The 144,179-nt window shown below is 41.3% G+C and overlaps 1 protein-coding gene across 1 annotated transcript; it reads right to left on the bottom strand.

The window, feature by feature from the left end:
- Positions 1–26,089: 26,089 nt before the first annotated feature.
- PREP (prolyl endopeptidase) lies at positions 26,090–142,815 on the bottom strand. The gene is made up of 15 exons (XM_058566549.1): positions 142,638–142,815; positions 137,137–137,211; positions 117,522–117,655; positions 116,067–116,197; positions 112,848–113,057; positions 108,723–108,844; positions 92,221–92,326; positions 78,579–78,770; positions 74,400–74,597; positions 68,781–68,884; positions 39,279–39,415; positions 36,160–36,254; positions 33,018–33,149; positions 29,341–29,497; positions 26,090–26,848 (listed from the first exon to the last, which is right to left on the bottom strand). Exons 1-15 carry the CDS (start codon positions 142,680–142,682, stop codon positions 26,554–26,556), a joined length of 2,133 nt encoding a protein of 710 aa, XP_058422532.1. The 5' UTR covers positions 142,683–142,815; the 3' UTR covers positions 26,090–26,553.
- Between the last annotated feature and the right edge of the window lie 1,364 nt (positions 142,816–144,179).

Here is a 144,179-nt window from a genome sequence, read left to right as displayed (position 1 = left end):
TAAAAAATATGATTACTATACCCTTAATCCAAGTTCTTATTTGCACAATAACCACGTGGCCATTTACAGTTAGCCCCATCTATCTCCATCGATCAGATTTCCACAAATAGGCAGATCCATTTACAAAGACCAAGAGCATTGTTGATACAATTAGTGACAACTGGGACTTGTCATAGTCTCTTAAGGAAAATGATTTATGAACATTCAAGGAAATGTTTTAAAAACATTTGAGAAGATGGTTGGAAAGAGAAAAACACAGCGACTAGGTAGAAAGATCTATTTTATGGGAATGGATAAGTCATATAGGAATATTGGTTAACTATTTGGTTTGCATGAACCATAGTAGAGACTGAAATAAATCCAACTGAGTTAAGGCAAGGAGGAGGGGATTTTGCCAATGGTTATTCTTAGAAGTGTAAATTGAGAAGCAGCTGGGAGTTACCTTTTGTGTTAGAAGATGAAGTGTTCAAAATCGTATGTGAGAAAGAGAAGTCTTGTATCTGAGAGTGAGGAAATGAGAATCATTCAAGAAACCTAGGGGTAGTTTGTAGGTAGGAAGGTTAGTAAAGAGGCTTGTAGGGAAACAAGCCAGGAACAAATAGAGGCTAGAGGTTAAGAATAAAGAAAGGGAGTACAAATCCTCCAGTCTTGGCAATGTGAAGAATGGATGACAAAAACGGGGAAACAACCCAAGTGTCCATTAACAGATGACTGGATAAACAAAATGTGGTATATACATACAATGGAATATTATTCAACCATAAAAGGAAGGAAATTCTGATACATACTATGACATGGATAAACCTTGACGACATTATGCTAAGTGAAATAAGCCAGACACAAAAGGACAGATATTGTATGATGCCACTTACATGAAGTACCTAGAATAGGCAAATTCATAGAGACAGAAAGTAGAATAACGGTTACCATGGGACTGGTGGGGAGGAGAGAAGGAGGAGTTATTTTTAATGGGTACAGAGTTTCTGTTTGGGATGATTTAAATGTTCTAGAGAGAGATGGTGGTGATGGTTACACAACATTGTGAATGTACTTAATGACTCTGAATTGTACAGTTAAAAATGGTTAAAATGGTAAATTTTAGGTTATGTATATTTACCATGATTTAAAAAAAAGAAAAATAAAAGAAATGATTGAAGGAAAAAAGAGAACAAATGGCAATTGAACAGTGACTGAGATTATAAGCATGGAGAACAAGATGGGCAGTGGTAACTCTGAGAGACGTGGGAATTTGATAGTTGGTAAAGCTGATACCAAGATCATAGACTCTATGTTCATGTGGACCTACCAGTTTTCTCTAGTGACTGAGCACTGACTGCTCCTTTATCCCTTGTTGAGTACTGTGTGAATGCATGGCTGGGTCCAAGTAAGATGGGAGGGAGTACTGACAGAACAATGTAACTTGTTCAATGCTCCTGAAAAACAAGATACATGACTTATGACAGCAAATTGGAGATTGGTCTGCGTGTGTGTGTGTGTGTTTGTGTGTGTGTGCAGTAGTAGTAGTAATAAAACCATGTGGTATAACTCTAAGAACAATTAATCAAAGGACTGGCTGGTTTTGTGGAAAGAGTTCTAGATTAGGCATTCAGATCTGTGAGTGCTAGTTCTCGCTCTGCCTTAACCACTTGACCTTGGACAAGTCACTTCTCTCTGGATCTCAGTTTCCTTAATTGTCCTTCATTTTCATCCAAAATAAGGAAATTATTCACTTTACTTCTATTTTTTAGTAGTTATCCTTAAAATTTAAAATTCAGACTTATTAGTTTTGTCTAAAAAGAATTAGTATCTCCACCTTTGGGGCTGGCACTATTGATAGCCAACCCAAAGGCCAATCTTCATTTCCTCCTTGTCACAGAGGTTGCCTCCCACTAAGGTGATGAAAATACCAGATGCTCACTTTGCCAGCCTTTCTTCCGTAAAGAACATAAGCATGTGACAGAATCCTTACCCATGGGACTGAAGGAAAGTGCTGGATGGGAAAGGTTTCCTACCTGGAAACAGGAGACATGTAAGGAGCTGTGTCACTATTCCCCATCTATGCCACTTTTCCTCAGTGTGATATTGTTATGTCTGCAGCAGCCATCTTGCAATTATAAAGGGAACCAAGTCAATACCCTGACGACTGCAAAAGGAAATTTGGAAAGAGCCTGGATCCTTGGGGTCATCCCTGAGCTACGGAACAAAACCCAGGACTGTCTACTTTGGAACTTCTTGTAAAGGTCCCATGATTTAATCCATTTTTGGTTGGATGTTTTGCTTTTTTCAGCCAAAAGAATTCTACATGATGCAATCCACTTTCAAACCACATTTTGGTTCTTCCAAAAATGTAAGAACCTTATAAAATGGAACAATTCAAAAACGGCTTCAACATACCTCCATTAAATCTACAAATCTGCTCCTATGTATACCTACAGCCTGCTTCCCTTCTGTTACAGAGGATAAACTGTCCATTCTCCCGTATAAAGACCACCTCTCCATCTGTGCACGGATGCCATCCTCTTCTGCTTACTCAAGGACATCAGTCTCTTTCCTCATTGTCAATTTTTTCCTCGCTTCTGGATTATTCCCATCAGCATACAAACACAGGGTAACATCTCCCATTCAAAACAAAACAAAACAACAAAAATCTGCTTGAGTCCAGCTCCCAGTACAGTTACTACTCCATTTCCTTACTTACCATTACACCAGAATTCTTTGAAATATTTCTCTCTACCTCACGTTCTCCACTTACCCTTCTCCTCTCTTGAGCCCACTCCAATCAGGCTTTTGTCTCTGCCACTCTTCAGAGACACTTATGACGACAATGACTTCCATGTTACCAAATCCAACAGCCAGTTCTCAGTTCTCGGTTTTCATTTTTTTTTTAACCCATTAGGAGAATTTGACACAACTGTTACTCTTTTTGAAACATTTTACTCACTTGACTTTCCCTCTTCTCCTTTGTCTTCTTACATACTGGGGCTCCTCCTCAATCTCCTCTAAGGGTTCTTTTCAACTTCCTAACCATTAAATGTAGGAGTGCCTCAGGGCTCAGTCTTAAGAACTCTTCTATTCTCTAGCTACATTCCCTAGGTGATTTTATTTAATTAAATTCCATTGCTACAATGATGAATCCCAAATATCTCAACCCAGAATGACAGCTCAGTTCTGCTAGAATCTAGGTGGTGGTGTCTAACAGGCATTTCAAATGTAACATTGTTTAAAACTATTACTCTTTATTTTCCTCTTAAAACTGCTTTTCTCATTTCTTTTCCATCTCAGTAAATGGCACCTCCATTATTCCAAACGGTCTGGCCAAAATCTTAAAGTAATCCTTCAAGCTTTTAAAAAATTTATTTATTTATATTCTATGTCCAATCAATCAGCAAATGCCTCCTCCTTCTACCTCTATAGCTACAGTAGAAGTAGAACCTATTCTTGTCCAAGCCTCTATCCACTCTCATCCATATTATTGCAACAGATTCTAATCAGTTAAAGATTGAATCTGGCTACGAGGAAATTGTTCACAAATGTACTCTTGTCTTGGCCCATAGGATTAGTTAGTAGAGGGTATTTGATACCACAAATAAATAATGGAATCAACTGAATGTAAGATCTCTTTTCCAGCATAATCACAACAAGGATTTTTGATTGCTTCTCTTTCCTAAGACTATTGTTCTTCCCCCGCCTTTGTGAATAAGGCAATAAATGCTAGGCCTTCTCCTTGTTTTGGCTGAAAGATTGCTCCTAATTCTTAACATTGCTTCACCAGGACAGGCAAGTGACTTCCCATGTTTCTTTCCACGTATACAGTGTTCCAAAGGGTGCTGCTGAAGGCTGTCTTGGTTTGACCTTGCTGTCTCCCACCCTTAATAAACCTGAGGGAATCTGAAATTGCAGGGAGCAGCAGGCAGCCGTAGCCTGACCCTAGCTTGGTCCCTCACAGAGCTGAAGACTGTGGCACTCATTAAAAATTCAGCAGTCTATTCCCAGTTTAAAACAAACAGCAGTGATCTTTTCAGACCCTCTGGTGGGTCCGCATTACAACAGAAGCATGACTTTCCTGCTTCATTAAACATTTAGTCTGCTTCTTGGCTCGGTGCAGCTGCCTGTCATCATGACAGCTGATAGAGTACAGCAGCATACACTCCCTTTTTAGTGCAGGGAAATGTCCATCATATTCTTATGGATGATCTTTGGCAAAAGTCACAGGAGGGGGAACGGAAACATCGGGAAGATAACTAAGTACCACTCTAGTTCTCAGAAAATTGGCGTGTATTCTCAAGAAACCAGTGTTAAGAGTCTCAATTGTGTAGGATGCTTGACGATAGCATTATTACCACTTATTTCCATTTTGAAATGCATTCTGCCTTGCTCTCCAGTCTTGATGAAAGCCTGAGAGATTTCCAAGAGCTTAGCTAAAACCATTCATAAACTTGCACTAATATTCAAACTGGTGATGATCTTAAAGACTAAAAATTTAAGCTCTTCTGGTACCTTCAACTTGTTTCTTTGCATTTGGATCTGTTTGGCCTTCGTAAATTTTACCATCATTATTTAAAGATTATTACTTTGTCGTATTAATTGTCTTAAGAGCCCATCTGTGATTTTGGTTGTCAATGGCTGCTTTGTAGCATATATTCAAATGTCCCCAAGTAATTGCTGAGTGCGTTGGGAATTCAAAGAACCTGCTCCCACTGAACTAGTTAAATAATAAGGAAAATAGTAACTGCTGTATATTTGTGAAGTGCTTTAAAATTGAGCTCATAACTGAAAAATAAATTTATGAGATAACTTCACATTTCTTCTTCCACCCCTAAAACCAATGAAAATTTACAAGACATGAAGTATGAGTTCATTTTAAACGTTAAGGTCTCAAATTATTTTGTTTTCCCTTCACTTTCTCTCCCTTCCATCTATCAACCCTTTCTTGCACTGTAGCCTCCTCCGCATGATCCCATAGAGCCAACTCCAGAAGGTCTCTGTGCATAGACCACATGCTGCTCCAATTTTTGCTCAAACTCTGCCCTGTGGCAGGGGTTTTTTATTGGTTTGAATGTAGTTTGTCACAGAAGACATTTCGACGGATAATCCTGCTTTGGCCTAAGCCTTCTGCTTTCTGCTGATTTTTAATCATTCAGTATTGAAATTTTCAAGCTGAATCTGATCTCAGAGATTGTCTAATCTAACTTCCTTATTTTATAGATGTGAAAATGAGATCTAGACAGGTGACATGCACTGCCTGAGGATTATTTCAAGTCCTTCTGAATTCTCTCAATCTATTTTCTATGCCAAGGGATAAGATTTTCCTATTTGTCCTCAGACCCTTGGTATTGGATGCTCCACTTTCTCCACTTACCATGACCTTCTCCAGGGCATGCCTTTCTGGTTGTATGTATCTTTCACCCCCTCTGTGGCATCTCTCCAGCTCCAACATTTTGCGTAGTTGGGGGCGGTGGGGGGGGGTTGACCCTTGACCCCCAGATCTTACCATTTTCTCTCTTAAATAAATTTATTAAACTGAGAAGCAATTATGTATAAACAATGCCCCACTTCCTCTGATGGCAGAGTCAAGAAATATTTTCTGAGTCTTTGTCCTCATATCATAGGGCTGGCTACAAAGTTTCCAGTCAGACCTCCATACCGTGTTCCTATGAGCCACATGTAATTAACACACGGAAAAGCTGACACCAAGAAACTGCTTAGTTTAAGTTTTGTTCTCCTTCCTTCAGTTAATGTCCAAATTTGCCATTTAGATTTTATCCTTTCTATTAAATTTTTGTATCACAGATTTTTTTTCATATTCTTTCTTTTTTTTTTTTAGATTTTATTTATTTATTTATTTTTCCCCCCAAAGCCCCAGTAGATAGTTGTATGTCATAGCAGCACATCCTTCTAGTTGCTGTATGTGGGACGCGGCCTCAGCATGGCCGGACAAGTGGTGCGTCGGTGCGCGCCCGGGATCCCAACCCTGGCCGCCAGCAGCAGAGCGCGAGCACTTAACCGCTAAGCCACAGGGCTGGCCCTTTCATATTCTTTCTATTTAAAATATGTGGCAAGAATTCTCATTGGCCCGGCTCCCGTGCATATATTTTCAATAAGGTCCCATTTCTCCACTTTCTTTTGTGGCTTTGCATTTTGCTTTGTTGACTCTTGCCTCAGAATCTCTGGGTTATCAGATCTGAATGGCAAACCAGAACACCAACTTATTCATTTGCATGGAGACATAAAATACCCAGAATCAGCATCCCCTTCCATGGACAGGGCTGGCTGAGCCTCACATACCTGGCCCCTTGACTCATGTTTTTCTAGACTTTGGGCTGAACAACAGTTTCCTAAGCATATTACTCCTTGCTGTCACATTATGGGACAACTGAGTAAAGTACCTTGGCCGCATTCCAGGCCCTGGTCACTGTGATAGAGCTTTGCCAGCTCCCGGCACATGATGTGAAATAAGAGACCCTTGGGTATTTATTTCAGTGGATCTATTTTAATTTGAAGGTCCTAGCAACATTTTCCCAATGAATATTTGGGTTGTTTATTCTAAAATTTGCTTGATTTCTCCCATTGTATTTATTGGCTTCCCTCCGAAGGTGCCTTTTGTAGTTCTTGATTCTCTCATCTCCTTCTTTCAAGGATTTATCCCAAGTTTATCAAATACACAACAATTTTGGGCTCCAATGTTTAGGAATGTCAGTGATCTCCAGTGTTTAATATTCTCCCTATTTGCTTTTACAACAAACCCCTGCCAGCTCTCCTTGCTTCACTGTGCTCTTCTTCATTCCATCTGTAGACCCTCTCCGCCTTCCATCTGGATGAAAATAATGGGGATAAAGAGTGTGGTCTCAAGTTTCATGGCACAATAGCAAACTTACCCTCCACTTATCTGGTTTCCAAAGCACATGTAGCCCCCTGAACACCACACAGAACTGCAGTAGATTTCCATGCCAGCCGTTGTAATCCATTTCTGGCTCCTGTCCACCATCCAGCTTCTAACAAAGCTTGGCACAGAGAAGTGCCATTTAGTCTGAGGGCCTTGCTAGCACTTCAGCCTCTTCCACTTGATCAGAAGCCAATGAACTTGAACCATGATGGTTTTATTAGTGGTCATTAGGAGAACTCAGTCTCACAGAGGCCACTTCTGCACTGGCTATAAAACAATTGTCCAGGCATTTTCCAGCGCGTGACGCAATGTCACCTATATGAGATCACATGTGAGAAGTGTCCTTTAGGACCCACTGTTAGCACTTCCATGGCATTTTATTTTCCATTGTTTTCATAGCTAATTATGTAGTTGCTCATCTCCCTTCTCTGCCCCTCACTAGATTGTAAATTCCTGGCATGCTAGGCCCTAACTGACTCATCTCTACATTGCCTACAGCACTGTGCCCTAGAAGGCGTTGAATAAAATGTCTGCATAAGGAATTTCACAAATTATTTCGTAGAGCTGTGATTGAGAATGTGCAGGATCTTTTAGGGGTGGTGATGAATTGTTGGGGTAGCAGAAGACCTTTATGCAGCTGTGAGAGGTTTGAAAGTCTGTTCTGAAGTTCTTACAGCAAGGGATGCATCATGTTTTAAAATAGTATTTAAAGAAAAGGAGACTGCATGTTTTGATCCAGTCATCTTAGGATATACACATGACCAAAGGCAGGAGTTGATGTGATAAAGGAAAAAGCCACATGGCTTGCTTCATCCTCAACTTTCCACTTTCTCTCTGTGTTTTCTCTAATTTCCAAGTTTAAGCTATTCTTTTGAGGGAAAATGTTCAGTCCTGTCTAATCAGGAGAGGGGAAATGCAAGGCAGAGAGAGAAACTGTTACAGGGAGAGGTGTGGCATTCTGAAGAACATGGAAGTTCTTTGAAATATATTAAAGTACAGTTTTGCATTTTCTGACCAGAAGTATCTGATTTGCCTTAGGGAGGATTAGGAGTGCCACCACAGGGATACACAGAGAAAGACTAATATCCAGCCTCTGACATCTAGAGTTGGACTTCTGAGTCTGCAGAAAAGCGTTCGTTTTAAAAGCAAGCTTTGTGGAGAGAGAGTTTCTTTAGCGTCTATCAAGAGCTGTCCTGTGGACTGGATGATAATAAAAGGCCGGGATAGAGAGAAGTCAGCATGTGACACAGGGTAGTTGGCAGGGACGAAAGAGGAGGGAAGACAGAGGGAGGGGAAGCAGGCAGGGAGAAATGTGTGTCCTAACCACCCCTCTTTGGGCTGAGGTCTAGGAGCCATGGTAAATAGGTGGAGACAAAAGCAAAAGGCTTTGTGCCCTGCCCCTCTCTGGATCCCTACGAGGGTGGCAATCTCCACTGGTCGGCACATTCGCCATAGTGCATCCCTGGAGGAGAAGCTGGCTTGACAGTGGGTAGCTCCCAGCTCTCTACAGCCTGCAAGAGGTGTGCAGGGAGCCAGAGGTTCTTCAGAGGGCCACTGAAGAAATTCAGAGATTCTAGGAGGACAGAGGACTATCAGGAGCCTAAGGTCAGGAGGAAGCAGCTGCAGAGTCAGGGGAAGTGGCCAGCACGCTGCAGCCAGGTAGTGGGTGACAGAATGCTGTCCCTAATGGGAGGCGGACTGGCCTGTTTTGCCTCAGCAGCCACCAGTGTGGGGCACAGAACTTTACTGTGTGACAGAGGACTGGACCCTAGAAGGAGGTGAGAGACAGACCAGCTAGAGGAGAAGAGCTGTCTTTAGTGGGGGAAGTCATCACTCCTTGAATCCATGGTTATATATTAGCCCTTTGAGGTAAAGAGTATTTTTATTTTGTGGCTGAAGAAGGTGCAGCTCCTGAAGTTGAGGGTAATTTACCCAAATTCACCCAGGGGCTAGCAGACTCAGGGCTAAATTTAGCACTCAACTCCAGCAGTTCATCCAGGTGCTTAGTGTCACTTTCTCTGCTCCATTGAAGCTTTTTATGTCTTCTGGTTTCTATTTTTAGATGTCTTGTTTAATTTTGAAAGATGCCCAGAATTCTTCCACAGTATACACTCCAAACAAATAAACTGCAATGTGGTTTGGTCCTATGGTAATGACTCAATCAATTGCCTTTTAATAAAAATGCGGTGGTAATCCCAAATGAAAAATTCTGTACAGGATAAAAGTGCAATTGGGGAACCCCTGATTAGTTCTCCCAGTTGATTTTATGAATCATTCATTTGGAGCTTATTGGATTTACATTTTAGACTCTAAACTCAAAAGGAAATAGTTAAACATAGCAGAATATTGAATTTTCAACTGCATCGCACTCCATGCATTTTCCATTTTTCTCTGTTTTGCATATGGTCAGAGTCCGTGATAAAGATCTATGTCAATACCTATATTTTCCTCATTAATTGACTAAAACAGAAACTCCATTGCTTAATCAGGATTTTGTCAGTTTATATCCCCAAGTTTTCCTGAGAGTTAAAAAAATACACAGGTCAGAAGAAAAAAACAACAAAGGAAGAGGTGGTGAAGGAGTTAGCTCTCAGCCTGAGAAGCAGGCACGTTCTCTGTGGTCTGACTCAGGGGAGAGGAGCTTAGGGAACCGGGTAGTTACAGCCTGTCACGGGCTAGTACACACGGACCCTCAGCTACACGTCGCCTCTCTCTCTGCCAGAATTTCCCTGGAAAGTTCAGCTGTAAAACCTGCAAGACCAGAAGTGGAGGGAGGTGCACATTGACTATAAAAAAGTCCGGTTAAATGCCACTCCTCCTTTTATTCTGTGGGGAGATAAAATATCTATTTACATTATATACTTAATTTGAACTTTAAATTTCATTGGTGTAATACGTATTTTACTTAAAAATGAGGCTAGGCGTTACTGTCGGGAATTGTGCTGCTGCGTACGTAAGTTGGACGGAGGGGTTTTGGAATGTCTTGATCTCCATAAAAGTATAATAAAGTTGACATAAAAAATTGCTTACTTGAGTTTTTAAAACTGCTTAATTTTTATTTAAATTTGAAAATATTGGGAATGACTGAAAAGACACACTTAGCACTGGAACTGACTATATTTGTCTTTCAAACTTTGGGTGCCGACATGACGTGTAGCGTTTCCTGTACTCCACAGCCGGGCACACTGCCCAGCTTGGGTTTTAAAATCTGGGGGCTAGAGCTTGATAAATGCTTTTTTTGGACCATGGCAGTGGTTGGGATCTTTAAAATAGGACAAGACTTCAATCATGATCCCAAAAGGATGATAGCCACACCACTAGGGAGTTAAATATAATGCGTCTTAGGAAATAAAATGATCACCTTTCTTAAAAAAATTATAACATCCTTGTAATATGTGCAAATTCAACAAGAGTTAGAGTAGGCCAGGACTTCTCATTTAGCTGATTTTTTATTTAACGTAATTTAAAATAAATTTAGGTACATTTAATAAGTACAGAAGATTGGCACAGCATTACGGAAACTTGGAAACTAGAGAAAAAATTGCTCATAGTTCCCCTAGGAACTAACATCATTTTGGTGTGTTTAATCAGTGATTCCCCAGCTGACCCCACATCAGAATCACCTGGAAGCTAGTTACAGTTCAGATCCCAGTTCCTTCTCTGAGTCAGAGTCTTTGTGGGTGGGACCCCGGGGATTTATATTTTTAACAAGCTCCCCAGTTGATTCTGATTTGCAGCTGGGAGATTAACTTGTTCTGCTACCCAGGGAATCCTTTTATCTCCAGTGCATCCAGAGGGCCCATTCCAGGCTTTGCTGCACAGGTCATCCCTGCCTAAGGGCAGTGGGAAGCCACTAAAGGCTCAAAGCAGGAGGTGACTTGATCTCATTTGCTTTTTAAAACTTACTCTGGAGTTAGTGAGTAGATAGAACTTGAGGGGAGCAAGACTTGGAGTCAGGGAGATAAATTATGAGACATGATGAGGATGGGGAGAAGTGGACACAGCTGAGGCATATTTAGATGGTGGAATTGTTAGAACCTGGCGATGACTGGATTTAAGAAGGAAATGGCAAGACCTCTTCCAGGCATAGGGAATATCAAGACCTCTTCCAGGCTTAGGAAAGAGGCAAAGACCTTAAGATAGGACACATAAGAACCTTATTTGCATATATCTTTTATTACAATTTGTCTCAAATACTTTTCCAAAAGGTGGTGTTTAATTATGTATTTTAATTTGGGCAAAATATAACTATCATTAAATTATAAGGTAATGTTCAAAAGGGAAAAATAGTAACTTTACAGTGGAGAAACCAGGCAGACACCACCTTAACTAAGAGATCCAGATTATAGCACCGGGAATAAGACATATCCTTCCACACCATGTACCCCTGATATGATGCACTGAGAAGGACACAACATCACACCCGGGGTATTCTTGCCAAAATGCATAACTTCATTCTAGTTGTGAGAAAACATCAGAAACTAAAAATGAGGGACATTCTACAAAATAGCTGGCCAGTCCTCTTCAAAGGTGTCAAGGTCACTGAAAGGCAAGGGGAAACTGAGGCACTGTCACAGACTGAAGGAGACTAAGCAGACATGAAAACTAAATACAATGTGGGAGCCGAGGCAGAAAAAGGACACTGAGTGGGAAACCTGAGAAAATTTAAATAAAGTCTGTAGGTTAGTTAATAGTACTCTATCAGTGATAGTTCCCAAGTTTTGTTAATTGTACTATGATTATGGAAGATGTTAACAGGGAAATCTGGGTGAAGTGCATATGGGTTCTCTCTGTACTATTTTAGCAACTTTTCTGTACATTGAAATTACAAAGTTAAAAAATTACAAGCAACATTCATTTTTGCAACAATTTTTAAAAATATTAGTAAAAGACACTTTTTAAAAAGGTACACAGCTTCTGGGATAGAAAGTACCAGTGCTTGAAACAATGTGTATGTAAGGCGGCCAATACCCATGTGAATTAGTTCTGGTTCCTGTGTGTCTAGTAATTTTCCTTCATCACCAATTTGGACTAGTTCAGGCTGCAGAACTGTATTTCCACCATCTTGATCATCGCTCTCAGCTGGGGCCTTTGACATTGTGGGATTGCTGGGGCAAACTCATGTGTGACTGGTGAGGCCATGTAACAACACTGCTGGGCTGACACGCAGAGAGCAAGAGAGGTAGGCAAACTCTGTCTGCAATATCTGTTCCCTTATTTCCTCTCTGGAATCATCCCTTCCCAGAACCTACCTCCCTACTTTGACCATTCTCTCCCTCGCTGAGTAAACCTGAAACCCACTTCACCCACATGTTATCCCGCACAGCCTTCGTATTCACTAGGAAATAGCAAAATCAACTCAGAAGTTCAGTTGTTAACAGATGATGAAGTCCCTCCCTGTTATCTTCCCTCTCAAAAGACATTCGCATTTAACAACTATCACCAACGAGTTAGACGGAATTTTATGCTCCGAGGCAAGACCAGAGCAGTGACAGAGCTGAGGAGTTCCTGGTGTTCTGGAATCATCAGGTACTTGCAATCTCTGGGGACTGAGGCTGCAGGGGAGCTGGCACTCTGGAAAAGGCCAATCACAGGGCCAACGCCGGAATGTCCTGGAGGAAGTAACTCCTGTGTTAACTTCCATCTTTTTCCTCAGAATTTAGGGCTGTTATGTTTTGATGCTGACCTCGTTTTTAGGTTAACCTCAGTTTGACTCCCTCTTCAAAATGGCCGGAAGCTTTTGTCTTTGTTACTCACCAAAGCCTTTAATACTTTGGAACTAGAGAACAGTATTATGTTTTCATTGCTAACTAAATGTAGGACACTTGCTTAATCACATATTACCATTATGATAGCTTATTTACAATTGCTAGGGCTATTTGGCATTAATAACTCCCATAAATGACCACCAAAACCTTTTCTCTTGAGCAGTACAGAAATGGATAGCTTTCTTAGTCGTTTACCCAGCGTTAAATGGAGCCTGCTTGCCTTGGTGTCTGCCGCCGGCGCTCAGCTGCTGCAGTAACACGTGTGCAGGAGGCTCTGAGCTCCCAAGCAGAGAGGAGCCCGTGAAGTGGATTCAGGGTGATATTCGCAGGACATGGTATCTGCAGTCTGATCCACAGGAGCAGAAGCAGTAGAGGGATGAGGGGCAGCTATGTCCCAGAGGTGAACTCTGACATAAGGACCGCTGCTCAAAATAGCCCTCTATAAACAACCTTTAATCTCACTTGCTCCTTGTCACCTGCCTTTGCTACTTGACAGCAATTCTCCAGGTGGCTAGTCCTGGATGGTGTTCATCCAGAGATCCATTGGCTCCTTTTCTCTTTATTTCACTACCAGAGTTTATTTATTTTGACTACTTTATTCAAGTGTAACTTACGATAAAATTCACTCATTTCAAGTGTGCAATTCAATGGGTTTTTTGTAAATTTACTGGGTTGTGCAAACGTTACTGTAATCCAGTTATAGAACATTTTTACCACCCTAGTAAGATCCTTTATGCCCAGTTAAGCCACATTTCCATCCCTAACTCTAGGCAACCTCTTATGTATGTTCCTCTGTCTTTATAGATTTGCCTTTTCTAACATTTCTTATAAATGGAATCATACAGCACGTGGTCATCTGTGTCTGGCTTCTTTGGCGTCATGTTTTTGAGGTTCATCTCTAAGGTAGCAGGTCAGAGTTATTCTTGTGATGCTGGGTTCCTGCTGCCCCCAACCTCAAAATTCCTTAAGCATGCTAAGACCACTTGCTCTTTAAATGGTCCTCGTGCTTCTCCTCCTGTTCTCCTTCAGTCAGTTTTCTACATGGCTGTCAGGCTCCATCCTGTTCTTCGCCTGCTCAGCCCCTCGGATGGCATCACCTGGGCTGAGCCGCCCTGCCCTCTCCAGTCTGTCCCACCATTGTTCAGGTCTTTGTTCAAATGTTGCTTCCTTAAAGAAGTCCTCTCTGACCTCCTTGTCATGGACTGTTCACTTGCCCTACTTTATGTTTCTTCACAGTTTATTAATTTCTGAAATTATATTTTCTGTTTATCTTTTTATTTTTGTTGTAAGATCAGCCCTGAGATAACATCTGATGCCAATCCTCCTCTTTTTTGCTGAGGAAAATTGGCCCTGGGCTAACACCAGTGCCCATCTTGCTCTACTTTATTTGGGACGCTGCCACACCATGGCTTGAGAAGCGGTATGTCGGTGAGCGCCCAGGATCCGAACCTGCAAACCCCGAGCTGCTGAAGTGGAGCGCATGCACTTAACTGCTGCACAACCAGGCCAGCCCCCTGTTTATCTTTTTAAAAAACTTTTTAAAAATTGAGATGTAATTGATATGTAACAATATATTAGTTTCAGGTGTACAACATAATGATTCAATATATGCATATATTGTGAAACGATCACCACAATAAGTCTAGTTAACATCCATAACCACACATGTAGTTACAATTTTTTTTCTTGTGATGAGAACTTTTAAGATCTACTCTTTTTAGCAACTTTCAAATGTATAATACAGTATTACTAACTATAGTCACCATGCTGTACATTGTATCCCCAGGACTTATTTATTTTATAACTGGAAGTTTGTACCTTTTGACCCCCTTCACCCATTTCATATCCCACTCCCCCAACTCTGCCTTAGACAACCACCAATCTGTTCTCTGTATCTACGAGTTTGTTTTGTTTTTTGTTTTGTTTTGTTTTAGATTCCACATATAAGTGAGGTCATATGGTATTTATCTTTCTCTGACATATTTCACTTAGCATAATGTCATCAAGGTCCATCTGTGTTGTCACAGTGGCAGGATTTTCCTCTTGTATACGGCTGAATAATATTCTATTATGTATATATGACATTTACTTTATCCATTCATCCATCGATGGATACTTAGGTTGTGTCCATATCTTGGCTATTGTAAATAATGCTGCAGTGAACACTGGGGTGTATATATCTTTTTGAGTTAGTGTTTTCATTTCTTCAGAATACCCAGAATTGGGATTGCTGGATCATATGGTAGTTCTATTGTTAATTTTTGAGGAAGCTGCATACTGTTTTCCATAGTGGCCATACCAATTTACATTCCCAACAGCAGTGCACAAGGGCTTCCTTTTCCCCTCGCCAACATTTATTTCTTGTCTTTTTGATAATACCCATTCTAACAGATGTGAAGTGATATCTCCTTGTGGTTTTGATTTATATTTCCTTGATGATTAGTGATTTGAGCACCTTTTCTTGTACCTGTTGGCCATCTGTATGTCTTCTTTGAAAAATTGTCTGTTCAGATCCTCTGCCCATTTATTAATCGGATTTTTTTTTTTTTTTTTGCTATTGAGTTGTATGAGTTCTTTACATATTTTGGATATTAACCTCTTATCAGATATATGCTTCACAAATATTTTCTCCCATTCTGTAGGTTACCTTTTCATTTTGTGGCTGGTTTCCTTTGCTGTGCAGGAGATTTTTAGTTTGATGTAGCCCCACTTGTTTATATTTTGCTTTCGTTGCCTTGCTTTTAGAGTCAGATCCAAAAAATCATCACTAAGACTGATGTCACGGAGTTTACTGCCTATGTTTTCTTCTAGGAGTTTTATGGTTTCAGGTCTTACATTCAAGTCTTTAATCCATTTTGAGTTAATTTTTGTGTAGGTGTAAGATAGTGGTCCAGTTTTACTCTTTTGCATGTGGCTGTCCAGTTTGCTGAACACTGTTTATTGAAGAGGCTGTCCTTTCCTGAGTGTATATTCTTGGCTCCTTTGTCATAAATTAATTGATCATATATGCATGGGTTTATTTCTGAGATTTCTCTTCTGCTCCATTAATCTGTTTTTATGCCAATACCATACTATTTTGATTACTATAGCTTTGTAATATAGTTTGAAAGCAGGAAGCATGATGCCTCTAGCTTTGTTCTTCTTTCTCAAGATTGCTTTGGCTATTCAGGGTCTTTCGTGGTTCTAAACAAATTTTAGGATTGTGTGTTGTATTTCTGTGAAAAATGCCCTTGGAATTTTGCTAAGAATTCCATTGAATCTGTAGATTGCTTTGGGTAGTATGGACATTTTAACAATATTAATTCTTTTGATCCAGGTGCATGGGATATCTTTCCATTTCTTAATGTCATCATCGATTTCTTTCAATAATGTCTTATAGTTTTCATGGTATAGGTCTTTCACCTCCTTAGTTAAATTTATTCCTAGGTACTTTATTCTTTTTGATGCAATGGTAAATTGGATTGTTTTCTTAATTTCTCTTTCTGATAGTTCCTTATTAGTGTATAGAAACAACAGATTTTTGTATATTGATTTTGTATCCTGCAACTTTACTGAATTCATTTATTCTAACAATTTTTTGGTGGCATCTTTAGGGTTTTCTGTATATAATATCATGTCATCTGCAAATAATGACAGTTTTATTCTTCCTCTCTGATTTAGATGACTTTTGTTTCTTTCTTGCCTAATCGTTCTGGTTAGAGCACTTTCAATACTATGTTGAATAAAAGTGGTGAGAGTGGGCATCTTTGTTTTGTTCCTGATCTTAGAGGAAAAGTTTTCAGCTTTTCACCATTGAGTATGTTGTTAGCTGTGGGCTTGTCGTATACGGCCTTTATTATATTGATGTCTGTTCCCTCTATACCCAATTAGTTGAGAGTTTTTATCATAAATGGGTGTTGAATTTTGTCAAATGCTTTTCCTGCATTTATTGAGATGATCGCATGATTTTTCGTGTGTGTGAGGAAGATTAGCCCTGAGCTAACATCTGATGCCAATCCTCCTCTCTTTGCTGAGGAAGATTGGCTGTGGGCTAACATCTGTGCCCATCTTCCTCTACTTTATATGGGATGCTGCCACAGCATGGCCTAACAAGCAGTGCATTGGTCTGCACCTGGGATGCAAACCCCTGAATCCCAGGCTGCTGAAGTGGAGTGTTTGAACTTTAACTGCTATGCCACTGGGCCGGCCCCTGAGATGACCGTACTATTTTTCTTCTTCATTTTGTTAATGTGGTGTATGACATTGATTGATTTGTGGATGTTGAATCATCCTTGCATCCCTTGAATAAATCCCACTTGATCATGGTGTATGGTCCTTTTAATGTATTGTTGAATTTGGTTTGCTAATATTTTGTTGAAGATTTTTGCATCTATGTTTATCAGGAATATTGGCCTGTAACTTTCTTTTCTTGTGGTGTTTTTGTCTGGTTTTGGCATCAGGGTAATGCTGACCTCCTAAAATGGGTTTGGAAGCATTCCTTCCCCTTCTAATTTTTGGAAGAGTTTGAGAAGGATTAGTATTAATTTTCTTTGAATATTTGGTATAATTCACCCATGAAGCTGTCTGGTCCTAGACTTATTGTTTGTTGTGAGGTTTTTGATTATTGATTCAGTCTCCTGTTTAATAATGGAGTTGTTCAGATTTTTTAATTTTTTCATGATTCAGTCTTGGTAGGTTGTATGTTTCTAGGAATTTATCCATTTCTTCTAGGTTGTTCAATTAGTTAGCATTGTTGATAGTAGTCTGTTATGATCCTTTGTATTTCTGTGGTATCAGTTGTAACATGTCCTCTTTCATTTCTGATTTTGTTTGAATTCTCTCTTTTTCTTGGTGAGTCTAGCTAAATGTCACTTTTGTTTATCATTTCAAAGAACTAGCTCTTAGTTGCATTGACTTTTTTTTTCTATTGTCTTTTTTTAGTCTCTATTTCATTTATTTCTGCTCTGGTCTTTGTTATTTCCTTCCTTCTGCTAAATTTTGGCTTCATTTGTTGTTCTTTTTCTAGTTCTTTGAGGTATAAAGTCAGGTTGTTTATTTGAGATTTTTTCTTGTTTCTTGAGGTAGGCATTTATCGCTATGATCATCTCTCTTAAAACTGCGTTTCCTTCATCCCATAAGTTTTGGTATGTTGTATTTCCATTTTTATTTGTCTCAAGATATTTTTTAATTTCTCTTTTGATTTCTTCTTTGACCTATTGGTTGTTTAGTAGCATGTTTTTTAATCTCCATATATTTGTGAATTTTTGTTTTCTTCTTGTAATTGATTTCTTGTTTCATACCACTGTAGTCAGAAAAGATGCTTGGTATGATTTCAATACTTTTTAATTTAAGACTTGTTTTGTGGCCTAACATATAGTCTATCCTGGAGAATGTTCCATGTGCACTTGAGAAGAATGTATATTTTGTTGCTTTTGAATGGAGTGTTTTGTATATGTCTCTTAAGTCCATTTGGTCTAACGTGTCATTTAAGGCATGTTTGCTTATTGGTTTTCTGTCTGGATGATCTATCCATTGATGTAGGTGGGGTATTAAAGTCTCCTACTATTATCGTATTGCTGCCTACTTCTCCCCTTGGGTCTGTTAATATTTGCTTTGTATTTTTAGGTGCTCCTATTTTGGGTGCATAAATATTTACAAACATTATATTTTCTTGTTGAATTGACGACTTTATCATTATGTAGTGACCTTTTTTGCTTCTTATTACAGTGTCTGTCTTAAAGTCTATTTGTCTGATATAAATATAGCTACCTCAGCTTTATTTTGGTTTCCATTTGCATGGAATATCTTTTTTTCATCCTTTCACTTTCACTTTATGTGTGTCCTTACATCTGAAGTTTGTCTCTTGTAGGCAGCATTATAGATGACTCTTGTTTTTTTTTTTTTTTTTTTAACATTTTTTAATTGATATAATTGACATATAATATTATATTAGTTTCAAGTGTACAACATAATGATTTGATATTTGTATATATTGTGAAGTGATCACCACAATAAGTCTAGCTAATATCAATTGCCACACATAGATGGGTCTTTTTTTTTTATCCAGTCACTCTCTGTCTTTTGATTGGAGAATTTAGTCCATTTACACTTAAAGTAATAATTGATAGGTATGTACTTATTGCAATTTTGTTCATTGCTTTTCTGGCTGTTTTGTAATTGTTTTGTTTCTTTCTTCTTCTCTTACTCCTTTTTTCATGATTTGATGATTTTCTATAGTGGTATGCTTAGATTCCTTTCTCTTTGCCTTTTGTGTGTTTACTATAGGTTTTTCTTTGTGATTACCATGAGGCTTACATAAAACAACTTATATTTATAACAGTCTATTTTAAGTTGACAAAAACTTAAGTTTGAATGCATTCCAAAGCTCTACATTTTACTCCCTCCCCCATGTTATGTTTTTCATGTCACAATTAAGATCTTTTAACTTGTGTATTCATTAACAAATTATTGTAGTTATAGTTATTTTTACTACTTTGTCATTTAACCTTTTATGCTAGCTTTATAAGTGATTAGCCCACCACCTTTACATTAGATTATTCTGAATTTTTCCACAATTTACCTTTGCCAGTGAGACTTATACTTTCATATCTTTTCTTATTACTAATTAGCACTCTTTCATTTCAGCTTAAAGGAGTCTCTTTAACATTTCTTTGAAGGCTGGTCTAAGGGTGATGAACTCCTTTAGCTTTTGCTTGTCTGGAAAACTCTTTCTCCTTCAATTATGAAGGACAACTTTGAGGGTAGAATATTCTTGGTTGGAAGTTTTTTTTTCTTTCAATGCTTTGAATATATTGTGCTATTCCCTTCTGGCCTACAAAGTTTCTGCTGAAAAATCTGGTCATAGTTGATAAATAAATGACAAGCAATAGGATATTGGAGTATATGAGGAAGCCATTTGCTATAAAACTAATTCAGCCTGAACTTGTTTTTCCAAAAGTGCCTGATTTGGCCGTTGAGCATGCATTGTATGTCTGCTTTAAGTGTTTACAACGTCCCGAAGACAAGAACAATGCCCTTAAAGATAAGGATGTAACTTCCCCTACATTGGCATTTCCTTAAAGATAAGCATCTCTCCCTAAACTAAGGATTGATTACTGACCTGCTGTGCTCAGCTTGTGAACACCTACCTTGAGACTACTGACCCACTGTGTTCATTGAATTGCTGTGCCGGCAAAGCAATCTCATGGCTATTGTAAAAGAGACATTCCAATCATATGTGATACATGCTTTTTGATGGGATATAACCACTTTGTACACCCCTACTTCTTTGGAGTGCTCCCTTCCTTTGTGGAAGGACTCTCCCAGGCTACATGGTCCTCAGGATAGGCTCATAATAAACACATCCCAATTTTGATTTGTAGATTGGTTATGGATTATTTGCATCGACATAGTCTTATGGGGGTTCTCTTATATGTAACAAGTTGTATTTCTCTTGCTGCTTTTAACATTCTCTCCTTGTTTTTAACTTTCGATAATTTAATTATAACGTGTGTTGGTGTGTGTCTCTTTGGGTTCATATTATTTGGAACTCTCTGGGCTTCCTGAATCTGAATGTCTGTTTCCTTCCCCAGGTTGGGGAAATTTTCAGCCATTATTTCTTCAACTAAATTTTCTGCCCCCTTTTCTCTCTTCTCCTTCTGGGACCCCTATAATGCAAATATTGGTCTGCTAGATCTTGTCCCATAAGTCCCTTAAGCTATCTTCACTCTTTTCATTCTTTTTCCTTTTTGCTGCTCTGATTGGGTGAGTTCCTCTGCCCTGTCTTTGAGTTCACCAGTCCTTTCTTCTGCTTTATCTAGTCTGCTGTTGAACCATCTAGTGTATTTTTCAGCTCTGTGACTTCTATTTAGTACTTTTTAATATTTTCTATCTCTTTGTTGAAGTTCTCACTTTGTTCATCTATTCTTCTCCCAAGCCTGGTGAGAATCTTTGACTGTTACTTTGAACTCTTTATTAGGTAAATCACTTATTTGTTTCATTAACTGCTTTTTCTGAGGTTTTATCTTGTTCTTTCTTTAGAACATATTCTTCTATTTCTTCATTTTCCTTGACTTGATGTGTTGTTTTTCTACGCATTAAATAAAACAGCCACTTCTCCCAGTGTTGAAGGAGTGGTCTCCTGTAGAAGATGAAACTTATTGCTCAACCCTGCCCTAGCTCTTGGTTGTCTCTCAAACCTTTGTGATTGTCCAAGCAGGCTACTTTATTCTTAGTAGCTCCCAATAGTTGAGAGTGTGCCAAGGCCTGTCAGTGTCCCAAAGAGGAGGATCTCAGTCAGCACCTAGATTCAGGATGATTAGAAGCCAGACCCTCAGGCAGCAGCTTTTAAAGAATGAAAATATACTTCTTTCAGAGGAGGACTGGGAGATAAGCATTTCTGTCTGCTCCCTCTGCACTGAGCCCTGGGGTAATAGTCAGTTAAGAACTGTTTCTTTGTTTGCTACTGTCCCATTAACACAAGACACAAGCCCCGCTGGCCACCAGAGCCAGGCTATCAAGGGGTGTGGTGCAGCCACAAAAGCCAGGCACCAGATGTGTGCACAAGCTCCTTTCTTGGAGACACTGGTGACCTGGGGCAGGACAGAGGGAGAGAGTGAAGATGACACCTTCTGGCCTCCCCTGTCTCTGGAGAGGATTGTAGTCAGCTCTTAGATGTGTGTTTAATTAGAAGCCTGCCCCTCAGGCCACACCTATGAAGATAAGCTAGTAGCTCTTTCATAGAAGGACTAGGGATGTGTTTCAATCTGCTGTCTCTATGCCGTGCCCTGGGGGTGGGGATACCTGGTTAAGAACTATCTCTCCACTGGTTACAGTTCTATGGGACCCACAAACATAAGCCCCGCTGGTCTGGTCGCCAGAGCCAGGCAATCAAGGGGCATCCCCTGGGCAGCAGCTGCAAAAACTGGGACACCAGACGTGTGCACAAGCTCCTTTCTGGGAGACTGGCGACCTAGAGGGAGGCAGAGGGAGAGTCGAAGATGGCACCAGCTGGTCTCTGTCTTTGGAGAGCATTTCAGGAGGCCTCTAGCTGTGTGTCAAATTAGAAGACTGCCCCTTAGGCCAAAGCTTTAAGATAAGCAAATAGGCCTCTTTCACAGAAAGACTGGGCACTTTTCAATTGGCTGCCTCTCCACCGGGCCCTGGGCAGTAGCCAGGTGAGTCCCTGTAGCCTCTTAAGAACTGTTTTTTAGTTGGGTGAAATGAGTGAAGGTGGTCAAAAGGTATGAACTTCCAGTTACAAATAAGTTCTAGGATTTAATGTATAGCATGATGACTATAGTTAATAATACTGTACTGTATATTTGAAAGTTGCTAAGAGAGTCCATCTCAAAAAAAAAACTCTTAGGGGCCTGCCCGGCGGCGCAAGCGGTTAAGTGCCCGCGCTCCGCTGCGGCGGCCCGGGGTTCGCTGGTTCGCATCCCGGGCGCGCACCGATGCACCGCTTGTCAAGCCATGCTGTGGTGGCGTCCCATATAAAGTAGAGGAAGCTGGGCATGGATGTTAGCCCAGCGCCAATCTTCCTCAGCAAAAAAAGAGGAGGATTGGCAGATGTTAGCACAGGGCTGATCTCCTCACAAAAAAAACAAAACAAAAAACTATTAGAATTTGCTATATTCCTATAGTTTTTTCTTTATCTTTAAAATCAGTCTGGTCACTTTTTTAATTTGAAAGATAAAGAAGATTGCAAAAAAAAAAAAAAAGTACTGTTTCTCAGTTCACTGTAGCCTTGTGGGTCTCATGGATGCAAGCGCCATTGGCTTTCAAAGCTGGACATGTCGGGGTCTCATCTCTCAGGTGCATGTCTTAAAAGTTGGGATGCCAGAGGTGAAGTCCAAACCCTTCATTCCTCAGGGAGAAGCTTGGAGTTGTGAGTTCCGTCCCAACTGTGGGTGGCTGTGCCAGGGGTGGGTTTTATGGTGAAATTGTGTCTTAGCCTCTCCTACCCATTTCCATGTGGGTTTTTTCTCATTTGCTGATGTGTAGGAGTTGCTCATCTAGTTTTTGGGTTTCTTTCAGAGGACATTGTTATGTATGTAGCTGTAGATACGGCGTGTCCATGGGAGGAGATGAGTTCAGGACCCTCCTACGTCACCATCTGAAACTGCAACTCTGTTTATTATCTTCTTACTAGACCAGCCAGCCCTGGTCTAGTGGCTAAGATTCATTGCTCTCACTGTCTGTGGCCTGGGTTCGTTTCCCGAATCAGGGAACCACACCACCCATCTGTCAGTTGTCATACTGTGGTGGCTGCGTGTTGCTGTGTGATGCTGAAAGCTATGTCACTGGTTTCAAATACCAGTAGGGTCACCCATGGTGGACAGGTTTCAGTAGAGCTTCCAGACTAAGACAGACTAGCAAGAAGGACCTGGCCACCCACTTCTGAAAGAAACTCACCATGAAAACCCTATGAATAGCAGCAGAGCATTGTCTGATACAGCACTGGAAGATGAGAGGATGGTGCAAAAAGACTGGGCAGGGTTCTGCTCTGCTATACACAGGGTCGCTGGGAGTCAGAATCAACTCGATGGCACTAACTACAAAAAACTGGTGGGTAGAAGTGCAATCTCAAAGGTCCAGCTGCCAGGGTTACTACCCTGCCTGTCCAATTCCAGGCTGGAGAACTTGGGCCTCTACCAAATAGGGGTAAGGGTAGCACATGGTTTACAAGTGTTGCTTGAGGACAAACATATCCATACATACAGAGTGCTTAAGTAGGGTGGCAAAGGGGACTCAGCAACACAACTTATCATCTCTCTCCTCCCTCTGGAGCGTCAACTTCATGAGGGCAGGACTTTTTCTTTTTCACTCCCAGCCCCTGGAATATAAATGGATGCAGAATGTGGTTAAATATTTTTCTTTTCTTTATTATTTTTGGTGAGGAAGATTGGCCCTGAGCTAACATTTGTGCCAATCTTCCTCTACTTTACATATGGGATGCCGCCACAGCATAGTTTGATGAGCAGTGCATAGGTCCGTGCCCAGGATCTGAACCTGTGAATCCCAGGCCACCAAAGCGGATCGTGCGAACGTTAACCACTATGCCACCGGGCTGGCCCCTAAATATTTGTTATTCATTGGCTTCAGCCCTCATCCTACTGGCCTGACCACCCCCTTGCATTCTGACATGCTTTTTTATAGCCCCCTACAGCTTTCCAGCCTGTCCTTAACTCATCTTTGAGTCTTTGTAACCCTTCTGGACATTGGTATGTTGTCCACCCTAGAGGACTCCCTGAGGCTGGTCAAACTGTCTGATAAACATGGAGAGACTGTGACAGGCTTAGTTGAAATTGATCCTTTCAAACCAGCAGCACCATTTGTGTGTAACTGCCTAAGCCTTAGTGGGGGTATTACAAAACATGACTCTGCAAAGTTTTACAGTATTCCAGGTGTGTACACATTAGATGTCATAAATGTGACTCTATCTTACTAAGGTAGCAAATGCTCTGTGGCGTGTTCAGCAAGGCCCCATGATCACCTGTGCAATGCATGTAGCTTTTTTGCCCCCAAACACCATAGACCAAGATGAGACAAAAGGGCAGAGCACAGGACATAGAGAAAGGTGGCATCTCATAGGGAGGATGCTGTGAGATCTGGGAAGAAGCCCCCAACCTCAAGTCTTACTTCCAATGTTTAAGGCTCAAAAGAGCATCCTTCAGTGTGTGGGCTCAATTGTCCAGCTAAAATCTAGACATGAAAATTAGCCTGGGAAAGAGAACTCACAGTTGGAGGCCAATTATACGCTAGGCACGTAAGTATATGATTTTGTTTATTCCTCATAATCGCCAGTTACTCAATGACAGGTTGGGATTTGAACCTGGGCCTGACTGACTTCTCCTATAGCTCAGGCCTACACACTGTACTTCTACCTTCTGCTAAGTAGGAGACATCAGTGAGAGAGTATGGCTAGATTCTGTGCAAGCATGAAAATGCTCTGGACTCAGTGGGTGTAACTCAGCTGTCTGCACCTCAAACACCCCAGCTGGTCCAGGAAAAAGGCTGCCTTTGGTTTATCTATGCAAATGCATTTTATTTAATTTTTTTTCTGCCGTGCTGGTCCACAGTTACATGGCAGTTAGCAAGTGTTGGCATCTCTCTGGGTAGATGGTGGTGATGTCAGTCTCTGCATGCACTGCTAGCTAGTGGCACACTTCTCCAGGGGTCATAGTGAATCATATGTTCAATGACAGCCCCATTATACACAGTGCTTATTTAAACAAACGGTAACAGAAAACATGATTCTAGAAGAGAAAAACCAGACCACGTAGCCACCTTTCAGCTGTGCTTGGTATGTAGTGATATGCCTGATAGAAGACAGTGTGTCTAATTTTAGACTACAATTTGAGAGGTGGCGAGAGCTCTAAAGAAAAGCACAAATATGTAGGATTTGGAAAATAGGACTTACCGGGAAAGTACAAGTTATTGGAATAATGAGGTAATCTTTTAAGCTACTTTTTTAAGGTTAAGATACTTTATACAAAATAGATAGTAATTATTTTCGTCATATCTGATGAAGTAAGACAAAGAAGAAACTGTTTTCTTCTCATAAATTAGATCAGCATTTCCCAAACACATGCCCAAAGGAACAGTGTGTCAAGAGACGCTAAAAGAAATGCCTTAGAAATTTTTTTTATGGACAAGTTTGAGGAATGGTATATCCTCCTCTCAAAGATTCAGGACACTGTGAGGATCCAAACTGTTTTGTTAAAGTATGACTATTTCTATTTCCAGGAAGTGGTCTATGGGAGGAAAAACAACTTGGGAAATGCTGGAATTTCTGATTGTAAGATAAGTTTGGATAAATGTATCTGTTTGGATAGTTCACTCATGTGGTCTCTAGTTCTACATCCTAGGTACTGATTTCTAGGAATATTTTGTAATCAAAATGATAGACAAATAGGTGAATAATCTGAAGTTTCTGGTCCACTGATTTTTAAGATTTTATTTATTTATTTATTTTCCCCCCAAAGCCCCAGTAGATAGTTGTATGTCATAGCTGCACATCCTTCTAGTTGCTGTATGTGGGACGTGGCCTCAGCATGGCTGGAGAAGCGGTGCGTCAGTGCGCGCCCGGGATCTGAACCCGGGCCGCCAGCAGCGGAGTGCGCGCACTTAACTGCTAAGCCACAGGGCCGGCCCTGGTCCACTGATTTTTAAAAGGAGACCTCCAAACCAAAAGAGCCCTAGATCAGATTATCAGCTGACTGAGAGGTTAATACGTAAGACAGTGAGCCACCTCTAATGGCTGCATCACCCATCAACAAGGGAGCAGGAATGGATGCACTCAGCTTCCTTCCAGCGCTCACATTCTATGACTTCACTGTTTGGAAACTAACTTGCGTGGAAAGTGAACTGCTTATGCCCCTAGAAAAGTGACATGATCCAGGATGACTGCACTTCTGGAGTTGCCCCCCCCCACACAAAGGGACCAGAAATAAAGCCTCCCGTTCTTAAATAACATTTATTATTGTTGCAAAGAAGTCTTTTTCATGAGAACAGTTCTCACATTTATTTAAAGATATATCAGTTATGGTTATAGAAGCAAATGTCACTGAGGTGCTATAGATGAAGTATGCCCGACTAGGACTCTGAATTCAGCAATCTAATATTCACAATGTGTTGGCTGCCATTTAGCTATTTATCCAAACATGCCCTTTTTTTTTTTTTTTTTTTTTAAAACACGTGCCTGCACAGGGTGGAAAAAGAAACGCCAAGGGCTCGCTAAAAAGGAGAAGCCTAAAAAAGATAAAATTCCCGCAGCAGTTCTGTTCAACTGCAGTCTGTGAGTGCAGGAATAGTGTTCGTGTGGTGAAGCAGTATGCCCAGTGGTTTCTCGGTTTTAACGGTGTGAAAGCCCTTGAGGTTTTCTGCGGCTGTCGGGGCGGGGGGAGTGGGAAATTCCATTTACTGAATCCAGTCGATGTTCAGGCACCGCGCTATGAATGCAAACATATCTGAGACTTCTTCTATGACTTTGGCTGTGGGCTTCCCGGCCCCGTGGCCCGCCTTGGTGTCCACGTGGATAAGCAGGGGGTTGCTTTGCTTCCGGCTACGGCCCACAATGTACTGAAGGGTGGCAATGAACTTGAGGGAGTGGAGCGGGACCACCCGGTCGTCGTGGTCGGCAGTGAGGAGAAGCATGGACGGGTACTGGATGTCGTCTGCCTCTGGTAACTTCACGTTGTGCAGTGGAGAATATCTTAAAGGCAAACACACTCGCATGAGGCTGGACGTCAAAAGCACAGTTGTTTGTTCACCACGATAATCAAGGTGGACTGGTGGGCACAGTGGCCTATGTAGTTTACCAGCCTAACTTCACTAGCAATGAGGAAGCAGCTAACTAGTATATGGGTGGGCGACCACGGCAGACGACGCTTGCATGGTTGTTTAACTGGCCAGGGCAACTGGGAACTGGGGAGCTGTGTCCTTTATTCGGCTCCCACTCTGGAAGACTATGTAAGAAAGAAACTCACAGGGCTGTTGAAATACCCAAACTATACGCACACTTACTATCTTGAGCTGAATATTTTCATATTCTTTCGATTTACTTTTTCACTGCTACAAAGTGGACTGATTGTCTTTTTAAACCATTGACTGTGGATATAATAGGTGCAAGCCTTTCTTTTGTGGAGGAACTTGAAATCCACAGTGTGCAGCAGCTGTTTGCCCCTTTTATATCTATAACACCTTTATTCCAGGCTTAGCTTGGCAGTCTTAGGAAGAACACGGGTCCTTGCTGGGCCTGGTTTCCTGTCTCTAAACTGGCGAACCACGGATGGGCTGCTGACCTCCTGCTGGCTCTCAGTCAAAAGAAACTCCCTTTGGCCAATGGTGAGAACGTAGAGGAGCGGAGGAGGCACTTTCTGAAGGACAAGCTAAGTTTCCAGGTTAACAAAAAGGGTTTTCAGAGTAAAAGTATAGTTGAATTAAACAGTGATTAATAATAGTTAAGTGAGACTCACTTATCCTCTTAGGCGTATATTTTCTCTAATTTAAACTATAGCTTCCTCAAATATTTAGCTTTTACCAATGTGTCAGCAAGTCTATTTGTGCATTTAAAAGTAATGGCTTTTAAAGTAAACTTTTTCCCTGCTACAGAATAGAATTTAGTAGTTTAACAGTATTCAATTAGAAATTCAGCTAAAATGACTGAACTCTTTTTTTTTTTGGTGAGGAAGCTTGGCTCTGAGCTAACATCTGTTGCCAATCTTCCTCTTTTTGCTGAGGAAGATTAGCCCTGAGCTAACATCTGTGCCCATCTTCCTCTATTTTGTATGGGACGCTGCCACAGCATGGCCTGATGAGTGGTATGTAGGTCTGTGCCCAGGATCTGAAACCACGAACCCCGGGCCGCTGAAGCGAAGCATGCAAACTTAACCACTACACTACCAGGCCAGCCCCTGACTGAATTTTTTTAAGTGGAGCGCTAGCCATAAAAACACATAAAATGAAAGAAAAAACTGACTTGAGAAATTAAAGTTATTGTATCAAAATTTATAGTTGAGCAAGAAGACCAGGACAGAGGACACAGGCTTTTTGTGCTATTCCAAGGACAATTCCTAAACACTGCTGATAAAAATCCTAAAACTCCTAAACGTGGAAACTAAAGAGAGGGAAGAGCCAAAACAGAACATAGCTCGCAGTCTTGAGAATCTACACGTCTGCCATTTTCTCAGTGATATCGCCAAAGTGGTTGAGGAACGTGAATGAGGGAAGTTGTACAGTATTTCAATAATGCGACTTGTGGTTTCAAATGTATGTGGTTATCCTGAGAGCATAAAATAAGTTTAATCGCACTTGCATATATTCCTCTTTATTTCCTTATTTCTTAACTTAAAAAAGAAAATCCTATAAATATGGATATAAGGTATAATGACACTTTTTATTAGTTTTTGCTACAGTAACAAATGACAAATTTAGCAGCCTTTTAAAACAAGATAGATTTCTTATCTCACAGTTCTATAAGTCAGAAGTGTGGGTTGGCTCAATTGCGTTCTCTGCTCTGAGTTCAAGACCAAAAGCAAGGTGTTGTCTGGCTGGGTTATCAGAAAATTCTGGAAAAAAATCTATTTCCAGACTCATTCAAGTCGTTGGCAGAACTCAGTTCCATGCGGCTACAGGACTGAGGTCTCCATTTATTTGATGGCTGTTGGGTGGGGGTTGTTCTCAGATTGAGGCCCCCACCCTCCATCTTCAGAGCCAGCAGTGGCAGGTTGAGTCCTTCTCATGCTTCCAATCCCTCTGACCTCCCTTTCTGCCGCATCCCTGACTCCAGCCAGAGAAAGTGCTCTGCCTTTAAGGGTTTATGTCATTAGATTGGGCCCACTTGGGATAATCCAGGATAATCTCTTTATTTTAAGGTCAGCTGATTAATAACATTAATTTAATCTGCAAAGTCCTTTCACAGCAGTACCTAGATTAGTGTTTAATTGAGGAACTGGGGACAAGAATCTTGGGGGCCATCTTTAGAATTCTGCCTATCACATCTCTGTAGTTGGTTGTTTTTCTTAAAGATCAAAACAAAGACAGACAGGTATTCCCATCATGTCCCCTACTTTTGCAGTAAATTATATGCAAATATGAGACATTGAAGGGGACAAAGAGTCAAATACTTTTCCTTTTCATTGACTGTGTTCAGTATTATGATATCAAATCATTAGCAACACATGTCAATACAAATTAAAACCTTACTTGATAAGCCAGTCAAAGTGTTGTTTGCAGTCCGAGCACCCGTAGTCGGTGGTCCAGGCATGACCGATGGTATATTTGTGGAACTTCAGCATGTCCATAACTCCAACTTGGGCAATAACACAACCAAAGAGGTCAGGACGCTGATTTGCACAAGCAGCTAAAAACCAAGACAGAAAGAAAAGGGAGGCAGTCCATCATTAAACATCTAAGTAAACAAAAACAAAACAACACTTCAATGCTTTCAGAACTGTGGTTGCCTTTTTCCTTAGAGCACAGGAAAAAACCAGCATAAATCACCTGCCTAATAGCCTACAAGCTTTTTCCCCTCCTTCCAATATATCCTAGGGATGGGATGTTCTCATCAGTAATAGAGATTTACTCCCCAAAGTGAATCTCAATGGGGGAGTGTTATTTGAAAAACTCAAGGACTTTCTACAAGACCCATGTCCCCTCCTCCCCTCCCTGCATGCTTTCACGGTGATGAGGGAGGTTAAGGAACTTGTTGAGGATCTCAAAACTAGCCTGTGATATAATAAGAAATATATATTTGTGTGTCTTTGCCCCCAGTTCCTGGCACAGAACTCCTAAAACTCTTGGAATTTCGTGAGTGATAAGGGTGAGAGGAGCATCTTTTATAATCCCTAACTAGCCCCTTTCAACCATACCTGAGTTTATGCTAACGAGGTGACTCTTGGTGGCCCCTAGATAGCTGATTGCCAGAGGAACCGACCATGTGATAAGAGGGTTGGAACTTTCAGCCCCACTCCCAACCTCTGGGGAGGGGAGAGGGGCTGGAGATCAAGTTAATCAGTAATGGCTAATGATTTAATCAACCATGCCTGCATAACAGAACTTCCATAAAAACCCCTAAACAATAGAGTTTGGCATGCCCAGAGAGGATATGAAAGTTCTGCATGCAACCCCACCCCATCCTTTCCCTGTGGATCTCTTCCATCTGACTGTTCCTGAGATCTGTCGTTTATAACAAACCAGTAAATGTAGGAAAAGAGTGTTCCTAAGTTCTTTGAGCTGTTCTAGCAAATTACTGAACTCGAGGAGTGGGTCATGGGAACCCCCAATTTATAGCTGGTTGGTCAGAAGCATAGGAGGCCCAGGACTTGGGATTGGCGTCTGAAGTGGGGGCAGTCTTGTGGGACTGAGCCCTTACCCTGTGGGGTCTGAGCTAACCCTGGTAGTGTCAGAACTGAACTGAATTTTAGGACACCCAGTTGGTGCCTGGCGAGTTGGAGAATAGGTTGGTGTGGGAAAAAACCCCACACATTTGGCGTCGGAAGTATTGTGAGTAGAAATAGTTCATATGGCCCAAGGCAGAAGAGGGCCTAAACCCAGCTCAGGGCTCTAACCAATACCGGCACACCTTCTTGTTCTGTTTTAAAAATACTCTTCATTGTATACTTATGTTACTTAAACCTAATTTTTTTTGATAATTCAACAAATATTTATTGAACACCTGCTATGTGCCTGGCACTAGGCCTGGGGATATATCAGTGAATACTTTAGTGGGAAAGATAAAGAAGTGAACAAGCAGTTATAGTGTGCCAACCACTACTGCTGAGAAAGTTCAGGCGCTATGGAAGTGGGGTGTAGGGTACCTAACCCAGGTTAGGCAGTTAGGGAGGAAGTCACATCAAAGCTGGCATGACTAGGAGTTAGTCAAGGGATTTGGACTTTTCCTGTCTCTAGCAAAAAAACATCGTTCCCACCCCAATTCTGCTATCAGTGCTTATTCATAAGACTGAATCCTGAGTCCCACCCTCGGAAGTCCTGATTCTCTCACTCAGACAGGAGGGGCAGGGATCTGTCCTTTTACTTAAGTATTCAGCATACTATGGGGGAACTTCATCTCTGCCGGTTCCTTAAGTGACCAGGTTTGTCAACAGACATAAACCAACTCCTGAATATGAAATGCCGAACACATAAAGGAGTTATCGGAGGAACCAGAAAATTACAAAACAATTCTCCTACTATTGGAATCAGATGGTATTTTCAATGTCCTCTCCCATTAAATCTTGGATTCGCTCTTAGTTCTTCCTTCTTTTACACTTCATGTATAATCCATATGCAAGTTCAGTTGGCTCAAATTCAAAACATACCCAGAATCTGACCACTTCTCACTACTTCCAATGCCACACCCCAGCTCCAAGCCACCATTGGCTTTCACCAGGATAGAAGCCTCCTACCTGGTCCCCTGCTCTTCTGTCTACCCTAACACCATAACAGCATCAGTGCATGATGCTGTTAAAAAATAAGTCAAATTATGACACTTCCCTGCTCAAAATTCCCCCAAAGGCTTCTCCTTTCAGAGTAAACCAGGTCCTCTAGACTGGCTATGATGTCCCACCTGATTTAACCTCCTGTCACCTCTCCCTCACTCACTCTGCCCAGCCACAGATGTGGGCCTCCTTACTGTTGCTAGAACACTCCAAGCCCCTGCTGGCCTCAGGGCCTTGGGTGTGTTGTCTGCCTCCTCCAAATAGAATAGGCAGAGATGTTATCTGTTTTGTTTCTTAAAAATTTTATCAATACCCTTTCTAAATTTAAACAAATTATTTTGGATGTATATATTTTACCTCATGGGAAAATGATTTTTTCAAGCCTATATTCTATTAGGGTAAAGAGTAAGAACTGGAATTCAGGTTTTGACATGACTCAGTATCTTTCAAAGACAAGGAAACTGAGTGAACATGCTGCCCCCGACCACCCCGCTCCAAATCAGTCGATTGAAAACCCCAAAAACTGTCACATGTGTGTTTTAAGTTGAGCCTATATGTGCTACTCTACATTTGTACAACGGACCCTCGTACCCTAATGACATTGGATGTAGGACCCAGCAAGCAAAGTTCAGGCCCACCATAAATGTTCGTTATAATGGTAAGTGCTATCGAGAGAGAAAATGCAAAGGAAAATTTCATTAACTATCCCAAATTAGGAAAAGCTACTTAGAGACAGTGCCACACAGAGGTTAAAAAAGCAGAATCTAAAACCAAGTGCTAGGCCCCAACCCCAGCATCACATTTTCCAATTGTGTGACACCAGGCAAGCTATTCCACCTCTTAGTGCCTCAGTGTCCTCTCTGTAAAATGGGGATAACACTCGTCCTCATCTCACAGGCTGCATGCACATCAAATGAGAGCATGCGTGTCAAGGGCTAGCACTGGACCCTGCACACAAGGTGCTCAGCAAGTGTGAACTATTTCATTACTATTATGCTGTGGAGCCATCTGTGTGTTCCTTATTTTCCTTTATGACCCCTCTCTGCACCCACAGCATTTAGCATTACATGGCTTAGGTATTCAACAAATGTTTAGTGATGATCACATCTTACAAGTTCTCAGTAACACAAGCAGAGGGGTTATCAGGCCCAGCCCTGTGCTGGCTGAACCCTAGAAACTTGTGGATCCAGTCTGTGGGGAGAGGGATCCCACCCCAGGGAGGTGGGACAGCTTTTCAGGCTATCATGAGTTGAGTCAGTACAATGTGCGTTCAGCTGTTTCTTTATATGTTGCTTATCAGATGCCTAAACACAAACAGGTTTTGCTTTCTTTGTACCACTGCTCCCATCCATGAGCCAAAGTGAACAGAGAGCTTCCTACAATGTATCTGAAAACCCCAAGAGCGTTAACTAGTAAGTACAATGAATAAAATCCAGATCTCACCTACTAAGAGGCCTCCATTTGAACCTCCATTAATAGTCAGCCTCTTGGGAGACGTGTAACCTTCCTTGATAAGATACTCCGCAGCGAGCTGAAAGTCATCAAAGCAGTTTTGTTTGTTGGCCAAGATACCACCTACGATGTGCCAAAGTGAAAGACAGTTAATTAACAAAACAAAGCATTAAAAAAAAAAACACAACAGTTTAACCTAAAGAGAATTCAAATGATGATAGGGCATAGTTTCAACTACTGATCAACTTCAACAACTTAAAAACAATGGGCTACATTCAGAAAAATTGCCTCAATTTAAGTTTTGTTATGCATGGTGGAAATCATCATCAATACCACAATCGCTAATCCATATGGTAGATTCGTATTTCTGTAAAAACTCCTAGAACTTAAAAGGCAAATGCCCCAAAGGGAAGAAAATGATCTGTTACGTCAGAGAAGCATGAGATTGAAAGAACGAAAGCGTGTCATCAAAAGGAACCTCTATTTGGGAGAAGCTGAACTTAAAACTGGAACAAGGCCTCGAGCAGTGTTCAGTCCTCTCTGAGCTCCACCTGGCACACGAGGATGCGGCTGCGGGCGCCTCCCTCTCCCTGGGAAGATGCAAGTGCTTTGCGCAGAGGCGCACTTCTCGCTCCTCTTGGCTTTGCAGGAGTTTGAAATGGGTGGGTGATGATGAGAAAGAAGTTCTCCAGTTTTGCCCTTGGTTACTTATTTAAAGAACTTATGTAGGAATGACGTGGGGACGTTTCTCAATTCTTGAATGAAGAGGATCTCAAACATCTCCCCAGAGAATCTGGGCTTTCTCATCTAGAAGTCATTCCAATGTCTAAAACCACACAAAGAAATTACTTAAAGAGAGGAACATTTCAAGATCTTGGAATATCGAAAAGCAAAGGCCAAAAGTCAGAGGGATGCCCTTAAAGAAACAGATGTCTGAAATAACTGCCTATGAAATGAACAAAAAGCAGACACAGATCTAATCAGACATTTGAGATTAACCACTTCTGCAGAAATTCAATTAAAAATGAAGCAGTGCTACTGAAGAAATTTTTTTATATAGCAAAACAAATGTTAAGGTTTTAATAAGAAATTATCAGTGAATTAGAACAGCTAGGATTACTTAGTTTCCAGGAATAATATCATTTTGGGTAGATGACTATATTTTTTAAAGAGCACTAAATTTTAAACTCAATTAACTGAATGGAATTTAGATTTTTCAACATCCAGTATACTAGGGTCTAACGGGAAAACGTCCATTTCTGGCCCTTTCACTACCTAAATTTAAAGAAAGTTTATGCCTCAGTCTAAACACAGTCCACTTTTAGCCCTAGTCAAGCTCCAAACTCCCCTCCTCCCAAGGCTTTTGGACAGTAAGTTGGTCCTAATTAACAGAGAGATGAGAAAGAGAGCTGACCAGGACTGAGGGCACACTTCCCTATCAGAGCATCGTGGGTACCTGATGACCAGAGGGGTTTTATGGAAAGAATTCAGGTTCTTTGAGGAGATGGCGCAGGATCAGGAGGCGGTCCGTGCAGGTGGGTGTGTGTCTGAGTGTGTACACCACAAATTTTAACTAAGAAATCAGGCGGGTCAAGGGGTCCAGACTTAGCATTGGATTTGGGATGTTTATGTAGAGATTTTATTCTTATTTATTCTCCTTTTGTCAGTCATCTCTTAATATCACAGTTTCACAGTATGGTTTTAGTGTAATTAAACTCTAATGTCAGATCAAAGTCAAAATTATACAATGAATTCTACGCCATTTCAAATACAATGACAACTGATAAAGTCTTTGGGGATGACCCTGGCAGCAGTCGACCTAACGATGGAAGGCAGGCCTGTGGCCTGTGGGTTAATTAGGAACACTCCCTCTTGCTAAGATGTTTAAATTGTTGTCTGACATCAGCTCTTGGGATGCATGCTGGATACCCAGGGTTAGGCCTGGGCCTTTCCTGCACCCTGACACCTAACAGATACTTATGTAAAATCTCTCTATAGATCTACCCTCAACTTGGCTGATTTGATTTGATGCAGAAAGCTAGAGCCTTTGGCCTCAGGTTTGGGAAGGTAGAGAAGAACCAGAGAACACATGGATCTGAAGGGTGGTCTCTGATGTTCCTACTGCGGGAGAAGACCCTTTGTGCCTGGTGCTGCTGATCAACCCTAAGCACTGGTGCCACCTTTGTCTCAGAGTAGGCCTTCTTACACATGATGGCTGATGACGACAGAGGGGAGAAGCACTGCGCTGGTGGGAGTGAAGGTGCTTTCCCACATCCTCCTCCCCAAGGACACAAGAATAAGGCAAGTGAAGAACATCTCCAGACCATTGGTTAGCTTATGAATTCCAGATACACAAAAACCTAGGAGAGAGGGGTGCTCCATACATAAAGAAAAGGAAGAGATAGGGCTTTAAAAATAAAGATTATCATCCTTCAAAAAAATGGTGATAATCTGGGGAATGAGGTTGAGTACAGAAGCAGTACCTCAATCAATTAGAATACATGAATCAAGAGGTCAGAGAATGGAGACTGAATCATTAAAACCAGGAAAAAAAAAAAAAAAACAAAACCGACTGAGTTCTTGTGTCTAAAACCTGCACGATAGTCACAGCAGCAATGCCAGGAGGATGCTATTTCTCAGCAACATTGAGAAAACCAGAGAAAACAAGCGAAAGGATGCCCACACTGGGAACAGGAAAGCTCTATTTTAGATCTCTTTTCTTTTAAGAGAAAATGACCTGTTTTGAAGCCCATTTTGAGACAGCCAAATAATGCTAAAGAGCACAAGCCAGACTAACAGGAGACAAAATAACAAAAAGTCCCTGCCCTAGACTCACTTCTGACAGTGATCGATAAAAATGCAACCCCAAGCATTGCTAAAAAAATTTTTGATTATAGTCTATAGGGAAAGCTTCTGAAAAATATGTACTTCATTAAAATAGACTACAAAGGAAAATAAAATGTGAAAAAACGGTGTTTTTTTAAAGGGGGAGTGGTGCCTGCAATGTGTTTGAAACTATCCTTATTTTTCATCTGTCTAGTCAAAATGCTTTTCTGCTCCTAACCCCCTCAGCTCATTCAAACACAGCTCTGACTACACCATATTTGCGTTTCCGTAGAGAAAAATACCTCACCTTTATGCCACGTCTCTCCGTATTCACCACCTCCTCTGATGTTGGCCACTGCGAGGACACCGCCCATGTGTCTCACAAAGATAAGCCTGGACACACTGAGAAACAGTAAAAATAGTCAACCTTCCATTATCCTCCTAGTAAGGACCATGTTGTCTCTCTCCATCTCAAAAAAAAAAAAAAAAAAGTATCCCCAAAGACATTCCACATGTAATATCACCTAAATAGGAGCCCAAGACTTTTATATTACTTGACTAAAGTGAAAATAACTCCCGATTAATGTTTAACTGCAAAGCTCATACATTTTTGTGATCATTCAGTATATCTCATTTTTCTATACTGGTAAATATTTCGCTAAACAAAGTGGGATAAGCAATTCGTAAAGCAAACAGAAAAAACCAGAGGCCCTCACTGCATATTGAATCCATCTTTTAAACAACTGTCTTGGCAAACAAAATACCATCAGCCACATGACACAGCCCTGGTGGTAATGGTGCTGGGCTTGTAGAAACACCCAATAATGGCCCTGCTACCATTTTTTCCGGTATCTCTCTCCAAAGTGTTCAAGTTGGAAAAAAGAAAGCTATTTCTGAAACATGGATTTTAAACAGGTTTTCCAGTTTTACAGACATTTAGATGTTGAATTAGACAATATAGGTGTATGAGAGGTAGAAGAGATGAGTGGAATGTTCAGGGCTGGAGAATGTTTTCTAGAAATAAACAGAAGAAACTACAGCACAAAACTTCCAGGAAAAACAGTTAAGTTCTTTGGAAAATTTGGATTTTATGTTTTGCTCCTCTTCTCTCCACTCTGACCCTAATGGTGCTGAGTGACATTTATTTTTCTATTTGCTGTGAGCTAACATTAATTTTGCTTTAAGAACTATTTCTGAAATTTTTATCATTCTTCCTTTTAGTAACTGGGGAAACCATGGGCTTCTGCAATCTGAGGCTCTAGATGGTCTGGGTGTTAATTTCCTGGATCTCAAGGAAGAAGAGGAAAGGAGAGTTGGGGTAGGTGATCCGACCATACAACCATACTGTTTTGACCAAATGATTTTCAATTACTTGGTCTTCTCGTCAACATTTTTCATGCACGCCTGATGGTCTCTACTGAAACTACCAGCGTAGCCACTAGGTTTTGGGATAAAAATGGTACAGGGACCCTTCCTTACTCATATCTTGATTCCTGACAGAGCAGGCTTAATAAATACAGGCGTGCCCCGTTTTATTGTGATCCGCTTTATTGCTCTTTGCAGATATCACGTTTTTTACAAGACCCTTCATCAGCAAAAAGATTACAACTCATTGAAGGCTCAGATGATGGTTAGCATTTTTTAGCAACAAAGTATTTTTTTAATTAAGGTATGTACATTGTCTTTTTAGACATAAAGCTATTGCACACTTAACAGACTACAGTACAGTGTAAACATAATATCTATATGCATGGGAAACCAAAAAATTAGTGTCACTCGCTTTATTGTGATACTCGCTTTATTGCAGTGGTCTGGAACTGAACCCGCAGTATCTCTGAGGTATGCTCGTACTTGTTGCACAAATGAACAAAGACAAGTAGTTTTAGCTACAGTAGATCTGCTCAGGAATCAGTGTCGTCTTCATCCAAACCCCACTGTAGGGACCAGGGGAATGGGGCTCAGGGTCTCTGACTTCGGTCTCTGACTTGTTCACTGAATGGAGCACGTATTCACTGGCCCGGCACTCAGGCATCAGCATGACTTAAAATATAAGCTTCAGTTTCATCACTTTGAGTGACAAAGAGGGGCACACAGTGACACATTTTACTTTTTCTTTTAAGGACTGGGTTAATTGAATGAACTAACAGTCACTGGCTTGCATTCTTAGACTAATAATCACAGATAATAAATATGGCATATGGTTTTCTCACACAGACACGGACATACCAATGAAATAGCAAATCTCATCACCTGGGAAACTCTCTGGCAAGGGATAGGAAGCCCATCTGTGGGCTCAGGCCCTGCCTAGAATGGTGGCTGGTACAGAGGAGGCATTATAGAACATTGAATGGTGCTGTCACTGTAAAGTGAATGAAGAGCCACTGTCACTACACTCTTCTAACTAGTTTCCTTTCAATTTACTCATATGATGATGCCTCACAAATCTTCTGAAAATAATATTTTACATGATGGTTTTACACTTTCATCAGTTCCTCACTAACAAAAGGATAAAATCAAACTTTTTAGCCAGATGTTCAAGGCAGTTCACAATTTGGCTATGAACTACTTGAAGGCAGGGACCATGTTTCATACTTCATCAAATCCTAAATCATTAGCAGAGTGCTCCACTGATATCAAGTGCTCAAAACAAGTAACAGTTTTCTTGTATTCAGATTTGGGACAGCTGGTTGAACCTAATCTGAATTTATGTTCTGGTAGTCACTAGTCTATGACGTTCTTGCCGAATAGAATCAGATTTCAAGTGAGGCTCTATTTAGAAGTTGGCTTAAAGTGGGTCTTGCTGGTAGGAGATTCCTTGTTTCTATTAAAAATGCTCAAAAGCAAATTCCATTTTATACTGTGAAGGGGATATTAAAATCAAGTTTGCAAATAACTAATAAAATATACTCATATAAACAATAGCCGATGTATAAATGCAGACTTTTCTCCCTGAACCTAAGTTATTGGGAAATAATCACAGAAACAGTGAAGAACAGTTTAAAATAGATGAAGTAATAGAGGACATAGAAAATATATTTATGGGTGAATGTTAGATAGTTTAAGACTCTGTGCTGATGAAAAACGAAACCATTCCCTCTCAAGAGAACACACAGTGGGCTGGTAGCAAATGACAAACACTGAAGGTAGGAGCTTTGTTTCTTCAAGACCTCAGCTATAGCCTCGCCATCTAGCTCTCAAACAACCTATCACTGAAGACACAAGATTAGCTTGTAATGATCCTGAAATTCCTGATCAAAAATGCACGTAGTTAACACATAATCCTGCCCCTCCACAAAAACGAATGGCAAGAAATATAGAGTTAAATATATTAGTAAAACATGATTTAGTAGACTAGTCTCAGGTTTCTTTCCACTGTATGGAGAGCATCAAATACACGTTGAAGTTCCAAGAATGTTCCCTGCTTACCTGTAGTTTGGTGTGATAGATATGTTGAAGCCACCATAGCCATATAAGAAAGCAGGATGAGAGCCATCCAGTTTTATGCCTTTTTTATGCACAATAAACATTGGAATCTTTGTACCATCCTTGCTAGTGTAGAAAATCTAGAACAGAAGAAAGCAGAATAGATTTAGTATTACTTAGCAAACACTTGCACGCTTTTAAATGGGAGAAACATGCAGGTAGTAAATTCCCTTTTCAAGATGTAGAGTCGTACAATGAAAATCCAGTACCACTCAGAACATGTGATGAAGCATCCTTCAGTTTTTATGGAGATGGTGTGCAGTGGTGAAAAGCACATGGGTCTGAAAATAGGGAGACTTGAATCTGAATTCTTATTCCATAACTATCTAGCTAGGTGACCTTGGGCAAGCCATTTATCCCCTCTCAGCCCCAGTTCTTCATCCCCAAAACAGGGCCATCACGCCCACCTCTTAGGGCCTTCACAAGGCACACAGAAGGGAACAGACACTCAGTGCTCTACTCCTGATCATCCCTCCCAGCACTGGAAAAAGTCGGATTTGGCCATCCTACCAAACAATTCAATCTAGGGAGATTTCTTTTCTAAAAAACAATTTCATATTCAACTTCCTCTCTATACGTTAGGACACTCAACTCTTCATTTCTCTATGTTCAGCTATTTAAATGTTAGCAACAACAAAACATATATTAGCTTAGAGAGTAGATGCGGAATAAAATAGAAATCCTATTATTCCTGTTTAAATAAAGACAGACATTTTCTGCAGTATTTTTAATTAAGGCTCATGAAACGTTACTGAATCTGGGCAACCTCAGGCAAGTTCAGTCAACATTTCTATATTCATTACTTTTTGGATAAAAAGGAATAAGAGAAAAAGGATAAGAAAGAGAACATTGAATGCTATTTAAATGATAAACCATAGAATAAGTGATAAGCTATCAAAAGCTGATAATGGCTTTTTCCAGATAGAAAATCTGCAAATAGCTTTCTCTTTGGGCAAACATGGTGTCTTTACCCCACCTGACACCTGCAAAGTTCCCTAGCTCAAAGAGGTCTTACTGACCTCACATGTTATAGTCAAGACATAAGCCTTTACACTTAGGGTGACTTGCAGCCATATTCTACCCAAATCTTTTTAAGGTGGCATTTCCATTGTAGAAAGCTGCCACAAAGTTCTTGGAAATAAGCAGTGGGGGGCAGGGAGGAGAGGGGCGGAGGCGGTGCAGATTTGGAGAAAGGCCCTACAGGGCCACAGTAAATGCAAATCTGGTAGTTTTGTGAAACCTGCCAAGAAATACCAGCATAAAAAGCAATTGTTTCTGACTTTGGAGAGAAATACTGAGAAAGGCATAAATTTGACAGTTTAGGAATCATGGAGAATACTTTGCAGAGTTCAAAATTATCAGAAGGAACACAGTTTTATTCAAGTTATTTAGTGCCAATTAGCAGCCACTAAGGGAGTGTAACGGTGTGGTTACACACAGTAAATGCAGAGTAAGAGGAACAAGTTCCAAGTGATTGGCTGAGGCTAATGAGCTAAAATACTTCAACTCAGACTAGAGAAGAATCTGGAGTACTCTAACCACAGAGGCAATAGCATCAAAGGAGCAGCGGGGCAAGGTGTCCCCCACGGTTCTACCTTAACTGAATCATCTGTTCAAAAAATAATTTTCCCTCCAGCTAGCCCCCAACTTCCCACCTATCCTCAACTCCTGCCCCAGCACCTAATCCCTCTCCAGTCCCGCTCACCCCTCCTCAGGAAACATCCTCCTCTGACTCCGCTCTTCACCCAGTCAGTGGGACTGATGCACCTCTAGTCCCCACTAAGCTGACTCTCAGACTCCCCTTCTGTTGGCCAAGTGCCCCAGCTTGTTGCTTTGTGACGATCTGGCTTCCTTCTCTGGTACCACTTTTCTTGCTACCACCTGTAGGATTGCCAATGTTTGCAAGTCGGTCTGCAACTCTCCCACCTGGCTCCAGGACAAAGGCACCCTTTTAGAATGCCATCAAAAGCCTCAAGTCCCCTTTATGCCCATAGTTGCAAAAATATATCCAAGCTTTAAGTTGGTGGGTTCACATGTTAAAATAACAACATTTCGAATGCTGTCCGAAAGTGAAAGGGCACTGTGAAGATGATTATGATAAAATGATCTTCAGGAAAACTCCTTATAAGAAGGCTATTTCAGACGTGAAATAAACATACACACCACATACATATGCGTGTATACAGATCTCTACACACACACAACACTATTCCATGCCATTTCCATTTATAGAAGGGCAATTGATAACAAACCTTAACCTGACTCTTCAGTAAAAGGGCAAATTGAATCCTGAGTATTTGATAACTATGGAAGGAATCCATGTGGACATTTTAGAAATAGTCATTAAAGTAGCCCAGCCATTTTCCATCCTGCACTTTCTACTTCTTTGACTTAACTGAAACTGGATTCCTCAAGAAGCCACTTCCCTCAAAACTTTTCTCTAAGAGGCTCTGTGGGTATTTTCTTTCCCACTGCTCTAGATTTGCTCAGTTAGGAGGAGAAGACAGCAAAAGTCCTCGTTTCCATTTGTTCCCCAAACCGGGCCAAACCAAAAAGCTCCACTTCAGAATCTACACCAGTAGTTCTTAAACCTTATTGGCTGGGTCTAAGCATCTGTGGCAAACATGTTAAAAGTACAGTTTCCCAGGGTTCATTTCCAGAAATTCTGATTCCACAGGTCCAGGGTGGAGTGCCCAAACCTGCAGATTTCACATGTCTCCCAGCCACTCTGACGCAGGTGGATCTGGGCTCAAAAAACTAGTCACAACATTTGCTTTTATCACTCCCTCTATCCTTGTCAATTCTATCAACTAAAAGCAGGGATTTTCCCACAATCCTCGACAATTCCATATGGAACTCTATACTTCATCTAGTTCTGCCGTGATTTTCTTCAGTGACTTTAATAATGAAATTGATGATCTGTCCAGCACCCTGCCCTTACAGATGCTCGAATGCCTCAATGTCAAGACCTTCACTTCCACCCCACCCTAACCCCTTGTTCATTCAAATATTTGCTGTGTGTCCATTATGTGCCAGGCATTGCGCTAAGCAGTGGAGATATAAAGATGGATAAGACCTGGATAATTCCTTCCCTCACGGGACTTAAAGTCTACGGAGACAAACCAACAGGTACTACAAACACCCATCACCTTGGCTATACCTTGGCCCTTAGAACGTGAAACTCTTCCGTGAGGAACTCTGACATTCCTTCTGTGACTCCAACTTGTTCTTTCACTGCCTCCTTCCCTTCCTTACTCCTGAGGTATCTGCTTTTTTAAATTTTTGCCTCTAACTACAACATTCGGTCCTTATACTCTCTCTGGCTCTGTCAGCCTCCCTTGGGCTGTCTTGTCCAGCTTGCGACCCTTAGCCAGTCCTTTAGGTGTCACTAATGCCTGAAATCTTTTAATTCTAACCTAACCCACTGGCTTCCTTCTCCTCCTCGAGGCTGCTGGGCACTCAGGAAATGCCAACTCACCTCATTACAAATTAATAAGACTTGAACTCATGGGCTCTGAACTTATGCCTGATGTCTTTTTCTTTCTTTCCTTAAACGAATTCTTTATTTTTCCTTCTTTGTCTTTTCCTTCCTATGTCTTTCCTAAATGTCTTCCATATACCTCTGTTGTTCCTAAATCAATTCCAGAGTAGCTGTTTCCAATGTTTTCCATTTCTTCCATTCCCACACCACCTGTTTACATCACCTACTCTCCAGCTTTGTCTTCAGAGGCTATCTGCTTGGAGATCTTGAAAAACCTTCTGCCGACTTCACTCATCCTCTACGACCCCAGAGGAAGAAGGATCCCTCACTCAACCTTGATTCCATTTCTTACCAACTCCACCACTCCCGCACTCTTCTGACTACCACAACTTTTTCTTTTTGTATCTTCTCCCTTTCCTTGGCATAAAATAGACTCAAATTTCTCCATCCCTGTACAAAAAAACAAACAAAAAAAAGAAAACCTGTTGTATTGCCCTGTCTGCCCCTCAAGCTAAATTTTCCTCTCCCTCTTCCTTCCTGATCAAACATGTCCACAGTAACCTACACCCACAGCTCACGCTTTCCTACCTTGTACACCCCTGTCTCCACAACCACCCTCTCAAAGGGCATTAATGAACATTTTTATCTTTCTCCTTGCCCCTCTATCCCTACCTTTACCCCAGTGGTGTATATCCTTCCTTTTCATAAGCTTATAGAGACGCATCTATTTATACATATTCATACACATACAGGTTATTATTATATGGTGATCCATAGAATCAGGCTAATATATTGGGTTATAACTTACTCCTCCTCTCCTTACTCTGCAAGATATCATGGAATTTTTTCCAGTTTAAAACACCCAGATTTATCTCATTAAAGAAAATGGCTGCCTAGTATTTCGTTGTATGAATGTACACAAATTTATTTAACCATTTGCTCACTGATGGATATTCAGACTATCCTTCATTTTCCTGTTATCAACAGCGATGGAATAAATCCCATTTAGATAAATCTTATATACTAATGCTATGATTTCTGTAGGATATATTCTTAGAAATGAGATTGCTAGATCAAAGTGTATGTGCATTTAAAAACTCAATAGATTCTGACAAATAATTCTCTAAAAACAGTGTATCAACTTAAGCTTCTACTGACAATGATCTACCTAAGTGTCCATTTCTCATCAGCAGTGGATGTTAAAATGGATTTTAAGTTTTGCTAGTTTAACAGGCAAACACTACCATCTCATTATTGCTTTAAGTTTTTTAAAACTAGCCAACATTTTGATCTATTAGTCCTTTTCTCTCTCTTCCTCAGAAAGCAAAGTGTGCCCACCCTTTTATTGTTACTTTTCTGATTCGTTTATAGAAACTCTCCGTACATTAAAGATATTAACATTTTTTCTGTCATATGTTTGTTTATATTTGCTCCCAGTCTGTAACCTGTTTTTTAACTTTCTTTGTATATCTTGAATATAGATACCACATATATAGATAGGACTCCTTCACCTGAGGTTATAAAAATAGTTGTCTATATTTTCATTTTGAATTTTTACGTTTATATATATATATACACACACACACACACACACACACATATTTTGTGTGTGAGGAAGATTAGCCCTGAGCTAACATCTGATTGCAATCCTCCTCTTTTTGCTGAGGAAGATTGGCCCTGGGCTAACATCCGTGCCCATCCTCCTCTACTTTATCTGGGACGCCACCACAGCATGGCTTGACAAGCAATGCGTTGGCGCGCGCCCGGGATCTGAACCTGCGAAACCCAGGCCGCCGAAGAGGAGCGTGCGCACTGAACAGCTACGCCACAGGGCCGGCCCCTTTACATTTACATTTTTAATTTAAGTGGAGTTTATTTTTACATATGGTTTGGTATCTAATTACTTTTCCCCAAATGGCCCACTATGACGCACCATTTACCAAAGTGTTATTCTTTCCCTTACTGTTCAGAAACACCATTTTTGAATCGGTTTCTTCCTAGGCCACAGCCGTTTTAGTCCCTATCTGGCAACTGCTTCTTTGGCTTCCTGGGTAGAATATTTCTCTGGTTCTTTTTTTTTTATTTCTCTAACTCTTTTTCAACCTCCTAACTGATCCATTACTACCTCTTCTCTCTCCTGCCCAGTGCTACTGTTTTGCAATTTTCTATGCTTCAGTCTTCTTTTTCCTCTCTGCAAATTCCCCCTTGGCCATTTCAAAGGGCACCAAAAAGTACTGTGCTAAGGACCTTCACGTCCACATTCGCAGGCCGAGGTGAGCGGCTGGTTAGAAAGCCTCTCAGGTTGCCTCGACTGTGAGGGGCTGTGATCTCACATGGTGGGTGGCCTGTCTACATCTCCAAGTCAACGTGCCCTAGATATACCTGTGTACGTGTTCCTCTCCAGGGCTCTCTTATTTTGGCTAGTAGCAGCAGTCTCTTATTTGACTCTCTTCTCAGCCACCCAACTACCAACTCTTAGAATCATATCTTGTGCCAAGGACCCCCAAACCCAGGCACTCATTCAGTCATTTCAGTTCCTATAACCTGGCCTCTCCTCTCCCATTTGTATTGGCAAACCTGCTCAGAATTCTCTACTGCACTAGCCTCAAAACCAACCAGTCTCCTTGACTCCTCTCATTTGCTGAAGTGGAGTTGTGGTAGGAATAGAACCTTAAACTATTATTAGTAACACACAAAAATTATAATGTAATTTATATATATATAAAATACAAAAGCCATTAGTGCTTGATGAGTAGACAATTGCCAACGCTTAAATCCATGTGTTATTTTTCAATTATTCAATATTTTATTGCTACCACAAGATGCAGGTTCAAGTTAAAAAGCAAAAAAGGGTTACTTTTTTTTTCTCATACTTGTAACCAAATGAGAGAGAGCTGACAATACATATCCATTCTTTCTCAGTGTCCACTGTAGGCACAGCCCTTTAATGGAATGCCAAAGCTTTCATGGGATCTCTAATGGACAGGAAAACAAAGTGCTCACATGGGATCTAACAGGCGCCCACTTGAGTAATAGAAAAAGTCTGTCCGTCATCCAGGGCTAATGGCTCATCATGTGAAGCTGTCCGGCCCTGTCTTCCCTTCTTCTGTCAGCAGCAGAGCAAATAGGTCATCTGAAAGATCCAGTTCAACAAGGAGCCAACAGGGTCTGTCCCTTGCACACCCTTTCACCTTAACAGACTATAAGCACCACCAAAGAATCTATGACCGATGGACTGTCTTTGGAAGCACCCATGAGATCTCATAAGAGGACCTATTTTAGTGTGTTTCGATATGAAACCTTCATCAGGGACACTGCAAATAAAAAATAAACATCACCACAGTGATTCAAAGCCACAGTTAGTTCTGAACACTAGTGAGCCAGCCAAAGATTGATGACACACTAAATTAAGAAAGCTTCCTTCCTTAATTTTCTTTTCCTCTTCTTTAAAACTTAAATTCTTCATTTTGGAAACTCTCACAGCAGCATAACAATGTTGTTCCACATCTAAAACCAAGAACATTCAGCACAAGGCAAAAAGGAACCATGCCCTCTGTGAAGCCTACACTGTTTCTTGATAGAGGACAGCTATGGGTATTTTCTGAGCAGTCACAAGACTGTGCCACCTGGTAAAAAAAAAAAAAAAGGTGGTGTCAGTTCTTTCTCAACCCTGGGGAATTAAGATGATAATCCCCAATTCTGGGGATTTAAAACATTTCAGACACAAGGAGAGATCGTCACTCCAGGACCTCATCTAGCTGGTCACCTCTCTTATTTTACAAATGACAAACCTAAGATCCACGAAGATAAGATACCTGCTGAGGTAACGCTGCCAGCTCATGGAAAATTACTACCTAGGTCTCCTAAGTCCCTGGTCTAGAGATTTTTCTACTCTATCACAAAGTAATTCACTTCTAGCAATTGTTTACTTGTAAATATCTTTATTGGGTGTAATTATGCAAAAATTTTGCAAAAGTTAGAACCTCTGGCATAGATTTAATAGATTTTTTTATGACAATGACCACCAGTCCCTAGAGAATCCAGGGGACATGTATTGTGCCAGAGATACTATGCTTTATTTGCTCTTCTGTCTTTATTTCCTTCTTGAAAAGGAGACTCATTCAAGCGTGTCAAAAGCCATATTCCAGATACAGGGGTTGTTATGTGTTTATTTTTTTAAGCACAATGAGTCTGCTTGGCAAGATGATCCTCCTCCAAGCAGTCATCAGTGTTACCATCTAGAAGACAGATTATTAAAATGATAATAAAAATCTCACTATATCCTGCCATGCCATTCTACTAAAAAAAATTCAGTTTCAATAGTATTTTTAGAAGGGTTACCAGACACAATTTACTTCACAAACGAAACAAAAAGTGCTTGAGAGAATCGTGAAGAAAGCAACCCCAACTTACTAAGTAATAATGAAATCAAAGCAGCTTCTAATTTTGCACTTTTTAAACCATATTCTAATGAATGATTGTTTGACAGATAAAAGCTCCTGGATCCTTAAGCTGAATCCTTTAAATTAAAAAACCATTGAGGAAAACAGAGAAAAGGTTTATATTTATATAAAGCACATAGCCAAAAAAGTCAGAAATGACCCATCCCTATTGTCAAGCACGACTTTCCAGAAGCATCACCAAGTACAAAGGGGTTTTACTCAGAAGCATGTTCAGCGTGAGACGGCAGTCACTGAACACGTGTCCAGCTATCTTAACATGTGAATCTGGTTTCAAATAGGTGAAATAAAAACATCTTCCTTTAAAGGAAAAACAAGAGGAAGAAAACATAACAAATCAAGGGAACATTATTGTTCTTCAAGAGAATTACATCAGTTATGAAAAGATCAGCTATCTCTACCTAAATGATTACTTTTCTTGAGATGAATGCATTTGGTAATAAAATCAATTTTGCTAAGACATTCAGACATGTGCAACCATTTAAGCTCCCGAAAACAACAATCTTCAACCCCGCATTTGATGTAGTTCGGGTCTGGAGCTGAGGCAAATGCCAAGACTCTCATTATCACCAGTATGGGACGTGCTCAGACATGCAAGATGGAGGTAAACTGCACAGGGCAAGCCCTTCGGGGAGCAGAACATCTGGTGATAGCAGCTCCTGCCTAATTTTAGAGCCTGACAAGTTTAAAGGAGAATGTTCCTAAAAGGGTGCTGAGCTTCCCTTTTTATCAGAGTTGACAGAGGCCACTTGTGTGGCCTGTGCTAAGTGTGGCAAATACAGCTGACAAGGAGCAGAGCCGCTCAGAAATTCCACAGTCAACGCAAACAAGGAACAAGACATTCCATTACCCAAAGAACTGGGCAGAAGGCAACCTCTGCGCCCTCATTATCTTGTAAAACAAGTATCTGAAGAGCTTCCTAGGACTTCGAACAGGCACTGCACATGTCTGCTCCATGCTTAGGTTAAAAATACTAGCTTGGCATTAGAAGGTTGTAAACCTATCTGTTTTCCAGGCATTTAACTTTGGAGGAGTGGGGAGGAGTTTGAGTCACCCTTGGGCAGAATATATCAAGGGAAATTTCTATTCCAGGTGGTTAAAGTTTGCTTTTCAAAGGATGGTTGGACATTTTTGTCACACTGGAGATTTAAAAACTCCCATGGGGCACCTCAATAATAGCAAAATCAGTCTATTTAAAAATCTGTTCTAATTTTTGGTACATTTCTTGAGCGCCAACAACATGCTAAATGCTATATTGATAGTTTCTGCAGAAACTCTCAAAGCATCAGCATTGAGAGCATCAGCTCTCAAAGGCTTGGCTGTCTGTTCTTTGGAATAATAAGCCTATTCCCAATCTCAAACTGTGGAGCAAGAAGTGAAATAGAAAGTGGAAGGTTCTGAACACAAAGAAAGTAAGACAGTGGTGGAGGCACAACTGGATCCTGGCACTCTGATGCGTTTATTTGGAGTTTAGAGGAATTCAGGTATTTTAAGGTAGAAAGACATTCACGCCTATGATGAATAAGTATGACTTGATTGCAGAACATAAAGCCGTCTTCAGTTCCACTGCTCCGATCTCTTTGCGGTCAATGCAAACACATAACCAGACATTTTCATACAAGAGAAGGACCTACTACATGCAGAGGTTCAGAGAAAACAGCTTCTGTTTTTGTAACAGGCGTTGTTTCTAAGGGTGCTCTTGCAGAACGCATCAATTGCCCCATAATCAGGCTTACTACAACGGGATTTAGGCTGCACATGGAACGCACGTGTGTTTGTTTTGCTCTTCATGAAACAGTATGATGAATCCATTATCGGGTGTTACGAGCACTGTTTGCACTCAATAAACATTTGTTGAATGAATAAATGAGTAAGAATTGCATATTAAACATTCTCTTTCTGATCCTCCAAATACCTATACCAGCTTGCCTCGGTTCCTGAGGCTCAAAGTCATCTCGGATGCCTCTCTCACACCATCTTATCCCTGCCTCTTTATATGATGGCCTTGTCTTCTAACAGGACTCCTGCTTCCAAACTTTGGGCACTTTTTACTGGATTAATCTCTCTGAGATAAAAAAAAAAAATCTTCCTTTCAATCTAGGTCACTCCCCTATTGAAAACATGTGGCGCTTGCCCATTCTCTACAAAATGAAGTGAACGTTTTAGACCAGCGATTAAAACTCTCCACTCTCTGCCTTCAACCTTTGTGAATCCTTCCCAATTTCAACTGTCCTCACCACTGAAATTGCCATTTCACATCCCTAGACCCCCGTACCCAATGTGGCATGACTTTATAGACTACAGCATGACTGGGGAAAAAAAAGTTCATGGGCTCTTAGGAATTCACTTGTTTGACCCACTTCCACTCCTACCCAATGCAGGTATCCCCAAAGCGACATCTCAGGCAGGTTTAACCTTTGCTTGGCTATTTCCAGTAATGAGAAAGAAATTTACAACAGCACAAGTAATAGCTCATTTCATTTTGGAGCCTCTCTAATTGTTAGAAAGTTCTTCCTTACCTGTAAATGTCAGAATAACTGAAAACACAGGGAACAAAATTTAGCCAAGACTCTGGAGACAGAACCTAGTGATAGTAAATTCCTATATAAGCTAGCTATCAAGTAAAGTTTCCATACATTAAAAAACAAATATTAAAATGCCTGACAGTTAGCTTGTATATTTTTCACAATACAGTTTTCCTTAGCCCTTACTTTGGTCAAAATATATTTTATCTATTTTATTTGATTTGCTTAAAACACATAGTTCTTACCATGTACCAAGCACTATTCTAAGGGCTTTATAAATATTCCCTCATTTTAATCCACATATGAGGTCTATACCACGAACACCCCAATTTTTTCAGGTGGTCACTTTGACCCAGAGAAGTAACTAGTCCAAATCACACATCTCATAAATGATGCAGGCAGGATTTGAACCTGGGCCATCTGACTCCAGCCTCCATGCTCTCAGCCACTGTGAAGAAGGGATCAGCAAATGCCCTGGCCTCTCTTCCAGGGGCCCCTCCTGCACCCTCCGTGGCATGGTGACTGTGTCCTCCTGTGTCTCCCTTCTGAGGTTGTGCATCTATTTATCCCTGTACCTTGCACAGTGCCCTGAAGAGAGTAGGCACTTAAAAAACAAATGCTGGATAAATCTATAAATGAATGCTGACACTGGACCCTATGCTTCAATCAAATAACATAAGAAAAAGTATTTTAAACGGCAGTTGATTAAAAAAATCTATACAAATAGAGCAGTTGAGAATCTAGCATCAAAATGCTTATAACCTGAAAAGTAATAAAATACAAATTACCTCGGTTGAAGCACTTGAGAGACTGTATAAGCATGTATAAGGTCACAAATTTCCAACTTATTACTAATGAAAAATATTTAACATCTGGCATTTTCCTTATGTGCAGCTGTTAATTTAGCAATGCCATGGCGATGAGCTTTATGGCGCCTGAACTGTTTAGTTATGGTAATTTACTGCATGAGATTGTACCTGCGTCATAAAAACCTGACAAGAATACTTGAAATCCATTTCAAATCCTCATTAATTAGAGACTACAGCAGACCACTTATTTATTTTATTGCATTAGAAAAATAAAATTAATAATCAAAACGTTGAAAAGACAAATTCCGGCCAGAATGTTCAATAACAGAAGAGAACTGTGCAGCTTTAAAAATGTGTCGCTGGTAGTTATGCACTCCTTAAAAGGGTGGACTATTAAAGAGAGACAGATGTTAGTGAGGAGAGAGGAGAGTAGTGTTTGTGCAATCAAGCGGTTTGCGGCTGTGGGGGGCGGGAGGATGAAACAGAACCGCATAGAGCTGAGAGTGGCCCTGAATTGAGGACAGCGTTGACAGAAGTCCGAGAACCAGGAAGCTGGCACAACCGTCCAATTACCATTTTTCGTTTGTACATGCAAGGGGAAACTGAGATACAGAGAAACGCTGTGAGGAGCAAATGCACACAAAATAATTTTACTGCAGAAAAACGAATGACCGGAATACTGAAAAGGCAAATTTGGAAGGAAAATTCTCTGGCGCGAAGACACTTATGCGAGTTTCTGTGGACACAGCCAACGCTGCAATTACACTGATCCACTTCTACCTAGAGTCTCTCAGACAACACAAACGCAAGTCACCAAAGTAAACGCCTCGGGTGCGTAAGAGGCAAGAAACACACCCATCACAGATGATTTCGAGTTGCTTAAAGAACAATCATTAAGAAGCTCATGAGCACCACAGTGCATTTCACTGCGCCCACCGGGAAACGTGGGGCCCGAAGTGGACTCGTACTGGCGAAGGCAGGCTGCAAAGACGTGGTCAATTAGAAGAGACAGAAGCAGAGGCTGGAAGGAGCATCACAAATAGTTACCGGGAGGCAACTCACCAGGGGTGGAAGAGAGGAAGGTGAAAAAAGGAAGGCAAATCACAAAGTTCAGGAATCCTGCTGCAAAGGCACAAGCACAAATTCTTCTTTGATTTATGCTCTATACTTGGCTGTGTGAAGTGTTTTATATTTGTGCAGTAGAATAAAAAAATCTTATCAGTGAAACCATATATAATTTTTTTCTTTTTTGATGGCTACGAAATGCCTCCCACCACCTTGTTTACCCCAGCACTATCATGATAGAAAGATCTTGCCTATTCATTTTAAAATGTTTTAAAATGTGGAATTAATATAATTATACACATACACCTTTTTATTATCACCAGAAATCAAGGGGCATTAAGGCAGTGAAAAATCAAAGTTTATGAAAAACAAAAGCTTAAGATGAATAACTGAATCATGTTCTTGGAAGAGCTAGAAAAGAACATCGTGCTGTACTGATGATAGATGGCATTCAGGATGGTTGATGAGGAACATTTGACGATTATGAAGCATCAGGGGTGTGTGCAGTAAAGCTAGCTACAAAGCCAGCACACTGAGTGCAAAAACTTTTATTTAGTGAATTTTGTGTAATATCTCTACTATCTAGTAATTAACACACAAAGCCCAGGGCTGTAAGGAGACCCCTCACTCCATTAGAAGGGACGGGCTCACTGGCTCCACTCATAGGCTCTTCAGTCCATTGCTACCTGACTTTCACTGGCTGCTCTCACCATCAAATGCTCATGGCCAATCCCAGTGCTCATGCCCAGCACTGCCCAATCCATGTCCTCTATGACTTCTCTGCAATACTATGCCATCCTCCTTGAAACTTCTTCCCCTGCTCCCATGATGCCAACTTGCCTGGCTCCTCTTCCTCCCCACCATCCCTTAAATGTTAGTGCTTCCTTGAGTCTTTGGTCCTCTTCCCCCTCTATACACACCGTTGTGGTGTTCGAGCTGTGCCCATGGTTCATCTACCACCACCACCACCAGCTGTCATGACTTTTCCTGACTCCTGATCCTAATTCTCTGAGCACTTGGTAGATGGCACATGTGCAGCTGGCACAGGCCCTTTCAAGAGCTCCCCATTGCATAGGGGATAAAATCTCAACCCGTGTGAGTACATACCAGACCCTTAGGGTTTGGACCTGTCTCCCTTTCCAGGCTCTTCTCCTGCCACTCGGCTCCAGCGGGGTGCTGAGGATACCTCTGCTTTTGTACAAGCTCTCCTCCCTCCACTGCCTTCCCTTGTCTGCCCAAAGCTCCTTTCCAGGAAGCCTTCTCCCAGGAACAGTCTTACATGCTCTTCCTCTGGGCTCCCATAGGACCTGTGATCAACTTTCATATAGTTTCCCCTGCCATCAAATTGCTAAAAATATTTGATTACATCCCCATTTCCCCTGGTAAACTCTATCCTTCTTTATATTCCCAGCACTGCCAGTTACAAGGAGTAGCTTAGTAAATGTTTGTGAAATAATTATTTTTATTTACTTAAGCAATCTTTTTCACTCAGTCATTCCTAGACATTCACTGTAATTTCCTACTTGAAAATTCCATTTTATTTAAATTAGTATTAGTATAACTGTCTTAAGCATCCTTTGGCTTCTCTCTCTGAGGCACAGGGACTTCTGGGACCTCATTTAGACTAACACAGCATGGAAAGACATTACAGGAAATATAAATAATGAAGAAGACAAGAACCATACATACAAATCAATAAAAATATTGAGAAGTGAAGGAAAGGGAAATTGAATGCATGAAATAAGACGCTGCTTTAGAAAACATGTTAGAAAAGCCAAAAGCCACTTAAAAGGGAGAAAATTTGGCTTCCAAAGTCTGAAAAAATAAAAAAATCCAAAGTAATGATCATAAACTCTCAGAAAACATAACAAGGAGTCAGTCAATTGAATTTACACGTTCGTAGAATTGCTTTTTTGTTGCTCAACTTGTCTAAAAGGTTCCCACACATTTGTAAGCAGGCAATAACAATGCAATAAATATGTGCTAGGAGAATATAAAGAAAAATTTACTTTGATGCTTTAAAAGGGAGAGGCCGTATTATTTCCTGCTTTGGTCATAGACAATGACCCAAAATACCCTTAAAGACTAGATCACACAAACAATTCCACAGAATTACAAAGGGTAGTAAACATTCATCTTCTGACAATATTTGTTGGTTTTGAATGGACAAGACCAATTACTGTAGGAGAGGAGAGGGAGATGGTCTAACACAGAAATTTTACAGACAGGAAATATTCCGTTTTTATGAGTGTCTGGCAATGATAACTAGATAATTTCAGAAGGCACCATCTATCCTGGCCTGTCATTCATTCATCAAGTATTTACATGTATCTACTGTGGGCTCTGGGGACATAGCAGTGGGCAAAAACCACTTTCTGAAGGGAAGACAGTTGAACACATAAACAAATGAAAAGATAATGTCACCTGATAAGTGATAAGTGCAATGGGGAAATAATAAAGCTGGATGTGAGGGAAGGGATCTCTGACTAGTGCAGTGAAAGTAAGTGAAGAAGGGGGCCGGGAGTGGGGTGGACATTCCAGGCAGAGAAAGAAAGGGGAGGAGCGGAGGGAGTGTTGGGGGTGGGGAGCATGCGTGTGTGCAAGCAAAGTGAGGAGGCTGTTGTGACTGCAGCTGAGTGGACGAGGAGGAGAAGGCAGGGCCCAGACTGTGGGCATTACTCAAGGCTGGTCAAACTAGCAGACAAACATAATCGTGAGGGATATGCTATTTATTAAGAAGCCGCATTATCCTATGAAACAATAGCAAATAGTCACTTCCTTTTGACCACTGATCTCAGAACTGGCTGCCCTGCCTGCTAATACTGACCCCAGCCAGGAAGTCTGCCCACTAACATATCAAGAATAACCTAGATCATTCACCCAAACTGACACCAGCACAGACTCTCAATACTGTGGGGGTAATATGTTTATAGGAGACTCGAATTCACTGATGTCACCCCAGGGGACGAGTCCGGCTAGATTACGCTTATATTTTTCCACTGACGAAAGAATGCCACATTAGAGGCAATCTAGCGGAGAGCTCTAGTTTCACCTCTGCTACAAACTACCCCTACTATTGGCCCCGTGGCTCGGGGCAAGCCCTGTGGCTGTGGAGGAGAGAGCAGCCATAGCGGGGATCCCAGCTCTCCAGGAAGGGCTCTACTCTGAGGGATGGGAGAGAGAGGGAGGTGCCCTGAAGGGGTAAGACAAACAGGCATGCGGACAAGGAGGGGCTGGAGCGAGTGGATGGAAAAAATAAGGAGAAGGAAGACAGGGCCAGTGCCTGGCTACACTGTGACGCAGCCAAGGGGGTCACAAGTGGCCAGCAAGCCCCCGTGCCGCTTCCCTGCCCTCAGCATCATCCTGCCCTCCTCTCACAGACCTGAGGCACCTGAGAACTGGGGGGGCCCAACCCGAGTTCCTGGATCCAAATGGGTCTAAAGAGGAGTAATGGAGATCTGAGAGTTATGGGCAGAATTCCAAAAAGCCCAGTGGGAAGCAGACCTGTAGGACGTGGCTGCACAGATCAGCCCGCAGTCATCAGCAACTCAGGCTAAGCAGAAGCTGACTGGCAGTTCTATACATTCTTTATTAAGTAAAAGTAGGAAAATAAACATTACTTAAAAAACAGTGTGTTCAGGACACAAACTCTCCAATAATTTTGAGTCCACCAAAGAAAATAATAATGTCCTTGGAGGAAAAAAAGGTGACTATTCACTCGGTTTTCTAGAGCTGTTTATATTTTTAAAGAAAATACTTGGAAAATGAAAGCTTAAAAATAATGGAATGGATTTCTATTGACAGAATTTTAGGTGCTGTGGTCAAAGGATGGGGCTGGGTGCAGAGGCTACCCCCAAACTTCACCAAGGCCTACTGTGCCTTCTCTGGGGAGGGATGTGTGGTGTCAGCAGGGCGAGTCCCGCATGCGCTGTTCTCTCTCCTTCCAGCTCATGGAGGATGGCCATCGCCATCTGCCCGCTTGGAAGCTGGTTTGTCCTCATGACATGGTGTTGGCCAATGATATGCAGCTGGGGGTGGGAGGTGATACTTCTAGACAAAAGGACTGCAGGCCACTGAGGGATGTGATACGCTTTCTCTCTGTGCCATGGGGCAGACAAGGCTTGGGTGGGGCGGCTCCTCAGGCAGGGCCTGGAGGGAACCCAGGCCGACGTCCGACAGACAGCACACGGGAACGAGATGTAAACTTGTCTGACTGTAAGCACCTGAGATTTTGGAGGTGCTTGTTAACTGCAATGGCCCAGCCTATTCTGACTGACACAGCAAAGAGCAATGGGAAGGAACCATTCCTAAGAAGCAGAAAATTCTAACGCTCAATATTTGAGAATCTTCCGAATCTTCCTACTCCTAAGCTGAGTACTCAACAAAAAGCGTACATATTTCAAAATTTCAAAACTATTTTTCGATTTTTAGTTGGAACTCAAAAATTGTTTGGAAAAAAATTCGGTAAGAAGATAGAGAATTCAGGGCCTAAGAGTTTCTCACAGAAGCAGAGGGAGGAGCTTGCAACTCTGAGGCCCCTTGGCACTCTCGAACCCAAACTGGATTTCTTCCCTCCCGGCAGAATGGAGGATATGTCCCTCCACAGGGCTTGCGATCCCCTCACCTTCTGAAGGAACTTAGCTCCTATGGTAGTTCCCTTGCTACTGGGACGAACCCATCAACACACCAAACACAATCTGGTTTCTCCCACCTTAATGAGACACGTCATTGACCTCAGACACCCCTCTCACTCTCCGTGAATAAACTTCTCCAAAGACTGTCGACACACCTGGTTCTCCATTTCCCTTTCCTCTCATACCTGCTCCCTGATCCTGAACTTACTGCCACAACGCTATGGAAGGATCCATTTGCAAAATGTTTTATGAAATTAAAATTTGATTTTTTTGATTGATTTGTTTTCTTAGCATAGCTGTATAAGTTATTCTACAGGAAGAACATGACAAATTAGAAAAGTAGTCTGGAGAAGGAGGAAGAGAGTGGGGAGAGTGGGAAGATATAAACCCACAGCTGTGAAAAGTCAGAGATGTGCAGTTAACCTATCAGGGATTACTTTTTTCTTATACATTTTTTAAACTTTTAAAATGTAAGCTTTTCGGATTATAGCATTAATATAAGATTGTTGTAACTAGGAAAATAATGCGATACAATGTATGAAAACAAAGCTAATCCCCCAATCCCTCAGTAACACCCACCCATAAGACAGCAATACATGAACACCATGTACATCCTCTCCCCTCTTTCTCAATATACCTGTTCAGCCACCAGTCTGCCCCCCATTGCTCACGGAAAGTGTTCTTGTCAAGATCAACAATGAATCCACATTGTCAAACCCAAGAACTCCTCTTGCTGCCTTATTTGACCAACGAAACACACTGACTGTGGTCTACCATGCCCTCCTTTTAGTACCCTTTCCCTGACTTCCTGGTCTACCCCGTCTGCGGTTTGTTGGTTTTCCTCGCACCTCTCTGGCTGCTTTTTCTCAGGCTCCTTTGCTGGCTCTTCCTCCTCCAAGTAACTCCTAGATGTGGGGCTCCTCAGGGCTCAGTCCTGAGCCTTCCTCACTCTATACATGGTCCTCCATGTGATTCTGTCCTTGCCCCTGGATTTAAACAGCACACTTCTGCTGAAGATGCCCACACTTACAACTCCAACTCAGATCTCTCCTTTAACCTTAAGACTCAAATATCCAACTCCATATTTGACATCGCCACCTGGATGACAATTTAACAGGCACTGCAACCTCGACAAATCATTTTTGCTCCCAAACCCGTCCTCCTCAGCCCACTGCCAACAACTTGATACATGGTACCTACCAGCTGCTCAGATTCAAAATCTCAGAGTCATCCTCGATGTCTCCCTTTCCCTGTCCCCTTCACATGCAATCCCTTAGTGTGTCCTGTTGATTCCACCTTCTAGGTATATTCCAAACCCACTCTTCCCCACGTCCACAGTCTCCACTTTAGTCCAGGCCACCCATCTCCTACCTACTCTGTTGCTACAGATGTCTGTCAGCTCTCTCTGCATCCACAACTGCCCCTTCAATCCATTCTCCACAAAATGGAAAATGATTTTCTTAAATCAGAACATGTCACTTTCCAGTATAAAACCCTGCAGGGACTTCCACTCTACTAGGGATCGCTAACAAACTCCTAACATGGCCACGAGGCCCTGCCTTCCCCCACACCCATTGCCCATTTCTCCCTCATTCATCATGCCCCAGTCTTCTCCCAGGTCCTCTCTGAGGCCAAGCGCTTTGTTCTCAGGACCTCTGCTCTAACATTCTGGGCTGCTCTTCCCCCATTTTCACATGGTTAGTTCCCTCTTAGCCTTATAAGTTTCCACTTAAAACTCCAGGGAACTTTCGTTGACCACTCCATGCGCACTGGGCCCCTCTGTCATTCTCTCAACAGTTTTTATTTATTTTACTCACAGCCCTTGTTCCAGCTTGTAATGTTCATGTTTATTTTCTGTTCCTTGTTTAAGGGCAAGGACCACATCTCTCCAGGTCACTGCATATGCCCAGTGTTTAGCACAATGCTTGGCACAGAGTAAATTCTTAATAAATACACTGATTAGATGAATGAAAGTGGTTCTTCCTCATTCCACCTCCACCTGTCAATGCTGACCAAGAATTTCTGATGGAAGGTGAGCAGGAGAAGACCCGCTGGTAGCCATATATGGACTTGAACTAGCTGTGAAAGTCTAGACCGGTGAGCAGAGGCAACTCCAGTGACGCCCCATAACACTCCTTTGCCCTTCCTATCTCTGAAGATTCTGAGCAATGGTTCAAAGTTGGCCATTCCAACACAGTCAAATCCACAGATTCTCAAACAATGCATCAACCACAGTTTCGAGTTTTTATACTCTTCTTTGCTCTTTTCCAAATATTTAAATTAGCTATACGCACATTAAACTTTTGAGTCAAACTAGATATATTCTATGTAAAACATAGAAAAATTCAGAGTCCAGACGTCGGCAGCACGTATATAATGATTTTTACTTGCACTATAAATGGTTTTCTGTTTGAGATTCAATTTCAGAATTACCCATTACCCTAACTGGGATCAAAGAGCATATTCTCTGTTTAAAAAACAGGTTTGTGTGCTTATTAGTATTTATATTTACTCATATACATACACATGTATACACATGAATGCAGCTGGAGGGAGGGAGGACACAAGTCATCATCTATTACTTAATTCAGCAGAACAGACTAGCAGATGACGTTAAACGTGTAAGAATTAGTACTGGCTGCGTTGACAAATACAGCCCGAGTAGATGATTTACATTTCTTTCTTTTAAGTCATTACCCAAGGTAAACAATGAAGCTTTCTCTAGGGTCTTAATAAAGCCACAATATTTTATATCAATTTCTATATGAAGACCCAGAACTACTCACCTCATGGTACTCAGCTGTTGAATCGTGACAACCACTGTCATTGGAGACCTGGGCTTAAGTGCCAGTTACGCCACTGTGTGACTTGGGGCAACTCAACTAACTTCCTTACACCACAGGCTCCTCATCTAGAAAATCGAGATCATGAGAGTACTGATCTCAAAGGGTGGTTTTCCTCTGAAGAAACAAGATAATGCACAGAGAACACTGGCACAGGGTCTGGCATATTGTGTGCACGTGCACATGCTGTATTTTCAAGTAATAGCTGAATATCTCCTTTCCCTGTCTTTTGCTTTAGACTGAGTTCCCAAGGGTAGAACAAGAAGAGAAGCTTCTACAGAGGCGTTGGGACTTGGTTGAATACTGAAAAATGTGTAGAATTTCAGAAAATGAGCAAAGAAAATGAGCAGTTCCAGGATGGAGCACAGAGGAAGGAGAGCCAGGCAGAGGTGAGTGAGTAGGCTGGTCAAGGGCTCAGCTGGGAGGTGAGCCTGGATGGTGTGCAGTATTTGGGGTGGGGGCTCAGGACAGTGAGGTGGCCTGGATGAAGGAGGGCATCAAGAATTGAGAAGAATGGCTCACACTCAACACAGACAAGGACCTCCTAACCTTTGTGTGTCCCCAATTAGTACCCTCACAATGCCTTCCATTTCATGATATGTTACTATCATGTTTACCACTATCACAACATTTCTAATCCACCTCTTACATGTAGTCAGCACTGGAAGTGAAAAGAGAATGATCAAGTCAACTTCTCTAAACCCAGGTCATGGTAAACTTGATCCAAATCAAAAGATTATACTTATGGAAACGGAACATTTTTCCTCCCTTCTTCACAGACAATGACAGTTAGGCCAGTAATGGCTTTCCCTCCAGGGAGATAATGGGATATCTGCAGTGCTTGGTTTATTTTTACTCACATCACTATTTTACTCACATCATCCGTTGACCATCAACGTAACTCTAGGCAAAGGCAGAAGGGAGGGAGGAAACTGTGTAGCAGGTGGAGGGTCCACACTAAGTTCCTGTGGTCTCTTTTCTCCTTTTTCCCTAAAGGATATAGTAGAGCAGGAAGCCAAAGAACACTTGTCTAGTTGGCAACCTACATAAGACACACTCCTGGGGTTTAGGAGTGATAGTATCACAGAAAAGCAGGGGAAAGATAACCTCCAACTCTCTCCTGCTGAGCCTTTTCAATGCAGAGAAAATCTAAACAATGACCAGATTCCCGTTTCTAGATGCCCTCCTAATCCTGTGGATTCTTTGTCTAACTTCACCTATTAAGAACACAGAAATACATGGAGAGACACTGGAATGGGTGTCCCCTTCTAAGAAAAGGCAGTAGAGAAGGTTGCCTGCTTTGGGCACAGAAGCTGCTTTCCAGGTTCACTGCACAGGAAGCAAAAGTCTTGGGCTGGAGCTTCCAAAATAAATCTGTGAATATTCTCCTGAATTTGAATGAGAAGCAATCTGGTGCCAGTATTGACATTAATGCCAACCCCTGAGTAATATCTTGGGGGAATTTCAGCAGAGATAAGATGACAAAAGCAAAAATATAAATACTTCAGTTTTATTTCACTTCTGAACATACTTTAAATGGAGTTTCAAGTTAATACATGGTGACCAAGATTTAAGACAAATAAAGCTCCTCAGATTAAAATATAAATGTGTGTATGTATATGTGTGTGTGCATAATAAATATATAATGTAAATAAATGGATAAGGCAATGAGAATCTCCATTTAAGTGCAACCAGGAGACTGGAAATGAATATTTAAATAAATCATAATAATAGTTATGTCATTAAAAAATAAACTTATGGGCCCTTATTGTCTCCGCTTTCACACAGAGAGTATTTTTATTGTTTAATAGTTTCCATAAGAGCCTACAAAGTACTCACTAGATACTTAGAACGATGCAGAAACATACTTTCAGAGGTAAGGGAGCTTAGGGATTTAGAGGCCTTTCAGTCTAATTTGTGTATTTTAAAAGTGAAAGAAAACATAGCTGAGCTATAGAGAGCGCAAATATCTTATCCTCATAACAAAATGTGCAGGATTAGCACAGCTCTGGAGTTCTGTGTTCCAGTCTTGGCTCTGTCAATTATCAACGGTGTGACCTTGGTTAAAACACTTACATCGATTGAGTTTTAGTTTCCTCATCTGTAAAATGAGAGTGCTCAACTAGAGGAGCCCTAATGTATACGCAATTGGAAGGCATACAACTTTGTCCAGAGTCCAAAACCATATTAGTGGAAAAACATACCACCTAGGAGAAAGCAAAAGAGGCAGCTACGAAATTAGGGACCTAACCACCTCCCCAAAGGCTGATTCGTGCCGTGCTTCCATTCCAAAGGGCAGGCCCCTCAAGGGTGGCCTGTGTGCATGTCCTTTGCAGGGACAGTGCAGGAGGGTGGCTGGGAGCTGGTCATCCTAGGCAAGAAGACTCTAGCATGGAATCAAACACCTGGAGAGCCACCTAGACATTAGCTTACCTAGCTTCCTCATCACGCCAGAGGTAACCCCTCCAAGTTCATCTTGATTTTAATGCTCAAATAGTCCCATATACTCTTGCATCACACTTCTGCTAAAGTCAAGATGAGGCTTCAGGAACGCCATATACTTATGTTCTAGAAGCAATATTAAATGTCTTTCTTCATGGGAGAAGAGCCTCTTTAAAAGGTGCTTCTCTCTTTGTAGTGTGTGGTTTCTGCTGTCCACAATTATAAGATTTGAAAATTCAACTTTTTTGGAGTCTTCGTTTTTCCAACCCTGATCCTGAGATTTAGGTACCTGGCCACCAGGTGGCATTTAGGTTCCTTGGTCTCAGTCCACACCAAAAAGTTTTTGCTGAAGGCCTGTTTTGCCTTGTGTGGCAGATTGCTTGTTGTCTCCCAGTATCCAGTCCCCCCATTTCCTTCATAACAAGGCAGATTTTTTCTGGGAATAAAACTACATCTCTAAGCCTCCTTGAACAAGGTGTGACCACTCGAGTACATTTTCACCAGTAAGATGGAAGCAGACATAACGTACGCCACCTTCTAGCAAACACCCTTATGAGGCAGCTGGCAGGCACCTTCCCTCCCCCTCTTCCCTATTGCTGCCTTCCTGCTGGCTGGAAAGTGGGGATAACATGGCTGGAAGCCCAGCAGCCTTCTAGGACCATGAAGTCACGCTGGGAACGGACACCATACGTGATGAAGCCGCAAGAGAGAAGGAGCTAGGATTCCTCACACCTTGGACGCCACGTCAGCCCTGGACTGAGTCCCCCTGCACTTCTTTTATGTGAGAGGGAAATAAACATCTCTCTCCTTTAAGCCATGGTTATTTTGATTGTTTCCTGTTGCTCACAGCTGAACCTAATCTGAAAAACACACCTTGAGATTCAGATTCATTTTTAAAACAGAAGCGATTATTAAAATGGCAATAGATATGTACCGTGAGCACACGTACCATTCACAGATGATACTATGCTATTGATTCGGTTCTAATCAGAAGGAAGTGACTTTCTACTTTGCTTTTATAGGATAATGAAATATAACATTCTGTTCCCAAGATGATTTTCTAGCAAGAAGCTGGAGCTAGCTGTTAACTGTGAGTAACTTGAAGTCTACCCACCTCAATATCAGCAAAGCTCAGTAACCTGCAACTTTTATGGACCCCAAAAGTGATGACTCAGAAAAATGTAAACAAACTTTAAACCTATAAACTCAGTATTATCTGTAGATATCCAAATATTGAAAACTTTGTATATACTCCAATGAGTATAGTTGTCACCTATGGTACTGAGTTCATGGATTGCCTCATCTCTGACAGTTAGGGCCTCTAATACAACAATATTATTAAAGAACAATAAGCCTGGACGGCCTTCTAAAAGTGACTCTAACCATTTCAATTAAATCAACACCTGTTCCACTCACCAACATCTCGGCAAAGCAAGATGAGCAAATTTCCATGATGCCGAGTCAACACCGCACCCCCCAGGAGAGCCAATCACTGGGGCTTCTTTTCCTGGCCTCCACCCTCACTCTGTAAGTCACCAGGCACGGGTTCTGCTGCTTTCCTGGTCCCCATCTCACTGCAGACCCACTCATAATTTAAACAGGACCCGTTTCCTCAGAGCAAAGTTCAGAGAAACTCAGAGGAAGGTCAGCACAGGCCTGAGTCAGCCTTGAGCTTTCCTTCCCCTTACCACAGGGAAGCCCCACAGAAGGCTCAAGAAATCTCCCCAGGCCTATCATCATGGGGACTGGTTGCTCAATTCTCAAGGCCACCTTGTGATTTGTACTGAGAGCGGGTTACATATTCTCAGGTTGCTGCAAAGTAATGTCTTTTTTTAAAACACGGAAGAGGATTTATTTATAGTGAAATGGAGACTGCAGCAACTACAGACGTGGGCCCCATAACTTATTTCTCCATTATAAGATAGCGAGAAAACAAAGACTTTATCATCTTTTACAATCAAATTATTTTAACATAGCTGATATGTAAAGAGGAAAGAGACACAAATATGTACTCTTTGAATATGAATATGATGCCCTCGGTCTAGAATGCCTGCATGACAAAGAGAATTCCAAAGAAGGGCAGGAATCTGTTTATGAAAGAATATGTCACCGTGAAGCATAATACCAAAAATAACATGAACGCTTAGGCAATAAATCATCAAAAACAACTGATTCAATTTAAAGCAGTTTCCTAATCATATGCAAGCACAGTAACCCCTCAAAAAGTTCTTTCTGCACGTTTCCCCATTCGCTCTTCACTAACATGTTCTAAAGATTTCTGACCTATACCTAATGGTGAGAACACAGTGCTATAGAAAAATATCATCACTAGTTCAACAATGAACTCACCAAGGACACAGATGAGTTAATATTCAAAAACCATATGTGCCATGTGCTTAGCAAAGAAGCTAATGAGTATTAAAACACTAATTAATGTTCTGAGAACATGTTCTCTGAATGGCAAAGCCTGTATGCTAGCAACCACAAATTGGTTATTACCAAGGTTAGAAAAATCTAGACTGAATTAAAGAAAAAATATTCCCACTCTTTCTACTTCCCCTCCCAAGGCATCTTGGTAAACCCAAAGAATCATCTAATTTTAACTATTTCTGTTCAGCTACATGGCAAATCACCTTTGGGATGTTCTTGATGTCTCATATGCATTACTGTAGGTAAACCTCAGAAAAGTAAAATTTCTATTAAGGATAACAGAACAGGAATCAAGATAATAAAATCTACGTTAAATACTTATAATTCTTATTATTTTCGTTCTATAGTCACACACTGCATAATGACTTTTTGGTCAATGATGGACCACATACATGACAGCGGCCCCATAAGATTATACCATATAGTAGGCTATACCATCTAGGTTTGCATAAGCACACTCTATGATGTTCACACAACGACGAAATCACCTAATGATGCATTTCTCAGAATGTATTCCTGATGTTAAGTGATGCATGATTGTATACTGATTTAAGTTTGCTTTTGCCCCATAAAATTGGATTTTTCTTCTGATGTATTGCCTTTTATAAAATGCAGAAACTATTGTTAATGGAGTTTATTCATAGTTCACCATTCTTTTTCAGGTCTATAAATTTTGTCTTTCATTTTGGGAGGAGAAAAGCCACTCTCTCAGCTGGCTGAACAAAAACGAGAGACTGAGAAACCAAAAAGTACACTTTTGCTACACTACATTCCTCTGTCATGCCACATTCAAGCACAGTACAAACACTATTCTATCCACAAAAGACAACTGCCAAAGGCAACCTGTTGCCCAGGATACTGAGGGTGTGATTCCTTTCTTTTTGAAATTCCTATGAAATTATGAAATTACACTGCTGTGAAAAGGCAGTCTCTGAATGAACACTGGTGGTTCTGGGGACCACCACCAGTAGGGAACTGGGAATCGTGAAAACACCCATCCCTCAAAGCCCTACCCAATTTCCACCTCTCCTGTAAAGATGTCCTCCTTGACCCCGGCCAGGACAATCTCTAACACTACAGTGCTGACCGAAGCCTGCACCTTTCCTTTGATCTTTGTGATAACATCCTTGGGGTGTCTGATCTTCCAAATCTGTGTGTTTCAACTTTTCAGTCTGACTGTAAATTTCCGAGGGACAGTCCCTGTGTCTGGCATTTCTCTGTATTCAAATAGTACCTGGCATTGCATGTCATGTCATAATTATTTGTTGACAGACTAACTACCATTTCCCTATTACTTCACTTTGTTTAAAACAAAACATATTACTGGTTATAAATGTAGACATATTTTTCAGGTAAATCACTTATCATCAAACCTGTTTCACAAATGTAATTTCTAATGCTCAGTATTTCAACTTTTTAAAAGACATGGACACAGAGTTTCTAATCAATATTATGGTCATGTCATTCACAATAAAAAGCAGGAAAAAGATTAGTCAATGGCAGATTTGATAAACCTACCTAAAACTAAATTCTTGTATGTACTCCAGATTGGAAGAGATATGAACAGTTTTTCCAGGATCTGATTTTCAAAATTATATTTCTGATACAGATCAATTTTCTGCTCATAGCTGTAATTAGGAATCGTTAGAGGCTATAGAGACAGCAGCTTTGTTCTGTGTCTATCAGCAAAATACGACACCATACCCTTCACCTTGCCCATTCGAGGTGCTCTGAGTCCTGAGAGAATGCACATCACACAGAGGACAGCCCTCTGTGGCTTCTTTAGCCCTCTGTTTCTTTGACCCCCTTTCTCTTTCCTTGGCTTGCTCTCTCTTACCAGCTACACTGCCAGGTAGATGTTCATGGTCATGACCACCATTAATTGCCTTGACCAACCATGCAGGGTAATCCGTGCTGCAGTATTTGCTTCAAAACGATCACATGCCTCATAGAATGCAAGAAGGAGTGACAAATAGCCCAGGGGTTCTTTTTTTTAAATCACATGCAGAATAAATATAAACACCAGGGTCAAGTACAATCACAAGCGCCATTACCCTAAAGTGACTGAAAACAAAAACAGAATATCTTTTTTCAAAATGCTGTGGTTTCTATTACACACCATCAGGATGTTTTCCTTCCATGCACAAATCCCTCTCTAGGGTCTGCTTCTATAAGAGTAGGTCATGGTTGGCAACCCCGCCGAGAGCCTAATCAACATGTGAGACATGTGTCACGCTTACGTTTCATGTCAGAGCTCTGCTGCACACACTTGAATCTACAACACTGCAAAATGGATTTTGAGTGACACAAGTCTAGGGTGTTGTGACCTCACAGTGCGTTTCAAAAGCACCTTTTCACACTGAAAGAATTCTATTCTAATAACTCAGTGCAATATGTATGATGTGTATAACCAACAGATACAAATCTTCTATTGGCGTTATACATAAAGGCTATACTCTGCCCACAATCATATCTCCACTTTCTAAAACACGGAAAGGAGGAGCAGTGCATTAAGATCTGTAAACCCATGTGTTCTCTCCTTTACTATCTCTTTAAAAATTTACCATGAATCTTTCTTTTCTCCCCCTCCTGCAGCAGTACAAATAAAAAGTTGTAAGTATTTGAGTAGTTCAACATCAGGGAAGTTTTCTTGGTCAAGTGGACAGCCAGGCAGGAGTTCAGTTTTCCAACGACACAGGTGACTGGCAGCACGCAAGCACATTTCCTCCCCAGTTAAATCTGGAAATTTCAGGCTGCTATGGACATGGCTGAGAGATTCCTACTCCACACAAGCACTTGCCAGGATGTGAAGTTTTATCTTTTCATTTATAAATGAAAAAAATACATATTAGGTGGTAATTAGTTTCTTTGTGTGTCACCTGTAAAGAATATTACTATCATCAGAATAGACAAAAACGGCCACTTAATAGGAGACACAACTCTGACCATTGTCACTGAGAAGAGTCACTTCCCTGTAAGAAGCAGCCTCCCTGGCAGCCGTCATCATTACAGGTGCCCCTCCCTCCCCCAAACTCCAAAGGTAATTGTACAAGGGGCACCAACTGTTTGTGGGAAGGTAGAAAAGAGAGAAGAGCTGAGGGGACCGTGTAGCAGAGATGAGGAGAAGACAGGGGATCTCAAGTGGGCAACTCTGCCCAAGTCTAGGGCAGCCAGGCTGCACCCTTGAGAGCAGAAGAGGGGACAGTCACTGGGTGCTGCCCAGGCATCCTGGGCATTACTGATGGCAGAGGGAGAGGCATGGCGCCCACATGTGCACACACGCCCATGCACACACACACCCTGGCCCTGGGGATGTCAGGCAAGGACTAGAATCAGGCCCTGAGAAGGCCAAATGTTACAAATGATAGGGACAAATTTTCTACACATGGACAAAAGGGAAAACAGCAAAGAATGATGGCCTAAAAGTGATTTTAAAAGTCTAATACAGGACAAGGGTGAATTAATGAACCACGTTAGCACCAGACAGGGGCTCTAAGCTCCTACAAGACATCTCTCCAGGTAATGGCTCACCTTGAAAATGAAACAAGAAGCAGGCCAGAATAGATACAGAAGGCTAGAAGTCTGTTATATTTATTTCTATTATTGATTGAAAACAATGATATTTATGCACCTACTAGAACATTCCGACGTTATAAATACTATTTATATAGACCAGGGATCAGCCAACTTTTTCTTAGAGGGCCAAGTACGAAGTTCTTTAGGCTTTGTGGGCCATACAGTCTCTGTGGCACCCACCCTGTTAAAGTGATAAAGTGGCACAGACACAATGTAAACAAATGGGCGTGGCTGTTCTCCAATAAAACCAGAGGCCGGTCTGCTGACTCCTGACATAGAACAGGGCTGGCAAACTGTAGCCCTGGGCCACATCCAGCCACCATTGGTTTTTGTACAAAGCTTTATTTATTTATGATTGAGATCTAGCCCATCATCTAGACTAGTTCTAGACAGATGAAGGGTAATTTACCAAGCTAAAATAATGCTGGAGTTTCACAGAAACATTCTTGGGAGAATTCCACGCTCTTTGTTTTAATCTTCCTTCACAAACAATGTCCTGACTCCTAATGTGTGGTTGGTGTGGTCCGGCCCTCCAGGAGAGCCCTGATCAACACCTCGTACCTGACAGGTGACCTCTCATTGCAAAGGAACAGAGACATCCTCAATCAACAAGTGATTCAGTGTCTTTCAGTACCTTTGGGAAGCTGAAGAAACAAAAATAGAGGTTCTTAACCTGAAAGGAGGGTGACCAGAGATTGAGCTTGTGGTGCCCTGACAATTAATTAGTTAATTCATTCCTTCTAATACTTCACGGCGTGCCAGGAAGAAATACATATGAACTTCAGGCTGAAACGACTGACTCACAGCACTTGAGTAAATACTTTATGTATAGCAAATCTGTATTGTTATTTATGACACCACAAGACCTGAGCTAGAACACAACCACTTCCAAGCAAGCAGACAAACTGTGTGGCTTTGATAGCTACTGCAGTAACATCCCCCAGACACGGGACTCTGGCTTCCTGTCAAGAGTAGCAGCTACCGGAGCAGAACCTGCAGGCTCTAGGAGGGCAGGACTATGCTTGGCTCAATGCCCAGAAACAGCAGAAGCTCCAAAAATATCTGTCCTCCGTATCACTATGGATTACCTCCACGGCTCCTGACAAGCTAGCGTGTGAATGGCCCAGCTGGAAAGTCAGACTTTCTAACTCGCACATTATCAAGATCAAATGCTCCATACCTGGACTGTCTGGTAATCAGAAGCATCGATTCCCTTCACAGTCACCTCTCGGAAGACTCTTGGCTCCAGTTCCTCTTTGGTAAGATCACAGTGATAAATGATACCTAGAAGGGAGCGGAAGTCTTAGTTTAGCCCACAATCTCACTAGATACAAGATCATAAAGCACAATCAGATGTCATGAACAGCAAGAGAGGAGCATTCGTCAGGGACAAGGTCATCGCATGCAGAGTGCTCACAGCAGTCTGGCATGTGTATCACTGCATAAGGGTTCGCTCTTCATCACCACCATCGCATGCGGCCTTCCATTTTATAGCCGTAATTTGAGTACACATTTTAGAAAATTCTAATGCATTCCATGAGTATGAGAAGAGGTAAACAACTAACTGTGGAAATGTAACAGGTCTTCCCCTCTCCAGGGCCCTTAGGAGTGCAGGTCAGAGAAGACAGAAAACTGCACGTGGGGCATTTTACCTGAGGTGATTAAGACAGAGAACTCAAATGGTCTGCCCAAAGTCAACAGCCAGTCAGGGGTCTCTTGATGGGAACTCTGGGGCTCCCGCCACCGACACCCACCTATCCCTGGACACACGTATGGACCAAAATCAGGGACCAAAGATGATCGGGTAGCCATTTTAGAATTGCTTTTTAAATTTTGCTTATCCCAGTAATTGTGCACAACACATTGATGAATATACACCAAGAATTACAGCTTATTTAACCACTAATTAAAATTCCATTTCCTGAATTTAATGCTACTACACTCTAACATTTAAGAACTAAATCAAAGAAACAGTAAGACGAGTCATTACTGTGTGAAAACAACGACACTGCTGTGGTTTATGAAACACAATTAGTCATCCAGAGTGGCTGGTGTGGAAACAGCCCTCCCACATAATACTTTAAACATACGTTGTCAAGTAGAGGAAAAATCGATGTAGTGATCCCAGTGCTTGCTGGAAAACCAGAAACCAAACGGGACTCCCACAGGGCACATTCAAATTGATTGATTGATCATGTATTAAAATGGCGGCTTTCTTTCTTCTCAACTCCTCTGTGTATGTTCTCCACTAACAGTTGAGAAACAATACTCTGCCCCCACTGGCAAAGAGTAAGACATTTAGATTCATTAGTAGCATGCCTGCTAATCTCTATGAATGTTATCTCAATTCTCATGCTTACAGACAAATTATTTTAAAGTACTATAACAGGGGGTGCTATTAACATTGACAGTGGGGAGATGTGTAACATGACTGAAGTATTGGCTTTCTTAGTTTAGGTTATACGTGGATATTTGCTGAAATATATCTTTAGTCATTAAAGTACTTCCACACTACACTCTGGGCATATGTTCTAATTCACCAGATACACTCAATACTGTACTTGCCTAGATGAATGTAATCTTGAGGGCAAAGGCTATCTTCACTTAAATGTTAATTTTTTGAAGAGCTTCTTGATTGGTGCCTGCTCCCTTCTTCAAAACACAAAAAGCATCTGAATCCTTGAAAAAAACTCCAAACAACAACAAAAAAGAGACAGCAGACCAAGCATGTGCCATTTGAGCACCTGACTCAGCCTGGCGTCTCCGCTACCTGTAGTACAGTGAACGACAAGGACACTGGGAGCCAGGATTCCCAGCTCTGAGTTACTGGGTCAGTGACCTTAGACAAGTCACCAAAGTACTAGATGGCAAGTTCCCTAGTGAAAGACAATGAGTAGGAAACACACCCTAAATCCTGCTTATCTAGAAAAATCGAGACATCAAATCCTCTAACAGCAGAATGAAAAAGTATACAACAGCAGCTGACGACTGTTCAGAGAAAGGGCCAAGTGTCTGACCTCTATTCTTCTGTCTTGTGCAGAAGTGGCAACTTGGAGAGGCTGGGAGAAACCTGAAGGTACCAGTGCTTAATATTTGATCAATACTTTCTATTTACAGATCCATCTGTGTTAGCCCAGGTTAGCCCATTGCACATTCACAATGTAACAGGAATCCCTATAATTTAATGATGCTCTGTGTCCTGTCTGAATTGGCTCACTAAGTACAAGGAAGGTGGGGTTTGGAGAAAACATCCTAGAATCATGAACCAGAGAGGACTGGTTAGGTGATCTCTAGGAAATAAATTTCAAAGTTTAAGAATGAAAGAGAGAATTGGATCATGGAAGTCCCTTATGCCAGAGGAGGTATCTAGACTTGAGGAAACGGATCTCCTGAGGAAAACAGTGCTTTAATAAGGCTATTGTAGCAATAGGAAGGAGGCAGGGACGATCAGCTCAGATATTCCTGCTATAATCTGAAACAAACGTAAGGAAGTAAAAGAAATGAGAGTTAAGAGGAAGGGGCAATGCTCAGGGAAACTGTAAAAGAAGGATCAGAGGGATCTGAAAACCCAGATATGTAAAGAGAAGGCAAAAGAACTTTGTAAAAGATGACCCACGTGGATACTGTTTTATCTGATTATAGGTTGAGTTTTAAGGTTATTAAAAGAAAAAAGTATAAACAAAAACTAAAATAAGTCTCTCAAAAAATTTTTGCACTATTTACCCAAAGGAGTTGAAAACTTATTTATGCCCACACAAAAACCTGCGCACAGATGTTTATAGCAGCTTTATTCATAATTGCCAAAACTTGGAAGCAATCAAGATGTCCTTCCGTAGGTGAATGGATAAATAAACTGCTACAACCAGACAATGAAATATTATTCAGTGCTAAAAAGAAACAAGCTATAAAGCCATAAAGGAACCTTAAATGCCTATTACTAAGTGAAAGAAGCCAATCTGAAAAAGCTACATGTTGTATAATTCCAACATTCTGGAAAAGGCAAAACTATGAAGACAGTATAAAGATCAGTGGTTGTCAGGTGTTGCGGGAAGGGGGAGGGATGAAAAGGCAGAGCATAGAAGCTTTTTAGGACAGTGAAAATATTCTGTAGGACACTAAAATGATGCAAACACATCATTATACATGTATCCAAACCCATAAAATGTACAACACCAAGAGTGAATGAAGCCTAAGGTAAACTATGGACTTTGGGTAATGAGGATGTGTCCATGTAGCTTCATGAGTTGTAACAAAGGTACCACTCTAGTGGGGGATGTTGATAATAGGGGCGGCTATGCATGTATGGGAACAGGGGGTATATGGGAAATCTCTGTACCTTCCCCTCAATTTTGCCGTGAACCTAAAACTGTTCCAAAAAAATTAAGTCTTAAATTTTTTTTTGCCTTTCCCAAACAGTCTGGGAAAGGTTCTTTGATTTCTTATCTCTGTTTCCCAGAGCCATGCACCTAGGAGTGCTGTACTGGATTATTACAATGTGCAAGTCTGTCTGGAGCTAACCTTAGACAACCCTCCAAGGTTGCATGAGCACAGAATTAATCGGCTCAACCACTAAGTGGTTTGAGCCACAGGGAATAAGTGCATCATCCTCCAAATTGCCCTGGCTGCCTGCTTTCTCCCAAGTGTGACTCAAGGTACAAAAGTCCTAAATGGCTTGGGCCCAAGACGCGTCTTCACTATGTGTCTCCATGGGAAACGAAGTCAGCTGGTCTGCATCAGCCAGATGTACCACATGTCCGCAGCAGCTGGAGCTGCAGTTATTTTTGGCCTTGGGGCTTTACTTATAATTTAGTGTCCTATTGTTTACCACGGTAGTGGACAGCGAACCTTCAGAGACCAGTGCACGACAGCCTGTGAGCTGACACATACACATATGTGTATGACTGTGTATTTACACACACTGACCATTCTTGCTTTCAAGAGATCTAGTTTAATTACCTGATGGTCGTTTTTACATTTGGACCAGAAGGCCTGAGTCTGGAAGCCCCCGTTCTCTGGTTTTAGATATCAAATTGCATTAAGGAGAGAAAAGAAAAAGCTGGAGGCAAAATGAATAAGAAAAGACAAAGGGAAAGAACAAAGCATTACAGTAACAAATTAAAGCTTGTTCAAAGCTGCCTGGCAGTACAGAACTAAGAACACACGTCTCTTTTCAAACTTCACAGCCACAGTCGTGGATAATATTTCATTGCTTGGCATAGAACCCATCATTTTACACTAGGACAATGAGCTCTTTCTTCCCCAGGTAAAGATGAGCTTGTTCCTGAAATAAACAACCACATGGGGTCACTGAAGGTGGTTTAGAGGCCTGTGGGGACTCTGGCTTTTATTAAGAGCAGGTGGTTCACCCTGACTCTGTCATCCTCATTGCCCTTTATCCATTGAGACTGTTTAAGCTATGAGATGTTCCAAAGTAAAACTTCTGGAACTAGTATAAGTTGAGGAAATAAATGCAGACCCCACAGCAGTGGGTTGAGAATGGCTATCTGGAGGAAACTGATTTTTCTTGTTTCCTGTCCACTGGCTGCCACTGTACCCCAGGCTCCGGGGGAGGAGGGGTGAGTTGCAGGACACCCTGATGTGGAGTTCTTGACCTGTCAGTCCCTGACTCCTGGCCCTGGGCATGGTTTCCACACCCTCGTGGGCACTTCTCCTAGCCCCCCTAGGTCCTCTGAAAGGCGTGTGGGCAAGGAAAGCTTGCCGGGTGTTCCAGGTATAGCAGCAGACCTACCTACAGAACATCATTCTTTCGGTTTTAATAACCCTGACAGCACCTGTCATGAGGATAAGATTCCTTATAGATGCCTGCTCTGTGACTCTGGGGTGCAAAAACAAGTAGATGAGGCATCACTGTCATCTGGCTAAACCCCAGGAGGATGGAGCTACTTCAACATCTGCCTGGCTCTCCCCTATGTCTGCTTTATTTGCTGAGGACCAAACTACTGCAACAAAATTGGGCAGGACAAAAGGGCTGTGGAGGAGCTTAAAAAACAAAGAAGGAAAGTGTAGAAATTGTTTCAGCCATATTGCCTTTAGGATAGGGTCTGCCCGGTCAACTGCAAACTGCCAAGTGAGCCAGGCTCCTCGGACAACTCAGAGTATGTGCTATGGCTTCAGCTATAACAAAAACAGTGCAGCCAAGTGGAGAAGCAGGAAAAAATCAAAACAAAGCAAAATGAGTGTGACCAAGTTAAAAAAGTTAAAAAGAGAGCTATGTTTACTTTGGGGAAAATTAACCCATACTGTGAAATGTAAAATCGCAATTTACAAGCATCATTTTTCTTTTCTACTAGACCCAAGTAACAAGTTTTTTTTCTAAATGATGTAAGACTATACTTTTAGAATTGTATTTTAAGTCAGTTTAACAAAAGCAGAATTTATTCTCGGTTTGTTCTACAAAGCAGTTTTTTAATGTCAGATGTGACTACAGATTTTTATTTTATGCTTTTAGTTATCTGCACTGTGTGTGTCCTGGTATACATAGCCTAAAGCCTGAATCTAAGGTTATACTTGTTCATATTAATTTTTTAAATCAACCTAAAACAACAGTTGGTGCTGTCCCCTGGACAGACATTCAGGATATAAGATAAATGAGAGTACAGTTTTAGGCGTGCACATTTCTCTTTGCTCTGAGCGTCTGTTTTATTCCCAGTAAGTAGTTTTGGCTATAATGCAGCATATGTGATTTTCAATAACATAGCATTATATTTCCATTTCCCAAAAGAAACCCACATATTAGTCCGATTTTTAAATTGAACAACATTAGTGAAAAGACTCTCACCTGGAGATAAAAAGGAAGTAAACTGATAGAAGATCTCGGTGTCCTTCTTCTGACCACTGTATCCCACCACACTGCCGACATCGAGCGGGAAGGTCTTGAGGAGAGCACCAGTGGCCAGGTCGTGAAGCTGCAGAACGTTCTTCACGTCGTGGAGGTAGCATAACACCAGAAAGTTGGACCTGACGCAAGCTACCCATTCTGAAAAGATAAGGATAGATAAAACCTAATGTCGTTTTGAAAATTAGTGAAAAACATATTTATTTCATCGAACAATAGTTCTTGAGCTACACATTGGGCTATGCAGCAATGAGACTTGCAAAGTGACTTTATAATTGGTTTTAATCATTCATAGTTTTCAGCATATTTCTTTAATAAATCATCACTCTAAGTCCAGAGGAAACGAAATATTCTCCACCTTGGGCCAGGGGATTTTGATGATCTAGATAAGGTATGTAATACATAGAACCCTGCCCACTGATTTTGTGTCCAATATCATGTTGCAGGAGATATAAAGAGGAAAACAACAAAAACCAAACTATGATCCATATCTGTCAGGGTTGTTTATTCAACAAAAATGTATTAAGCCCTTGGTATGAGCCAGATACCCTGGAGAGACAAGCAGGAAGATGGCGCAACGTCTGCCCTTGAGACACAATCCTACAGAAATACAAGCAGTAACATGTAAACAAAGGAAAGGGAGTGGTTGGTGGGGACCCAAAACAAGTGACAGCCCTTAAGCAGGTGCTGAACCGTGTCTCAAGTACAGGAGTGTGGAGACGCGGTGTCCCTGGGGTGGTGTCAGGACAGGACAGCTCTCGGGGGACGAGGTGGTGGGAAGACAGGAGACTCAATGAATGAAGGTCAGTGCTAGGGATGAGGAGAAAGAAAAGGAATACGAACGAACAGCAGGAAGGGAGGGAGGGAGGGAGACTGGTAAAAAGAACAAGTGAGAGACCCATTTTCAGGAAGAAAAAAGCTGCTCAGTCCGGGGGTGGGTGGCGATGGTGGTGGGGGTCTGATGGGGGATTCGGTGAGCCAGGCAGAGTGGAGTTTAGTTCTGACTTAGCTGTTACTGGGGAGCTACTGTTTGGACAGAAGGGTGACATAGATCAAGATGACATCAGTGAAGGATGTAGAACAATGGACGGATACTGAAGGATGGAATAGAGACCAGGAAGAACACTACTGCAATAAGCCAGTCAAATCAAATCAAGCTGGGGATAACGTCTGGAGAGGAAAGAAAAGAAATGAAAGGCATTTCCCAAGAAGAATCACCAGGACTTGGTGACTGCGGGGATATGGAGAGTAAGGTAGAGAAATGAGTCCTCCCCAACTCCCAGGGTGGCAACTTGAGTAATGGTGCTGTCAGTGACAGAGCTGGGAGAGTGGAGGTGAGCGAGGTGATGGGGAAAGGAGAAAACAGCAGGGCAGGCACAGAGCACAATCCATTTCGTTTTGGACACGATCAGCCTGAGGTAAGGACAGGCCATCTGCAGGGAGAGATGCTGTGGCAAACGGAAGCAAGGACCGGGCTCCAGGTAACAGCTCAAACGTGGAAAAGTCAAGCCTTTTCTGGGTTGCATGGTGGGGGGTGAGGTGGTGGGGTTCTTAACACCACTTATTTTTATAACCTAAGAAACTAGTAGGTCACTCTTATGACATGATCAACCATCAATACGAGCAAGTCATTGGCCAGAGGAAACTCAGGATCACCAGGGGCCTCCCTGGGTTGTTTAGATTACCACAGCAAACTTTTCCTCAAGTAAGGATAGAAAGAACTCTTACATCTAAAAGTAATATGCTCATTCTCCAGAACAATTTTTTTAAAGTGCCTCCATCAAGCAATATATGTCATGGAGCCCTAACAGTTTAAAGAGAGCACGGGGAAAAATTGGAGTAAATTATTTCTGTCAAAGAATAATCAATCTGTGTTAACTACTGGTACATCAGAATTATAAAACAAAGTGAATCAGAAAAGGACAAGGTGATTTGCAGACTGTCGTTAACAAAAGCTCTGACTTGATAGCTGTACTTTATGACTCACCGCCAGCTTTTATTCTCAATAGGGCATTCTGTGCTAATGATATATAGCAAATTCAACTGTGCTGCTCTTTGAATTGATGAGTTCCAGTGAATATTGAAGGTTTCCCCTTTCCAGTCTAAAGAACGCATAACTTTTCAGAAGGAAGGGTATAGAAATATATCACCTCCCAAAATCTCTGAGCATCGATTTACATTTCATTAGATCTACAAGTGAAACGGGATGTCACCTTAAGGCGTAGTTCAAACCACTTGTTTTGGCCTTAGAAGGCAGAAAATTCACATGCCTTGGGAAATATTTACATCTCTGATGACCTTCCCTATACAAGAATCACTATTCCAACCTGACCTGCACCTGAACAATGCCCAGGGCACCCTATATGAAGACTTATGCCATCAAGGTCTCATTTGGACCCACCAATACATGAAGTCCACTCATGTGGTGCTTAGGAAGCACTCACTACATGCTGCCTCTTACCACCCTTGGGGGGACGTTCTGTCTCAGCTTGGACAGAAGCCATCAGGCTACCAAAGTCACTGCAAACCAGATTCCTCACATGAAGATGTTAAAGGAAATGGCCAAAAACCTGTTCTACAACTCATGGCTGGGTCCTTCATCCAATTATGAACGAGGGTCAGAGAGTCAATGGAAGGTTTTGAGGAGACAGGTGAAGAGATTTCCTTGGAAAGAGACCCTGTCAGGCTGTAAGTCCCCCTCCCCACTGGGGAGAACCCCAGCCCTACAGAGACAGAGCATTGGCACCTAAACCAAACCTAGAAGCTAAAGGGACTGTGACTGGAACATCTAGAAGGCAGGACAAGGTAAGTAAGTCCTTTAGGGGAAGAGCCCGGGATGGGCTGCTGCCTGGGGGCTGCAGATGTGGCTTTTGCAGGGAAGAGCATAGAGGGGGTTGTCTTGGGTCCCGTCCAATAGAACTGCCTGGAGGGGTGTGGAGACCTCAGTACACAAGAGGGTGGAGGGTGCGGCCAGATGCCCAGGGGCTGAGGAGAATCTCAAGCAAACACCCAGAGTAGTGCTTCCTCCAGGGCCAAGGGAACTGCAGACACATGGGCCCTCGGAGCCCCATAGGATGCACTCCCTGAGTGTCAGCTGTCATCATCCGCCTACCTTCCCCCTCTACCCACTAAGCAAGGCCAGGTTTAAATATCCGCCAGGCACAGAGCACCCTGCCTTGAGCCAGGGGAGAAAGAGCTCCTTACTTTTCCAGGACGTGACCCTGGATCTGTCTGACCCCAATACCTGTGCTTTAACTCACTGAAAAAGACATGTGAGGACTGCTTTATCTGAGCCAGGCCACTCTGCAGATCTCAAAAGGAATTCTTTTTCTAATTATATATCTTACACCTTCACATTCGGGGAAGGCCCTAGATTTTATCCTCATTCGTCCCATCAGCAGAAGTTCACCTCCAACAAGTAAACTCTTCATTGGCTTGAAGGTACTGGACTTTCCTTTTGTGTAAAAAGCTGTAGCAAAATTAGCGAGTCTTATTCTAATCAAATCCAGCTTTCAGGCAATAAATAATTTATAATGCAGCGTATCATTTTTGGAAAATCATAGAGAAAACGAATAAAAGGGAACTTAAAGGCATTCTGAAACATGATTGATACAGAAGTGAGGTTCTCAAAAGTTTAATGTAGCTCAGGTCACACAGCAATCACAAAGGATTTCAATTAAATCTGACAATAGTCTATTTTCCTTTCTAATAAGAGGACTGTAACTGCACTCTAAGATCTATAATAGGTATAATACAAATAGCCAAAGGCTATTCAAAAGCTAAAAGCTAAGGATTCTGAATATGAATGGTTTAAAAAATTAAATGTTAGTGATTATTATCAGACAATAACTATACAAAAACAACTGATAATAAAAAAAAAACTACCTTTGAAAGTCTGGATTCATACCTTCACCATTTTTATGAAGACCATGCATGATATTGTACTAAGTACAAAGATATCACATAGTAACTACTTGGTTGTGCTATTTAGACACTTCATTCCTAATGAGAAGAGGTTGAAGGTTCTTTACCTTATAACCGGTCACCAGAGAATGAGAGATGCACCAACTTGTTGATGTTCTCAGCAAAAACAAAAGCACAATTTTCAAGCAGCAATCTTACCTAAGACATCCTTCTCGTGCTCAGGAACAAGCACTTTCCACTTAGACTCCTCAGGATCCGTGAAGTCGATGTTGATCAGGCGATAGTTGGGAGAATGGCGATTTGTCTTGAAGGTGAACACTGTCCCCTCGTTGGTCACGTAGTCATATTCCCCTTCAAAGTTGTCGATCAGTTTCACCCACTTCAGGATTCCTGGTGAGAGACAAGCACCCATGTCACCTCTCTAGTGTTTAAAAAGGTGTGGTTTGTGTGCAGGGAGGGGAGGGTGGACCTTTTCTGTTTATAGAACCCAGAGCAGACACAATACTTGGAAGATCTAAGGCTTGAGAAAGAGCAAGGACAAACATGGGTGAATTTTAAGGTTTTTAAAAATTGTGAAGGAATTTTTTCCTGAAAAGCCTGGCATTGGAGGAGAGAGAGGGAGCTCTCCTCTCAGCACCCCCGCCCTACATAATCTGGTAAATCCTCTTCTACCTGAGGATCTCAAACCTGAGCACTTCTCTCTACCTCTCCTGCCATCACCCCATTCCAAGTCTTCCTCATTTCCCTCCTGGTCTACGGCAGTGGCTCTCAACTGGGGGCAATTGCACGCCCCCAGGGCACTTTTGGAAATACCTTGCAGACATTTTTGGTTGTCAACTTGGAAGGTGAGAGGAGAGCTACTACTAGCACCTAGTGGATAGAGGCCAGAGATGCTGCTAAATGTGCTTCAGTGCACAGGACAGCCCCTCCAACCAAGAATTAGCCCGCCCAAAACATGAACGGTGCTGAGGGTGGGACACCCTGGTCTGCAGCATTAGCTTCTCACCTGGTCTTTCCACTGCCACTCTTCTCAGTACAGCAGCCACCATGATGTCTTAATATCCTAAATTGGTCCATATTGGTGCCTTTTCTAGAAACTTCCCCATTACTCTTTGAATAAAATCCAAATTTCTTTTCATAGTCTCCGTGGTCCTGCATGTCACAGTCCTTGCCCACTTAGCCAACCTCAGCTTCTTCCAACCCTACCCTCTCATGCCCCTCCAGTCCTCTGGCAACACTGGCCTTTGTTAGGGTCCTTAAAACACGCTTCAGGGCCTTGGTGCAGGCTGTTTCCCCTGCCTGGCCCTCTCTCAAAGGGCAAGGCACCTCTTATCAGCACCCAGATCATTTCTTCACAACATTTCTCTCAAGATATGTACTTAATTGCTTGTCTATAATTTGTCTTTTTTTATTCACTATTTAATACTCAGCATCTAAAGAGAGTGGCCGAGACCTTAAAGGCGCAAAATAACATTGGTGTTGAGTGAAGGGAGGAACACCTTCCAGTCCTTTAGTCCTAAGAACTAGTCTGGAGATGGTTATCACTAAAAAAAAATCTTACATGTGCTATTATTATCATTTAAATGGTTCACTAAATGCCACTTCTAATATTCAAAAAAAAAAAAACCACTGGGAAGACATCTGCTTCACAATGTATCAGACATAAAGGTTCAGAGTACATCTTGAAAGTTTTATAAACAAAAAAGTCCTATGACTTCTAAAGTCCTGAGAGGCAATGCCAGATCTTAGCTATTCTCCAATTAATCTCCTGTCTTCAATTTCACAGTGAAATTGCTACATTAATTTGCATAGTTCATTTATATTCCTGGTGATTTTACATTCATTATCTCATTCGTCTCCACAGCATAATATCTTTATATAATTTGTTGTTGAATTAAATTTATCAGGGAAAATATAATCCCATGGTAGAAAGAGAGTTTTTCAGTTAGATATAACTGGATTAAAAGCTCAGCTTCACGGCTTTTCAGTTGTGTTATCTCAAGCAATCTCTTCATCTCCTGCTAAGCCTCATTTTCTAACTGTAAATGAGGAATAGTAAGTAAATGTGAAAATTATTATAAAATGACTACTAATGCCTATCCCACAACAAAAACACACTAATATTGTTTTGAAATAAACAATTGAAATTAAAACTAATAAAAAGCGATTAAAAAAATCTATAGTTTTCCTACATGCTAGCAATAACCAGTTAGAAAATATGGGGGGAGGGGCCCTCATTTACAAGAGAAGCAAAATTAATAAAATACTTAGAAATGCAGTTAACATGAAATGTGTAATCTCTGAACTTTTTCTTAAATTGAATCTTAAAAACAACAACCAAAACTTGAATAACTGGAAGCACCATGTTCCTAGATGGGAAGACTCAATATTTCAAAGGTGCAAATAATCCCAGAGGAAATCTATAAATTTAACACAATTCCAGTAAAAATCCAAATGAGATTTTTAAAGAATTTGACAATATCATTCTAAAATTCATCTGGAAGAATAAGCACGTAAAGAGAGTCAACACATATATATATATATTTTTTTTTGTGAGGAAGATCAGCCCTGAGCTAACACCCGATGCCAATCCTCTTTTTTTCCGAGGAAGATTGGCCCTGGGCTAACACCTCTGCCCATCTTCCTCTACTTTATATGGGACGCTGCCACAGCACGGCTTGACAAGCAGTACGTCGGTGCGCACCCTGGATCTGAACCTGAGAACCCTCGGGCCACTGCGAAGCAGAGCACGCACACTTAACCACTATGCCACTGGGCCTGCCCCTGAGAGTCAATAAATTTTTGATAACAGAATGGGGAGGAACTTCTTGCACTATATGCTCTGAACAAGCCCCTCTCCCTCCTGAATGTAATCATCATCCTGACTTTTATGGTGATCATTTTCTTATTTTTCTTTGTCCTTTTTCTGCCTTAATATGTATCCATAAACACTATAGTCTAATTTAGCCTTATTTTTGAACTTGATATATAATGAAATCATACACCATGTATTCTTTTGTGTCTGACTTCTTTCACTTGACTTATGTTTGTGAGATTATTCATCCTCTGGTTATTGTTATTGACTTTTGGCTAAATCCTATTGTGCTCAAAGAACATATTCTGTATGATTTCAATCTTATAAAATTTGTGGAGAAAAGCTCTATGGCTTAACCTTTTTTTCCTTAAATGATTTTTAAATGTTTCTGTATGTGACTGAAAAGAATGTGTAATGTGCAGCCTTTGGGTGTGATATGCTAAATATGTCTGTTAAGTCATTTTTTAATTATATTGTTCAAATCTATATATTTACTGATTTTTGGGGCGCCATTGTTTTCCATCAGTCACAGGAAAGGTCTGTTAAAATATTCCTCTATGATTGTAAAAATTGTCTATTTTTACTTGTAGTTCTGCTAATTTTTGCTTTCTTTATTTTGAAATCATGCTGTTAGATTGACTCAAATTTAGAATTATTATATTTAAATAAAACTGAATTAAACCTTTCACGGTTATGAAGTTTTAGCTCTAGTAATTGCTTTTTACTTTAAAGTCTACTTTGATATTAAGACAGCTATACCATTTTCATGGTAATATCTTAGGCCAGCTGTCCTCTGCAGAATGGTTGGTCCCAATTATGTAGTTTATCATTTCTAGAACGATTTGCTCTTTTCCATGTCTCTTAACCACTCATATTCTTTCTACCTTTTGGTAGGCTGCATCTAGGTAATTTCTTTACATCTATATTCCATTTCATTAATTCTCTCTTCAGCTGTGTCTAATCTCTTCATTAACCAAATAACTGAATATTTTAATATTAATATTCTTTATTTGTAGAAGTTCCATTTAATCTCTTCCAAATCTGTTTGGTCATTCTTTACAGTATCTTATTTCTTGCTTATGCTTCCAAGCTTCTTCTTTATTTTTTGTAAAAGCAGCATCACAATCATTTATTTTTAAAAGTGTATTTAATGTACTTATTTTACATTAGGAATCTGATAATTCCACTCTGGTGTTTCTGCTGGCTCCATTTCTCATGCTGGTGAATTTCTTCATCTGATTTGTGATTTTTTTGTGTGTGTGTGTGAGAAGATTAGCCCTGAGCTAACATCCGTTGCCAATCTTCCTCTTTTTGCTGAGGAAGATTGGCCCTGGGCTAATATCTGTGCCCATCTTCCTCTACTTTATATGGGATGCCTCCACAGCATGGCTTGACAAGCAGTGTGTTGGACTGCGTCCAGGATCTGAACCTGCGAACCCCAGGCTGCTGAAGCGGAGTGCACGAACTTAACTGCTACGCCACTGGGCAGGCCCCTGATTTGTGATTTTTGATTGTGAACTAATTTCCTTTGAAATATTATCTGTGGGAATTTTTGGAGGCCTGAGTTGAAGTGGCACTCTTCCAGAGAAGATCTGTATTTGGCTTCTCCTTCTCTCTTGGGAGGCAACCAACCTGGGAGCACTTTAAATTAAATTCTTGGCTGAGGATTTTTGGACCTCATAGGCACAATCAAGATAACCTGCTCCCATGTGAAGGTCAGCCTTTCTCATGTTTTAGGAGAATTCACATCCTGCCTCCCCTTCCCTTTCATTAGTGCCAAGGTAAAGACAGGTATGTTTCTTTCCTATACCCTCCCTCTCCCTCATACCCCAGCTCCACCACTGGTAGGTTTATTTCTCAATCACCCTTACACTCATTAGACTCTCAGCCATGGAGAACTAGAGGCCTTATCTTCCATCCCCCTTGCCCTAGGTGGCCAACAGAGAGAAGCTCAGCCTCCAAGGCCCCGCAGAAACATTTAGGGACAATCCAGGATTCCTGCTTTCATTTCATCTTTGGTGTCTATGATTTTTCGTTTTTTCTGCCAACTTAGCAATATACTTAGAAAGATGCTTTATAGATTTTTTACAGCATTTCAGTTGTTTCAACTGGGAGGTTATTCAGAATATATAATCTGCCAAACTCCCTCAAACAGAAGTCCTTACCATTAATTTTCATAAAAGGTTAAGTTCTGCATTTGAGTTACAATTTTTTTTTTTCAGTGACAAACTGCTAACCTCAAAAGCAGACGACCACTCAAAGGTAACTGTATCTTAGCTTACATAAAACAATGCTTTAAAAGGAAAAAAACCTAAAAACCATTCTTTAGAAGAATAAGTAAAAAATTAGCTGGCAATGCAAAATTTGCCAGAATGGTCAGAATGGTATATTTATTTATAATAAGAATGATGAAACACAATTTTCTGGACTATGACATTTGTAGACACAGAATCTTGGTTCAGGGAAATGTCAGATTCCTTAAATGTTCCCTTGACAACAAAACATTTCCTGATGTGAAACCTTTATTTCTCAAAGTAACCATCTTATGGTTTCTGCCTGAAAAGGCCTTACAGCCAGTGCAGTGGTATTTATTATGACCCTACCTCCCACAAAAAAGTCACTGAAATATCCACCAAAGGCAAAACACGGTAGAAATTTCCTTCAGTACCCCTGTATAATCAGGTGAGCCTGAAGATGTGGCACACTTGTTTTAAATAATCAAGCTCTAATGAACACCAAAACAATAAAAAAGTTTGTGGTCATTATCTGTCACCAAGTTCTGAAGCATTACATACCACAAGTCATAAATTCATTCAGATTTAGAAACGTGGCAGGATTTACACAAATCCAGCTGTAAAATTTGAAAAGCAGTTCGAAGTACAGGCCCTCACAAGGCAGCATGTTTAAAAAGAGAGCTCACGAAATCCTTTTGCTCTCCTGAAACCCTTGCTCCTCAGGGCTTCCGCCAGGAAATAATTCAAGAGAAATGGCATTTCAGTTGAACAATGGGGCTCATTCAGTTTTGCTATTCACAAATTAGAACACTATTGATTTAAATGGAAAACAGGAAAATTTCTTAAAAAAAGAAAGATGTGGCTAAATTCCAGAACCACCTCACTTTGTGCCCACCTTTTCTGAGGTCCTTTTGTCTGTAAGTGGAATTATTCACTCTGAAGTCAACAGAATTCAATGTCCAGACTTCTCTGCATTGAAGTTGAAATTACTTTTTATAAACCTGCTTCTCAGTGGGGGAATGATTTGTTTACTGAGTGAAGATTAGTTTAAAATAAGTCATCTTATGCTTTCCCTAGAGCAAAGTCATTACTTTTACTGCTTTCTTTGAGATTCAATGGTATTAACTATGTTTCATAGAAAATGTTTTGTAAGCTCTTTAATAATAGGAGCTAAAAAGTGCTTTTATACTTTACAGAACACTAAGCGCTTCTCATGTAACAACGCTAAATATGCAAAGCATGGACCATGCTCTGAGACTGAGGCGAGCAGAAGGCTGCTGTTCCTGTTTTCCCTGGCCTGATGCCTTCCTTCCATCGCATCGGCCACATGGTGATGGTTAGAGCACTGGCTTGGGAGTTCAACTGACCTGGATCTGAATCTTTAAACGGCATCAGGAAAGCTAATTGGCCTCACTAGCCTCAGTTTCCTGGGAATAACAACACATGCTCCTCAGAGGTTGTTGAGAAGACTGAATGGGAATATCTACATTCATAGCTCAGACTCTGGCATACAGAAAATGCTATATAAACAATACTTACTACTATTCCAAATAATCCCAGGGTTCTTCAAAAGCCAAAAATAAGCTAAATGTGACTTCTGTATAGCACAATTGGCCAACAGTGAACTTTTAAAATCTAATTTCCATCTCTCACGGCACACAGCTATTTTCCCAGAAAAAGCCCTAATAATCCCCTAATTTTAAAATTAGTAAAAATATTAATCTATCACTATTACTTCTTATTTTACTTCAAAATACACGTTTGCTTCTTATTTTTACACTGTCTTTTGGTGTTCTAATGGTTATTGGGTTTTTTGTCGCATTCCCACTCTGAAACACATACTATTTTCTAATAACTTCCTGCCTCACACAGAAGCCCTCCTATTGGTCTGCCTTTTAATGCTCAGATGACTTTGCTAAACTTTGGACAACTCATTTGTTTAAAGCTTCTCAAATGTTTATCTTCTCCTTTCCACTCCACCCCCAAAAGGACGCTCAGCCCCACCAGGCATGAAGCACGGAGTCAATATTTTCTCAGCTCCCTAGAAACAAGAGGTCATCTGCCTTGCATTAGCCAGAAATGGCTGAACAACTTAAGTGTCTGACAAATACCGACCTTCCTTTTATCGTTATGTGTTACCATGTAGTGTAGATTAATTACTTATGTTGGAAAAAGCCAGTTTTCATTAATGACATGATAACATTAAAATGAGGACATGGTGAGTGCTGAAAACATCATCAATCTAAAATGGTCAAACTTGCCACAAAAAAGGAAAAAGCAGAGAAACATGTTAGTGAAAGTCTGGACAAAGTACAGCATAAGCTGATATTTCCTAACAAAAATCAGTATGTCAACACCATTCACCTTTCCCCCCAAAACGCTTCATAAATGCTGTGACATGAGCAAATACCACTTCTGGCCCATTTTAAGGATGGCTACATTGAAGCAGAAGGGTGTTATGTTACTAACAAGGATTTTAGACATTTATAGTTCTTTTCACCTAACAATTGCTTCCTAAGGATTCTATTTAAAAACCTCTGAGATAATTTTAAATTTATTCAAAATAGGGCCAAATAGCCAGTGTCTCTTTTGCTGTTGATTACCCTATAAAATAGGGAACAAAGTGTCGGACCTTCTAGAGAAAAATGAAAGAACCAAAGAGAAAAGTGAACAAGGGAAAGAAAACAGAGGAGAGGGAGAGAGTTTAGAGTTTTCAAACTCAGAGATGTCCTAACTCTGAGCTTGGCCACGTGTGCTCGGTCACAGCACTACTGATATGCCCTGGAACCATGCACTGGCAATCTCACGGCTACTGTCCAACAGGTGGGGAGGACTCGACGGGCAGGGACAATGGGCTGTCATCACCTCTATCACCCAACACAGCACCCGGCACAAAGTAGGGCACCGATACTGTCTGCTTCATAACTAAGTATAACATTTACGTAATCCTACATTTCAGACTGAACCTTACGTATATTTGTTGATAATGTAAAGGCAACAGAAGTAACCAAATTTAAATTTTAAAAAAGTGGGCAGTCTTTCCCACTTTTCCAATAAAAATATTTAGAAATATATCATACTAATTTAAATATGCATAAAAGTATGTTGAAAACCATCCCTTACATTTTTAGGGTATAAATTAAGTTTTCATGAAATTTTTAAAAGTTCATGTATTTGAAAGAAAAGAGACAGCTCTAAGGCCTGATATTTAACTATAACATAGAAAATATGTGAAAATTCAGTCTATATGAAGCAACTTTATATATATTCAAAAAAGGTTATTTACAACAAACTTAGGAAACAAAGTGTATATACAATTCAAAAGAAACAGTCTTGATTTACAAAAGTACAGAAAGCATAACTAAGAAAATCCAGACACAAATCATTCTCTTGCAAGGTTCAGGATGATTAATTTCTATGAATATACAGGCATGGATCACATTAGAATCACAGGAGTCAAGACTCAGCTGTCTTTTCTGTTGCAGAACTAACAAAACGTCATGCCAGCCTGGTGCCCTAAGTGATAGCTTGATACTTCACTTTTGATTTTAAACAAGGCACAGAAAAAAGAGAAACAGAAATCTTCTGCTCATATAATATACAGGACTGGAGAAATATGCTCTGTAGCTATTCATCATTCTCAGAGTTTAACAAGGGACAAAAATTTAATTTAAAAAATTTAGGAGGCCAGAAAGGTAAAGATTCAAAATGTTCACAAGAAAATTAACAGTTTCTGACAAAGGATGGCTTATAAAGCAGGGCCACCTGAGCATAAGGATCCCTAAAGGGGCAGGTAAAGTCATTCAAGACAAGCTGGTGCCCATCTACTATGAGTCTGCGTTAAAGAAAAAATTATTCTGACACTTGTTAAAGTGGTAAAGACTTTAGTCAGGACTATTGTGATCGGAGTCAAGACTACTGCAATAAGGGAGAGAGATTGGGATTAACTCCCAAACAGAGAAGACAACCGGGGATTTACAGCCAATGAGCAGAAGGAGGGGGTCAATGGATAGAAAATTATTAAGAGGAGACATCAGGGCAGCGGGATTCTTGCTCAAGTGACCGAATAGGATTCCGGTGAAGGCAGGTCAAGGTAATCAGATACCACCTAGGGGAGGGTGTGATGAGGAATTTGATCAGATATCGAGGGTGATCAGATATCAAGGGTAGGGGATTCTCTATGAACTGACTTAGTGGGATTCTTGCTACAATTGGGCTATGCAGGCCCAGCAAGGAGGATGGGGGGCAAGGAGCCAAGGTTGAGGCCCAGTCAGGAAGAGGGCTCAGAGGCCTGACTAAGGCTTGGTCAAGGACAGAGTCTTTGTCATCTGTCAGACACTGATGTAGGTGCTGGGGACTCCACAGAGAGCAAGACAGACAAGGTCTCTGACCTCATGCAGCTCACAAATCCTCAGACAACGTGTGTTTGTATGGAGAGAAGAAGCAATCAGAATAGGGGAAAGGAGCAGAGGGGCCAACTGTAGAAGGAATGGTATCAAGCAAAAGCATGAGGAAGCATGGTAACTTCTGGGACACAAATCGTTCTTCCCCCAAAGAAAAATGATAGCGTCTCTGGTAGCCAGCGTAGAAGTGGGTGCAAGAATCTTTGGAGGGGACCTGCTTAGCTGTTTTGAACACTTGGAAAATTATAAAAACTTCTACGGCCCAGATGATAGGCCTAGTGCCATTTCTACACAGCAGTGAAGGAGGCCAGTCGGGGAGTTACCTGCTCAGACAGGTAAACAAAGGAACAGCCACCGGACTCAACTGCAGTTCCTGTGGAAGGCTATGGCCCATAGTTTGTAACTAAGGCGCTCATATTATTCTGAAGTAAAAATACTGCAATGTCAATGGCAGAAATGAGGTTCTCCAAAGAGAGGCAAAGGGTCAGAGGAGAGAGATTCCGCTCACAGAGCAGCGAGTAGGAAGATGGTCAGCAAGTCAGAGAACAGAAATTGAAATTTACATGACAAATGTAAATAACCAAGGAATCCAGTTTCATAGAGAACTCTCTTAACTCTTAAGACGCTAAGAATTTTTTTCCATCCTGTATTTATGTGGTTCCCCCACCCCCGTGCTGTCTTTTTCTATGACATTAAATAGCCTTTGGCCACTTTCTTTGCTTTCCATTTCAAAATGCACAGGGACAGGTTTGCTTGGCAGACAAAGATGACAGGAAAGTTAGACAAGAGCTACCTAAGTGAATTACTTAGTCTTCCAGACAGGCAATTTAGTGGAGCCCTAATAAGCAAAGAATTAATTTATATGAAAATGCTGATAATTCCCCCTGCCTTTCAGGTAAAAAAGATTAAAATAATAGCAGAAAGGCTTTAGGTTATCAAAAGGAGGATTTCAGCACTATAAATTTCAGCACTATAAAATTAAAGATCTCGTAACAGTGGATTTAGTTTTCAGTCACCAGCTGTTCGGGTTTAACCTATTTAATAGTTAACTAGCACATTGAGCATATAAGTTAAATGTTAATTATTCTTCCCCTTTGTTTAAAAGGATAACAAAAATGGAGAAGCAGGTAAGGAAGCAGCAAGAAAAAGATACCCGGGAGGTAGTCACGGTCACCAACTGGGCATATAAACCCCTGAATTTTCAATTATCAACCTGCAGAATTAGATGATTTCCCTCCATCTCCCACTAAAGGCACATCTATTTATGTCTTCTTCGATGAAAAGACTCTTTTCTGATTATGAATCTGGTCTTGCAGAAAACAAGTCCATACCAAGATCCGTGTTTAGAGCAGCTTTGATATTGCAGAGAAATGGTTATTTTAGGGCATCCTCCATCCATTTTACTTTGCTACCTAAAACCAAAGTGTGGTGATTCAAAATATTCTCCTTTCAGTCAAGAAACAAAGAAAAAAAGAAAAGAATACTTGAGAATCTACTATATGCCAGGAACTCTGCTAAGCCCTTTTGTATGGATTTTCATTACTCCTCACAATTCCGCATGAAGCAGATATTATTTCCCCATTTGCAGTCGTGGAAATAGTAAGAGAGACAAAATAACTTTCCCAGGGTCACCAGTTATTTAGTGGTGGAGCTGAGATTAAAATTAAAATCTGATTTGAAAGTCTTATGGTTATTGGCCCAATATATCCAATCATAACTAATAGGAATTATTTAAAAAATTTCAACGATCACTATCAATCTGCTATGTCTCTCCTGTTATAAACTAAATGTACTTATTTAACGTCTTCAAGGGTTAAAAAAGGAAATCAGGTTAGTATTGTAAGGCTTGTCTGCTCTCTTCCTCTCCATGTGGTTTTCCATGAGCTCACTGTGATGTCTTTGACATGTCAACTTGACTAGGCTGATGTCCAATTTAATCAATCAAACACTAATCTAGGTGTTACTGTGAAGGTATTCTGTAGATATGATTAAAGACCATAATCAGTTGACCTTAAGTAAAGGAGATTATCCGAGATAATCCAGGTGGGCCTATTCAATCAGTTGAAAAGCCTTATGAGCAGGTTGAACACCTGTGGACAGCAGCTTCAGCCTGTGCCCAGGAGTTCCAGCCTGCCCTTCCTGATGGCCTGCCCTACTGATTTCAGACTTACCTAGCCAGCCCACAATCATGTAAGCCAATTCCTTGCAATAAATCTCTTAATATACATCTCCTACTGCTTCTGCTTCTCTGGTTAAACCTTGACAGATACATTCACAAACCATCAATATCCCACAAACATAAAATACCTATAAAATAACTTTAACAAGAAATATGTGGTTCCTATATAACTCTGAGACATACAGTCTCAAATAAATTTACAGGTTTACACACAGTCCTAGTCAAAAATATAGTTGGACTTTTGTTCCGATCACGACAAAATAATAGTAAAGTTCCTCTGGAATTAAAAAAGGGAACAATTTGGAAAATAATAATTGCTAACATTCACTGAGTCATTACTCTGTGCTGGGCTCTTCCTTTAAACTTCACAAAAACCACCTAGGAAGCAGAGAAGACAACAGTCAGGTAACTCAGGGAAAGATCAAGTTGGGAAGGCAGGCCAGGAGCTGGCTTATTTTGTAAATAGTCTTCCAATCTGAACGCATCATAGCCATTTAGGGTTTCTTAGATGCTTCCCCTTTTTCTTCTTCATATCCACTCATGGCTGCACTCTCTAGAATTTTGTTGATGAGGGCCTAGTGTACCTCGGCACTGCCTTCCTTTCTGAATCCCACTCTCTGGGTGTCACACCCTCTTCTCTAATTCCTCACTAATGCTGCAATGATAAACTGTGGGGTAAAAAGTATATAAGGTGAAAAAAAAAAAGATAAGGATCAAGAGCAGGAAAAAAACAGAGGGTTTCCTCAAGTTCTGCTGACACTTGTAAGTTTCATCCATACTATCTATGAATATGTGGATGAAATTTTCTTCTCTGCTTGGAGTAAATTAAGCAATTTGCATTTTTTAATTTGTTAACTTGTATCTTTTAATAACAAGCCTACCTAATAATTTAAAGACATAATGAAGTAACAAATAGAAAATGAAAGCACCCTCTGGAGGAAGAGCACTGTAACTGGAATTTTTAATAAACTGGAGAAAGGGAAAGTTCTTTCCACCATCTTAGAATCACAAAGGAATATTGTGCAAGATAGCAGCACAATCATAGCTGTGACTATTTCTTTCAGATTCGATCTTCAAAGGTTTGCTCAGTTCCATGTAGACCCAGACTTGCAACTCAAGTAAACAATTTTGGGGTGGTGGTTTACTCCTTTTAGACAATGTGAAAACTGATGTGGATGATCTTGAGATCAAAATAGGTATACCCTTTTTTTTTAACAGAAAAAAAAGTAGCTTTATTACACGGATATATATTTCACACAAGAAGAAAAGCTGTTGACTTCATCCTGCTATGTGTGTGAATGGTGCTCTGTAGTATCTAAGAATGTTAGGATGCAGATCTTGCTCAGCGAAGTTTAAAAATGATGCAGTCCTCAATCAATAATAAAAAAAAATTATATATTTTCTTATCATAATGTAATATAGATAAGATACTAACAATGAGGTAATCTAATAATTAGAATGCACTCAATATTGTAGATTTTGAAAATCTGTCAACCATCTCTAAAATATATTTATTTTACATTAACCAGAACATGGTATCATTAGTTTAGTGTCCTTATCTGGGTGCTGGCTTATCTCTGATAGAGTTTTTGTGTCTGGGAATTTTCAGCATAGTAAATTGTGCAGCTGAAAGCTTCAATGCTTGATGATGGTCGTGGTATGATATAAATGTTGGAAGAAAACAACATTTAAAATGAGCCATCTCCAGAATTTGTAACTGGCTGGTTCTATGCTTATTATCATGATATAAAAGGCTTCAGGAAGGAAAATCAGGCTGTTATTGTGCCTGTGGCTCAGTACTGAGGAGCTGTCTCATGATTACCTGTTAACGTGGTAAATTCTCACTGTTCTCCTCTCTCTCGCCTGTGACAGCTTACACCATTACATCTAGACAATTGTAATGCTTTACAGACCAAAGGGCCAGCTTCTGCTTAATACTCTTCATCTGCAATACTCACAGGACATTTTCACTCATAACCAAGCAAAAAATATGATTAACCTCAATCTACAGAGAAAATGCTAAGGCCAACAAATAGCTTCATTCAATTTTCTTCATTTGATGGGATAATATTGAAAGAAAAAGTCAAATGAACTGAGATGATGTCGTTGAATGGACGAAGGTTTCTTGGGAAATCAATTAGAAGATCAAAATAATTGCTTTTTAATGGAGCTTTCCACAATAATTACGTGTGTTTGAAAGATAACTTACCAGTGATGCCATTGGATTCCTGCTGTAGGTCACAGTACCAGAGTCGGTTTACTGGATCACATCCCTCCCTTATTGACAATAAGACATAGCGACCATCGTCAGACAACTATGAAGGAAGCAAAACCAGTGCAGGGGGCTGATTAGAATACATATTTTGCGACAGCACTGTTAAATATTAAGTAAAAAATAAAGGTTAACCTCAAATGTAGTATCTTTACTCCAAACTTATTATTGGACAAGAAAGTTATCGGAAAAAAGATGAATATCAATTTTAACTTGTTTCACTTTGAATCACAGTTTATTTTAACAAAACATAGTGAAATACTTAAGTAGAAAATATCAGGGGGCTGGCCCGGTGGCGCAAGTGGTTAAGTGCACAAGCTCCACTGTGGTGGCCCGGGGTTCGGAGGTTCGGATCCCAGGTGCGCACCGATGCACCGCATGTTAAGCCATGCTGTGGCGGCGTCCCATATAAAGTAGAGGAAGATGGCCACGGATGTTAGCTCAGGGCCAATCTTCCTCAAGGAAAAAAGGGGAGGACTGTCATCAGATGTTAGCTCAGGGCTAGTCCTCCTCACACACACAAAAAAAATCAGTATATCTAACTGAATGTCATGACTCAATGTTATTTTTATTTAAATGTAAAGTCTATTCTTTAACTGAAAATACACGCAATCTGTCATTTTGAATATTTTGAATATCCCTGACTTTGAAGTTTTGTCATGGGTTATGTATTTAAAAAGTTGTTCTAAATGAGTACCAATAAGCAAAATAGGCATGGATGCAAAGTTCATTTGTGGTTCACACTGGCCACATTAACAAGTTTCTATTGAATAACTCTATGCATCTCTTTAGTCACCTCTATCACAAGATATTGGAGACAAAAGGCCTATGCTTCTGTGGATTTCTTTTATAGTATTAAACGGGAGCATCTTAGGTAGAAAAAGAATCTTGATAAAAAACGAATGCAACAAACGGTTTTGAGTTGTCAAAATTGGCATAAGTGGTATCAAACTACATATACCCTTTTGCAACTAATTCTTTTCATTCAATAAAATTTTTAAAATCAATTCATGTTGATAAACGTATATTTACTTCATGTGTTTTAACTGCTGTACAGTATTCCAGTCTAGGAATATACCACAATTAACTGATCTATTTTCCTACCAATAAACATTTAGATTATTTCCATTTTCTTCCTTTGTGGTTTTAGTTCCTACTACAAGCAACACTTTAGAAAAATTCTTGAATGTGTTTAGATATGGCCTTATATAAGTGTTTCCCAGGGTATATACCTAGAAGTAAAATTGCTCAGTGGTAGGATATGCGCATATTCAACTTTATTAGATGTTGCCCAATTATTGTCCAAAGTGGTTGTACCAACTTATACTCTTACATATCAGCAGTGTGTGAGAGTTCCTGTTTTTCCATCCTACTGTGGTGTTTAATTTTATGTGTCATCTTGGCTAGGCCACAGTACCCAGATATTTGGTCAACCATTATTCTCGATGTTTCTGTGAAGGTTTTTTTGGATGAGATTAACATTTAAATTGGTGGACTCTGAGTAAAGCTGATTATCCTCCATAATGTGGGTGGGCCTCACCCAATCAGCTGAAGGCCTTAATAGAAAAAGACTGACCTCTCCCAGCAAGAGGGAATTCTGCCAGCAGATGGCCTTTGGACTCAAACTGAAACTCTTCCCTGGGTTTCCAGCCTGCTAGCCTACCCTGCAGGCTTCCGACTTGTCAAGCCTCCACAATCACATTAGCTAAAATAAATCTCTCTCTGTATTTATACACATATCCTGTTGGTTGTTTCTCTGGAGAACCCTAATACACTTACCAACAACAGTTATTCTTTCATTTGTTCATTCAGTAAATATTTGGTAAGCAGTTATTATGCGCAACACATTTTTCTAGGTGTTAAAGATAAATTAGTGAATAAATTGGGGGGGAGTTATATTTTAGTGGAGGAGACACACAAAAACATGGAATTACATAGTATAGTATAAAATGATAAGTGCCATGGAGAACATGAACAGGTCTGGGTAAGGAGCCAGGATGTGTGGGAAGGGACTGTAGTTTTAAATATGGCAGTGAAGGTAGGCTTCTTTAAGAAGGTGTCTTTCCACCATCTTCTGACTTGCACTGCTGTAGATGAGAAGTCATTTCTTCTTTTTACTCCCTATATGTAATGTGGATTTTCTTATCTGGCTGCTTTTAAGATTTTATTATCTTTGGTTGTTTGTGAATTGATTATAATGGGCTTTGCTGTAGTAGCCTGCTTGAGATTTGTTGAGCTTCTCGGACCTGTGGGTTCGTCTATTTTATCAAATTCATAACATTCTTGGCTGCTTTTTCTTCATATATATTTTTGTGTTCCCTCATCCCTACCCCAGGACTTCAAATACATAATGTTAGATCACTTGGTATTGTCCCACGGGTCAATGAGACTGTGTTCATTTTTGTTTTAGTTTTTCTTCTCTTTGTGGCTTAGTTTCAATTGTCCTGTCTTCAAATTCACTTATATTTTCTTTTATAGTACCTAAACTGCTGTTAAGCCCATGCAGAGAATTTTTTGATTCAGATAGTTTATTTTTTACCTCTAAAATATTTTGTTCATTTTTATATTTTCTATTTCTTTGTTTATTACATTAACATTTTCTAAAATCCTTTAAAAATTATTTTTATAATAGCTTTTAAAAAGTCCTCATCTGCTAATTCTACTACCTGTCATTTCTGGATCTGTTCTTTTGACTAATTTTTCTCCTGGATTTGTGTCACATTTTTCTGCTTCTTTACACATCTAGTAATTTTTTTTATTGGATTCTGAACATTTTGATTGTCTGGATTAAAAAAAATTTGAGGGGGGTGTCTTCCTTTAAAAAGTTTTGAGGCTTAATTTGTTGGTGGATCAGCTTGATCCATTCAAGGCTTGTTTTCAAGCTTTGCTGGGTAAGGTCTACAGTCCTACTGCTAAGGCATGGCCTCTCTGGGCTCTTCTCTGCTGAATACCCTGGGTGTTCACAAGATTTTTCCACTTTGACTGGTTACAATGTGAAAGTCTCCCAAACTTGTTAAACCTCTGGTAGTTGTCAGCTTACAACTCCCTGGTAGTTGTTCTTAGTGTGAAACACGGAGTCTCATCCTATGCATCCACTACTTAATAGTCAGCCAAAGATGCAAGGGGACACCAAGGCAGATTTCTGGGTAGTGGGTAGTTCCTCCTTTTGGTACTCTGCCTGCAAATTCCAGTGGCTTCAGTCTTCCTGAATTCCAATCCTTGGATCCTTAATTCAGTGAGATTGCAATATTCTGGGGGCTTCTCCTTCTTCTGCCAGAGTCCAGAAAATACCTCCAGGCAGAAAGCTGGGGCAATCATAGGACAATCATCTCTCTCACAGATCACAGTCCTATGATGCCTGTTGACCAATATCTGTAAAGAGTTGCTTTGTCTATTTTGTCAAGTTTTCTAGCTATTTATGGCAGGAGAGCTAGTCCAGTACCAGTTACACTGTCATGGCCAGAAGCAAAAACTTGTCATTACGTTTTTATTTTTTTTAACTTATTTTTAATTCTTTTTGGGATAATTACATTTTTTAGGGTATATTAATGCATATGCTTAAAATATATAGATGTAAGAATTAAGAATGTAATAAATACAGGACTACTTAAAAAGATAATACCCATGCTTGATAAAAAACATAACTGATATATTTCCTTCTGTCTCATTACATAGTAGGATATTTTTACTGTTTCTGTTTCTTATTCCAATAATACTTCTTTGAACTACCTGCAGCCTTTGCGACATACTTCTTTTCTTCTATGCAGAGGTAAAACTGTCAACATAACATTCACATTGACTTGTTGCACTGCTCTTATCAAGTCCACATACGCTGATTGCTGGTATCAGTGCAATGTGATGATATCGAGCTAAATGTCATCTGAATGAGAGTGTTTGAGCATGGAACACTTAGGGTTATACTTACTAGCAGTAAGTTTTTAGACCTGTAGGAATTAGATTTCAGCTCTCCAAAAATGTCCATCCACTTTCTATCTACCGGTTCGTTTCGGTAGACCAGCTGTTTGTCAATCATATTCTTTGCATTTATAAATCAATCATAATGGCTATGCATGTCTAAAATATCTAGCACTTTTAAACACTTGGCAGCACATTGGACCTTATAAGTTGAACATCGCTTTCTCAGAAAAAATTATTTTAAAGCACAGAGGTAAATCTGTACTTGTGAAACAGAAGTGGGATTCTAAGTTCTAGTTCTAGAAAAGCTTCTAGAAAGTCCTGTTTAATTTGGCTCTTCTTTCTTGGTGACCTTTTTCTGAGTTCTGAAGCAGTCTCTTTTCCTCAAAATGAATCATGTTTTACTGTATGAGTTTTTATCACAAACTACACATAATATCAAATGACTCAGGTGCATTCTATTCACCTTTTTCTAAGCTCCCTATAGCCTTTTCAAAGATTGTCAGTTTTGGAGAAACCTCATATAAATTTCTGATTTCCATTACTTCTTTTCTCCATTCTCATTCTCAATGTATTTCTAACTTACCTGTCATTATGTTTTAAGTGGGTCTCTTACAAATGAATACATGACTTGATTGAGTTTTAAAAATCCAATCTAAGAATCTCTATTCTGTTTTCATTAATTGTTATTGCTGATGTACTGGCTTCCACATTCTTCATTTTGAATATTCTGTTCACCTTGCTTTTCCCTTCTTGCTTCTTCGTACTGTAATAATATAAATTTCTTTATAAACTGCTTCCCTTGACTTCTTTGGGAGTTATACATTCTATTTCTAGTGTTTTATAAGCTTTCCTAAAGCTTTTCATATACATAGTTAATAAACCAATGACTAGAATTTTAGTTCCACCTTATTTTTAAACCATCTCATATCAAGAATATCATCAGCAACCTCACAATTATAACTTTATTAAATGCAATGGAAAGGAGCCTCATTAATAATACTTCATGCTTTTGTTCTCTTGTCCTTTAAATAAAGACAGAATCTCTACAGCTTAGTGCTTAAAGTCATGCTCCATCAATCATAAATGATGGTTAAATCAGTTGTAGTGATTCAGCCAACAGAAAGACAGGGCAGTAAAACTCACTGCCTGAACCACACCAAACCTTCGATGACAGCTGTCTCAAGCACATCTAATAAGTTTTTCTCAGCATTTCTGGCTGGACCAAATAGTTGTAGCAGTTTATATTTAATCTAAGGCAGGAAGCCCTAAGGTATATTGCTATTGGGATGCCAATTAAGTCAGTCTTTTCACTATAAACTCTCTTCCTCACAACCCAGAGATGTTCCATAGCCACTCAACAAATTTGCTAAACCGGAAACAATTCTGAATTTTCAAATACTCAAGGTCTCAAATTTCAAAATCATTTAGTCATCATCGCCCCAAAGTATACAGATTAGAAATACACCTTCTTCCACTAAAATTTAATCAACAACAATACACATTGAACCACAGCTTCACATTCAGACTATATTTTAAGGCAATTTTAAAAATGAATTTTGGAAATCATTGGGAGGGGAAGACAAAAATCGTGCTGATGGTGACACGTGGATCTCAACAGAATAAAGAGACTTTCCTGAAATCCAGATAAGAGGAAAGGAGAAAAGCAGGAGAGCCATCAGGCCTTCATGGAACAGCATAAATTCCAGTTCACTAAATATTGTTGTTTTCTCTTTAAACAATATGACATCAGCTAGAATAACTCTGTTCTCTGGAAGCAATTAATCTGATTCAAAAGCACTGACTTTCTGCAACAAGGTTGTAATAACGTTAGTCGGACCAATTATGAAATGTGTAATTATTAAACCTGTGCTTTTCCCAGCTTCCTTCTTCTTTATGCCTATATTATTTTAAACAAATTTTCCTTAAGTCAAAACGATTTTACTTCATGATAAAATACCCTTTATGTAAATAAATATTAATTAACAAAAACAAAATTCTAAGAATTACTGTAAATGAAATATTTACATTTGCTGTTATTAAATCCATTAATTGCATTCCAAACAATACCAACCGGATGAAAGCTAAAATTCTTTACCATTCTTAATACTGCTAATTTTTTGCAAAAAAGTATTTCCCTTTAGGTACAAGTTACTTTGACAATCTAATTCTGTAAAGTCATTTGTCAAATTATATTTAGAGTACTGATTAAATATCATTAGAAAATGTTAATTAAGGAAGACAACCCTAATAACATCTATATTGATAAAAGTATTTGGAAAGCGGAAAAATGCAGATGTAGGAAGAATGTGGTAATCTACAGATGGGCTAAATGACATTTGGGAATCCACTGGTACTTAGCTTTCCACTATCCATAACCGAAATGAACCTTGAAAGACAAAAAAACAAAGCCAAAAGCCAACTCCCGCCAGCTCCTGCTTCCTGGGGGTGGATGAGGTCAGAGATGGCTACTGTCACCAAAGGTGGCTGGTATTAATAGAAAAATCTAGGTGCCAGCCAACTTTCCATCTCCTTTACCAAAGACACGATTTAACATGTGCCACCAAACACAGCTGTCCACTATTGGAGGAGTCAGAGCTGAGGCTGTTTATTCAACCAACATTTACCGACAGTCAGCCTGCAGCTGAAGTAGGTTCTGAAATGCATAGGACACGGCCTTCAAGAGCTCATGCTCAGGTGGGAGAGGGAGACAGACACGCAGACACACGCACACACAGTGATAAAGCAATACTGCAGAACATTAATTGTGAGAAGTATAAAGCACGATGAGAGTGCAGAGAGGAGCATCCAATGGGGAGGAGAGCTGGGAGGAAGGGTGAGATCTGAGAAGGCTTTTGGGAAGGGATGGCCCCTGAGTGATTCTTAAAGGAGAAGTAGAATTCCTCTAAAAATGGGTGCTTGAATTTTTCCATTCTTACAACTGCTATGTTGGTATAGGTATCTGGTTAGAGAGCTATGTCTAACATACACTCAAGCTATATACTTTCATTCTCAAGTATACATCTCACTGACAGACATCAGCATGTGCAGTGGATACAGTGGTCTGCTGCCCTCCAGGACTGTAGCACTTATCCCTCCAGCTGCCGGGTGTTGGGACCAGACAGCGCTCAGCCGAGAACCCCCAGGCCTTGTCAAGTTCAAGATAGCCACTCCTACAATGCAGTCTATACAGACTACTGATAAACAATAATGTACACCTGAAATCTTACAATGTTATAAACCATTATGACCTCAATAAAATAATTTAAAAAAAAAAGAGAGCCACCTCTCCCAAGGTCACACATTCTTTTGGGTTCATCCCACATGCAGTGACTGACTAATGCAGGGGTATGAAGGCCCAGGCTTCTCATCCCCAGTTAGGAAAATGCTGAAGGGCTAACCCAGCTCGAGAGCTCCCTGAAGGATTGGCTGGAATCTCTGTAACGACGACATTACTGTTCAACTTCTCCCTCTGCTGCCTTTGCTCCCCAGCTCAGGCAGAGATTTTGAAAGCATTCCCACTAAACTTCCAGAGTCTGCTTCCCAGGGAAGGTGACCTGTGACAGCACCCAAGGCGTCAAAAATACCCTGTAAATATGCAGTGTGTAGACTAGCACAGCCCACAGCTACCACTCTTCCACTCAGGCTCTTGGGGGGCCCAACACACAATGCACTTCTAGTTGCTCAAGTTCTGAATCGACTAGAAACAAAACAACAGATGAAGAACCAGATATCAACTTGATGGCTGACAAGGTGCTCACTTCAGAATGCAGCTTAGGGCTGTGGATCAGCTAGGCGGCGAACTCCCAGTCTCCCTCGTGTCTAGTTACTGAGAAACCCTGATCGAGGAAAACTCCTCTGCAGGAGGTCAGAGGAGTGGGGAGAGAATTGTTCCCCTCTAACCTTTGTGGGTTCTCATCTGGGCATATTTTATGCTAACCAGAAGAAAACTTTATAAATGTTGGCTTCTGTTTTTGGAGAAAGCACCTAATAACAGCTGTCATACTCACTTACATTTATCAAAAGGTAAGGCACAAATAAGGTATGGGGGTATCAGACCTTATACTTTCATTAAACAAGCCACATTAATTTACTAAGAAATTTTAATTATGCATATTGTGGTATTAAGTTACACTGAGGTAGTAATACCAAGGAAGCCCTTGATAGACTTCATTCAAGCTATTGATGGAGTATGCATTTTCTACTTTATTCTGTGCTGGTCCAACAAACACATAATCTGTATGACTTAGCATATTCAGGAATATAACCTCTACAAACCCAGGAGCCATAAACCCACAGAATTTAGAGAGAAGCAGCAACCAGAGCACAGCTCAGGGGAATCTAGTCCCAGATAATATGTTTTCATGAAATGTCCTCAGTTAATGCCTCATGTGGGTGTGACAGTGATCCATTCAGACCAGAGTCTGGGTCAAGCTGCTCCCTGTTCACAAGAGGTCAGCAGCTCTACTATCCACTCATTTGTGGCTTTTTTATTTTTTAATTAATCTACAGAAATAAGTGTGAAATAGAACTAATATGTCAATGATAGCAGTTTCTCTGGAGAATGAGATCTTTGTATTTCATTTTAAAGAATAAACCAATATAACTATTTACTATTATTAGCTTTACAAAACTTTTAAAATCAATGAATTTGGCTATTCTCAGTCTCAATATTACATAAGAAGAAGAGCTGGGCTTTCAAAATGATCTGAATAAGCTAGCTTTTCTTCATGCATCTCATGTTAGGAGAAAATTAATAGAAGATTATTTATTAATGTTTTAAACTCCCAATCGTTTATCTACAAAGTTATTTGTCTTTTAAAACGAGGAGACACATAACCAGTATTTATATATACATAGAATATGTGGACTTTCATCAAACATATTATCATTTTCAAAGAAAAACTCATAAGCTAGTTTATGCTAGAGCTACTGAATTCCATAGTCATGTGATCTTGTGCTAATAACCAAATCTTCATGGACATGAAATTTCTTTATATATAATTTTCTCTACCTAGAATCCAATAAGAAGAGGATGGGGAAAGTTTTTTCATAATTTGAATCTACATGCACTTTTTCAAATTGAGGAAAGAATTTTCTTTTATATATTATTATAAAAGAATTAACTGTGTGTATAAAAAAGTATATTAAGAAGCAGTGAGACTTAAAATTGTCTGGGAAAATAACAAAAGGAGTGAAAATGGATTTTAATAGCTTTGAGAGTTAATCATATTCCTCTCAGAACAGGAAATTTTATCAATTTTATTTTATAGACTCTTTTGGATTCCTTTCATAATGGTTGTGAATCAGATCATCATCTCTTTAATATTAAATGTTTCCAAAACTTAATCTAGGACAACTTTTAAATGTCAAACTGATCACCTACAATGATGGTTTTTCATTTATGGGACTTATTATGGATTTGTAATAAAAATAACAGTAACAGAAGTATGGTGTAGTCATAAGCACATGTGAGTGCATTAACACGAACATCGCTGACAGGTAGTCGTTAAATTAATTACCGAACTTTCCCAATACTGTGAAGTACTATAGCAAGGGGGGAAAAAAGAAATCAACCCAAATACCATAGGACGTGTTGCTTGGTAGGCCAGAAACAGATATAACAGAAAATTCTAGGAAAAGAAAACCCATTCAAAGTAAAATAAATAATGTAGGTCTTGACATGATATAGCCACTCTTGTTTCTAATTTATGTGATTGTTTCTTTGGCAGACAAGCTTGGTTATTCAAGAATCTACTGTTTGTTTTCTTTTTCCCTTACTGAGCAACAGTGGGGTCAGGTGAGAAAAGCAATTAATTAACAAATCTACAGCAGTGCTACAAAAACCAGCCCCCCCCCCCCAGGAGCTTTTCTACATGTACAGAGCAGCACAGCGTTCTAGCTTTACTCATACCCAGGTCTTTAGTTTGGCCTCCTGACTTTTCTGCCCTCCCAACCATGCTGCTGAGATTTCCCTGCGTCCTAATCAGCGGGATGCATATTACCACTCCATGCGGCGCTGATGAAAGAGAGGACACAGGCGATGAGCCTCGGACACACAGTCCAGGTTAGGAGTCCACCCAGGGACTGACAGAGACCACCACTCAGTCGCTCCTGTGATGCACAGAGGGAATCAGTCTCTCAGAGCCAGTGGAGTACATGACTCCCGGGACAGCACAAGGAAATGAGGGGGTCACCAATAAGAACACACGCTGGCAGCCTCAGGCTCAATTACTGAAGTTAAGGTCAAGAGGACAACGGTGTCTTTAAAATGACACACAAACCGAACATGGAGGAAATTCTGTCATGAGCCCTCCCAGCCTCACTGTATTATTTAAAAATGTGTATGTAGAATAGTTTATTACAACAGAACATCATCCATAAGGGCCAGCACCTGCCCATCTCTGTTCCTGAGCATCGCCTGGCCCCAGCACAGTGGTGGATGCAAGGTAAGGGCTCACCAGGCATTTGGGGGATAAATGCATGGACTGTGCTGGCCAGGAAGAGGGCTGCTGAACAGTCACTGCTTCAAGTCATAACTACCAAACGAGTAAGGGACGGGTAGGGCAGAGCTCCCTGAGGAGCATCTGGACCTCACTGACCATGTAGGATCTGTAAGGTGAGGCTGGGTGCACACCAGGCCTAGAGGGTCTGTGTGCGTGAACCTCAGCAGGGGAGGGGATGGAAGGAAATCAACATTCACTGAGTGCCTACGGTGAGTCAACATCAAGCAATGATTTTACGTGTTCATATATGTGTAAATATGTACGGGTACACAAATATATATATATTTTAATTACTAGGGCTCACAAGGGAGATATGTGATAAATATTAAGATTAGGATTACCTTTGCAAAAAAAAGAAAATCGAACCTTTTTTCCCCCCACGAATTAAGTATAATAGAATTAGGTTCTCAATGCAGGATTCAGCTAGATAATCACAAAGAGGTTGGGCATTTTCTTCTTACTGCTTTCTAAAGGGACTTGATACATTTTCAGAATCTTCATTCTAGAGCACCCTCTGCTGGGAAAAGTGCCTCAAAATGCTTGATTTCTTTTTTTTTTTCAAATGCTCTATAATTCACTTTAAAATAAAGAGGGCTTTCTTTCTTTTTTGTGTGTGTCCAATAGCACCTTCCAAAACATGACAATTTCTATCCTCCCACAATCCTGCCCTCCAACTGAAGCCTCACAGTCTATAGTCAATAATAAATAACATCACTGTCCCTTCAAGCCAAATGCTAGATATCTGCTGCACATTACCCCCAGGGGCACGAGGGAGCTGCTGTTCCTGTGACTCCAGCAGCACGCGGGTGCTGGGAGGGACTGAGGGTGGGAGGCCCTTGGCTGGCAGGTGAGGACACTGATGAACACTGCCTGCATTTCCAGGATGGAACGACCTGCGGATGCAGCTTCCCCTGGGCTACGAGGCACCAGGAAGGAAGCTGGCCTCCAGTCATCTTAAAGGTCCCAGCTGAAAAAGGAATTGGGTTGAGGGGAGCGGCAGAGAGGTTTGAATCTAAAGGGAATCCTGCTGGGAGCAGAAGCTTTGGGAGGGCAATGCAAAAGGTCAGCCAGAGAATTTATAACCCACATCGGGGAACATTCAAGTACAGAGGTTCCCAGAATTGAAGGGAATCTCACCACCTACAAAAGGATGCCATAGAGAGCTGGTGCCTAGACACACTTCATGACTTTGAGCAGCCAAGAGTCAAACAGCTCCCGATGAGCAAAAAGTCTATTCCCCTTCTCCAACCCCTCCTCCCTGCATGGCCACTGGCGAACCTAAACCACTAAGAATGACCCATGGGAGGTAACAGAAGATCTTGTCATTGCTCAGAATGGCCCCACCTATAAAACTTAAATTCCAATGTTCCAGTCTGATCATCCTCCTAAGTTTCCTCCTGCCCCTTCATATTCCCTCCCTCCTGTTCCCCACCTCCAATCCCCAAGCAACCAATGATCTGCTTTGTGCCATTAGAGACTAGTTTGCATTTTCTAGAGAGCGTTATATAAATGGAATCAAACACTATGTACTCTTTCTTTTCTGGCTTCTTTCACTGAGCATAATTATTTCGAGATTTGTCCACATTGTTGGGTATATCAATAGTTCACTCTTTTTTATTGCTGAGTAGTATTCCATCATAGGGATGTACCACAATTTGTTCATTCATGCACTTATTAATGGATATTTGGGTTGTGTCCAGTTTGGGGCTATCATGAACAAGGCTGCTATGACTATTCATGTCCAGGTCTTTGTATGGTAAAAAAAAAAAAAAGCTAAGGGGAGGATTGAATAGTCCCTACCCCACCTGCCAGTCCCCCATGTGCTCACCAAACTTGAGCTGGGGAGAGGGAAGAAGCATGTAGATTGGAGAGTCAATATTTTGTTTTGGACTGCAATGGACCTTTAGTAACAGTTCTAATGCCCAAAAGCATCCAGCAAGCTATGGATTCTGCCAGGTGGAAGGCAGTTGTCCTGGGGAGAGATGCTGTCAGAGGCAACAATGGAAAAACTAAAGCTGCTTCCGGATGGTAACTTCCAGACCGCTCAAGGCCAGAAAGACCTGTCCAGGCAGGAAGGCAGAGGAAGTATCTGTGAAGGAAGATGAGTCATGAGGAGATAGCATCTATGATACAGGGGAAGCCCTAAGTGAACTTGGATTGCAAAAGCCAAAGGGAAGCAGGACGGCAGCTTGCCAGAGAAACCCACACACATCCACACGCCCAGCCAGCCATTCGCCCACCCGCCCCTCCAACCACACCCACAAAACCCAACACCCATGTCCTACGGCTCTCACATGCAGCAGCTACGTTCTCATCCAGGAAGCCTGCTTCAGGGTCCATGAGATGCTGTGATAAATCCCCCATCCATAGACTTTCAGAGCTGAAAAAGCCCTGGAGGAAAGGAAGGAAACAGACCTAGAGAGATGAAGTGACCTGCCCAAGGCCACACAAGATAGGATCAGAAAAAAATCTGATTTCTGCCCCAGTCCACCCATCACTCTAACACCGGCTCTCCATTCAGAGACATTGTTAGATCTATTAACAAAATACTAGGTGCCAAATGACGATTCTAAAAGCAACTATTTGAAAAAGAAATGCAACAACTGCAGCACATGCATTTGGTGCCTGGTTATGAAGAGGACTACCGCTGGTCTCTAAGGTACGGGTCACCAAATAAAGGCTGTTAAGAAACTGTTTGCTTCCTTTCCAGTGAATGTCCTGAGTGCTTATCTGTGCACCAGTCCTGGGTGCTTCTGGTCTAGCCAGTCACCTGTGCACCAGCTGCTTGGACTCCCCTGGGCTTTATCATACTTCCTTGGCAGGTACAAGAAACTCTCACATCAAGATATTTTTCATAATCAAGATTTCTCTGACCTGGAACTGAACCATCAATTCAGGATGGGCCTGAGGCTTCTGAAGGCTTCATACCTGTGAACTATATAGTACTTGTATTGAAGTGACAAAGAGTGCTCCTCTATGCAGCAAGAAGGTCCTCTCAGCTCAGAAAGACCACACATAGCAGGGTGAAGAAGGAAGGGGACACTCACCCAGTCAGCAGGACCTGCCCAACCAACCCTGGCAACTGGTGAGGTGACATCTGTCTAGCAAGACCCTCCAAGCAGCTGGAAGACAACTTAAGGGAAATCTATACCCAGTTTGTGTTTACTGAGCCCACTAGTTTTCTTAAAGTCTTCCTCTGCATAATTTGCTCATTAGGGCCTTGATCCAATATAAAGTTCCTTAGGACTCACCATATATGTCCCTTTAGTTTTTTTTACAACTTCATTTATTACTTCTGTGCAGTACGGATGCATCTCTTCATTTATTGTCAATCTTTAAATGGTGACTCCTACTGTTTTTGCATGACTTCTTTCCTTTTGACCAGGCAGGCCAAGTGCATGGTGGTTAAGATACAGGCTGTGGGGTCTAACATCCCCAGCAGGCAGTTCCTGCCACGGACCTGCAAGTTAACCACCCCAGGAGGTATTTTATTTTGTCCATACAGTGGAATGATCATCATCTCTCAAGGTTGTGGTAAAAATTATATTAGACAAGTTACATAGACTTGTACATAGACAAGTTACATAGACTATTGAGTGAACGGTAGAAGGATCACCTGAACTATTTAAATTTGCTTTTCTTTTCAGTTGCCTAGCTAGTAGAATTGAATATACACATGTTAAACGCATATAGGCCTCCACTGTATTTTAAAAAACTGGCTGCTCATAGCAGCATTATTTACAATAATGTTGTGGAAACACCCCAAGTGTCCATAGATGGATGAATGGATAAACAAAACGTGGTATATACACACAATGGAATATTATTCAGTTTTTTTAAAACTGAATAATAAGGAAATTCTGACACATGGATGAACCTTGCAGACGTTACGTTAAGTGAAACAGTCAGTCACAAAAGGACAAATACTATATGATGACATTTATAGGAGGTACCTAGAGCAGGCAAATGCATAGAGACAGAAAGTAGAATGGTGGTTACCAGGGACTGGGTGAGTGGGGGATGGAGAGTTATTGCTTAATGGGTACAGAGTTTCAGTTTTGCAATATGAAAAAAGTTCTAGAGATGGATGGTGGTGATGATTTCACAATAATGTGAATGAACTTAATGCCACCAAACTCGACACTTAAAAAAATGATTAAACTGGTAAATTTTACGTTATACATATTTTACCACAATTTTTAAAAAAGAACAAAAACCTAGCTGCTTCAACCAAATGCTAATAGAGTTGAGCAACTAGAGTTGTATATCTTTTCTACTGTTAAGCTTGTTTCTTTTAGACCAGTATGCTAAAATATATCGATATTCTGACATTTATTTTCAGTATTCATTTTATTGTATCGATCAAATAATTTGACCTTAATTAAAATAGATCTGCTGCAATGAAATTATTAGCTTTGAAGCATAAAAATTCCACCAGGAGAGCATGTTTTGATTTTATGAAGAGTCTAGAGGGAACAAAATTTACTATTAAAATATATTTTATGTTTTCCAGATCAAAACCTCTCCCCCAAAACAGTTAAGAGAAACACATGACCTAACATTTAAAAATTTTTTGGTAGCATATTTATCTCCCTAAGTGTTTCATTCAGATGAAGGTAAAAATGTATATTATTTTATAAATAAATATCTATTATCCTTAGTAAGCAGAAGGCTTAGGTGTGAGGAGAAACTGGGCTAAGAAGAAAACTTAGTAGAAACAATCTACAAATAGTCAGAAAGCCATTAAAAACAAATATGTGGGAAATATGACAATAGTAACTACACAAGAAAAGCCTGTAGGGTGGGGAGTTAGGCAGAAAAGAAAAAGCGTGAACAAAGGGCAGATTTAGGTAATAAAATAAAAGTCCTATAAATTCATTTTTCACACACTGCATTCAAGTCTGGCAAATTTTTTCTATAAAGAGCCAGAGAGTAAATATTTTCAGGTTTGTGGGCCATGTGGCCTTCTGTGGCAACTACACAACTCTGCCACTGCGACTGCAGTTTGAAAGCAGCCACAGATAATATGTAAACAAATGGCAAGGCTGTGTTCCAGTAAAACTTTATTTACAAAAACTGGCAGCAGGCCAGATTTGGCTTGAGGGCAGTAGTTTTCCAACCTCTAGTCTAGAGAAAAATAAATAAAAGGAGAATTTGGAATGAGGTATGTCAACGCATGGGCTAAAAATACCGTGGATTCCTATTCTACCCTTCAATGAACTTTCTTACCAAAGTTTTAATTGTCTCTCAGAGAAGAGGTAAATGGCTTGATAAACTAAAAAGTTTCTAATCGATTCCTCATCCTCATTAAAAATGGGATGATAGCCCACCCATATTAAAACACTCAGAATGCTCTTCTTTAAAAAAAATTTCTTAGTACTCAGAAGTGAGCTAACAAGAAACGTCCAATTCTTACTCCAGGTATCTCTAAGTTTTTTCACAGTTGATTCTCAAGATACAGAACAAAATCTGGGCCAGTAACTTCAAAACACATCACTTCCATAGAGGATGGTTATCGTCAAGATCCCCAAGGAATGTATGAACTATCTATAAGATGGGAAAATGTCTAAAAGGTACTTATTTTAATGTAAAAACAAGTGAAAAATCTACATGAAGAGCACAGTTGTGTAAAAAAGGAAAACACACATTCTCTCTCTTCTCCCACATTCACACCTGCATAAAGAAGGAAAATTTTTGGAAGGATATTCTTCTCACCTCTGAGAAGTAGGATTCTGAGTTTCAAAATATTCATGTCCTACTTTACGTTATTCTGTACTTTTACATTTCTCTTTTTACCATAAGCATGTATAACTTTTAGTATTAAGATTTTTATGTTGAGATTGCAGTTAAAAGGTTTATCACCTTCATTATTGAGTCAATTTGAATACCAATATTTTTAACAAAAGAATATTCAAAAGACTTCTATCACCCATAAAGATCGTTGCATAGTGAGAATATTTATATATACAATCCATGAGACACGGTCTTTAGGGGTAAAGTTTCATGGTAGTACAATACCTCAGCTCCACCCATCCACTTTGGCTCATCAGGAAACTCAGCACACAAAACATCTTCTGACTGATCAGTCCCCAGGACATGGTAGCAGAGCTTTTGGTGGAGATTGGTGGATGTCTCTGTGCCTGAAGAAGTTAAAATCGTATACTGAAGTGCATTTGGCAATTTCAAGAAAATCTATTCCACCATATTGTACAATGCTAGAAACATTTAAAAAGTTAAGTATCTGGTTGCAGAATACAAGGTCAATATACAAACGTTAATTGCTTTCCTGTATACCAGCAATGAACAAGGGGAAACTGAAACTAAAAGCACAATGCCATTTACATTAGCACCCCTCAAAATGGAATACTTAGGTATACATCTAGCAAAATATGTACAAGATCTATATGAGGAAAACTAAAAACTCTGAGGAAAGAAATCAAAGAAGAACTAAACAAATGGAGAGATATTCCAAGTTCATGGATAGGAAGAGTCAATATTGTCAAAATGCCAGTTGTTCTCCAACTCAATGTATAGATTCAATAAAATCCCAATCAAAATCCCAGCAAGTTATTTTATGGATATTGACAAACTGGTTCTGAAGTTTATGTGAAATGAAAAAAAAAAAAAAACCCAGAATAGCCAACACAACATTGAAGGAAGAGAACAAAGCTGGAAGACTGACACCACCTGACTTCAAGACCTACTATAAGTAATCAAGACAGTGTGGTATTGGCAAAAGAATAGGCAAATAGATCAATGGAACAGAGCAGAGGGCTCAGAAATAGACCCACATAAATATAGTCAACTGATCTTTGACAGAGGAGCAAAGGTAATAAAATGGAGAAAAGATAGTCTTTTCAGCAAATGGTGCTGGAACAACTGGCCATCCACATGCAAAACAATTGAGACAGAGCTTACACACCTCACAAAAATTAACTCAAAATGGATCACAGACCTAAATGTAAATGCAAAACTATAAAACTCCTAGGAGATAACACAGAAGAAAATCTAGATGACTTTGGGTTTGGCAATGACTTTTTAGATATAAAACCAAAGGCATGATCCATGAAAGAAGAATTGATAAACTGGACTTCATTAAAGTTAAAACCTTCTGCCACAAGACTGGGACAAACCACAAAAAGACAACCCACAGACTGGGAGAAGATATTTGCAAAAGACATATCTGATAAAGGACTGTTATCCAAAATGTACAAAAAACTCTTAAAACTCAACAATAAGAAAACAAACAACCCAATTAAAAAATGTGCCAAAGACCTTAACAGATACCACATCAAAGAAGATGTATGGACGGCAAATAAACATATGAAAAGATGCTCCACATCACATGTCATCAAGGAAATGCAAATTAAAACAATGGGATACCACGACACACCTATCAGAATGGCCAAAATCCAGAATACTGACAACACCAAATGCTACTGAGGATGTGGAGCAACAGGAACTCTCATTCATTGCTGGTGGAAATGCAAAATGGTCAGCCACTTTGGAAGACAGCTTGGTGGTTTCCTATAAAATGAAACATATTCTTACTACATGATCTAGCAATCATACTCCCTGGTATTTACCCAAAGGAGTTGAAAACTTATGTCCACACAAAAACCTGCACATGGATATTTATAGCAGCTTTATTTATAGTTGCCAAAACTTGGAAGCAACCAAGATGTCCTGCAGTAGGTGAATGGATAAACAAACTGTGCTACATCCAGACAATGGGAAATTATCCAGTGCTAAAAAGAAATGAGCTATCAAGCCATGAAAAGACATGGAGGAAACTTAAATGCATATTACTAGTGAAAGAAGCCAATCTGAGAAGGCTATATACTGAATGATTCCAACTATATGACATTCTGGAAAAGGCAAAACTATGGAGATGATATAACATATCAGCGGTTGCCAGGGGCTAGTGGGGAGGGAGGATAAAAGGCAGAACATAGAGGATCATTAGAGCAGTGAAACTACTCTGAATGATACTACAATGGTGGGTACATATCATTATACATTTGTCCAAATCCATGGAATGTACAACACCAAGAGTGAACTCTAATGTAAACTATAGTTTTTGGGTGATTATGATGTGTCAATGTAGGCTCATCAGTTGTACCACTCTGATAGGAGATATCAAATTAGGGGAGGCTACACATGTGCAGGGGAAGGGGGTGTATGGGAAATCTCTGTACCTTCTGTTCAATTTTGCTGTGAACCTAAAACTGCGCTAAAAGAAAAAGTCTATTAAAAAAAAAAAGTTAAGTATCAGGTGGGTGTCACCTGGAGGTAATTCATACATATTTGCTGATTTTGGAGGCTGCTATGAGATAGAACTACTTTTTTTCATTATAAAAATGTACCAAGCTTTCAGGACAATGAAGAAAAAGAGTAAGATAATACCATAATATAAAAAAAGCTTTAGGGTACTTGGTGATTTTCCGTGGGTTTTCCAGGAACACTGGTAAGAAACTTAGCTTCATTCATAAGTCCCTCCCTCGCATAGGCTGTTGAGGTCCTCTCAACAAAAAGGCAGCAAAATACAGCTGGGGGAAGATGTTGGCTTTCTTAAATCAATTACAATTACTAATCATTACCACTTTTGCCACTGAAAGCTAAGGATAAATAATAACTTTCATGTTTTTCACAAGTTAACACTGTTCTCTAACAAGAAATAGCCAGTTACATACTTTTTTGGTCTCCCAGAACTTGGAAATAACCAACATTTTCTAACTCGGGGGCACTCTTAACACAGGCAGCTAATTCAGTGTACAGAGCACAGAGGTCTTTCTTTAGTCAACATCCTTGAATAAAGAGCCTACTCTTAGCTTCTCTTGCAGCTCATTGGTGAATTAAGAAGAAGGTACTGTAGTAGTCTAATCAAAAGGCAGCAAAAGCTAAAAATAGCCAAAAGAGATGAAAAGCATTGTAGCCTTATTCCCAATTCAACTGCGGGGGCAGTCAGAAAAGAAAGAAAGCATCTCTAAAGATGACAAAGATACAGCAAGTCATGAAAAGGGGACAGTATGTGCAGTAGAAAGCACTGGAGTAGCTGTGCTTCTTGCCAGCCCCAGGCCCTGCAGCAAGGAACTCAGACTTTGCACCCCAGCTCCAGATCTCCAACAAAGGGATCATAAAACCCACCTGTAGAGACCAACCAAGATAACACGAAAATGCTAGAAGCCACGTGGAAATATGGGGTGGCATAAAGAAGAAGATGATGTAGACAGCTTTGTACCAGCAGGGTATAAGGTGCAGGGCCCTTCCTGTCTGGGAAGATGAGGAGTGAAGGCAGAAAGAAAGAGGGACCACTTGAACACAATAGGATCTTTGTGCAATTGAAGGGGAGAAGAACAAAGGCGTGTCCTGGAAATTAACAAGGAGAAAAATCTCAAGATCAGTGCAACCAACAGGTGATCTGCAACTTCTCATCAGGGGAAGAGAGATGATTACTGCAATAGGAAAATTTTAAAATCAGTCAACATCATTAAATAATTTGGTTTTATGAAGAAAATCCATCTTCTCCATGATCCTCTTGCGAGATGTAACACATCTGTGAAGGACTAATGGCAATAATGGCCACAATTTTTCACAGTTCCCTGTATCTGTTTCCCCAGCCCTTGAACAGGGGCTGGCCCCATGACTTGCTTTAGCCAACAGAATGTAACAAAGTGATGTTATGACAGCAGCAAGTCTAGGCATCAAAGAGGTTGTGCCTTTTGGCTCTCCCCCTTGGAATCCTGCTGAGCTGCCATGCAAACAAGCCCAGGAAAGCCTGCTAGAGGATGAGAGACTACATGGAGCAGAGCCGAGGCCCCAGACACATGAAGGAGTCAAGCCAAGATCAGCCAGCTAACCCGCAGCTGACCACAGATACATGATAGAACTCAGCTGTGTAAACCCAGAAGCACTGCTTGGCCAGCCCATAGACTCACAAGCAAAAATAAATGGTCATTATTCTAAGCCACTAAGTTTTGGGGTGATCTGTTACACAACAAAGCTAAATGACACAACGTCCTTTGAGGAATCTTGCCTCTACACCAAGCAATCTCTATTAGGGTTTAGCTTCTCTTTTCAAGTCATGTGAAGTCACACTTCTATTCCATGAAAAAGATGCTTGCATCTGAAGTCTTAACTTACCATCACTTTTTCCATCCTGTTGGGGGTATGAGTTGTAGAACATTCCCTTCCCATCATGGGTCCAGGCCATACAGCTGAACTTGACTCTTTCAAGCACATCTGGAAGCTCTTTGGCACCATCGACCTTCATGAACTTGATCGTCACCCAGTCTGAGCCACTGGCACTCAGACCATAGGCAAAATATTCACCATCTTCACTGAATGCATAGCCTATGGGACATGGGAGAAATCATCAAACAGTGAACACGGAGACACAACTCCTTGCCTTGCCCACTGCCCTCTTTGCTGTCTGACCAAGCTCTCTGTCAAACATGAGGCAGAATGCAGCAAATGAAGGAGAAGGAAATATAGTGAGGAAATCGGGGGTCTGAGCCCAGGTCTTACAGGAATTTGCCTGATGACCTTGGACAAGTGTCCAAACCTCTCCAGGTCTTAGTTTCCTCATCTGTAAAATGAAGTACAGTCATGCGCCGCATAACAACATTTTGGTCAACGACAGACCACATATACGATGGTCCCATGAGATTAGTACAATATAGCTTAGGTGTATAGTAGGCTATACTACCTAGGTTTGTGCAACTACACTCTATGATGTTCGCACAATGATGAAATTACCCAACGACACATTTCTCAGAATGTATCCCCATTGTTACACGATGCATGACTGTACTGGATTATATGACCACTAGGATGCTTCCATTTTTAAATTTCTATAACTCAACAGGCAGTTCACTTGAAAGCAGAGCTCCTCTGGGACTTTTGGCATATTTTATTTATACTCTAAAGGGAATGAGGGGAAAAAGGAATAAGGAAACTGCATATAGAGTAATGACAATTATGATGCATTCTATGTAACAGAACTAAACTGGGGCCATTAGGTAATTTTTGGAATGAATGCCAAACTATTTGAAATCATTCTTTACAACCTCATTTTCTGATCGGTGCTAGCACTCAGGGATTAACACCCACACCATCTGACTACCACGAGCCCAGGTAAATAAAGGCAGAGGGTTTGCAGTGAAGGACGACACCATGCACGTTCCAAAAATGACATGAAAAAGAAAGAAAAGCCACAGTCTAGGGACTGTTCCGCCGTGTCCAATTCTTCAGGGTCATGACAGAACACTGAATCACTATGGAATGTTTCCTGACAAATATTTACATGTTTATATATGGACTTTTATAATTATGAAGTATATATAGCATTTAATATGAGACACTGACACATGAGATTTCCTCACATGATGGAAGTTTGCTAAACTTTACTGGGGGTTGAAAATTATTCTAAGAAACCCAACTATTTTCAGAGGTTTTCTACTATTTTACATGGAATCTCTATTAATGGGAAATATGTTTAAGATTTCACAAAGCCTACTTATTAATCGCTTATAATTTCTATAGGGTATCCAGGCTCAGATGTATGTAAATGCAGAAAAGAGTCTAGAAGGTGATGGGGAGAAAATATTCACTTTTTACTCTATATAACACTGTACTATTTGGATTATTTATATATAATTAGAAAATTTTCAGGAAAAATTTAAATAAAACATTTTGATTTAAAATATATGTTTCAAAAATCATATACTACAAACGAATCTGAATGTTTACCCATACTCTATCTTCCCTATAATATCATTCTCAGAAAACTCAAAGATTGAGGCCTGGTCCCACGTCTAATTTACTTTTTCATCCATCAGGGCCTGTACATGGCAAGCATTCCATAAAACAGTTACTGGAATGTACTCCGAGAGCAAGAGATGAGACCCTATCACCATGAAGTCCTTCGGGATGAGCTGCAAGACAGACCTTTGTGAAAACGAAATGAATTCTTATACAGGGCACATTACTGCACAGAACCACTGTATTAAATTCAGTTACAACTCTAAGCTTAAATTTTAATCATGGAAGAATACTCTTACAAGCTGGCACCTTATTTTCAATACTGATTACTTTTAATACTAATTAGACAAAGGATCATCATTTACATACACAGCCTATTTGGGGAGAGGAGGAGGGGAACCACTAAATGACTGAATGCCTTTATGAAAGGGTCTTTGCACACACAGATCTGTTGGAACAGGGCTCTTTAATTCTGGCCTAATCGATTACAGGACTTCAGTGTTCCAATTGCTCAGTTTTGCAGGGCTGAACATACATCTGTGCTTTTTCCATAAAACAGAAGAAGCTACACGGGAAATGCTGAGCCAGCTTCACTAAAAACAGCTAGGATGCTAACAAGAGATGATTCTCAGAGTGTACAATTATTAAACCATAGAATAAGAGAATAGCCTACTTCCTTACCCTAGAACTAGTGCTTATGGTACAAACCTGGGATAATCTTTATGGCCTGTAGAGGAGGTTATCTTAGGAGCAGAGTTATTTAGGATACACACAACAACTGCAGGCAAATTTATCTATTCAGTTTTTAAACTTGAAGCTTCAGGGGACAGGGTACCAAGTTGTCTCATTTCTACAAGATTGTGTTTTATACTTTTTTGTGTGTGTGTGTGTGAGGAAGGTCAGCCCTGAGCTAACATCTGATGCCAATCCTCCTCTTTTTGCTGAGGAAGACTGGCCCTGAGCTAACATCCGTGCCCATCCTCCTCCACTTTATATGGGACGCCGCCACAGCATGGCCTGACAAGCGGTGCGTCGGTGCGCGCCCGGGATCCAAACCCGGGCCGCCAGCAGCGGAGCACGTGCACTTAACTGCTACGCCATGGGGCCGCCCCCGTGTTTTATACTTTTAATTCTAAGAGACTAACAATTAACCAAATTTTAAAACTCTATCACTTTTTTCCCCCAAGGAAACAGATCTCATAAATATTCCTTCCTGTTTTATATTTATAGTTGGAACATTCTTTGTACTGGTTAAATTACTTATAGAAGAGGATTAATTTTTTTCCAACCACAGATAGATCTCAGGGATGTTATAGAAAATGCTGATGATACTTTAAGATCCCAAAAGCTCTAGAAGCTAAATTGGGTCCAGTGTGAATTATTCCCCAGTTCTGCTTCATGCCATCAGAAGAACATGTGACTACTCATGTGTTCTAAAGATACTGTGCAAAAATTAGCTTTCCTGATACTGAGTGTGCATCTGTTCTACAATATGGTCCACATTCTGTCTGGTATTTCAGAGATGAGGCGACTGCACCAATGTCAGAGCTGCAAGTGGGAGCCCTGGGACTTCCATGGGCCTGGCCGCGAAGCACTCACCTCGGAGCGCCACCGTGCCATCATCGGAGAGTATGTTGGGGTCGAGGAACACCCTGGCTTCACTCTCTAAGGAATCCTGTACATATAATACTCGTTGGTTCTGCAAACCTGTATTGTAAAAATAGAAATACCTGGGGAACAGAGATGGCCTTTATTTAGCTGTGGAGTTTTTTATTTGTGGAGTAAAACCAAATGCATATAAGCAGAAAGAAAAAGAAAAACCACCAACAAAGCTACAGCTGCAAACAGGTCATGCCAGGGCCATGGGGACTAGAGTGGAAGGTCCCACAGTCTCTCTGTACCTAGAGTTTGTTACCTGAATTGCTTTAGATATTCAAATAATTTATTGTAATTCTGCACATTAGCTAAATAGAGACAAATAAAGACTGCTTTATTTGCTAAAATTAAAACTGATATTCAAATAAAGCAGTCTTTATTTGTCTCTATTTAGCTAATGGAGAAGAAAGTAGATTTTCTAAAATGAAATGCTGGTTCCCTTCCCTAGGCAAGCTGCTAGGGGAGGGGTCGGTAAACCTTTTCTGTAATGGGCAAGACTGCAAATATTTTAGGCTTTGAGGGCCATACAGTCTCTGTTGCTATACTCAACTCTGAAGTTGTAGTACAAAAGCAAGTCCTATGTTGCTCAATAATGGGGATACATTTTGAGAGATGCATCGTTAGCTGATTTCATTGTTGTGCGAACATCATGGAGTGTACTTACACAAACCTAGATGGCATAGCCTACTATACACCTAGGCTATCTGGTACTAATATTATGGGACCACTGTTATATACGTGGTCCCTTGTTGACCGAAACATCGTTATGTGGTGCATGACTGTACATAAATGAATGGGCATGGCTGTGTGCCATTTAAACTATTTACAAAACCAGGCGCAGGCAGGGTGTGACATGCAGATCATACTTTGCTGATCCCTGTATGGGGGGGACTAAGAAATTCTAAGGTAAATTTGTGATGGTGGTTCCAAAGAGACTTAAACAAAGAACAAGAGAATATGTTTAAATGAGTGTGAAAGGGAGAGGTGAATTAATAGATGCCACCTCTTGGCCTATTTCCATTCTTGGATGGAAGAAATGTACACAATAAAATCTTTTCAAGTAGTATAAGCCAAAGATAATTAATTTTAGAGGAAAACAAACCTCCATTGCTTTCTATGAATCATCCTATCTCACTAATTACTAGCCATAAGACAACAATAATTTCCTACAATCTAGATTTCTTCCTAGGACATACCTGTAGTAAATTTCTAATCCTTTTTAAAGAATTTGGACAATAAACCAAAAAATACTATTCTCATAATCAAGCATAGAAATGAATTGATTTTATAATGAATTAATTTTATAAACTAAGTTATTTAGAATTTGTGTTTTAAAATTTAAGAAAGCATTCAATAAGAAAAGTAAAAAGAAAATTGAATGAGAGCACCCTCTCATACCGTTTTCCTTTCCTGAAGTGGCAACTGTACTTGGGATAGTCATACAGTTCAGTCATTCTCTCTTTGTATAAACCTCTGATAGGGCACTGCTCGAGAAATGGCACAGTAATCTTGTTCTGAGCCTCCACGAAAGCCTGTACAGAAAATTTAAATGGACAAAGCAAGTCAAATATAACATTATCTATTATCCACTAATATGTATCAGTGAGATCCAGCAATTCCACTTCTAGGAATATATCCAAAGCAAACAAAAACACCATGTCAAAGGGATACCTGCTTCCTCATGTTCACAGCAGCTTTATTTACAATAGCCAAGACATGGATACCACCTAAGTGTCCACTGATGGATGAATGGATAAAGAAAATGTGGTATACACACACACACACACACACACACACACACACACACACAATGGAATATGATTCAGCCATAAAAAAGGAGGAGATTCTGCCCTTTGCAGTAACATGTACGGAGGTTGAGGGCATTATGTTAAATGAAATAAGTCAGATGGAGAAAGACAAATACTGTATGATCTCAATTATATATGGAATCTAAAGGAAAAAAAAACTCATGGAAAAAGAAATCAGATTTGTGGTTATCAGAAGGCGGGAGCAGGGGGAGGGGGAATTGGAGGAAAGGGTCAAGAGGTACAAACTTCCAGTTATAAGACGAACAAGTACTAGGGATGTAATGTACAACATGATGACTATAGTTACATACTGCTGTATGGTATACAGGAAAGTTGTTAAGAGAATAAATCCTAAGAGTTCTCATCACAAGGAAAAAAATTTTTTTTCGTTTCCTTTTTTTTGTATCTATATGAGATGATAGACGTTAACTACATTTATTGTGGTAATCATTTCATAGTATATGTAAGTCTAATCATTATGCTGTATACCTTAAACTTATACAGTGCTGTATTTAATAATAGCTCAGTAAAACTGGGGGGAGGGGGAAGATTGAAAAATACATATCAGCAAAAGTCTATTTTCCCTCAATAAATAATAATAACTAATACTTGCATGGCACTAACGATGTACCAGGCAAGTATTAACTCTTTTAGAACTCATAATCCTATGGAGAAGGTTCTTTTACCAGCCTACCTTTAATGATGAGAAAATTGAGTCTAAGAGTGGTTAAAATGTTGCCCAACATCATGCAGCTAGGAATGGCAGAGCTGGCTCCTGAATCTATGTTTATTTATTTATATTTTTGGTGAGGAAGGTTGTCACTGAGCTAACATCTGTGCCAATCCTTCTCTACTTTGTAAACGGGATGCCACTACAGCTTGGCTTTGATGAGCGGTGTATAGGTCCGCACCCAGGATCCGAACCTGCGAATCCCGGGCTGCTGAAGCGGAGTGTGCAAACTTAACCACTACGCCACTGGGCCGGCACCTGAATCTATGCTCTTAACAAACACCCTATACTGCTGCTCAGATCACCACTGTTGATAAACTACATTGACACTGTGCCAAGGTTCCAGGCTTCTTAAGTCAGCAGCCGGTGATCCCAAAAGATGTCCGAGTTAAAGAAATAAAGTTAGAGATACCAAGGCAATTTTATCAATTTTGTTTTTCACTTACTATCTTTCTAAGATCTACTACCTTTAAAATTCAAAGAACTTTGAAAATTTTGAAACTAAAGAATATTAAAAAAAAATTGTAAAATGGGTGGCATTTATAAGAATATCAACAACAATGGTTTATAAGAAGGGTAAGAGATGGCCTGCAGGAAGTCAGGAGACCCTGGCCGCAGGGGCAGGGGCAGCTTTTACAACAGATCAGTTATATCCAAGCATACCCTATCTGTAACTAAGCAGTTAGAAAGTTTATAATACTACAAAAACTTGGCCTCAAAATAATTTACATGTGGCTATTAGTAAGAAACGAAACAAGAATAAACATATCAGCTGTAAAGTCCATTGAGTGTTTAATCAGATGTCTATAAATAGGAAAACCCTCAGGAGAAAACTTCATGAAATTAACAAGATATTTTGAACAGCAGACAAAAATGCATTATTTTCAGAGTCCACTTTTGGATGGATCATCCAGGTCAAAGGGCTCATTCCAGCTGAAAATGGTCTTTAAATGGGCTCTCCTACACAAACCATCAACCCCGCTCTGGAGAACCATGATTCTACATTGACAGAAAGCTGTTCTAAAACTCATTAATGTTTATAATGCACTTGAAAACAAGAGAGAAAGAGTATAAAGTATGAACACAATGATGAACAACATTTTTTGCAAGAAGAGCAATTCAAGAAAAATAAAATTGCTATGGGTCACATTTCTTATTTCATTCAAACAGAAAATAAAATTTACCAAGTCCCACGAAAATACAATTCCAATTGCCCATTGCTAGGAATTGGCGCACTTCACCCTGGCCTGCTTTCCTATGGCGCTCAAGCCAAGAAAATTTTTATATTTTTAAAGAGTTAGGGGAGAAAAACACGAACAGAGACCTACATGGCTCACAACATCTAAAATATTTAATATGTGGCTCTTTACAGAAGTTTGCTGACCCCACTCTATCTCATTAAAATGAGTGTGAACAAGGAAACTGGTTTCTGTTTTTCAGTTACAAAATTGATGCACAGCTGCAAAGCCACTGAGGGGCAGCATTTTGGAGAGCACCAAGTGTGTATGAGAGCATTACCTGATTTTAGGCAGGCAGGAAATGCCATGCCTACTTTAGTGACATGGAAATGGAGGCGTGCAGTATTGAAGTCACCTGGTCAAGGTCATGCAGGCAGTGGGCAATAGCGCTGAAGCTGGAATTACTTTCTTCTAGTCATTCTAACAGTGACTGAGGCTGACTCAGTGCCCGATACTGGACGTGGAGACAAAGCAGACCCACCCAGGGGGGCAGCCTGGGCCTCCTATGATTTTCTTCCGCTTATGTTGGGCTGAGCTGGGCTGAGCAGGCATGTCAGGGTGCTGGAGCATCAACAAGGATTTAATAAGAACCTAGTGTGTGTCAGCACCAATCCTGGCATTGTGGATGGAGGGCGACAAGTCCAAGACGAGATCCCTGTCATTGTGGAGCTAACGTTCCTCCGGAAGAGACAAAGCACAAGCCAGAGGGTTGAGAGCGGTTAGTCATCACGACCACACAGCGGCTACTCAAAGTAGCATCCAGAACCTGCACTGGTCCTCAACTGTTTGCTACCGGCCCACGACGAGACGAGTACAGAAACTGAGAGGCAGTGCTATAAGAAATTTGACGTTGCTGTGACGTCTTGGTGATATTTTACAAAAACATCAATCCACAAAGGTTTGGAAATTTAAAAAACGGTTGTTGACCACAGATCCTGGGAAACACCAGGAGGGAGGACGCTTACTTCCAGCAGGGTGGCCAAGGAGGCCCTTGGGAGGTTTTGAATTGAGGTCTGATAGGAGAGAGGGAGCAGCCATGCTAAGACGGGAAGGGCGTTCTGGGCCGAGGAAACAGCAGGCGCAGGGCCCTGAGGGTTGGAGGCGGCGGCGTGAAGGAGAGCGGGATCAGTGAAGCTGGGAATGAGTGAGAGAGGAAGCCCCGGCCACGGCAGAGCCAGGCAGGAGCTGGGTCATAGGCACCTGGGGGGCAGATATCAAGTTTAAATCTTCATTCTAAGTGCAAATGAGCTACGACTGGGTAAGAAGATAGTTATATAATCCAGTCTACCTTTTAAAAAGACTACCCTCGCTTTGGGTGAAGGACAGACGATAGGCGAGCCAAAGTGGAAAGAGGGAGGTCAATCAGGAAGCTGGGCCAGTGGTCCAGGGATTGACACGGCCAAGTGGAAAAGCGTCTCTGAAAGGAGTGGGAACGACCACTGTAACAGGAGCGAGGACAGAGGAAATGGGCACAGTGCACGTTAGTGTGTAGACTTGATGGCTATTTCCCAAAAGAGCCTCACCAGAACATTTTAGCTACTTGAGGTTCCCACTCTGAGACCCCAGCATGTTGAGGGTCTTGGTTGGCCCTTTCTCTTCCAACGGGGGGGTCCTCTGAGGAGGGAGCCCTGCAGACTTCCTTTCCCTAATTCTTCTGATCCGTGTTTGTATGAGGCTGCATCTAGGCCTTGCCTTATCCTGGCTCTAGGAGGACCACGGTGGGTCCGAGAGTCACAGGCTGCTCAGTGCATTCCCGTGGAAAGGCGGAACTGTGTTCTCCAATTGTTTCTCTATTTCCCTCTGCTTCTTTCAGCTGTCTCATGGTACAACCACCACTGCTGCAACAGAATCCATCTCTCGCTAAAGCAGACGCTTTGGCTTTTCTTGTTTCAAATGTTAATAAAACCATTACGCCAGGCATAATAATGCTACTAAATAACTAAATAATTCTAGGATTGTTACATCCAATTTTGTCACCTCCCACCCACAAATGTTAGTCAATTACTCTTTGAGTAGTATTTAAAGACTGCGCTCTTTCAACTCAAACATCTAGACGCAAAGCCAAACAACGTTCCAATTCCTAGAAGTCTCAAATTCTTTCATAATATACATCTTCATAACCTGGGCAAATCCTTGTCATGAAGGCATTGGCAAATTTTCTGTAAAGAGGCTTTGTGAAATTTAGGGTTCCACAGAATGCCAATATATTTTATTTCTGATATTTTATATTTAATACTATTTCTGATATATTAACCAGGAAAATATCTTCTTGGTCATTTACAGATTTAATAGTCTGGCTTCTTGGCCTAAAAATTAGAACAAATTTGGGGGAAAGGGAGAACAGGTATAAGCATAAAGAAAAAAAAACTGGAGGAATTGGTCAAGAGGCAGGGTGAGGAGAATTAAAATACTTTGTCCCTCAAGAGTTTCAGCATCCACGCTCACACTCCAGGAAATTAATATAAAATAACTGAAACCTGAAAGCCCATTAATGACACCCACAGCTGAGCCTCTAAAGAGGATCAACCGTTTAGATTTTATAGCTATGGATGAATCTGAACACATTTTCCTAAGAATAGCTGCTCAAAACTATAATTCTATTCATATATATATAATATAAAATTCTATTCATCTCATTTTGCCTTGACTATTAGAACATTCAAAGCAAAGCAAAGTTCCAGTTATGCAAGATGATTAAGTTCTAGAGATTTGCTGTACAACATTGTGTCTATAGTTAACAATATAGTATTGTACACATAACCCTTTAAGAGAGCAAATCACATGTTAATTTAATTTAATTCTTAGCATAATTAAAAAAGAAAAAAAAAAAAAAAAAGCAAAGCTACCTGGCAAAGGGTCGCTCAGTTTGGGAGCTGGAGATTCCTTTCCCCCGTCAGAAAGAATTTTCTTCTTCAGAAAGAAGAAAAAAAATTCTTCAGAAAGAATTTTTTGTTTGTTTGTTTTGTTTTTTGTGAGGAAGATCAGCTCTGAGCCAACTTCTGTTGCCAATCCTCCTCTTTTTGCTGAGGAAGACTGGCCCTGGGTTAACATCTGTGCCCATCTTCCTCTACTTTATATGGGACGCCGCCACAGCATGGCTTGACAAGCGGTGTGCACCTGGAATCCGAACCTGGGAACCCTGGGCTGCTGAAGCAGAGCATGCGCACTTAACCGCTATGCCACCGGGCCGGCCCCCAGAAAGAATTTTTCTAGTTGTCCTCACATGTACTATATTTTAATCCACAAAATACCTCAAGTCCTCTTACAAGTACAATTCTTACACATATGAATAAAAATGATTCATACAGTTACTCACTAAATAGATAGACAAAAAAGCTATGATTATATAACATGGGATAAAAGATATGAAAAAGGATGACGAAAAGTACTACAGGAGAACAAATGAAGGGGAAACTACTTCCAGGATAAGGCAGAGGGCTGGGGGGAGTGGGGCATGCAGGCAGTATGATGACCAGGAGGGACTTCCAGGTAGGAGACCCACTTGGCACAGGTATCAACCTCCACTCTTCCCAAATACCAACAAAGACTAAGAATGGTGCTATCTACATCCCACAAACTCTGAGGAGTTTCTGCTGCAAATGATATGTGTGTGTGCGTACGTGTGCGTGTGTGTGTGTAAATATATATACATGGATGACCTTGTTAAAGCAACTATCAGGGGCTTCTGGAGAAAGTGCTTGGCGTCACAGCGCAGCCTGGCAGAAAATCACGATCCCAGCCACACGTGAAGGGCTGAGCAGATCCTGGAGGCCAGAAGGGGAAGCACACTTGGATCCCCTGTCTCTGCTGGGAGTTTAGCAGGATTCAGAAATGGTTCTCCAAGCGCAGGAAGACCCCCATGAAAAAGAAGCCAAGAAGTGGCAAAGCTCATCCCTGAGGCTGCAGGACCCAGGGCCACAGGGCTGGACAGACACATGGAAAACTGGAGGCAGGTCATGCCAAACAGAAAATTAGATGCAGCAGTTTCAGGAAACATGTCTAGAAACTGAGACTATAAAGGAATGGAATAATGTACTTTACAAGACTAATATGAGGAATATATACCAAAAAAAAGAGATGGGTGCTGCTTATGTTCCAGTACTCTCTGAACATTCACAAAAATTAGCAGTACATCAGCCAACAAAGGAAACTTTAAAGCTCAAGAAGCATTGTGACCACAATGCCATTAACCTCAACTAAGTGCGGTGCCTCTCTCTTCCCAGCCCCACAAACCCCCTAAGGCTCACCACCAAGGAGGAGAAATAAGGAATTCAATCGATGAGAGCCCGAAATCCATTCAGCTTGTCTTTTAATATTAAAACCCAAGGTGGGTCCATTTCTTCTGAGACCATCTGCTCTCAGGTAAGGAAGGCTCCCAGTGAGCTTCTAGCTGCACATGATTAACAGACCAGGTAGGGCCTTCCAGAAGCCCAGCCAGGTCTCTTTCCACCTTCTCTGTCTGTCCTCGTATGGGTAAATCAATCACCCTCCTCACTGAGGCTGGTTACGGTCAATCAAGAGGGAAGGAAGCAGAAACCCTCATTTCGACCTTAGATTCAAGCCTTGTTCTCAAATCTAGTCATTACCAGGGAGCCCATTCAAACCTGAAACTTTAGCCCCATTTGGCTCAGTTCTTTGGTGTACACACTGCTGACCAGACACCTGGCAAGGATAGAGGTAATCTGCACCTCAAATCCAAACCTAACTAAAAAATTGATCATGAAGAAGTTAAACACATATGCATCCTCTCTCAAATAATTTTTGTATTAACGAGAGAATCCAAATTACAACAAGAATATCTAGAAAATAAGAAAAGACTATTAAGAATTAAAGTTCATGGGATGTGGTAAAAACATTTGGAGTTGACATCTGTTTCTTTCTGGTACCTTTAGGAAGTCCCACTGATAGTGGGGGGGGAGGGGTGTGTGACCTCTGCCAGCCAGCAGAACACCCCTCCCTTAGATCCAGAATTGACCCAGGGCCCGGGAGGATATCCATTCAGGGTGAGGCTCGCAGCTGGCCTAAAGGCTTGTTATCATGACTCCTACACACACATCAGGGCAGCTGACCTGATCTAGTCCCATAGCACTGAATTCAGAAGTGTACCTGGAACATGCTCGGGAGACAGTGCTTGTGGCTGAGTGTGCCATGTACTGAAGGACAGTGACCACTCTGTGACTGATGAGGTACATCTGGCCCAGATGAGGTGCTCTGTATCCAAATAAAAAGGCTGGGTCTGGAAAGTGACAGTTACGCCTTTGGGAAGTTTGGGGTTTACCCTCTCTCTCAAATCGGATTTTATCATTTCTGGGTACCAGTAGCTGGCACCACCACCTGTCACAGATAATGTTACTAATACCTTGGTCTGTATTCTAAATATGCCAACTCCTTTCTACATTCTTTGTATAAGTAAATGCTGTTCATCTTCATAAGAAGAGTCTTTCCATTAATTCTTATCTACAGGCCACAGTCAATGAAGTAGTTGTGAACCACGCAAAGCAATCAGAATCCTTTTTCAGGGACAAAAACGAACGCTGGAAGACAGAAGTTATATCCTTTTATGAGATTTGGGGATATATGAGCAGCCTGGAAGAAGCTTGCCCAAGTGCTGGCTGGGGAAGGCTGAAAAAGATGTCTACGCTAAAGGTGTCTTATCAGTAAATGAGAAAGAGGGAAATTAAACACTCAAATCAAAAAGTTTTAAAGTAACAAAAGAAAATAAAAATAAATTAATGAACTAGAAAATTAAAAGAGTATAACTTATAAGTCCTAGAACCACTGCTTTTTTAAAAAAGAAGAAAACGCACATTCAACAAAACTTCTGGCTAAAGTAATCAAAGAAAGGGGAGAGAGGTTACAGATAGTCAAAAGTAGAAATGATAAAGAAATAGAATCACAGACAGAGAGGGTAAAGTCATTATATGAAATATTACAAGGGCCGGCCCCGTGGCTTAGCGGTTAAGTGCGTGCGCTCCGCTGCTGGCGGCCCGGGTTGGGATCCCAGGCGCGCACCTACCCACCGCTTGTCCGGCTATGCTAAGGCCGCCTCCCACATACAGCAACTAGAAGGATGTTCAACTATGACATACAACTATCTACTGGGGTTTTGGGGAGAAAAAGGGAAAAAAAAAAAAGAAATATTACACATAACATCATGCTAGTAAATTTTAAAATCCCAATGATACAGACCATTTTCTAGGACATACAAATGACTAAAATTGTTCCAAAAAGAAAGAAGATCTAAACACAACAATAACCATGAAAGAAAGTGGAGGAAAAGAGCCCAAGAATTAATTGCAATAAAAGAATTTGTCTCAGATAGCTCTAAAGATGAGGTCTTTCAAATTATCAAGCAGATAATTTCCATGCTATTTAAACTGTTCAATAGTAAATGCAATGGCAGCATCTACTAAGCACTTACTTGTGTCTACCACTTTGCTGCATGATTCAAAAACACTATCACTTAATTTTCACCGCAGTCATACACAGTATTTTCCAAATTATAAATCAGAAAATTGAAGCTTGGAGAGGTAAAAAAACAAGAACACTGTCACACAACTGGTAAAATAGTGGAGTTAAGATTCAAAACTGTCTTTCTACCTTCTAAAGCTGCTCACTAAATGACCATACACTATTGCCTTTCCATGAATCAACAGGTTCCAAGATCTCTAAGGGTTCTCATTAGTTGCTGGGGGGAACGGGGTAGAAAGAAAATTCTGGAAGAAGGGAGACAACTTAGGAAGCTACTGAATGTCTAGCTCAGTGGCAATGCATGCCTGAACGAGGGCAGTGTCAACAGGGATAAAAACAAGGAGAAAGGTATGAGATTTTATGGAGGGAGAACTGGAGCTCCAGAGTATCATGCGTATGATTAAACAGAGAGATGATTCAAATGATCAGAGCGCCCTGCAATATTATAAAGAGTCCCAGAGTCTTTATTATGACACATGCCTTGGTTTCCCCCCCATGAGAAAAATAAGAACCGCAAATACTGTCCCTCTAATTTACAAAGATGCTATAAACAACAGTGAGGTATCTGCTAGGACTTCAGGTCCTTGCAAGTGGGCCCCATATAAATCAAAGGAGTTATTACTGTTCTCTAATCATGTCTAAGCATTCTCTAGGGTTTTCCCAAGCTTTCTGGATCTTAAGAATTATCTAGTGAGGTGTTTGGGAAACAGAGCTTTCTACTGAAATCAGATGCTCCAGCAGTAGAGCTTGGACATTTGGATTTTTAACAAGTGCCCAGGTGACTACTATGACTGAGTACTTTCTCCTCTGGACATGGCAGAATGGGGTGATGAATGGATTTTAGATACCTAAGTACAGCGGCGGTGGGGGGGTGGGGTGGTGGGAAGGGTGCTGGGAGAAGTCTGAGCTATCTTAGCTCTTTAACAACTATTTTCCCAACGATACCACATCTGATACCAGCATTTCTCATAGAGCAACTGTAGATGATTGAAACCAAATCTGAGTAACCGCCTCCAGGGAAAAAACCAATGTTAAATGTACACAAGCATTTGAAGTATTTCATCAACAGTATAGGGTCTACTTTTCCAAAATGGAGCTTTCCCTGATAGTGAACAAAGGAGGCTGGAGTCCTAGCCTCCACACAACACCATGGCTCAGCCTCCCTACAGCACTGACCTCCAGCCCCTCAAAGGTTAAGTGGCGCACGATCTCCAATCTCTGGTCCTCCCCGGCTAGAACATGATTCCACGCTGGCATGGGCCACATCTGTCTTGCTATGACGGTATATCCTTTCCTCCCCTTCAATTTCACCTAATGCTTGGCACAGTGGACACACAGGTAAACTCAGGGCAGGAGAGGAAAGGCAGGGAACGAGCACATACAGAGAAGGAAGAGAGAATGAAACCAGTGGACTGTGGCATTTGGTGTAGCCAGCATCATTCTCCTCCTCTGTGTCCTCCCTTTTTAGCAGGACGGTAACTCCAGATAGCTGTCCTGCTGCGACAGAAGCCAAAGAGGGTCCCTGGGGCTTCTATCAAATCTTTTCTCATTGCCAGCAATATAGCCAAGGGGTGAGCACATGTCTGGAGTTTGGCCGATCAAAACTCCCTCTCCTGGGATGCAGTCACTTGAACAAGTGACGGAGGTGGAATGACTGGAGAGCACTGACGCCATTAGCAGTGCTGAGTGAAAAGTGGCAATTCCTCCTATCCTTGCCATAAATTCCCTATTTGCTTGACTTGGGCAGAATCAGTCTCTGCTGCTTGCATCAAAAACCTTGTTGCAGAAAACAAGAGAAAGAAACTAGAAAAAGAAAAGAGACAGCAGTGTTTAGAAAAAGAAGATGGCCCCGTACCAGCAACAGCTTCATACTTTTGACGATTATCCCATCTAGAGATCAAAAGGAAGTTGTTCTCTAAATACATATTTCAATTGTGGATTGATGAGATGTTGACAAACTATAATAAGGCTAAACATCTCCACAGGAGGTGGTGAGACATCTAAGACCTTAGAACTCGTGGAGATTGCAATAATATGTGGTAATATATTTACCTAAAGCATTTCCCGTTTACACTAGACAAGGGATGACACAGTAGTAATTCTCAATCCAGGTCCTAACATGAAACGTTAATGAATGGTTGGAAGGGCATTTCACAGGTCAGCAGGTAGGTTCATAAGCCACCAATTAAAAAGGGCCCTACCAAAGAGCTTTAAGGTAATCTTTGGCCTAGTTTAATTATCGCACACTAGAGCAACGCAACCACACTTAGAAGTCACAGTTCCATTGCGGGGCGGGGGGGGGGGGGGGATGCTTGGAATGTGTCTTTTTATTAAAAACCTGGAATTCCAGAAAAAAAAAAATCTTGCTCAGTTTTGTGGGTGAAAATAAAAGCAGCGTGTCCAAGCTGCACCATCTTTATACAGAGTTTTGCTGTGGGTGGAAAATGAATTTTTACAAGCATTTCCTCAGTTGAGCGTCACTAAAACCTTGGAGCTAGATGAATTCAGCATGATTATACTTATTTTATAGATGAAGAAAATAAATCCCAGGTTAGGTTACTTGCTATGTTCATAGAACAGAAAATGGAAGACCGAGGGCTACGACTTGCGTGTTCTGACTTCTAGTCCCACCTGGCAAATATTCTGTTCCTCCACACAGCCTCCCACAGAATAACATCAGAAATGCCGGCAAGCTCAGGGGATGAGGGAACTATCCACAAAGGGGATGTTCACAGTTTGTCCTAAAGTCTTCAAAGAACACTATAAACCAAAACCAGTCTCGTATACCTTTAATTAATTCCAGTATTCCTCGGCTCCCACAGTAAGCTTTACCTGCTGTCTTTTGGCTTAGGGACATTGAGCCAGTCCTTCATGGTACTGGAAGTCACGAGAGCAAGCTTCCACTCCGTTGGCTCTTCAGCCTGACAGAGCAGCGGCCTGATGTGGAATGCAGCTGGACAAATGAACCTCTGCTCGCCTGGCTCCCCACTAGTTCTTCCACACATCACTCTGTTCCACGCTAGGGAAAGCAACCTGTCCAGGAAGATGTGGGCCAGACTGATACCAGAACAGAGGAGAAACTCCTAGCGCAACACTTTTAGGATTAACCTTAAAAAACAAAAACAAAAGCAAGCAAACAGACCAAAAAAAACAGATTTCAGGATAGACAGGAAGGATAACAGGGAAAACAGGTGTTTACCTCCCTAAACTCGACTCTCCACTGACCTCTGTGACATTAAAATCCCTACCCAGAAATCCTAAGCTATTGAAATATCCTAGAGAAGATCAGAAGGATCTTCTGATCCTGCAAAGGAAGGAAACAGTGAGGGGACAGGGGAAGAGAAAGGTGATGTTTCCAGGTTTCTTACTCTGCTAGGCTGAAGGACTTCCCTTCTCTCTACTTTTCCTTGCCTCTTGTCAGCAGGCAGAACGTCTAACTATTCAGCTAAATGGGAGAAGGGCAAGGGAGAGCGAATACTGTCCTAGGAAAGAAGATCTATGCTGCATATTCCTTTCATCCTCTCTGAAACAAATGGTAATTTTATTTCATTTTTTTAGAAGGAATGAACATAAACAAAAACAAATGTTTTGTTTTGCTTTTGCTGGTTCCTGTTCAGTTCTCCTCTCATTACCCACAAAGGAAATGGAGCTGTTGTGACTCTCATTTTGCCCAGGGCAGAGCTCAGGGAGAGAAAAAAAATTAAGTCATTCGATACATGAGGCTGATAGCCTACATTTGGTTACCTTGTGTCCCAAAGCCCCCGGGGGGGTGGGGGGGGGTGGGGGGGGTGGCGGCAGTATCCTTGAGAGCCAGACTTGACAGTTAGTTACAATCAAGGCAGCTATCCTTGGAAAGGTGTAAATTCTTCCTTTCTCTGTGTATCACTCCTTCAGTAACTCAGTAACAACTTCTGGAATATTCAACTAAGAGGCTGAAGCCACAATAAATCAAAGTAAAATGAGAAGACTCCTCAAGAGGTTACAAGGACATTGATTCTTTCTGGACCTTGGGGCTGCAAAACCACGCTCAGTGATGTAAAGAGAAGCACTGGTGACTACCAGGAAGTGTGGTGTGGACTGACTGCACCACAGTGGACAGAGAGGACAGGAAAAGCAAATCCTCATTTAGGACTCTCACAGTGACCTGAGAGCGAGACTGCTGCCTCAGCGATGAAAGCAGTCAGCAAACTCCCAGGGCCTGAGAGTCAATGTGGGGCGGAGGGGGCAGAGCAGTCCCCTGGCCAGTATACAGGAAAGTCACTACAATTCCCCCAGACGTGTGGTCCATGTGCGCGGTGAAGAACACAGGGTGACTTTTTAAACTGGATTTGGCAACTGGGCCACTGCTGATCATGACGAGAACGGTTTATATTGATGGGAGATGTTATTGGGAGGGGTGACAAAGGAAGGGGGGATTTCAGCTACATCAAGGGGCATGCAGGGTATGGACAGGCAGAGGAAGAGGGAGAGATGGCCCATGATAAGATCTGAACAGGGCACACCTGAAGAGGCCAGGAGACCGCTGGAGAGGAAGAAAGAGGTTGCAAAAAGCTAAGGCAGAGTGCGGGGTTTGGGGTTCACTTGCTTGTTTGCGACGGGAAACTAGAGGGAAATTTAGGAAGTTAAAGGTTAGGAAGTCAACCACACGCATGTTAATGTCAGCGGGTAAAGGATAGGGGCAGAGTCTTGTTATTAGTAGACTGGAGGCTCACGTTACCTCAGGGTCAAAATATCAAGGGGCAACAAGACTGCTACAAACTTCCTACTACGATCTGCAAAGGACAAGCTGGAAATGCCTGTGGAGTGGGAAGTGTGGGCTAACTGCCTGTTGGGACCTGCCTATCTAGACTTCAAATCATTTTTTTTTTTTTTTTGTGAGGAGATCAGCCCTGAGCTAACATCCGCCAATCCTCCTCTTTTTTCGCTGAGGAAGACGGCCCTGGGCTAACATCGGTGCCTATCTTCCTCCACTTTATATGGGACGCCGCCACAGCATGGCTTACCAAGCAGTGCGTCGGTGCGCGCCCGGGATCCGAACCAGCGAACCCCGGGCCGCCGCAGCGGAGCGCGCGCACTTAACCGCTTGCGCCACCGGCCGGCCCCCAAATCATTTTTAATGACTGCAAACCTCCCTCTCTGGCTCCTCATGCTGAAATCTTCCAAGGTTATCCTGGCGCCCCACTTACACCAGCGAGACGTCACTACGGGTCAGACATTCTAAGACTATATCACACTCGGTAGAAATCTAAAGTGCTTTTTAACCCAGAGCTTTCCCTTTATCTTATTTATTTATTTATTTTTGTGAGGAAGAGTAGCCCTGAGCTAACACCTGTTGCCAATCCTCCTCTCTTTTGCTGAGGCATATTGGCCCTGGGCTAACATCCGTGCTCAAATTCCTCTACTTTATGTGGAACGTCGTCACAGCATGGCTCGATGAGCGGTGCGTAGGTCCATGCCCAGGATCCGATCCTGCGAACCCCGGGCTGCCAGAAGAGGAGTGCAGGAACTTAACCACTATGCCACCGGGCTGGCCCCCTCCCTTTATCTTATTTTTGTTGTTTACTTTGTATTTCCAAATATATTGTCCTAGAATCGTTTTACAAAGGTAGTTTTTAAAGTTGCAATCATTTGGAGCACCGCAGTCTTGCATCTTTCTCCCACTTAATATCCTACCATAAGCACTCTTTCATGTTAGTAAGCAATCTTCATAGCCCCAAATTTTAATAGATGCATAGACTATTTCACCAAACAGACTCACCATATTCTGCTTAAACACTACACTATTGTTGGAAATGGAGATTATTTCCAGTTTTCCACTATTATAAATAATGCCCCTGAATGGCCCTTTTCTAGACCTCCATGTTTCTTTTTTTTTTTTTTTAATTTTTATTTATTTATTTATTTATTTGATTTATTTTCCCCCAAAGCACCAGTAGATAGTTGTATGTCATAGTTGCACAGCCTTCTAGTTGCTGTATGTGGGACGAGGCCTCAGCATGGCCGGAGAAGCAGTATGTCGGTGCACGCCCGGGATCCGAACCCGGGCCACCAGCAGCAGAGCGCATGCCACTTAACCGCTAAGCCATGGGGACGGCCCTAGACCTCCATGTTTCTGAAGTGACATTATTACTCTCCAGTAGGCTTGAAAGCTCTTCTTCATTCTCAAGTACTTGCTTTTTGTTGCTGCTATCAGATGGGTTAATTTTTCATCACTGATGGTATACATGCGTGCTACTCATTTTATATTTATTTTGTATATACTCACTTTCTTGAGCTCATTTTTCTTTCTTTCTTTTTTTTTTTTTTTGAGGAGGACTAGCCCTGAGTTAACATCCAACGCCAATCCTCCCCCTTTTTCTTGAGGAAGAGTGGCCCTGAGCTAACATCCGTGCCCATCTTCCTCTACTTTATATGGGACGCAGCCACAGCATGGCTTACCAAGCTGTGCATCGGTGCGCGCCTAGGATCTGAACCTGCGAACCTCAGCCGCTGCAGCGGAGCGCGCGCGCTTAACCGCTTGCGCCACCAGCCGGCCCTTGAGCTCATTAATTCTAGTAAGTTTTCAGTTGTTTCCGTAGGTTTTCTAGATACATAATTACATAATCTACAATTAATGATAGTTTTACTTTATCTTCTATAAATTTTAGTTCATGTTTTATTGCTCTGGTCAAAGCTTTGCAAACATATACAAATAGTAGTGATAGAGACATTCTAGCCTAGTGTGTAGGTTGTTTTGAGTGATATTTGTTATTTTACTAAAGCATTGTTATTTCTACTTTTAGTTTTGGATTTTCTTTAATTTCTTTTAAATATTAAATAGGATAATTATAAAGGTTTAGTTTATTAATTTATTAATATTAAACTGTTCGTGAATTCTTGTGACAAATTCTGCTTTTTTCATTTACTAACTTTTATTTATATTCCTCACATCTATATTCACAAGAAAGGTTGGCCCATATCTTCACGTCCAATATGGTAGCCACTAGCCACAAGTGGCCATTGAGTGCCTGAAATGTGGCTGGTCTGAACTGATATGTGCTATAAGTGTAAAATACACATTGGATTTTCAAAACTTAGTTTGAAAATGAGAGGGGCCAGCCTGGTGGGGTAGCGGTTAAGTGCGTGGGCTCCGCTTTGGCGGCCCGGGGTTCGCAGGTTCAGATCCTGGGCAGGGACCAATGCACCGCTTGTCAAGCCATGCTGTGGCGGCGTCCCATATAAAGTAGAGGATGATGGGCACAGGTGTTAGCCCAGGGCCAATCTTTCTCAGCAAAAAGAGGAGAATTGGCAACAGATGTTAGCTCAGGGCTGATCTTCCTCACACACACAAAAAAAAGGACATAAAATATCTTAATATTTGATATCGATCATATGTTGCGATGTTAATATTTTCAGTATACTAGATCAAATAAAATATATTATTACAATTAATTCTACCTGTTTCTTTTTACTTTTTTAATGTGGCTACTAGAAAAATTTGAATTATATACACGGCTTACGTTGTATGTCTACCAGGCAGCGGTGGTCTACTGTTCCCTCTTTACAAAGTATCTCTGTTGAGTTTTCATATCAAGGTTGGATTTACCTCAAAGAATCAATGGAGGTGAGTAGGGTCCTCTACCGTCTGGAACATTTGCTATAAAACAGGATTATACGGGCCTTGACAACTTGAAAAGATTCATCCAGATTCAAGTCCCCCCAACTCTTGTTTTTGAGAATTTTCTAAGTCATAAGTCTGCTCTGATATTCTTTTATAAAGGATAAAGCCTTAAATGCCAGGCACCATCAGAAATAGATTACCTGTATTAAACACGAGATTAAATCAAAGACCTACTGATAGTATTTCAGATCTTAGTATAAAAGAGCTACAAATGTTTCTCACTTCCTGACTAGTTTTATTGAAAAGGTAACAAGCAGCTTTTTCTTTGTTTTGGAGGCTATGTGAAGATTCTCCTCTTTATACCAAGCTATGTATGACTAATACACTTTTGTGTAAATGCATAGAAAATGTTTGTGCTGTTCTTCTGCTCATTAGAAAAATACACCCTGCCTTTTCAGTCTGAGACCAAAATCTAACTCATCAAATCCCAGACGATATACTAGCCCTTGTTAATAACAAGCCTGTTTGGAGAAGAGCGAGAAAGGCGTGTATGGAGGATGCAGAGGGAAGGCATAAGCTGCACAGCCCCTCTGACACCTGACATATGCTGTCTGAAGGTTAGCGTGGGAGTAGGGGCCAGCCCAGAGTCCACGCATGGGGACCTGCAAAGTCACACAGCAAGCACAGACATGAATATATTCCTATAGCTTGCATTCCCAAAGCTATTACACCCAGCGTCTTTTTTTCTTTTATTATTTTTTTAATGTGATGTTGATAACCTCCTGAGCTACCTGGGTTCCACTCCTTTCTCCATACCTACTGGCTGAGTGACTTCAGACATGTTACTTAACCACTCAGTATCTGAATTTCTTCATCTGTAAAAAGGGGAAAATAAACAGATCTATTTCAGAGTTTGCAAATTAAATGAGATAAGGAATGCAAAGCTGCCAGTAAAGTGCCTGGCATACAGTAAGCATACAATAAGTATATACTACGAAAATAACACTGTATACGCCAATGTCATTAGCTTCTCTCATATGCTGACTGTAAGATCACTAATTAGCAAAGTTTCATCCACTAATAAGTGGCTTGTCATGCACGGGACCAGCCATTATCAATTAAGGAACAGCAAAGTGTGCATTCATTAACATGTAAACAAAGACTGGGTCATTGCGACATTGCTGAAACACTCAGATAATCACCATCAAAGGTGAAGAAATCCAGGCTGTACCCAATACTTCAGACAAAACAACCATCATAGACAAGAGTCCTTGGGACAATTTCCCAAGAGATGCAAAAGAAATTCATTCCCTTCCCTGGTGCTTTCCATTCATTACAGGTTACGTAGCTGCCTGTGCCTCTCCACTCCCAGGCTCAACCCCTGTCTCAGCTCAGCCCAATGCTGGATGATCAAGGTCGTCTGTGGCAGAGTCAAGGTCAGGAGGAGACCCAAACCTGCTCCCTGGTCCTCCCAGCCTCACCTGTAGAGCTAGAGGCTTTGCCTGCTCCTAAAGATACCCATCTGTCTCTCACTTGGGAATTGCTACCCATCCACCTCTATAACCCAGGTGCTTCATGAAAGAAAAATGAAAACCCAAATACCAATTATTCTCACCCATGAGAACTCTGCCTTTCTTGAACGGAATTAGGAATGGGAGAGAATGTAGGATTACAGATAGAAGTAAAAACCATTAGAAAATCTCAAGATGGTGGTACGCTTACTTTAAGGACAAAGGATAGGGAAGAAGTTGAAAGAGCTTCTGCACTGGGCAGAGGAGAGAAATGCTAGCCACCAGGAACAGCGGAGGGTCGTAGAAAGGAAAGCAGGCGAGCCAGCTCGTGGGAACGAAAGCAGAAGAAAGAGACAACGTGGGATATACCCAAGCAGGACCAAGCTCTCCCTGCCTCGACTTTCTCCTCTTCCATAGATCATTGTGCCCGGCTGGGCCCTTCACCCACTCCTTTCCTTGTCAAGCTCTTTCCAGGATATGAAGGTGGTGGATTCTGCAACACCACTGACCAGGGAGTGTGTGTGTGGGGAGTGGGGATGGGCAAGGAGAGAATCCTAATCCCACTGGCCAGGGCCACATCAGGAGGGAATGCTTTCCTGGTAAATCTGAACTGCCTTGGAAATCTGAGTTCAGTTCTCCAGAGAACGCTGGTATACGTGGTGGCAAGGGACCATGAGACATAAGACGAGCTAAGACACAGGCTTTTGGAGGCTGAGCTGGAAAACCACCCAGAGTGCATTTAACGTTTTTTAAATGGGAAATGTACTCTGGGAGTCTAAAAAAGCTCAAATAGACTTCTGGAATGGTAAGCATATTAAAAATGATACACATATACTTATGTACTAAGTAATATGTAAATACCATTATAAATAAAGAGTCAAGGAACTTGAGGTAGATTGGAGAAACACTACTCCCTTACCCAAGCAAATTTAATTAACCATATACAGTGTATATAAATGGTGAGTCCCAAATGACAAGTCCTGGGCACTCCAAGGAGGAAGAAATATCCATAGGACATAGCACTTAGGGGCAGCTTCATTAATGAAATGAGACTTCAGCTCAAAATACTAAAAAAATTTCTCCAAAAAAGTAGGAAAAATTTACGCTTTTAGACAGGGCAGAAAATTCTCTCCTCCATGCCTTTATTTCTATAAAATATAAGAATGTTCTTATATTTACAATTTAGTTTTTGTCTTATTGTTATTGCATTAAAATCAATAAGTAATCCAAAACCACCATTCAGTTTTCAAGACCTGATATTTGTACAACATATAAGATTTTCTTTCCTTTGGAAAAAACATATCAGGAAATTTTTTCTGTCATATTATTTTTCTCTAGGTTTTCATTATTCTTTGGTAAAAAAACAAGTTTTCTTTCTTTCTAATATTTTCATTCCAAATAGCTGGTTCATCAGTCTCACTATAAACCATAAACATTATTCAAAACAGTTACTTGATCTTCTCTGGGACTAAAAATGCTTTCATCTTTTACCCACGAATCATTTAACAAAAAGTGGTAGTACCAACAGATCCATTCACCATCCCAGGGCAGAAAACACAGGAAGGTACCAGGAAGGAAAAGCCACAGTTCCTGATGTCTAGGGTTTGGTGCTGGCTACGAGGGCTGCCTTGTCTTTAATTATAAGCACCAATTACCTTTGTCTGCTCGCTGTCTGGGTCTTCAAGCCATGCATAAGGGTCACAGATTTTATGCCCATGATAATCCTGTACCTGCAAAAGACAAAATGTGGTGTTAGATAATTAGTGTCTAACCCCAATTAAATAAGTACTTTCTGATTGTGATGGAGAAATGGGAAAGGTACAAAAATACCCCAATTGGCTCACTGGCAACGTGTCTGCCCAAATTACCACATGAACCAAAGTTGGCAGGTTCTCAAAGGTGTCTAGCCACCCTTCATGAAAAGAATGTTTTAGCTGGAGAAGGAGGAAAGATGAAAGGTCAGACTAGGAAACAGCTCTGTCTGTACAACACAAAACAAAGGGCTGCCGCTGTGCTAAAGAAACTTGAAAATGTGTTGTCAGTGGCAAAGCACAGAGCTACACAATGCAGAGGGATGTGAGAAGGGCACTTTTCTGAGGGAACCACCATACACATGCTCATTTTCCTGTTCTTGGTAAGCTTATTAATGGTTAGAAAATCTCCCTATAATATATAATACGATCAGTTTTGCCTTTAAATCTAAACTGCCAAAAAGCAAGTTACTAACGTGTAGTATGATTCTAACTGACGTCGGCTGAAAAGGCTGACGAACGCAATTAAAGAACATTTCTGAAACTGAAGCCTTTCTTCCTTTTCATGTATTACAAAATGCTTTCTTTCACGGTTTATAAAAGGAAGCACAAAGGCGTCACGCATTCAGACTATCCTGATATTTGAGGAAATAATATTGCTAGTATAAAGCAGGGCCTGGCTGGGCTGATCATCAGAACCACTGGTACCTTCTGAAATGCCCAAATTCCTGGCCTCAGAGACTGACCAAGCCTGGAAAAGCAATTAGGAGTCACGGCTCCCCAGGTGAGTATGCCTAAAGAAATTTTCCAAAGGTAAAAAGATCGTCACAAAATCCCTCCATTTCATATTATCATGATTAATCTAATTAATTGAAACCACAATGACAATGTCTTTCCAGCCAAGGCTCTCTGAACAACTCAAACATTCTGGTTAAGGCCTCTGGTATGAGGTCGTCAGGAAGACCACCTGTATTTCAGGTGAATTTTTAATCTGTCTCCTTCTTGCTTTGTTCTATAACACAAGAAGGCAAGGGCTAGTCCCTAAGGAAAGCAAACACTCTCCTGGAAAAGGAAAACTTGAATGTTGTTTCTACTGCTGGCCAATGGAGAAGAAACTCCCCGTGCCTAAAACCCCAGGCTGTCCACACAGGGTCTGCATCTGTCCTCATCTGGTGCCAGGTGACAGAACACCTGGGGGAATGCCCACCTGGAAGAATGGGCAGTTAAGGTGGAACACTCAGGAACTGTTCTCATTAAACAACTGACTGACAAGCGCAAGGGATACATACCAGACTAAAACCTCTCCTGAGGAGTCTCCACAAAATTACCAATTTTCAATCCTTACCTGACGCCCCTCTAAATTTTAGCTGATTGTCACCACTGAATGAAAGCTCTTTATATTTTCTTCTCATCCCCAAGTCTTTTACATTTTACACACCTTGAAGTGGTTATAAATTATGCTTAAAATAACAACCGTCTTTTCTCTGACAATAAGAAATCAGAAAAATTTAAAGTTGTAAAGTATCTTCCAATCCAACATTTTTAGGAGCAATGGCAGACACAAGATGGCAAGCTTCCTAGGGCCATACTGGGTTCAGAACCAGAGGTGGGACTAAAAACAATCTTCCAACAGCTTTTCCCCAAATATTCCTCGGAGGGGACAGGCCAGGCACTTTTAAAATGTTCCTCAATTACGATGTTACTAAAACTCAGACATATCCACAAACGTACCTTTTCATAAGGAAGTGGAAAAGATTAACTGGAAATCATGTTAGTTTTATGACTAAGTGAAGGTGTTGCCAAGTGCTAGACCCAAGGCAATAAACATTTGCTGAATATCCACATTGCTGTGCCCGATGTTCTAAAGCGACCTTCTAAGAGGGCTGGTGATACTCCTATTTTACAGATTACAGAATGCAATTCAGGGAGGTTGGTAAGGGTAAAGGTCACGGATTTACTGTTTGCTCAGAGATCACTGTGAGCTAAACACTGTGCTCTTGATTTCAGCCACGTCACCTCGTCTGGTCCTCACTGTGAGGTTATTACTAACTCATTTTCCTGATGAGGGAGCTGAAGCTGGAGAGAGCTAAAGCAATCGACAAAGGCCAGATGGTTAATAAGCGGTAGGACCGTGACCCACCTTGAGCCAACCCCAAAGCCTGTGGCTTTAACCTCTTGCTAATGAACCAGGCCAGGTGTAAACTGGCAGGTGCACAGCTGGACCCTGACTCAGAAGCCAGTGCACCCTACACCATGCTGCCACCTGAACGGGGTTTACCTCTGAGGAAACAGGGCCATCTTCCCAGAACCAGCATTACCACCTAAAGCAGACTGAGGTCACTTATTGAGCAGACATTTTTAACCAGGACAAGAAACTGATTCTCTTCAGGACAACCCCACAGACAATCCCAGGAGCCAAGCACCCCCCTGCCCCCCTCTTTTACTTTTACAAGACCATCCCCTACAAATGGGGCAGTCTCATAGCCACATCCCCTGAACTCAGGCTGTGAAGTATCTGATCTAAGCTTGCAAACCATTCCTCATCTCCCCAAGAAGCTTTACAAATAGAGCCCTGATAAGGCACTGTCACTATTCAATATTTTACCTGTGCTGTTCAACAGCTCGCCCGCTGCCTTTAAGATACAGACTCGTACCACAGCAGCAGGCAGAGCCCATCAAACCTGGCCACACTTCCCTTTTTTTGTCTTCCAGCCCCTATCCAAGCTTATCCACCCACGAATGCTCTGCCACCCTACAAACAAATGCAATTCCACGACCGTCAAGCCCTACATAACTATGGCTTTATTTTAGTCACATGGCCAGGAATGTCCTTTCTACCTTATCCAGCTGGCCAACTTTCAGGCTAAATTCACGTATTCTCTCCTGCTCCTGATGGAAATTAATCCCATCCTCCTCCCTGTTCTCCTCTCCCCCTACACACTCTTCTACCCCTGTAGCAGGCCTGCGACCCCACAGCAACACTCTCGGGGGATGGGCAATGGCATTACACTGGAAGTATCATAGTTTCCAAATTTCTGCTCACTAGGCCAGAAGTCCACCCAAAACGGTTGCACGCTCCAGCCCCATGGCTCAGTAGGAGACTGCCCAGTATGTTGCTGAAAGATGCTCAAGTGAGAGACACAGAGAGCTACAGCAATCTCGAGCATCTGCTGGAGAGAAACAAACTTTTCCTAGTATTCAAGGCTACAATTTTATTTTATTTATTTTTTGTGCTGACGATCAGCCCTGAGCTAACATCCATGCCAATCCTCCTCTTTTTGCTGAGGAAGACTGGCCCTGAACTAACATCTGGGCCGATCTTCCTCCACTTTATGCGGGACGCCGCCACAGCATGGCCTGACAAGCGGTGCGTCGGTGTGCCCCTGGATTCGAACCCTGCGCGCCCGGGATCTGAACCCAGGCCGCCAGCAGCAGAGCGCACGCACTTCACCAGTACGCCTCGGGGCCGGCCCCTCAAGGCTACAATTTGAGCCCAGGGCTTAGTAATCAGGACTCTGTTACAGGAAAAAGATAACCCATGTAGCCTATCAGGTCTGGGCTAAGTGCCCTGTGGGATCCACAGAGCCGGGTCCAGGCTGGACCAGAGCTACATTCCCTCCGCCCTGAGGCTTAGGGTTATGATGAGTTCTGCTGAGAAGGAACTGGAGAGTATTAAAATCCACCGTATAGTACTCTTTTGAGTTAATTGTTCACAATCTTTTTGATGTCTTCATAAAATCCTCACTTAACACTTTCAAGAACTATTAAACACAGATAAATGAACTGCAGGATTTTGATAACCTGAATAGGGAAAAACTTAGTAAGCAGCAACCCTTCCTAAAAATAAAATAAAACAAATCTAAAACGGAACTCATCAAACCACATAATGGGTAGTTCCTTATATTTTTATCTATCCTGAAAACTCAAAGATCCTCAAGAACTGAACTGAGATGTTCACATGTCTTCCCATGACTAAAGTATGGCACACTGCAGGAATGGACTGTCATGTGAATGAAAGAAAGAATGAATGAATGATATTCTCACTGCAGAAGCAAGCAAGCTCTATGGTTAGCCAAGCCAGCCCTAATACTTCATATATGAGAAAGAAGGCTATAAGAGATAAGTGATCTGCCAAGGGGCATCCAGCTGGTGAGTGACAAGACCAGAACTAGCACTTGGGTCTTATTTGGTCTGTCCTCCTTTCCATCCCAGCAGGATCACTTTACTCCCATACACAACGGAAACAACCCTTTGAACCACAGCAATAGAGCTTCTTGGGCTGTTAGAGTAAATTTAATAAGCAAGTAACTGAACAGACTGAGAAAACATGGTTACCAGATGGCCCCTGGTCAAAGAAACCAGGAATGCACCCGCGCCACTTGGAAGTCTTAATTTAAAACAATATGATCTTTACTCTAAAGCCTCAGTACCCTTTACCTCAAAGTGAGATGCGCTTTAAGTACAGACTTTCTGGCATAAATCGGGTCAGAGTAAGCAGGAAAAAATTAGAAGTGTATTAAACAAAAATATTTTTATTCTGATTCTATTTTAAGTAATCTGAGGAATTTGGCTATTCCTAAGAAAATCATGCCCGCAACATTTGGACTCACTCCAGTTCTCAAGATGCCAAATTAATTTTTACACAAAAAAGGTGTTTCCCCAGAATTGCATCCACTGGATCTCGACAGCTACCCTGAGTTCATCCACAGCTTACGTAAATGGTGGCTAACCTCTCCACCAGGCAAAACTGGAACTCATTCTGAAAAAGGCCATCCCCTCTCCTTTCTAAGGCCTCCTCTCAGCCCCTATTGACTCCTTTTCTTTTTAGGAAAACTTGGATCAGCACTGGCTGGTCTCCCCATCTGGCACGAGGTCACCGCTCCACCTTCCCGGTTACTCTGACTGGTCTCCTCATCCCCAGCGCCCAAACGCCCAGCATTCGGCCTGGGGCAGGAAAGGCGCTCAATACGCGTTCTGAAATCGAATGAATGAACTTCAACGCTAAGGATTTTAACATTGGAAGTTGAAAAAGTTTGCTTTTGCTTTCCAATGTTACATCATCTACACACACACACACTCTCTCCTACCACCATATTTAAGCAAGAGCCTCCTCCAGTCAAAACGCAGTGACACGTTCTGACTCCCCTCTGCTCTAAGGCGCCCATTCGTACCTGGGGGTCTGCCCTTGACCCCATTGATTTTAGGAAGCGGCCAAGCGGCGGCTGACCACAGGCTCGGCCGCCAGCAGGCGGACAGTGACGGCCACCAGGGCCCCCACGGCTCGAGAGGAGCCCGGCGCCCCCGGCCCCTTTCTCGCAAACAAAGGCCGAGGGGGAGGGGAGGGCCGCAGGGGCCGAGGGGCTGCAGGCGGCGGGGAGCCGGGTGGGCGCGGGCAGGGTACTCACCGCGGTCTCGTCGCGGTACACGTCGGGGTACTGGAAGGACAGCATGGCCGGGAGCGGGCAGGGACAGCGAGGGGGCGCGGGCTCCGGGGCGGGCGCGAGCGGGCCGGGCTGGCCGCGGGGCGAGGTCGGGGCGCGGGCGGCGGCGGCGGCGGCGGCAGCGGCGGGCGGCTCTCGGCCAGGACTCGCACGACCGACCGGCGCGGCGGCGAGGACGTGCGGGAAGCAGGAAGCAGCTGTCGGCGAGACCGGGAGCCCCTCCCCGGCGGGCGGGCCCAGCGGCGGCGGCGGCAGCAAGAGGGAGCAGGCGGCGCCGTGCGTGCGCCAGGCCGGGCGCACAGCTCCCTCTGCAGGAGCGCCGCCCGGGCACCCGGGCCACCACGCCGGTGCGCGCCGCAGCCGCGCCGAACCGCCGCGGGGCCACCGCGCCGGCACACGCTGGAGATGGACGCACGCCGGCCGGGCCACCGCGCCGGGCACACGCCCGGTCACACGCCCGGTCACGCCGGCCGGTCCACACGCCTCCCCCGTCCCGCCCGCCGTCCCCGCAGTCCCTCCGCTGTCCGCCTCGCCATTGCCCGGCTCGCGGGGCCTCCCTCAAGGAGAATGTAAAGCAGGGTTTGCTCATTAATCGTTCCCCTCTCTTCCAGTTCCCGGGCTGGGTTGGGGCGGCCGAGAGGGACCTAGCCTCTCTCCTGCCCAGCCTTGAGAGCAGAGCGCTTGCAGTCGCCTAATTTCCACGGCCTGCGACTCTGGACTTGGAAGGGAAGGAATAATGGATCCTGATGACCATGAAGGAAACACTTCACTCCAACAGCCCTGGTGGGCACTGGGTGGCTGGGCATCCGGATTAAGGAGGTGCGTTGAGGTGTTGGTAGGACGATGGATGAGCCCTTATCTAGATTTACCAGTTGAGAGGGGACTGAGGTGGGAAATCATCTAGGGTCTTTTGTTCCGCCTGCCGCTTCCTTTATTCCTTTCCTGCCAACATGTTTGTTTATTGAGCATCTACTATCCTCCCAATAGACAAGATGCTTGACCTCAAGCCTATGAAATTTTAATAGTTCTATTTCTTCATCCTCAGGCTAGGGATGATATGTGTTCTGGTCTTGCTCTCTGGATCATCGGCAAGAAGCTTTATAGCCCCAATCATCAGAGCTGTGGTGTATGCCTGATGTATTTTGTACTCCTGGCTTCTTAAAAGTCCTGGGAGGAGGACATGGGTGTGACCAGAAAGTCCTTCATGTCCTGAATTCCGAATGGCATGGTAACTATTGTAAGCTCATGCCTTCTGTTTCTTTTGTGCTATGGTCACAATTCTGTGCCTCACCCATAGTTCAGTGTTTCTGTTCACCATGGGATGTGTGATAATCATGTTTTGCATCTGTTTCCAGACTCCCTCCTTGGGCAACCTGAGAATCCTCAGTTCTGGGAGAGCTCACACTATCGATGCCAAACATAGTGCAGAAAAACGCAGGGACATAGCACTCTGCAGCCCAACATTCCTGATCTCAGTCACCACCCCTTGCCTTGCCTGCCTGTCAT

The sequence above is a fragment of the Diceros bicornis genome, chromosome 23, assembly GCF_020826845.1.
Source record: "Diceros bicornis minor isolate mBicDic1 chromosome 23, mDicBic1.mat.cur, whole genome shotgun sequence".
Taxonomy (NCBI): Eukaryota; Metazoa; Chordata; class Mammalia; order Perissodactyla; family Rhinocerotidae; genus Diceros; species Diceros bicornis.
Note: the sequence above shows the minus strand (reverse complement) of the source record. Positions and strands in the feature narration are given on the sequence as shown.

What these genes read in the sequence shown, in the direction of transcription:
- PREP (XM_058566549.1), bottom strand. Translation starts at nt 142,682, where the DNA reads ATGCTGTCCTTCCAGTACCCCGACGTGTACCGCGACGAGACCGCG. An exon ending in CACTTCAGGAAAGGAAAACG is followed by an intron (nt 116,198 to 117,521) that starts GTATGAGAGGGT and finishes TCTGTTCCCCAG; the next exon opens with GTATTTCTATTTTTACAATA. An exon ending in TACTTCCTTTTTATCTCCAG is followed by an intron (nt 68,885 to 74,399) that starts GTGAGAGTCTTT and finishes GCTCCCTTCTAG; the next exon opens with GTATCATTTATCACTGTGAT.